Source organism: Peromyscus eremicus, chromosome 2 (assembly GCF_949786415.1).
Source record: "Peromyscus eremicus chromosome 2, PerEre_H2_v1, whole genome shotgun sequence".
Taxonomy (NCBI): domain Eukaryota; kingdom Metazoa; phylum Chordata; class Mammalia; order Rodentia; family Cricetidae; genus Peromyscus; species Peromyscus eremicus.
Genome location: NC_081417.1, coordinates 154,945,249 through 155,089,427, shown reverse-complemented (window position 1 = coordinate 155,089,427; position 144,179 = coordinate 154,945,249). Strand labels below are relative to the sequence as shown.

At 43.0% G+C, this 144,179-nt stretch overlaps 5 protein-coding genes and 6 pseudogenes across 5 annotated transcripts; 3 read left to right on the top strand and 8 right to left on the bottom strand.

Annotated features, from left to right (window-relative positions):
* Positions 1 to 6,090: 6,090 nt before the first annotated feature.
* LOC131905293 (crooked neck-like protein 1) lies at positions 6,091 to 8,163 on the bottom strand. Its single transcript, XM_059256263.1, is given in 1 exon segment — positions 6,091 to 8,163. A coding segment is annotated over 1 exon segment (2,073 nt).
* Positions 8,164 to 9,117: 954 nt separating this feature from the next.
* On the bottom strand, positions 9,118 to 10,350 carry LOC131904927 (preferentially expressed antigen in melanoma-like protein 1; annotated as a pseudogene).
* Positions 10,351 to 22,311: 11,961 nt separating this feature from the next.
* LOC131905292 (transcription initiation factor TFIID subunit 10-like) lies at positions 22,312 to 22,693 on the top strand (annotated as a pseudogene).
* A 2,113-nt stretch (positions 22,694 to 24,806) lies between these two features.
* Positions 24,807 to 26,652, bottom strand: LOC131905291 (probable ATP-dependent RNA helicase DDX41; annotated as a pseudogene).
* Positions 26,653 to 29,837: 3,185 nt separating this feature from the next.
* On the bottom strand, positions 29,838 to 30,337 carry LOC131905290 (vacuolar protein sorting-associated protein 29-like; annotated as a pseudogene).
* A 2,057-nt stretch (positions 30,338 to 32,394) lies between these two features.
* On the bottom strand, positions 32,395 to 42,965 carry LOC131904926 (oogenesin-3-like). The gene is made up of 3 exons (XM_059255918.1): positions 42,679 to 42,965; positions 41,659 to 42,237; positions 32,395 to 32,959 (listed from the first exon to the last, which is right to left on the bottom strand). The coding sequence occupies exons 1-3, from the start codon at positions 42,963 to 42,965 to the stop codon at positions 32,395 to 32,397; spliced, it is 1,431 nt and encodes a 476-aa protein (XP_059111901.1).
* A 16,598-nt stretch (positions 42,966 to 59,563) lies between these two features.
* On the bottom strand, positions 59,564 to 115,998 carry LOC131904925 (oogenesin-1-like). Its single transcript, XM_059255917.1, is given in 8 exon segments — positions 59,564 to 59,897; positions 64,593 to 64,598; positions 113,868 to 114,095; positions 114,691 to 114,880; positions 115,019 to 115,181; positions 115,221 to 115,275; positions 115,729 to 115,805; positions 115,807 to 115,998. Coding segments are annotated over 8 exon segments (1,176 nt in total). The 5' UTR covers positions 115,930 to 115,998.
* On the top strand, positions 62,009 to 64,084 carry LOC131905288 (crooked neck-like protein 1). Its single transcript, XM_059256261.1, is given in 1 exon segment — positions 62,009 to 64,084. A coding segment is annotated over 1 exon segment (2,073 nt). The 5' UTR covers positions 62,009 to 62,011.
* Positions 68,475 to 68,859, bottom strand: LOC131905289 (transcription initiation factor TFIID subunit 10-like; annotated as a pseudogene).
* Positions 74,942 to 92,891, bottom strand: LOC131904434 (U4/U6.U5 tri-snRNP-associated protein 1-like; annotated as a pseudogene).
* Positions 115,999 to 126,706: 10,708 nt separating the features above from the next.
* On the top strand, positions 126,707 to 140,854 carry LOC131904924 (PRAME family member 20-like). Its single transcript, XM_059255916.1, is given in 8 exon segments — positions 126,707 to 127,170; positions 127,476 to 127,885; positions 127,888 to 128,059; positions 128,789 to 128,916; positions 128,919 to 129,277; positions 137,602 to 137,915; positions 138,403 to 138,987; positions 140,845 to 140,854. Coding segments are annotated over 8 exon segments (2,442 nt in total).
* The last annotated feature ends 3,325 nt before the right edge of the window (positions 140,855 to 144,179 follow it).

The following is a 144,179-nucleotide window of genomic DNA, read 5'->3' as shown; positions in this document are numbered from 1 at the left end:
CTAGCTGTCCTGGAACATCCTTTGTAGACCAGGTTGGCTTTGAATTCAGAGGGATCCACCTGCCTCTAACTCCTGAGTGCTGGGATTAAAGGTGTGCACCAATACTCCCGGCTAAAAGATTTTTTTTTTCTTCTAAATGTGTAGCTGGGGATGTAAATACACAAACTAATTACTGAATAAATATTCAATTTAATATTGTGCAAAGCATTTATTTATTTATTAAGTTTATGTGGAGAAAACTTATTTTCCCCACTTTTTAAATATTTGTTTTTATTACTTTTAATGATATACATGCATGTGTCTGTGTTGAAAAATGTATACAGGATTAAATTACCCACAGAGGCCAGAGGCGTTGCATCCATTTGGATTCACAGTTTCAGGTGGTTTTGAGCTACATGATATGGGTGCTCACAATTTTAGTTGAGTATTCAAAAGAGCACTCTCTACTCTAAACACCTGAGCCACCATCCAGCTCATAAATGTTGATGAAGACATGGTCTCATTGTGCAGACACAAATGGCCAGGAAGTCACGGTGTAGACCTGGTTGGTCCCACACACAGAGATCAACCCCCTTCTTTCTTGGATCGCTGAAGTTAAAGGGGTTGAAAGTTATTGACGAATTATTTGTTTCTTTGCCTAGAAGAAGTGATGATCCCATTTTTGTCTCCTGTTGTGAAAAGTGTGAGGAAGCATCTTATCCAAACCCCACTCTGTTTTTGAAACAGGGTGTTATAATGTACTTCTGGCTTTCTGAAACTCTTTTTTAAGACTTATTTATTAGTTATGTATAGACTGTTCCACCTGTATGTATGCTTGGGCACCAGAAAAGGGTACCAGATCTCATTATAGATGGTTGTGAGCCACCATGTGTTTGCTGGGAATTGAACTCAGGACCTCTGGAAAAGCAGCTAGTGCTCTTAGCCTCTGAGCCATCTCTCCAGCCCTTTTCTGAAACTTTTTATGTAGATCAGCTTGCTTCTGCATCCAAGATGCTGCCATTAAAGGTGTGTTCTCCCATGCCTGGTTCAGCTCCCATTATTGGTGAATTTTTTTTTCTGTTCACTGTACTGAACTGGTCTTTACAGAAACAACCTCTTCTGTCTGAAAGCCAAGGGCACCATCTCCTTCCATGACACAGATTTAAAACTGTTCTGAGAAATAGTTTTTTTTTTTTTTTGGTAGCTTTGCGCCTTTCCTGGAACTCACTTTGTAGACCAGGCTGGCCTCGAACTTACAGAGATCCACCTGGCTCTGCCTCCCGAGTGCTGGGATTAAAGGTGTGCGCCACCACCGCCCGGTGAGAAATTGTTTTTATAGCCATGCTGGCTTCTATCTTGTTAGATAGCCAGAGATGACCTTAGTTCTGGATGACAGGCTTTTTCCAGCTTGTCTAGTCCACGCAACGCTGTAGAGAGAGCCTAGGGTTTGTGATGCTAGGCAAACACATTTCCAATTGTCTATATCTTCAGAACCAGTGCCTAACAGGAGCAGATGCAAGCCATGTTTCTGCCTCAGCCTTCTGAGTAGCTAACACAGCTGAAGAATGAGAGAACATGCAACTCAGTTATATATTCTAGAAAGGATCGCACAATTGTGACAATGTTTGCCACAAAGTTCTCGGAGGATATGTTTAGGAGATTTTGTGTGCATGTCTCTTGTTAGGAAGGTAGTACTGCCAATCTGACAAACATTCAGAACCATGTGGGTCACATGTGAATAAAACTCAGCCAGGTGTGTTGGCTCACAGGAGTCCAACTACTAGGTGGAATGCTGAAGTAGGAGGATTGTCGGAAACTGGAGTATCAGATCTCCAAAGCTACAGAGCAAGACTCTTCTTCAGAAAAACCAATAAAAATGGAGTACATAAACAACTACTAAATTAATGAACAAATAAAATTCAGTATAATGGGCTCTTGTCTTTCAGGCAAATCTCAACTTTTTGTCTCCCCCAAACGGAACTCTTTTCATCTAGATACTGAAAAATATCTTGTACAGGCAGCCTCAAACACATTAAGATCTTCCTGCTTCTTTCTTCCTCTAGACTGATGGGAATAAAGTATGTGACCTGAAAACACAGGGATTATTTTTGTCGTGTGTATTTGTTTGTTTTGAGACAGGGCCTCTCTTTTGGTAGCCCTGGATGTCCTGGAGCTCTCCATGTAGACCCAGCTAGGTTTAAACTCACAGAGTTTGGCCTGAGTCAAACTGCACAATGGTTGGGGTTAAAGGCATGCCCCACCACGAACTGCAAAACATAAACTGCTTTTATTCCCCTATTATTATCTTTTTTTATTACGAAATTTTTGCATTCATTTTGCATACCAATCAAAGTTCCCCATCTTACCTTTTCCTACCCACTCCCAGGCTCCCCTCCCAACCCACTTCCTACTCCCTCCCACAAGAAGGCAAGGCCTCTCATGTGGAGGCACATTCAGTAGAGGCAAGTCCAAGCTTTTTCCCTGCCTCAAGGCTTCATGAGGTGTCCCATCATAGGTAGTGGGCTCCACAATGCCCTCTCCTGCACCAGCGATGGATTCTGATCCTACAGCCAAGGGGCCTTCCAAACAGATCGAGCTACACAACTGTCTCACCACGCAAAGGGCCTAGTCCAGTCCCATGTAGGCTCCACAGCCATTGATTCAGCTTTCATGAATTCCCTCTGTTTTGATTTGAGCTATTGAAGGTGCTATCTAAGCCAATATAGTTCCCACTATTACTTGTGTGTGTAGTATCCTTGGATATTCCTTCACAATTCGTCATGGTTTAGGGCAAAATACACATAACAACCATGACACATCAAGTGTAGGACTTCCTGTCTCTATTTCTGAGAACAAGAAATGTGATGAAGAAAAAAAAATAGTGTGATACCAAGTTCTTATATTGCCACCTGATTCGATCTCACTTCATACCATTTGCTTTCTAAATAATTAAGCACTTTGTGAAGTCATATGCTCTGAATCCCATTCCTGAGACCTTTCCCTAGGATTTCATGTCCTGCACAATTTTGAGAGTGACTAGCTTAGTGTGATGGGGAAAGAAAAGCCACAGACACAAGTAGAGAAATGCTGGGGATGAGTGGTCAGTGTGCTGTGAAGGAGCCGCACCAGGAACTCCAAAACACAGAACATTTATTATATGCAATGGGCAGAAGGGTACAGCTACTCATGCTATGGGATCTCTGTGAGGAATAGTCTCAAGCTGTAATAATCTCAGAGAGGATTTCATCCATCCCCTCCTCCTACCCCCAGTAGGCTTCCATAGCTCAGAACTTATCAATAAAACCCAGGGGTCAAGTATGGGGTAATAATGTGAAAGATCAGAGAAGCAAAGGAACAACTACCAGTGACTTCTTACCTCTCCAGTTACTCTGACCTAATGAGGAGCCAAGATCCTGTCTCCACCTCCCAAGCATTGGAATTAAAGGCGTGAGCCTCCCAAGTGCTGAGATTAAGGGTGTGTGCCACCACTGACTGGCCTCTATGGTTAAGTAGTGGCTAGCTCTGCCCCCTGGTCGCAGGGCAAGCTTGATTTGTCAGAACACTAACAAACAATATGACAGTACCAAGCAGTAACCTTTCCCAATTTATTGCCGGCAAAGGTAATGCCTGCTCTCCAGCTCATAGATAGAACAATTTAAACATTTATAGCATTGTCTTGTAGCAAAAGTCACTTTGTGGGACCTTCTTTTTGTCCTTATTATACTTAAGAGTTCGGGACAAAGTTGGTCAAACTGATCTAAAAGTACCAGGCCCCTATGATCGTAGCATTCTAGAGGTGCAGGGTATAGCTCCTGGGTCAGCTTGCTCAGTTTGGCTGTGTTGTGAAGCAGTTGCATCAGGAGAGGCAGAGACAGATTATTATCAATGAAATTGACCTAGTTTTTCTTATATTAGTTTTACCTTTTTTTTAAAATTATTTTTTTATTTCATTAGACAAAAAAGGGGAAATGTGGTGATACTTTGTTTGTGCTGAAATGTGGTGATATTTTATTTGTACGTTAATAAATAAGGCATGCCTGGAGATCAAGGGAAAAAAGGACAGCCATTTTTAAGTAAACACAGAAGTCAAGCAGTGGTAGCACACGCCCTTAATCTGATCACATGTCAGGCAGAGTCTCTGTGTGTTCAAGGACACACTAGGGAACGGCCTAGTGTAGTGAGACACGCCTTTAATCCCAGTACCAACCCTAGAGCCCTGGAGGTCTGTGCAGACAGGTGGTGACAAGGAAGTGAGGTAGCTGGGCTAAGAGCCAATGAGAGGGCAGAACAGCAAGGCAATCAAAACCTAGGCAATCAAAACCTAGGTAGACAGGAAGTCAGGGCATTTTGGAAGGTGCAGAGCTGGTGAGGTAAGGTAGCTGGTGGCTCCCCGTATTTCCCTGATCTCTAAGGCTGTCAACCCTATATTTAGCTCTGTGTTTCTTAATTATTAAGATCATTTAGAAAATCGTTCACAGGGCCAGGTGTGACACTAAGCTCCAGGACAGCGTATTCTCTGGTTCCTCTGAAGCTTTTATAACCCATTACTACTTAACAGGCTGGTCTCAAACTCAGAGATCCTCCTGCCTCTGCCTCCCGAGTGCCGGGATTAAAGGCGTGTGCCTCTGTTGGGGGATCTAGTTTGTCCTGGGCCGGCTCTCTGGTGTGGGCTGGTTTTTGAAGCCCACTTCTGAGGTCCAGGTGTGTGTGTGTGTGTGTGTGTGTGTGTGTGTGTGTGTTTGTCCGGGTTACTCCGGTTCAGCGTCCGCAGACATGGCGTCCTCTACAGCGGCCGGGAAACAGAGGATTCCCAAAGTGGCCAAGGTGAAAAACAAAGCGCCAGCTGAGGTACAGCTAACTGCAGAGCAGCTCTTAAGAGAGGCTAAAGAGAGAGAACTCGAGCTCCTTCCACCCCCGCCTCAGCAGAGGATCACAGATGAAGAGTTCAATGATTACAAACTTGGGAAGAGGAAGACTTTTGAAGATAACATAAGAGAAAATAGGACTGTGATTAGTAACTGAATCAAGTACCCTCAGTGGGAAGAGAGTGTGTGGCTGTCTCTGAGGAAGTAGAAGTTCTCATGTTTTGTGTGTTTTTTGGAAGCCCTTGATGCTGTCCTTAGCACCATGGAATGGTATCCAAAGAAAGGATGGAAAGAAAGATCCCATGCCGGAAGCCAAGCTGGGGTCTGAAGTACTGAATAAGAATCGTCTGAATGCTGGGAGCTCCTCTCTAATCTCAGACAGTGTGGGAACTACAGGAGCTGACTGGGGGAACATGCATCAGAATGTCTGGGTGGAGCTAGACTTAGGAGAGCACCACCAACACTCCTTAGCTAGGAGGATCTAGAATTCCACCTTAGCCAGGGCTCCATGGTCAAACCTAAAATCAAAAGTCAAAAAAGAAGGAAACAAACCCAGTGTCTGGAAAATCCACAGAAGCCAAAGGAGTGAGCATAGACTACACAGGCCATTGTACTAATATGATAAAATTTATTTTTTAAATACAAAATAACCACATAGCATTTTAAACGTAAACAGTCAGTAACATTTTGTACATTCACGATAGTTGTAGAATATTGTCATCTTCCCGAAAAGGGGTCTTCCTAGAAGCAAAGGGATCTTCCTAGAAGCACTCATTCCCTCTCCCCTCTCCCCCCAGGCCTGACAAGCATAATCCACTCTCTTGGGATCTGCCTGTTCTGGACAGTTACTGTACATGGAATCACAATGCACTACTTGGTCAATCTGTTTCTCTCGCTTTCTATAATGTTATCAGAGTTTATCCATGTACCAGTGTGTATCATCACTTCACTTTTATGTCTAAACATTGTCTCATTGTAGGGGAATGTCATGGCTTATAAATTATCTGTCATACACTGATGGGCATGTGAGTACACAGGCCATATAAAACTCATTTTCATATAGGGTAGGAGCAGGAGGGGTGAACACAAGAATCTATGGTGTTCTATCCACATTGAACCCAAGAGTGTTTTAAAAAATAATTAGAAAGGTAGCTATCAAAGATCACTCCTTACTATGTAAATATATAAAAAAGTTCAGAAATCAAAGTTCTAAACTATTAATTTCTATTAAAAAAAATTCCAACACTTAAAAAGATGAGGATTCACTCTCACCAATGTCCTTATGTGGATCCTATTGGGCAGCTTCTTTTTCTTGTTGCCGTTTCTTCCAAAGCTTGGCCATTGCCAGAAACTTGAGGTTAAGCTGGTTGGCAGCCTCCTCTGGAAAGATGTAATCGTGGTATTCTTCCCAGCCGGCATCAGACCCATCTTCAGCCTGGACCTTCCTCCTCTTCTTGGCCCTTTCTGGCATGAGTTTGTCTACTCCTTGCTTGTCTGATACTGTTCCAAATTCATCTTCAAAACTTCGCCAGGATTCCAGCAACCTAAGTCTCTCTTCTTTCTCTTCACGTTTTCTCATGGTTTTGTTGGCCTCTTGGTAAATCTGTCTGCATTTAGTCACACTTGCCTCTTCCCCTGAGGATAACTCAAACTGAGCCAAACTGATCCATACCTTGACATGCTGTGTTCGCTGAAGCAATTGTCGGTAAAGGTTTCGTGCTCTTTCAGTTTCTTCCTGCTCCATCTCAAAATCGATGTATGATTTCCAAAGTACCTCTGGCATGTCTAAGCTTGACTGGCTGACGGCTAATTCGTAGATGGCCCGGGCTCTATCGATGTCACCGAGGATGGTCTCTAATTCTGCAAACTTAATCCATGAGGTACAATTTTCAGGTCCAAATTCCAAGAACTTCTCATAAAGCTTGCAGCATCTGTGAAATTCTCGAAGCTGTAGTTCCAGTTCTATATACCCTTTGAATAACTTGTTCTTTGGACATTTGCCTATGGAAGTCCCCAAAGCTCTTCTGGCCAGCGTCAGATTTTTGTGTCGTATTTCAAACTGGGCATAATATAACCACATTTTGGCAAATGTGAACTTTTTGTGAGGAATTAGTGCCAAAGACGCTTGATAGACCTGCCTTGTCCTCTCAGGATCCTTGGCTTCCAGCTCTTCGTAGAACGCATAGTTGATCCAGAGATAGATGTAGCGCTTCCAATGCCTCTTCTCCTGGATGGGCGGCACGTTGGCAATGGCCCTCTCATAGACTTCCCGCACTGTGTCGGCCTCCGCCTCGCTTTCCTCCAGGCGCAAGTAATCAAACCAGGCATCGTAATTGTACGGATTAGCCTTCACTTCTTCTTCATATTGGCATCTCCGTTTGCTCACGATGATATCTTCCACAGCCCTCCGGTCACCAAACTTCTTCTCAAAGATGGTATAGTTTTTCAAGAGTTCTTGCGCCCCTTGTTTTGAAATTCTATGCAGGGCATATTTGTAGATAACTCGTACCCTTTCCAATTCTTTCTGATTTTCCTCAAATTTAGCAAAGACCGCATACAGGTGTGCGTCCATACGCTCCTCTCCAAAGAACTCCACTGCTCTCTTGTAGACTTTCCGCGCATGGGCAAAATGAGCATGCTTCTCTTCGAATCGGGCATACTTGACCCAGTTCTTCACAGCAGGGTGCACGAGCACAAAGCGTTCGTAAAGGGTTCGGGCCTGCTACACCTCTTTGTGTCTCAGCTCGAAGTTGATGTAGGCATGCCAGGCCTGGTCCTCAGGCCGCCATTCCATCCAGCGCTCAAACACTTGACGGGCACCGGCAACATTGCCCAACATCTCCTCCATGTACGCGGACTTGTACCAGAACTGACTGACTCGGGGCAGAGCTGTCAGGGCTCGGTCCCAGATATTTCGGGCGTGGTTGACCTGGCGGTTCTTCATTTCCATCTCGGCATATTTCAGCCAGAGTGTAACATTCCGATAGTCTACATCCAAGGCACGCTCGTATATGGACCGAGCCCTTTGGATTTCCTTTACACTTTCTTCCCACTGAGCGTATTTGATCCAATTACTGATCACAGTCCTATTTTTTCTTATCTTATCTTCAAAAGTCTTCCTCTTCCCAAGTTTGTAATCATTGAGCTCCTCTTCATCTGTGATCCTCTGCTGAGGCGGGGGTGGAAGGAGCTCGAGTTCTCTCTCTTTAGCCTCTCTAGAGAGCTGCTCTGCAGTTAGCTGTACCTCAGCTGGCGCTTTGGTTTTCACCTTGGCCACTTTGGGAATCCTCTGTTTCCCGGCCACTGTAGAGGACGCCATGTCTGCACCTGCTGAACTGGTGTAAGGATGTGGATTCAATTCCCAACATGATGGCCCAATATCCCCTGAAACAGTACCCAGGGAGCAAACTGATGCCCTCTTCTGATCTCCACAGGCACCTAGCACACGGTATGCAAACATTGGCTCAGGCCCACAAACATATACATATGAAACTTCAGGAGATCTGTAGGGCAAATTTTCCTTATTTCTTCAAAGGCGGTGGCAAACTGCTAATTTCTGCTCAAAAACTTCAGATATTACCATCAATTCTAAATCTGTAGTTTTCAGTTGCACAAGTTACTTGACTGTCATTACTTCACTATTTGACTTAATTGTATAATTATATGAATCTACTTATTAAGAAAAGGAAAATATGTAGGCCAGCTAACTTGGCAAGAATCAAGTCAGGCAATATGATCATACTTCAGCTTGGCTCCAAGGGAAATGTCTGGTAAGCACTGTTTTAAGTTTTCATCCATTTCTATAGTTTAACTTAAAGTAAAAAGCATCTTTTCAGTTAAGAAAAAGAAAAACCCCAGCCTTTCCTTAATGGGACATAGTAGGCAGCCTGCTGTGTCCATACACATGGCTGCTGAATAGAGCACAGATTGGGAACTAATGCAGGTGTGACATCCTTTCATCAAATGTCCTCATGTGTCTTCAGCTTTCATGAACACACTAGCTAAGGAAGAAACTAGAATCTACTCACTAGATCTCGTTGCTTCATAACTGGCTAAACAACATGGGTGTCTTTCCAGACCATCAACCCCACCTTAACCTTGATCCTTTGCACCACTGGTTATGTAAGACCTCTCTCTAGGTCAGAGCAGACAGGAAACAATACCTTGACATTGCTAATGCCTCAGCACTGTCAATGCACTAGTGGGTACAGGGAGCAGGTGCCCACTTATATAAAGGTACAGGGCTTTGTTCTGCTCTGCAGAGCATCTGTCTTTACCCAAGCAGCTAGTGCAGGTGGCCCTCAAGGAAGGGAACCGTTTCCAGATGCAGCTTCTGGAGACATTCCAGGTTGAGGAACTGCGAGGTGAACTGGATGATGATATAGCTCTTCTCCTCTGTGGAAATCAAGTTATCTTCTTGGATGTTGGTGAGAGAGAGCTTACGCAGGTTCCTCATGCAGCCCAGGTAAGAAGCCAAGTTAAGCAAGAAAACTGGATTGCAGAAAGCATCATGCAGGCCCAGTGTTTCTACATACTCCAGGTTTACCTTTTCTGAGAGCTTCCTGTGTTTAAAACGGAATGCTGACCAAATGTGAAGCTCATTACAGTACAGCTGTAATAACCCTTTCCTCTTATCACTCCATTCCAGGAGGTACCCTAAGAACTGAGTAAGGGGGGCTTCCATGAAAAACAAGTCCACTACCACCTTCAAGGGCTTCTTCACTCCTGCCTTCAATTTGCCTGCCACTGCTTGAGTCTCACTTGAGGTCTGTGGTAACCAGTTATTCATGGACCCAGGCCGCATATCCAAATAGTTCTGACCCACAGACCGTAGATCCAGTTTGTACTGCCTGTGGGTAAAACAGAAAAGAGCCTCAGCAGCTAGGCCAGGACACAATATCTTGCCTGTGTTTTATTCCAGCCCTGAAGTTGGCCTTCTGTTCAGTCTTACTTTCTGCCATGTTCTTCAGTGTCTCCCTGTCCCACTTCTAGTACCCATGGGAAGCAGGGGCAGTCCTTCAGGCACAGCTGTATCCACCATGAGTCCTGCACCCTGCACAGCCCTTTCCCAGATGGCTCAGCAGTGGCCAAAGTGTGTAGTCTGAAAGCTGCTGCCATCAGAAACCTCTGCTCCATCCGTGGCCCCTCTTCCCCATTTTGAATCCTATCATCTCTGCTCTGGGCTTCCCTCCCAGGGTACCCAAGTCTTCCTCACCTGGGGCAAACCTCCTGGATAAGCAGTTTATCAATCTCCTCTAGGACAACTTGTGCTTGGGTCTCTAAGTAGCTTGTTCTCTTCAGAACTCCCAGAGGGAGTCGAGGGAAGGGCCAGGAAGACACTATTGTCCTCAGGACATTAACATGATTACCAGCATAGGCTTGCTTCAACAGTTGTGGTTAACCATACTATGGGTAAGTTCTTCAAAGCAATGTTGGCCAAGGCCTCCTCTTTCAACAGTCTCTGGACAGCCAGTTCCTGGAGTGTGAGCAAGGTCTTGCTGCTCATTTTGGTGGATCTTCAGGGAGAAAGATCCCAGAGAAGCATTTAGAAAAAGACATCTATATTTTCATGATAATGATTAGAGGGCCTTTCTCACTCACAGAAACCAAGGGCCACAGTCACTGCTCATTCCGCTCTATGTTCCATTGATCCACAAATCCATATCATCCCCCCACCCCACCTCTTACTCCCCCCTTCCCACCCCCACCCCCGTTTACAATATCATCTCCCAAGTATCAGTGGTCACAGCCCACTTCACTCTCACCCATTTCCAACCAGTTTGGCACTGGATTCCATTCCCAGTGGGAAGTGATTCCTGAGGATTCTGAAAGCTAACTCAACTTCCTGGGGTAGTTTTTCTCATCACTCAGACATTATATTGCTGGGAGTAGTGACAGAGGCCTATAATCCTGACACCCTAACATAGGAGGTCTGGGACTGGAGAGATGGCTCAGTATTTAGGAGCACTTGCTCCTGTAGAGGACCTGGAATTCATTTTCAGCCCTCACATGTCACCTCAAAACTGCCTGGTAATTCCAGTTCTAGGGAATTTAGCACTCTCTTCTAACATCCCTGGCATTAGGCACATGGATGATACAAATTTATACAAGGAGGTGAGCACACATATAAAATAAATCAAAGTCAGGCATGGTGGTGCCCATCTTTAATCCCTGGAGGCAGAAACACTGGGATCTGAGTTTGATGCCAGATTGGGCTCCATGGTGAGTTCCAGGACAGCCAGAGATACACCGATAAAGCCTGTCTCAAAAGATAGGAGATTCCAGAGATCAAGGCCAACCGCAACTATTTAGCAAGTTGGAGATCAGCCTAGGCTACATCAAACTTAAACAAGTTATACTAACCTTATCCTAACTTGCTATCTCTCCAACCAGAGTCATTTAAAATATAAGGTAAGGGCATGCAAATTAAATACTTTAATAATTAAAAAATAAGTTTGGTAAGAAAGTTTTATTTATTTATTTTTTTTGTGTGTGCAAAACCAAAAAGCTCCCTCATTTGAGCTAACCAATGGCAAATATTTTTAGTCTACACCTAGTGTCAGGCACTAGTGAGGATGCAAGCTCAGCCTCTTTTGGTTTCTTACTCAGGCATCCTGTGGTCAGCTGGCAGTGATGCAGACTGAGGAACCAGAAAACAGTATTCCCAAACCAGAACCCAGAATCTACTTTACACTAATATCAAGAGTTATTTTCTTAATGAACGTTTTGTTTTGTTTGGTTTTGGTTTTTCAAGACAGGGTTTCTCTGTATAGCCCTGGCTGTCCTGGAACTCACTCTGTAGACCAGGATGACCACAACTCACAGGTGCCTTCAATCCCTGCCTCTGTTCCCCCAGTGTTGAGATTGAAGGCCTGTCTAAATTAAGACATTTGAAATATTTGTTTTTATTATGTGTATGGGTGTTTTGACTGAGTGTGTGTCTGTGCATGATGTTCATACACTGCCCAAAGATGGCAGAAGAGGGTTTTACATCCATTGGAACTGGAGTTACAGATAGCTGAGCTATGTAAGTATTGGAAATTGAACACAGATCCTCTATGAACAAGTCTTCTTCCAAGTCCTAGGAACATTTTGGTAAATCGGGGTAGCATTCTGTTGATCTTCCTAGATTTCTGATGACAACATTACATCACTTGATAACACTTATTTTCAAGAATGAGAAACTAGACATAAAGAGGGATAATGACTTTGAAAGTGTGGGAGAAGGAGGCTGTTGAAGTGCTATGTCCAGTGTGGGGGTGGCGTAGGGTGGAGCTATGGTCTTGAAAGTTAAACATGAACAGAAACCAGGTCAATGGGAGGCATACAACTTGGAACTCTGAACTTTGTTTCCTTAGAAGAGGTTTCACTCTAGCCCACATGAAACTACTATGCAGTTCAGGCTAGTCTCAAACTCAGGGAAATCCTTCTGCCGCAGCCTCATGAAAAGTATTACAGGCCAGCACCACCAGCTAAGGTGCAAACTTTTCATTAAAATTTACAAAAACTAGCCGGGGTGGTGGTGGTCCAGGCCTTTAATCCCAGCACTTGGGAGGCAAAGGCAGGCAGATCTCTGAGTTCGAGGCCAGCCTGGTCTAGAAATCAAGTTCCAGGACAGGCTCCAAAGCAACACAGAGATATCCGGTCTCAAAAAACAAAAAAACAAAGAAACAACGAAAAACAACACCAAAAAAAAATAAATAAATAAAACAAAACAAAACAAAAAACCAAAAAACCCTGTCTCAAAAAACCAACCAACCAACCAACAACAACAAAAATAAAATTTACAGTAAACTAGCCTTTCGGTGGTGGTGCATGCCTGTAATCCAGCAATGGGGAGGCTGAGGCAGGCAGATCTCTGGGAATTCCAGGCCAGCCTACTCTACAGAGCTAGTTCCAGAACAGGCTCCAAAGCTACAGAGAAGCCCTGTCTCAAAGAAAAAAAATTATAGAAAACTGGCAAGTGTAATGATGGCCTTTAATGTCAGCCCTTGGGAGGCAGAGGCAGAAGATCTGAGTTTGAGGCCAGGCCAGGGCTGCCAAGGAGAGTCCCTTTCTAAAATATAAAATAAAAATTTACAGAAAACCTGAGGCAGACATTTTCAGTGTTTTCTTTTTTGGTGCTGAGAATGCAATACTGCACTAGCAAGCTTCACACCACCACTTATTTTATTAATTTTTAAAGATTCATTTATTTATTTATTTATTTATTTATTTATTTATTTATTTATTAAGTATGCAGTGTTCTGCCTGCAAGTATGCCTGCAGGACAGAAGAGGGCACCAGATCCCATTATAGATGGTTGTGAGCCACCATGTGGTTACTAGGAATTGAACTCAGGACCTCTGGAAGAGCAGCCAGTGCTCTTAACTGCTGAGCCATCTCTCCATTTTCCTCCCACCCCACCCCCACACACTTTAAGCTAAAGGTTTTACTTATTGACTTATTATTATTATTATTATTATTATTATTATTATCATTACTATTACTAATAAGACAGGTTCTCACTGTTGAGTTCAAGGCTAGCCTGAACTACATAAGAGTAAGTTCTAGGACAACCAGGGCTACTGAGAAAAACTCTTGTCTTGAAAACCAAAAAATAAAAATATTACTTAAAAAACAAAACAAAAAATCAATCCTGGCAGGTGGTGGTGGTTCACACCGTTAGTCCCAGCACTTGGGAGCAGAGGCAGGTGAATCTCTGAGCCTGGTCTATAAAGTGAGTTCCAGGACAGCCAGGGGTACACAGAGAAACCCTGTCTGAGTGGTGGGGGGTGTATTTCTGGCTGGAAGCCAGGCATCATGTTGATGCATACCTTTAATCCTCGCACTGGGGAGGCATTCAGATCTTTGAGTTCAAGGCTAGCCTGGTGTATCTACACATCTACAGAGTGAATTCCCATCCTAGCTACATAGTAAGACTCAGCTTAAAACAGACTAGCAAAAAAACAAATGAGGCTGGGAATATGGCTCAGTAGTGGAGCAATTGCCTAGTACACGCAAGCTTAGGTTCAACCCTGTTGTATGAACTTTGCTCCGGGGAGATGGGAACAAGTCATCACCCCAGGTAAAACACTAGTACTAACTAAAGTAAGCTTCCCGCCCATGTTCAGCTTGATCAACCAATGAACTTACTGGATTTTTATACGGGATCATGGGTGAGGGGTTACTTACAGAGCCTAAATGACCCTGAACAGTAATCACTCAGTCTTACCCAACATGACATCCTCATACCTCTTAGATGGAGTCTTTCCTTCCACTAACCTCCAATATACTCAAGTCTCCCCAGACCAGCAGCAGTAAGGGCAGAATTATATACAGCTGGGATGGGGACATAGGAAGTGGCTGGCACCTCAGGTGAGGATCTAATGTCCCTCCCACTCTCTCCTATGATGGAAGGTCAATAGGAATGATCAAGTAACCACAGCTGCTCTGATGAAGATGTTCATGGCTCTTGGGGACCAGGAGAACATTCCACAACCTAGCCTCGCTTTTTTTTTTTTTAATTTTCAAGAGAGAGTCCCTCTATGTAGCTTGGACTCCCCTCTAAATCATATCATTCTTCCTGACTCAGTTCTCAAGTTTACAGGCCTGTGTCAAAAATTTTAGTTAAAACGTTTTAATGTAAATAGCCAGGAGTGGTAGTGACCACTGTTAATCCCAGCCTGTGGAGGCAAAAACAGGAGGACCTCGTTGAGGCCAGCCTGGTGCACATATTGTTCCAGGACAACAAGAGCTATGTAGAGAGAGTCTCAAAAAAAAAAAAAAAAAAACTACTTTAATCCCAGCACTCAGGAGGCAGAAGCAAACCGATCTGAGTTGGAGGGCAGCCTGGTCTACAAAGTGAATTCCAGGACAGGCTCCAAAGCTACACAGAGAAACCCTGTCTGGAGGTCAGGGGCACTAATAAAATTTAATGTGAAATAAATGAAAAGCAACAATTATTTAAAATGATTAGGCAAGGCTGAGCATGTTCATAAGCACCATTAGCCGAGAAGCAGTGCTTGGGAAGCAGAGGCAGTCTGATAGCTGTGAATGAGTCCAGCCAGGGCCACACAGTTCAGACCTTGTCTCAAAAAAGGGGGGTGGTGGTGAACGGATTGCTCAGTGACAAAGTGAGCTGGATGTTCTTCACAAGGACCGGGGTTGAATTCTCAGCGCCTGCATGATGCCTCACAGCTCCAGTTCTACAGGATGCTCTCCTCTAGGCTTCACAGTCACCAGGCATTTATGTGATACAGACATAGTGCAGGCAACACCCCCATTGTGAAATTCAGGACAAGCCTGGGATATAGAACAAGATTTTGTCTCAAACCAAGGAAAACACTCTGTTCCTCTAAGAGCCCAAATCAGAGACTGTAACAATCAAGGTGCACATACTCACAGCTACTAGAAACTGGCTGTTGAGAATCTCCACTGCTCAAGCTGGCCCAGAACTCCTGGGCTCAAGAAGTGATCCTCCAAGCTCAACAGAAGACAATAGGTGGGATTTTAGACTAGTACCGCCAAGGCCCTAAGCTGGGGGAAAGGGAGCAGAGGTTTGTCGATAGAAACCATTGACTTACCAGATGTGACAGGGAGCTTTCTCTCCTAGTCGGGCTCGTGTGACTCTAAGCTCCTGTTCAGTGTCTTCTCTGGCTCCTCTGAAGCTTTTATATCCCGTTACTACTCACCAGGCTGGCCTCAAACTCAGAGATCCTCCTGCCTCTGCCTCCTGAGTGCTGAGATTAAAGGTCTAGGCCACCTTGTGCTACTCAGTAACAGTTTTTTTTTAATTACCATGTAGTCCTTCTAACGTTAATTTATGCCATTTGCTTTGGCCTATCAGAAGATGGTGTTCAAACGGCATACCTTGTCAATTTTTCTCAAACTCACTGAAGAAAGAGCTGTTCTGCTTTTGGGGTGAGGAGTGATTTAAGGGAGGCCACATGTCAAAGCCCAGTTCCGTTCTGTTCTCATGTCCCTGCCTTCCTTTTGTTTCTCAGAAACAGAGTAAACTGAAGCATGGAGAAGGGATAAAGGAAGAAAGAGATGTATTTCTTGAGCTTTCAGTGTACACAAGTCCTAAACATGCATCAGTACATTGGCTCCTAGAAGGGCCCCATCATCTAGGTGTGGCTCAATATCCTCATCTGATGTTGAGTTACTAAGGCTCTTACTTCAGGTCCCCTGCCCATCACCATCAGGCGTCAGCTGGGAACTCAGCAGGAATCCTTTATTTAGAACCATAATTGACCACAGGCACCTTGTTATTAGTCATCCTTGGATCCTGTGTCATCTCAAAACTAGCTCCAGGGGGCTGCAGAGATGGATAGGAGCACTAAAGGCTCTTGCTGGGGACCAAGGTTCAGTTCCCAGAATCCACATGGCAGCTCATAACTGTTTATAACTTTAGTTCCAGGGGATCTGATGCCCTCTTCTGTCCACTGTGGGCACTGCATAAACATGGTGCACATGCAGGCAAACCATTTATACAAGTAAAATGAAATAAATAAATCTTTAAAAAAAAAAACCCAACTTGCTCTGGGGCTGGAGATGCAGCTCATTTGATGCATGAATGCCTAGGTTCAGTCCTCTGCACCGCATAATCTCGCTGTGGTGGCACATGCCAGTAATCTCAGCACTTGGGAGGTAGAGGTCAAAGGATGTCAGAAGTTCAAGGTCATCTTTGGATACATGATTCCTACTTGATATCTTGTCAGTAGTAATAAAGCATTGGCTTGTTTTTTTTGATAGGAAGTAGAAAAACACATTATGTAGAAAGATTTTTTCATTGATATGACAGAGTCCCAAAAGGATACAATATTTTAATAAGATAGATTGATAGATCTCTTAATAAAGTGTCCATGCTTGTGTGATCTTAGTATTTGATTCAAAAGGAATCTAGTTAATTTTACCAGCAATAACTAGTGTAGGCCAAGAAAGGTTGCAACCTGGTAGGACCAGAGGCATGGTTTGCAGAGGTCTAGAGGCTCTTTCTAGCTGGGAGTCTACTCCACGTGTGGGAAGGATTTGTGTGTGCCCTAGTGTAAATTACCTGTATTCACATGGATTAATTTACATCAAGTCCTACCAGCATGGATCCAGGATATAAAGATAGAGCCCTGTGCCTGTGAGAATTCCTCATAGCCACCCTGTCCCAAATAAGCCCCCTTCGGTGGGGTTGCATGCCTGACAACAGACACCATCACCAAAGAATTAGCACCAACACTGCCACAAGTCCATGGAACCAGTGAGCTGTCCCCCACAGTGGGTAACTTGCATTTCTCTTCCCTTTCAAAACACCCCTTTACCTCCTTAGATACACCCATGTTAGCCAAGTATGCACATCTCAGGCTGCGATCCTCTGTTTTTCCCAAACAAACTACTCTGGAGAGTAGATCTTCACTTGTACATGTGTGTATGAACTCAAAGGACGGCCATGGATAGCCAAGAGAGAAGTTGACAATGGGAGAGAATTACTAAAACCACAACGTTCCAAGTCAGGTGTGGTGGGTCACTTTCATAACCCAAACACTGTGGTGATCATGGTGGGGGCTAAGACAGGAGTAGTACCATGAGTTCAAGTCCAGTATGGACTACACATACCAAGACTTCTTGCTGGTGATGGTGCAGCTTTTAATCCTAGTTGTTGGGAGACTGAGGCAAGCAGATCTCTGGGATTCTGATGCCAGCCTGGTCTACATACTGAGTTCCAGGACAGCCTGGGCTGTGTAGAGAGACTCTGTCTCAAAACAAACAAACAAACAAATAAACAAAACACAAATACTTCTTTGTCACACATTTATTTAAACAATGAAAATTCCCCTAAATTCAAAATATACACAGAGCAGTGTAATGCTTTAAGGGTTCATAATGGTAGAGCATTTGCCTAGCATGCACAAAGTCCAACGTTTAACCCCCCAGTAGTATTACTGATAGCCACCCACCCCCAGTACAATAGGACCTGTCACTTGAATCAAGAGTCCTGTAACCTCTGTAGACCTGACAGAGGTCAGATGACCATTACAGTCTGTTTGCAGTGGTCAGCTTAGACATGGGCACCTTAAGACTAACAAAGAAGTTTCTTCTGCTGTGTGTCTGCTTCACTGATTTTTTTGTTTGTTTGGTTTTTCAAGACAGGGTTTCTCTTTGTAGCCCTGGCTGTCCTGGAACTCACGCTGTAGACCAGGCTGACCACAACTCACAGGTGCCTTTAATCCCTGCCTCTGCTCCCCCAGTGTTGAGATTGAAGACCTGTCTAAATTAAAGCATTTTATATACTTGTTTTTATTATGTGTTTGGGTGTTTTGACTGAGTGTGTGTCTGTGCATGATGCTCACGCACTGCCCAAAGATGCCAGTAGAGGGTTTTGCATCCATTGGAACTGGAATTACAGATAACAGAGCTATGTAGGTTTTGGGAATCAAGCCTACATCCTCTACGAACAATGTTCTTCAAAGGCTTGGAACATTTTGGTGAATCGGAGTAGCATTCTGTTGATCTTTGGAAGATTTCTGATGACATTACATCACTTGATAACACTTATTTTCAAGAATGAGAAACTAGACATGAAGGGGGATAATGACTTTGAAAGTGTGGAGAAGGAGGCTGTTTAAGTGCTATGTCCAGTTTGAGGGTGGGGTGGGGTGGGGTGGAGCCTTGGTCTTGAAAGTTCAGCATGGACAGAAACCAGTTCACTGGGAAACTTACAACTTGGAACTCTGAACTTTGTTTTTATAGATAGAAGAGGTTTCACTTTATAGCCCACATGAAACTCACTATGTAGTTCAGGCTAGTCTCAAACTCAGGGAAATCCTCCTGCCTCAGCCTCATGAACTGGTATTACAGACAAGCAGCACCAGCTAAGGTGTAAACTTTTAAATTTATAGAAAACTAGTTGGGAGATGGTGGCACAGGCCTTTAATCCCAGCACTGGGGAGGCTGAGACAGGCAGATCTCTGTGAGTTCGAGGACAGCCTAGTCTACAGAGTGAGTTCCAGAACAGTCTCCAAAGCTACAGAGAAACCCTGTCTCTAAGAAAAAATTTACAGAAAACTGCCAAGGTGTGATGATGGTCTTTAATCTTAGCCCTTGAGAGGCAGAAGCAGAAGGATCTCTGAGTTGGAGGCCAGGCCAGGCTGCCAAGGAGAGTCCCTTTCTAAAAAATAAAATAAAAATTTACAGCAGACCTGAACCAGACATTTCCAATGTTTTCTTTTTTGTGCTGAGAATGCAATACTGCACTAGCAAGCTTCACACCACCACTTTTATTAAAATTAAAAAAAAATTGTTTTGGCATGTGAGGTGGCTCAGCAGGTAAAGGCACTTGCCATCAAGCCTGAGGACCTGGGTTCAATCACCAAGACCCACGTGGTGTAGAGAATTCTCATAGTTCTCTGACATCCAGACCTGTGCCCCAGCATGCACATGCGCACACACACACACACACACACACACACACACACACACACACACACACTAAATAAATGTCATAATTAAGAAAAATTTTAAGATTTATTTATTTATTGTGTATAGTGTTCTGCGTGCATGTATGCCTGCAGGCCAGAAGAGGGCACCAGATCTCCAGCTCCCAACCATAAACACACACACTTTAATGTACATGTTTTACTTATTGATTTATTATTATTATTATTATTGTTAATACTACTACTACTGCTATTAAGACTACTGTTGAGTTCAAGGCCACCCTGGACTACACTATAGTAAGTTCCAGGACAGCTAGGGCTATGAAGAAAAACTGTCTTGAAAACCAAAAATGGAAAAATTACTTAAAAAAACAAAACAAAACAACCAATCATGCCAGGTGGTGGAGGTTCACACCTTTAGTCCCAGCACTTGGGAGCAGAGGCAGGCGAATCTCTGAGCCTGGACAATAAAGTGAGTTCCAGGACAGCCAGGGGTACACATCCCATTGTTCTTCATGTCAACCTGAGTCCCTGTGATCTGAACCCTTTGCACTCCATTTTCTTTCCAATATATTAAGCACTGTGAAGCCATATGCTCTAGAACCCCTTGATGAGAGACATGTCTGTCAGATGCCATGACTTGATTAGGGCGATGGGGAAAGAAAGGTATTAAAATTCTGGGAACAAGTGGGCTGTACACTCGAATGAAGATACACAAACAACCCAAAATACTCAGCACATTTTATTATATGCAATTGAGGATGTCCATAGTATACATACACTCCCAACACTAGGCTTCCATTTTTAGTACCAGAAGAAACCTTATCCTACTTATTGAAAAAGTAAGGCAAAAAAAAAAAAAAAATTCTGCCCTCCAGGGTATAGAATCGTAAGTGAAAGCATTCCAAAACAGGAGAAATAGAGACTTTCTTGGCCTCCTTTTCTGCCCTGAGTATATCCAGCACCTCAGCACAAAGTAGGTTAAATTCCTCATAGCATAACAGAGGGGTAGGGTACATCTCATGGGTCAGCTTTATCAGCTTGGCTGTGTGATGTAGAAGGTTCTTTAGGACAAGCAGAGAGATATTATTATTACAAAAACTGACCACAGTAAGCTGGGAACATTGGCTCAGGGAAGGCAAGATAGCATTGAAATGACAGTCCCTCATCTCACAGTCCTCCAATTCCAGGGTTTGCAGGGTACTTGAGATTCTCTCAAGGAGAACCCCAAGAAGCTTAGGGCATGAATCAGATAGCTCTACACCACTCAGGTTCAGATGTTTGAGTTCACGGACGTTCAGGCACTGGCTCAGGTAATCCAAGTCTGAATGGCAGAGCTGGCAGTCAGTGACTGACAGGGTCTTCAAGGGGGTCTTCAGGCACCTAGGGAGAGATCGAGATTAGTTATGCCAAATAGTATTGAAGAGGATTGGTGGGAATGAAAGCTAGGCAGATGATGCTTTCCCCAAATTTAGTCTGTCTATATGATGGATTCATTCAGCTTCATCCTAGCAGTGTCTTTAAGAGTCCCCTGCAGCCGGGCAGTGGTGATGCATGCCTTTAATCCCAGCACTCAGGAGGCAGAGCCAGGTGGATCTCTGTGAGTTCCAGGCCAGCCTGGGCTAGCAAGTGAGTTCCAGGAAGGCGCAAAGCTACACAGAGAAACCCTGTCTGGAAAACCAACCCCCCTCCCCCCCAAAAAAAACCACAACAACAGGTCCTGGGGATTTAGCTCAGAGATAGAGTGCTTGCCTAGCAAGCACAAGGCCCTGGGTATGGTCCTCAGCTCCAGAAAAAAAAAATATTATGGGGCTGGAGAGATGGCTCAGAGGTTAAGAGCACTGCTTGTTCTTCCGAAGGTCCTGAGTTCAATTCCCAGCAACCACATGGTGGCTCACAACCATCTGTAAAGAGATCTGGTTCCCTCTTCTGGCCTGCAGGGATATGTGCAGACAAAACACTGTATACATAATAAATAAATAAATCTTTAAGAGTCCCTTGCTATGGGCCCTGGGACACAGCCAGTCCCCAGGAACCCCCACCCAACTCTGCCCCACTTGCTGAACAGCAAGGAAAATTCCTGTGGCCAGGCTCCTCCTACAAAACCCCCATCAGACCCTGCAATCTACAAGACCCACACCCTATACCAATACCCATCTACCTTCCTGAGACAAGGAATCCAATCTGCCAGCTCTCCCTGGATCAAGAGGTGAGTGACTCTTCTCCCACCAAGAGAGTCCTGCCTCTAGGACCCAGGTCTTGGGACACAACCAGTCTCCAGAAACCCCCATCCATCTCTGCCCCAGTTGCTGGCCAGCAGGGAAAACTCCTGGAGCCAGGCTCTCCCCACCAAAAACTCCCATCAGACCCGGCAATCTACAAGACCCACACCCTACCCCAATACCCAACTGCCTGAGATGCATAACTTCCTGAGACAAGGAATCCACCAGCTCTCATAGACATAGGCAAGACCCTGTGAGCATTGGAACCTGGAGTGACTGACTTATCCTGCTGGGATTGGAAGACCTGTAAGCAGCATCCAGATCAGACAAGTCATTCACCCTATCAAGAAGCCCCATTTCACCCAGGCTAGCCTGTCTCTCATTTCATCTTAATTTTTTTCTTGTTTGGTGTGGCTACTGTAAAGGAGAAAATTTCATTAAGCCCAGACTTAGTTTACACCTCTATATGTAAGCTTTTAAACCCTGTTACTACTCACCAGGCTGGCCTCGAACTCAGAGATCCTCCTGCCTCTGCCTCCCACTGCTGAGATTAAAGGCGTGTGGCCCCACCGACCTGCCTCAAAGGGATTTTAGACAGAGGATCTGATCTTGGGAAGGTTTGTCAAAAATGTCAAAGGTTTAAATCCCTTAATAAAATTCGATCTAGATCATGATGGAGAAAAGCCGGGTTCGTCGCCCCTCCCACCAGCACCATGAGCTGCAGCGGCTCAGACAAGGACCCTGAGGCAGCAGCAGGCAGGGGAACCTGCCCCATCGTGGGCTCCAGTGCAGGCCGGCCTAGGTGGCAGCAGCCGGCTTGGCTCCCCGTGAAGGGCAATGTCTAAGGGTGTGTATGCCCTGCCGAGCAAGGCCAACAGAGAAGGGAAGCCCTTAGTGTCCAGCACGTCTCTTGTAAACTTCTTGATGCAGCTGGAGGATTACACTCCTACGATCCCAGATGCAGTGACTGCTTATTACCTGAATCCTGCTGGCTTTGAAGATTCAGACCCATTCATAATTCGGCTCATCTCACTAGCTGCCCAGAAGTTCATCTCAGATATTGCCAACGATGCCCTACAGCACTGCAAAATGAAGGGCACAGCCTCTGGCAGCTCCCTGACCAAGAGCAAGGACCGCAAACACCCTTACCATGGAGGACTTGACCCCTTCCCTCAGCGAATATGGTATCCATGAGAAGAAGCCCCACTACTTCACCTGAGTCACCTAACCCAGACCTATTTGTCTTTTCCTCTGTCCCCACACCAGCCTGTTTCCATAATAAACTTTATTGTGAAAAATAGAAAGAAAAAAACAAAGAAAGAAAAGCGTTTTCATTTACCAGAAGGATAATTAAAAGAATTTAAAAGTTAAGACAGAAAGTCACAAACGTAATAAAGGAATTAAAAGGCTGTCTTGGCTTGTGCCTATACCTAGCACTAGGGAGGCTGAGGCTGGAGGATTGCTTAAAGTTCAAGACAAGCTTGGACCGCAGACACTGTTGTATTTTAAAAATGGTGAGGCAGCAGGAAGGAGTCACACCATACAACAGGCCCACATAGGAGGTTTATTGAGGGGAAGAGAAGGGGCAGAGATAGGTCTCTGGGGATGAGAGTGAAGCAAGAGAAAGAGACAGGAGGTGTACAAGTCCCGCATTTTATAAGGAAACATAGCGAATGCACACAGGGGATGCTCATAGAGGTTGCAGCTGAGATATAACCTGTCAGGACCCTGAGGGCAGGCCAGGTGTCCTAAATGCTAACAGACAACACTCATCCTTTCAGAAGCTTTCAGGATCTGGTCACAGCATTTATAATAATTTATTTTGGTTTTTCTATGTACATGTGTGTACGCACATATGGTTCCCACAGAGGTCTGAAGAGGACATTGGGTCCTCTGGAATTGCAGTTATAAGAGCCACCACCTACTGTGAGTGCTGAAACCCAAACTCAGGTCCTCCAGAGAGCAGCAAGCTCTCTTTATCACTGAGCCTTCCTTCCTTCTAAGTCTGGTCCCTTCCTATCTTAATCATACTCCTTTTTTAATTTTTTAAAATGTATTATTTTAATTACACTCATGGTATTCATTAATTTACACTCATGATATTAACTACATTTGTGGTATTTGATTACATTTGCACTATTCATTCAATAACTTTCTTTATGATATTCATTAATTACATTAATTGTACTGATTTTTTACGTTCATGATATTACGTTCCAATACTACTGTCCATTTGTGAGGCTTTTTTCACCAAAAAGAGATTCTGTACCTAAGAAATCATTGCTCTATATTCCTTTCTTCCCAATCTGGAGATAACAGCTAATCTTTCTGTCTCTATGAATTTTTATATTTTATATATTTCATGTAATACAATTCTATAGTATTTGTCCTTTTTTTAAATGTAAAAACATTTTATGTACAACTGCAGGAGAAATAATGCACAGATAGCTTGAACATAAAAACAGGTTATAATTCAAAAGACCAGAGTCATTTGAAACAAGAAAATATTTTCTCTGTAGAAAATAGTAAAAATGATAACATTTCCCAATAAGCCCCTTTAAGCCAAATAATAGCTAAATTATACATACACATTTTGACTAGGTTGTGGAATACATAAGAAACCTATATTCATCTGCTCAGAGAGCTATGTTTTACTTAAGTTGTGTAAGTGAGATTCCTGTTCATCTTCCCCTTCATTGTTTGATTTACAGCAGACATTTTTCTATAGGCTAATCTATAATCTAAAAAGATTTTAGCCTCCCCTCCTGAAATTACAGCCACCATATTCTCTCATTAGCTTGATACAGTACAAATTCTTATCCTAATAGTGAAATGATTCACTCAAACTTGCCCACTGGTTGGGCAAAACCAAAACTTACAAGCCAAAGTCATCCTTGGGTCCCCACTGCTAGGTACTCTCCCTGGATCAGTGGGTTGCAGTCTGATTGTCCTTTGCTTTATATCTAGGGTCCACTTATGAGTGAGTACATACCATGTTTGTCCTTCTGAGTCTGGGTTACCTCACTCAGGATGATATTTTCTAGTTCCATCCATTTGCCTGCCAATTTCATGATGTCATGTTTTTCTCTGCTGAGTAGTATTCCATTGTGTATATGTACCAATTTCTTAACCTTCAGTTGACAGGCATCTAGGTTGTTTCCAGGTTCTGGCTATTATGAATAATGCTGCTACGGACATAGTTGAGCATGTATCTTTGTGGTATGATTGAACATTCCTTGGGGGCTGGATTATTGTCTTAAGGGCTGGGGTATGCATGGCCGGAGCCTTGTGACTGATGCTGCCTTTTAGGGAGAAGAGGGAAGACAGATGGCTCAGAAGTCCATGGAGCTGTGGCCAGGTAGTCCTTTTGGTCAATATTGATGACCTGCTTTGTCTGCACAGCTTTGAGTTTGGGGCAGTCAGTAATCCAATGGCCAAGTCCTCCACAGAAGGCACAGCCACGTTCTCCTCCGATGTCCAGCATGGACTCATCCTCACAGTGTAGCACTTATAGAAAAGGCGGTACCTCTGCTTGGCCTCCAGCAACAAGGCTTTGAGGTCCATGAGCACTGACTCATCACAGGCCTTGTTGATGAAGGTGGTAGCAATGCTGTGTTTTCTGAAAGCCCAGTGCGGCCAATTCGGTGCATATAGTTCTCGATTTCTTCAGGCATGTCATAATTGATGATATGCTGGATGGCAGAAAAGTCCAGGCCTTTGGAGGCCACATCTGTGGCCACTAAGACATCCTTCTTGCTATCCTGGAATGCCTCAATGGCCTTGGTCCGCTCTTCCTGGTCTTTGCCCCCATGAATGGCCACAGCCTCGAACCCCTTGAGCAGGAGGTATTCATGAATGGAGTCCACATCTGCTTTCTTCTTTGCAAAGATGAGCACAGGTGGGTGTGTCTTCTGCAAGCACTCAAGCAGGTACACCATCTTGGCTTCCTCCTTAACATATTCCACCTCCTGGATGACATTCAGGCTAGCTGCTCCAGCATGTCCCACATTGATGGTGATAGGCTTTACCAGGGCACTCTTAGCAAATCTGAATCTTCTTGGGAATGGTGGCACTGAAAAGCAGAGTCTTCTGCTGGCCCTTGAAGTAGAAGATGGTCCGGATTTTACCCTCAAAGCCCATGTCCATCATGCGGTCAGCCTCATCCAGGGCCAGGTAGCGACAGACGTCCAAACTGACCATTTTCTTCTGCAGCAAATCCATGAGGCATCCAGGTGTGGCTACCATCACGTGCACACCATGTCAGATGGTCTCCATCTGCTCTTTCACTGACATTCCCCCGATGCAGAGAGCACAGCGCAGTAGGGGTGAGCTGTCCTCCTGCAGCAGATGGCAGTAATACTCCAGGATGCCATAGGTCTGCTGGGCCAGCTCTCGAGAGGGGCAGATGATGAGTCCATAGGGCCCTTCATGCTTGGAGAAAGGCAACCACTTCTCTTGTTCCAGGCAGAACATAATGACGGGCAATGTGAACACCAGTGTCTTGCCTGACCCCATGAAGGCAATGCCAATCATGTCCCTACCGAACAGAATGGTAGGGATGCCCTGGATCTGAATGGGTGTTGGGTGGAGGATGCCCTTTTTTTTCAGGCCTCGAAGGATGGCAGCAGGAAACTTCGTTTCCTTGAAACTCTTGATGGGTGGTGGGATACCTTCTCCTTCTACCAGGATGTGTTGCTTTTTCCGAACTCGGTCATGACGCTCGTCAGACATGCTCAGGACATAATGTGGGGGTGTCCAACTGGTTTTGATGGGATCGTCATATGTGATGCCTTTGGCCATTTCCTTCACTGACATCAAGGCTTGGCCTTCAGCCACACTCTCCAGAATCTTTTCTTCTTCCTTCAGTTGCTTTTCCTTGGCTGACTCCTTGCACGACTCAGCCTTCTCTTTGAGGTGCTGGTGCTGATCCAGGAGGCTGACATTGGACTGAGGGCCCAGCGGGATGTTGTCCTCATCTTCTTCGGGCTCACTTTCACTGTCCTGCTGCTCTACCTCCTCAGCTCCCTTACGTCTTGGCTGCAGCAGCTTCTGGAGCAGTAGCTGCCGGCGCTGCCTCAAAGGGACATAGGGGACATAGTCCTCTTCCTCAGAGTGGCTGCTTCCCGGGGCTGCCTCCTCCAGGCGAGCCCGCTTTTGCTGGAGTTCAGACTCCTCCATTGTTGGTCGCGCACATGGGCAATGTCAGGGCAGAAAATCAGTGCCTCCACCTTTTGACCTTTTTGACAAACCTTCCCAAGATCAGATCCACCACCTAAAATCCTTTGAAGCACGGTGGTGAGGGCATACACCTTCAATCTCAGCACTCAGGAGGCAGAGGCAGGAGGATCTCCGAGTTTGAGGCCTGCCTGGTGAGTAGTAATGTGTTATAAAAGCTTCAGAGGAGCCAGAGAAGGCAATGTCCAAGAGTTTAGAGTCACACAAGGCTCTGTAAACAAATTTCTAAATGGTCTTATTAAATAAGAAACACAGAGCCAAATAAAGGAGTGAGAGCCTTAGATCAGTGAAATAGGGAAAGCCACCAGCTACCTTAACTCACCAGCTCCGCACCTTCCAAAATGCCCTAACTTCCTGTCTACCAAGGTTTTTCTTGCCTAGGTTTTGATTGCCTTGGGGTTCTGCCCTCTCATTGGCTCTTAGCCCAGCTACCCAACTTCCTTGTCACTTCCTGTCTGTACAGACCTCCAGATCTCTATGGTTGGTACTGGGATTAAAGGTGAGACTCACTACACTTGGCTATTCCCTAGTGTGTCCTGGAACACACAGACTCTGCTTGACATGTCATGGAATTAAGGGCGAGTGTTACCACTGCCTGACATCTATGTTTACTTAAAATTGGCTGGCCATTGGTGAGAGTGGGGTGTTGAAATCTCCCACTACTAGTGTGTGGGGTTTGATGTGTGATTTAAGCTTTAGTAATGTTTCTTTTATAAATGTTCAGAAGTGAGACTTCATCTTGGTGGATTTTCCCTGTGATAAATAGGTAATGTCCTTCCCAATCTCTTTTGATTGATTTTAGTTTGAAATCTATTTTATTGGATATTAGGATAGCTACACCAGCTTGTTTCTTAAGTCCATTTGATTAGAAAGCCTTTTCCCAGGCTTCTATTCTGAAGTAGTATCTTTCTTTGAAGTTTAGGTTTGTTTCTTGTATGCAGTAGAAGGATGGATCCTGTTTTTGTATCCATTCTGTTAGCCTGTGTCTTTTTGTAGGTGAGTTGAGACCATTGATATTGATGGATATTAATGACCAGTGATTGCTAGTTAATTCCTGTTATTTTTTTGGTGGTAGTGTTTTGTTTTCCTTCTTTGGTATTTTTTGATGTGGGGATTATCTATTGCCTGAGTTTTCATGGGTGTGTTTAATTTCCTTAGGTTGGATTTTTCCTTCTAGTGCTTTCTATAGGGTTGGATTTGTGGATAGATATTGTATAAATCTGGTTTTATCATGAAATATTTTGTTTACTCAGTCTATGGTGATTAAGAGTTTTGCTGGGTATAATAGTCTGCATAACATTTGTCCAGGACCTTCTAGCTTTCCTAGTCTCCACTGAGATGTCTGGTGTTATTCTAATGGGTCTGCCTTTATATGTTCCTTGGCCTTTTTTCTTTGAGGCTTTTAGTATTTTTTCTTTGTTCTGTATGTTTAGTGGTTTGATTATTATGTGGCAAGGAGACATTTTTGTTTTTTGGGTTTTTTTTGAGGGGGGGATCCCACTTATTTGGTGTTCAGTAAGCTTCTTTTTTTCTTCATAGTAATTATTTCTTTAGAGTGGGAAAATTTTTTTCTATGATTTTGTTGAATATATTTTCTGTGCCTTTGAGTTGGTATTCTCCTTCTATCCCTATTATTATTACATTTGGTCTTTTCATGGTGTTTCATATTTCCTGGACATTTTGTGTTAAGACTTTTTTGGCTTTAGTGTTTTCTTTGACTGACAAATCTATTTGGGTTAACTACACTCTTGTAGTCTCAATGCTCACGAGGTGGAGGCAGGGAAATCAGACATTCAAGGGTATTCTCTACAACACTGATAGTTTGAGACTAGACCAGAACTTTAAAAAATCAATAGCTGAGGGAAATGGGTAATCTCTTTTATCTCAGCACTGATAGGTAGATCTTTGTGAGTGCCAGAACAGCCAGGGCTACATAGTGAGATTATTAAACAAAACAAAAACAAATACACACATTGAACAAAGCATAGTGAGACTCTCAAAAACCAAACCAAAACAAAGGGGGCTTGGCAGCCCAGGCCTTTAATCCTGGCACTGCCAATCAGGCTTGGTGTCCTAAGGCCTCTGGAAGCAGAAGCAGGTGGATCTCTGTGAGTCCAGATAAGCCTGATGTACATAACCAGTTCCAGAACAACTGGTGCTATTTATAGAGACCTTATCGCAACCTCCCTCCATACCCCATAAAAAAGCTAAAAAATAAATACCTATGAACAAAAAAATACACACAGAGATAAACTGAAACAGTAAACTAGTTTCTAGCTTTTCAGACACCTACGCCCAGAGATTATTTAATGTCTGAAGTCTGTGGAACACCTGTTGGAACATGGATCCCATGAAGGTAAATCTCATTTAAAGCAATTAACTCAGTCAAAGTGCCAGGGATCCAATCTCTCAGGTGGTACCTTGCAGCTTCTTGAAATGACTTAGACTACCCTTTGTAGAAAGCCTTGTGCTACAATAGTAATAGAAACAATTTAAGGAACTGGTCAATGTTTAAGCAGGTAAAGGAAAGAGTGTCCCTCGGGGAGCCACTTGGTAGGAGGAAAAGAGAACAGAGATCTGCCTGCCTCTGTTCCCCTAGGGGCCATACCTGGAGCACACGCGTATCTGAAATGAGCTTTTGCAAAGCTCTAATACTAATTTTGCCCTTATCCCATTTAAGATTATCAGAAAAATTGAATGAACAAACAGTATCTTTTTTTAAATGGAAGGTAAACATATATTACCAGAGAAGAGAAAACATACACAGAAATTCTGGATTCTTTCTCTTCATGTACTAGTTTTGTGATGAAGTCCAAATACCAAGAAGGAAGATATTTACAAAGATACATTTTTCTAACATGGCCCTGTACTGTATGGTGGACTTCTTGTCATAAAAATCATATACTGCAAACTAAGTATATTCTTATAGTTTACAAGAAGCTTAGAGCAACTATGTATTAAACAGAGAAGACTTTTTAGTGCGAAATATTATAAAAGTGATATAACTGTGTGCCTTGTAAGTGTTTAATTAATTGATTTGAACAAGGAAATGAAAAAGCAAAACAGAAAATAATCAAGACAAGCCTAGCTTTAAGATTTTTTTGTATTCAATTTGTTCTACTTTCAAGTCATCTCCAATGAGCTGATAGATGTAAGTGACCACCGTGGAAGCCTGGATGTCCATCAGCACAAACAACCGAATAACAGTTGTTTCCAAGGCATTATACGCTCCAGTGGCAAAACCTGGGTTAATGTAGAACTTATTTTCATGTTCAAATGCTTCAAATTTGTCTGTGTGTCCTGAGATAAGAATGTCCACATCAAACTGCCTCTGCAGCAGGGCCAAGCTAGCCATGGAATAACGGTGTCCATGGATCAGACCGACCTTGAACTGCCCCACAGGCACAACCTTCTGTTCTGGATAATTGAGATTCTCATCGAAGTCTCCTCTTACGATTCAGAGGTCACCATCCAGAGTCTTGAGATAGTCATAACTCTCCTTGGTGCAAAGGTTTCCAGTGAAAAGAATGTGCTGGATTTTCCCTGGCACCAGGAGCTTTTTCAATTTAGCCGGCAGGCTCTTGCAGTGGTGTGGGATGTGCAGATCTCCTAAGACCAACACCAACATCCTGTCACGGGGCTTCATTCAGTTACCCCGAATGCTGCCACCCTCTTCCTCCGGCTCCTCCGACAAACAGTAGTCTGAAACTTAATTTACTTAAACTAAATCACCTCAGCCAGCATGGATGCCTCCTAATAAAGGTGCCTGCTGCCCTGCAGAAGGAACTGAGTTAAACTTTTAGGACCAATACAGTTGGTGGAAGGAGAGAGTCAGCTCACACAAGTTGTCTCCTTGCCTACACATACAAATTAAATATGTAGTAAACCAAGTTGACTGTCTTATGTTGGGCAACAGTCTTCCACTAGTCTTAATGACCTCTAGAGCCATTAGACCAACACCAAAACTGGTCAATTCTGGTAGCTCAAGCCTTTAATCCCATCACATGTGGGACAGAAACACCTGGGTCTAAGTGAGTTTGAGGCCATCCTGGTCTTTGCAGTTATTTCAGGCCAGCTGGGGGTGAAGTAAATATCTAAGTGGATTCCTCTTGAAGACCTGTGACTTTGATGATGGACTCAGTGTCTCCCTTGCCCTTGCTGGCTCTAATATGATCAGGTTCAAGGCTTTGGTACACTCATCAGGAACAGATTTCAACCAGCATAACGACCTACCAACAAATGTGAGACAATCTGTGATATAGAGCCTGAATCAAACATTTCTTTACTTCTTTGGGGCTGAGGAGCCAACCCAGGACTTTCAATATAATGAGTCTATTCATCAACACTCAGCTGTGTGCAAAGTCACTTTTCTCAAGCCACCTTGTACAGTACCATTCCAGCTGATATAAAATGGGCAATATATATCAGTAATCCTTTCCCTAGATTCAGGCCACATAATTCAGTAGACACTTCCCTAAGATGCTCAAACAAGACTCCATCTGAAAAATGGCAATGGACTCCCTAATACTGAAGTAGAGACAGTAGAGAGCTTGGAACTGAAACACTGTCCTCAGAAAGAACACGTGCTCTTAACCACAAGGCCATCTTTCCTCCTTGTAAATTCAGAGTGTTTTAATTAAACAAAATTAGGTTTTGTTTATTATTTTGGGATATGCATGTATGTGAACATGCCATAGGAAACAGAGGTCTGCAGACAACTTTAAAGAATTAGTCTTCTATCCTGGTAGTGGTGGCACATGCCTTTAATCCCAGAATTCAGGAAGCAGGGGCAGGATGATCTCTAAATTCAAGGCCAGCCTGGTCTACAGAGTGAGTTCCAGGACTGCCAGAGCTATACAAAGAAACCATTTCAGGAAAATCAAAAACAAATAAACAACAACAGCAAAAAAGAATCAGTCTTCTCATTCTTCACACGAAAGACAGGTCCTGGTCCTGATGCAGACAGCAAATTTATTTGCTGAGCCATCTCAAACATACTCCATGTCTTTTTTGTTTGAATTGCCATACCCATCTGTCAGATGCATGTTGGTCATTCCAGGAAACTCAGAGAAGGAGACCTTAAACTTTACTGCACATGAAGTTTGAGAGTCCCCTTTATGAACCTGACATGAGGAACCAGGTGACAGTGGCTCCTTTTCTCTATAGATGGATTGATGTAGGACTGACTGAATAGAATTAGGAAATATTTCAATACTGGGAGTTGAGCTATGGAAAGTTCTCTTCTTAACCTAAATAAGTTCTGGATGTGTGGAGAGATATATATTTGTCGTCCAGCCATGTCCTCAATGTGATATTCGATCCCTGAGTGTTGATATACTGTAAATAATTTCAAATGTGACTTCCAACAAGGGTTAAATATGGGAGCATTATGTGTGAAATATCCCTGTCTTGGTATTCACTTTTTACTTCTTGTTTAGTATACTTCCTGAAGATTCCTTTATGCTTCATGACAGTCAGCACACAACCACATGACTTGATTAGGGCGATGGGGAAAGAAACATATTGAAATGCTGGGAATAAGTGGGCTGTGTACTCCGATGAAGACACACTAGCAACCCATAAAACTCAGCACATTTTATTATAGGCAATCAAGGATGTACACAGTATACATACACTCCCAACACTAGGCTTCCATTTTTAGTACCAGAAGAAACCTTATCCTACTTATGGACAAAGGCAAAAAAGTCTGACCTCCAGGTTATAGAAACAGCAGTGAAAACAGTTCAAGCAGGTTCTTGTACAAAAGGAGACTTTCTTGGGTTGCCTTTCGGCCCTGATTATATCCAGCATCTCAGGACAAAGTAGCTCAAATTTGTCTTTAAGTATTCTCAATCCCTCATAGCATTCCAGAGGTGCGGGGTACTTCTCATAGATCAGCTTGCTCAGCTTGGCTGTGTGACGTAGAAGGTTCTTCAGGACAGACAGAGAGATATTATTATTACAAAAACTGACCACAGTAAGCTGGGAACATTGGCTCAGGGAAGGCAAGATAGCATTGAAATGACAGTCCCTCATCTCACACTCCTCCAATTCCAGGGTTTGCAGGGTACTTGAGATTCTCTCAAGGAGAACCCCAAGAAGCTTAGGGCATGAATCAGATAGCTCTACACCACTCAGGTTCAGATGATTGAGTTCACGGATGTTCAGGCACTGGCTCAGGTAATCCAAGTCTGACTGGGAGAGCCTACAGCCAGCGATTGACAGGGTCTTCAAGGGGGTCTTCAGGCACCTAGGGAGAGATCAAGGATTAGTTATGCCAAATAATATTGAAGAGGATTGGTGGGAATGAAAGCTAGGCAGATGATGCTTTCCCCAAATTTAGTCTGTCTATATGATGGATTAATTCAGCTTCATCCTAGCAGTGTCTTTAAGAGTCCTCTGATATGGGCCCTGGGACACAGCCAGTCCCCAGGATCCCCCACTCAACTCTGCCCCAGTTGCTGGCCAGCAGGGAAAACCCCTGAGGCCAGGCTCCCCCTACCAAACCCCCATCAGACCCTGCAATCCACAAGACCACACCCTACCCCAATACCCATCTGCCTGCGACCCCAATAACTTCCTGAGACAAGGAAACCAATCTGCCAGCTCTCACCGGATCAAGAGGTGAGTGACTCTTCTCCCACCCAGAGAGTACTGCCTCTAGGACCGAGGTCCTGGGATACAACCATTCCCCAGGAACCCCCATCCACCTCTGCCCCAGTTGCTGGCCAGCCGTGAAAACTCCTGTGGTCAGGCTCTCCCCACCAAAACCCCCCATCAAACCCTGCAATCTACAAGACCCACACCCTACTCCAATACCCATCTGCCTGAGACCCCAGTAACTTCCTGAGACAAGGAATCCACCAGCTCTCATTGGACCAAGAGTGGATTCCTGAGACACAGGATCTACTAGCTCTCATTGGACCAAGAGAGGCTTCATGAGAAAAAGAATCCACCAGCTCTGACTAGACCAAGAGCCCTGATAAGACCAAGAGGGACTCCCTGAGCCACAGAATCAGCTAGCTCAGACTGGAATAAGAGTAGCTCCCTGATATACAGAATCTGCCAGCTCCAATTAAATCAAGAGCTAAGATTGAGATCAGAAACAACAAGCACAGAGTGTACCAATAGCAGCTTATTCTAACACAGGCACCTCTTGCACTTAATAGAGAAAGAGATGAGTAGACATCAGGGCAAAAATACATACAACAACATAAAGAGCAATACAGCATCACCAGAACCTAGCCTCCTATAACAGCAAGACCTGAATGTAGCTAGAGTTTTCCTGCCTGGCCCATAGTCAGGACAAATCTCTCTCACCTGCCAGTCTCACAGCTGCTCAGAACTGACCAAGTAAACACAGAGACTTATATTGGTTACAAACTGTATGGCTGTGGCAGGCTTCTTGCTAGCTTTTCTTACAGCTTAAATTAATCTATTTCCACAAATCTATACCCTGCCACATGGCTCGTGGCTTACCGGCATCTTCACATGCTGTTTGTCATCCTGGCGGCTGGCAGTGTCTCTCTGACTCAGCCTTCCACTTCCCAGCTTTATTCTCCTCCTTGTCCCGCCTATACTTCCTGCCTGGCCACTGGCCAATCAGTGATTTATTTATTGACCAATCAGCAACACACTTGACATGCAGACCATCCCACAGCACCTGAACATCACAAGGTAGAAGAAGCAGAAGAAAGCAACCTTAAAAATAGTTTCATGAAGATATTAGAGGCCTTTAAAGAAAAAAATGCAAAATTCCCTTAAAGAAGTTGAGGAAAAGGCAAACAAAAAATTGGAAGAAATCAATAAATCTCTTAAAGAAGGCCAAAAAACCATGAAAAAGCAATTAAACATGTGAAGGAAACCGTCCAAGATCTGAAAATTGAAATAGAAACAATGAAGAAGACACAAACAGAGGAAATGATGGAAATAGAAAATCCCAGTAAACAAACAGGAAGCACAGATGCAAGCATAACCAACAGAATGCAAGAGATAGAAGACAGAATCTCTGGTGTAGAGGTACAATAGAGGAAGTAATTTGTCAATCAAAGAAAACACTAAAGCCAAAAAAGTTATAACACAAAATGTCCAGGAAATCTGGGACACCATGAAACGACGAAACCTAAGAATAATAGGGATAGAAGGAGAAGAATAGCAACTCAAAAGCACAGAAAATATATTCAACAAAATCATGGAAGAAAACATTCCCAACTTAAAGGAGGAAATATCTATGAAGATACAAAAAACTTATAGAACACCAAATAGACTAGACTGCCCCAAGAAGTTCCCTTCTCACATAATAATTAAACCACTAAAATACAGAATAAAAAAAGAATAGTAAGAACAGCAAAGGAAAAAGCTAAGTCACTTATAAAGGCAGACCTATCAAAAAACACCCAACTTCTCAATGGAGACTTTGAAAGCCTGAAGGTCCTGGACAGATGTAATGCAGACACTAAGAGACCATGGATGCCAGCCTAGACTAATATACCCAGCAAAACTTTCAACTACCATAGATAGAGTGAATAAGACATTCCAAGACAATACCAGATTTAAACAATACCTATCCCCAAATTCAGCCCTACAAAAAGCACTAGAAGGAAAATTCCAACATAAGGAAGCAGATACACCCATGAAAACACAGGCAATAGATAACCCCACAGTAGTAAATCCCAAAGAAGAGAAATGAACACAACACTATCACCAAAAAATAACAGGAATTAATCACTGGTCATTAATATCCCTTAATATCAATAGACTTAATTCACCTATAAAATGACACAGGCTAACAGAATGGATACAAAGTAGGACTCATCTTTCTGCTGCATACAAGAAACATGCCTTGCCCAGTGGTGGTGGTGGTGTACATCTTTAATCCCAAAACTCAGGAGGCAGAGGCAGGTGGATCTCTGTGAGTTCAAGGCCAGCCTGATCTACAGAGTGATTTCCAAGGCTCCAAAGCTACACAGAGAAACCGTCTCAAAAAACCAGAAAAAAAAAAGAAAAAAGAAAAAAGAAAAGGAAAAAGGAAAAAAGAAAAAGAAACACACTTCAAGTTAAAAGCCAGACACTACCTCAGTGTAAAAGCCTGAGAAAAGTCTTTGCAATCAAATGGACTTAAGAAACAAGCTGGTGTAGCTATCCTAGTATCCAACAAAATAGACTTCAAACTAAAATCAAAAGAGAACAAGAAGGACATTATATACTCACAGGAAAGATCCACCAAGATGAAGTTTCAATTCTGAACATTTATGCCCCAAATACAAGGGCACACACATATCTAAAAGAAACATTACTAAAGTTAAACCACACATCAAACCCCACACATTAATAGTGGGAAACTTCAACACCCTACTCTCATCACTGGACAGATCTGCCAGATGGAAACTTAAGAGAGAAATAAGGGACCTGACAGATGTTATGACTCAAATGGACTTAATAGATATCGACAGAACAATTTACCCTAACACAAAAGAATATACCTTCTTCTCAGCACCCCATGAAACCTTGTATAAAATCATCCACATATTCAGTCACAATACAAATCTCAACAGATACAAAAACAAAAATAAATTTCCTATATTCTATCAGACCATCATGGCTTACAGTTAGATTTCAACAACAACAAAATTACAGAAAGCCTACAATCTCATGGGAACTGAATAATGCTCAACTTAAGCACCAATGGGTCAAGGAAGAAATAAAGAAAGAAATTACAGACTTCCTAGAGTTCAACAAAAATGAATTTTCTACAAAGCCAAACTTATGGGACACTATGAAAGCAGTGCTAAGAGGAAAATACATAACACTAAATGCCCACATAAAGAAGTTGGAGAAAGGGCTGGAGAGATTGCTCAGTGGTTAAGAGCACTGACTGTTCTTCCAGAGGTCCTGAGTTCAATTCCAAGCAACTACATGGTGGCTCTCAACCATCTGTAATGAGAATATGTATATATAATAAATAGCTAAATCTTTAAAAAAAAAAGTTGGAGAAATCTCACACTAATGACTTAACAGCACAACTGAAAGCTCTAGAACAAAAAGAGACAAACACCCAGGAGGAATGGACACCAGGTAATAATCAAATTGAGAGCTGAAATCAATGAAATAGAAACAGAGAACAATATAAAGAATCAATGAAACAAAGAGTTGTTTCTTTGAAAAAAGTCAACAAGATAGACAAGGCCTTATCCATCCTAACCAAAGGCAGAGAGACAGCATCCAAATTAACAAAATCAGAAATGAAAAAGGAGATATAACAACTGACAATGAGGAAATCCAGAGAATCATCAGGTCATACTTCAAAAACCTGTACTCCACAAAATTGGAAAATCTGAAAGAAATGGACAATTTTCTGGATAGGTACCACATACCAAAGTTAAATAAAGATCAGATAAACTATTTAAATTGACCTATAACCCCTAAGGAAATAGATACAGTCACCTAAAAGTCCAACCAAGAAAAGTCCAGGACCACAAGATTTCAACAAATAATTCTACTAGATTTTCAAAGAAGAGTTAATTCCAATACTCTTCAAATTGTTCCACACAATAGAAGCAGAAGGAACATTACCAAATTCCTTTTATGAGGCTACAGTTACTGATTCCCAAGTCACACAAAGATGCAACAAAGAAAGAATTACAGACCAATCTACCTCATGAACATTAATGCAAAAATATTCAATAAAATACTGGCAAACATACTCCAAGGTCACATCAAAAAAATTATCCACAATGACTAAGTAGGTTTCATCCCAGGGATGCAAGCATGGTTCAACATACAAAAATCTGTCAATGTAATACACCATATAAACAAACTGAAAGAAAAAAAAACACATGATCATCTCATTAGATGGTGAAGAAGCCTTTGACAAAATTCAACACCCCTTCACGATAAAGGTCATGGAGAGATCAAGAGTAAGGGAAAATACCTAAATATAATAAAGGCAATTTACAGCAAGTCACCAGCCAACATCAAAATAAATGGAGAGAAACTCAAAGTGATTCCACTAAATTCAGAAACAATACAAGAGTGACCACTCTCCCCATATTTATTCAATATTGTACTTGAAGTTCTAGCTAGAGAAATAAGACAATAAAAGGAGATCAAGGGGATACAAATTGGAAAGGAAGAAGTCAAAATTTCACTATTTGCAGACAATATGATAGTATATATAACTGACCCCAAAAATTCTACCAGGGAACTCATACAGCTGATAAACTCCTTCAGTAAAGTGGCAGGATACAAGATCAACTCAAAAAAAAGTCAACTATATAAAAATGATAAAAGGGCTGAGAAAGAAAACAGAGAACCATCACCCTTTACAACAGCCACAAATAATATAACATACCTTGGTGTAACTCTAACTAAGCAAATGAAAGACCTGTATGACAAGAACTTTAAGTCTCTGAAGAAAGAAATCGAAGAAGATATCAGAAAATGGAAAGATCTCCCATGCTCATGGATAGGTAGGATTAACAAAGTAAAAATGGCAATCTTACCAAAAGCAATCTACAGATTCAATGCAATCCCCTTCAAAATTTCAACACAATTCTTCACAGTCCAGGAAAGGACAAATCTCAATTTCATTTGGAAAAAAGAAAACCCAGGATAGCTAAAAGAATCCTGTACAACCAAGCTACTTCTGGAGGCACCATCATCCCTGACATCAAGCTCTACTATAGACCTATAGTATAAAAACCAGCCTGGTATTAGCATAAAAACTGACATATGGACCAATGGAATCAAATTGAAGATCCGGACATTAATCCACATACATTTGATCACCTGATTTTTGTTTGACAAAGAAGCCAAAACTGTACAATGGAAAAAAGAAAGTATCTTCAACAAATGGTGCTGGCATATTGGTGAAATTATTAAGGCCACTCCACGTAGTTAAAAGGAGATTTATTTAATGGCGTAACTTACAAATTAAGGGATAGGTAGGTCGCGGGGTCTGGGGAAGGTGTATCACAGTTCTTTGGAGCTCTGCTTGGTCCACCTCCACCATCCAGGGTCCCGGAACGGAGAGAGTGCTTGCCGATTCAGATCTTGGGTCCCCAGGCCTCCTTTGGCCCCGCCTTGTAGGCGTGACAGTTGCCGAAGTCTCAATGGGGGTTGGAAGTTCCAGATCAAAGCTGGAATGGCTACCCACTACACTGGCATAACTGGATGTCAACATGGTAAAAGATGGCAAATAGATCCATATCTGTCACCATGCACAAAACTCAAGTCCAAGTGGATCAAAGACCTTAACATAAATCCAGTTACACTGAACTTGAGAGAGGAAAAAGTAGAAATACTCTTGAATGCATTGGCACAGGAGACCACTTCCTAAATATAACACCAGTAGCACAGACACTGAGAGCAACAATTAATAAAGGGGACCTTTTGAAACTGAGACTCTTTTGTAGGGCAAAAGACACAGTCAATAAGACAAAAAGAGCCTACAGAATGGGAAAAGATCTTCACTAACCCCACAGCTGACAGAGGACTGATCTTCAAAATATATAAAGAATTCAAACTAGACATCAAAGTAAGGAACAATTCAATTAAAAAATGGATATAGGGGTGGTGGTGGTGCACTAATTCCAGCACTTGGGAGGCAGAGCCAGGTGGATCTTTGTGAGTTCGAGGCCATCCTGGTCTACAGAGTGAGATCCAGGACAGGTACCAAAACTACACAGAGAAACCTGTCTTGACACAAAACAAAAAAACAAAAACAAAAACAAACAAACAAAAAAAAGGACTATAGAGCTAAACAGAGAATTCTAAAAAGAATAATTTCAAATGACCAAAAGACATTTAAGGAATTGCTCAGCATCCTTAATCATCAGATAGATGCAAATCAAAACAACTCTGGGATACCATCTTACACCTGTCAGAATGGCTAAGATCAAAAGCATTGCACACAGCTTATCTTGGAGAGCATGTGGAGCAAGGGGACACTCCTCCACTGTTTGTGGGAGTGCAAACTGTTACAGCCACTTTGGAAATCAGTATGGCAGTTTCTCAGAAAATTGGGAATCAATCCACCTGGAGACCCAGCTATACTACTCTTGGGCATATACCCTAGGAATGTTCAAACATACCACAAGGACACATGCTCACCTATGTTCATATCACCATTATTTGTGATAACCAGAACCTGTAAACAACCTAGATGCCCCTCAAGTGAAGAATGGATTAAGAAAATGTGGTATGTATACACAATGGAGTACTACTCAGCAGAGAGAAACAATGACATCTGTAGTGGGTAGCTGCTCCAACTTTGTCCAGGAATTACTACCCCAATTGATGCTTCTGGTAACTGTCATGCCTACAAGGTAGGGCCAAGACAGGAGCACTAAAGACCTGAGATCTGGAAGTGCAGGCTCTCTTGGTTTCTGGATCCTGGATGCTGGAGTTAGACCGAGCAGAGTTCTCCAGAGAACACCGCTGGACTGTGCTTCACCTTTCCCGGAACCTGTAACCTATCCCTTCACTTGTAAGTTATACCACAAAATAAACCTCCCTTTTAATTAGGTGGAGTTGCCTTAATATTTCAACCAATAGACATCATGAAATTTGCAGGCAAATGGATGGAACTAGAAAATATCATCCTGAGTGAGGTACCCCAAACTCGGAAGGACAAACATGGTACGTACTCACTTATAAGTGGATACTAGATGTAAAGCAAAGGATAATTAGACAACAATCCACAACTCCAGAGAAGCTAACTAACAAGGAAGACCCAAAGAGGGACGCATGGATCACCCTGAGAAGGGGAAATATATATTTCCATGAGTAAAATGAGGATGAGGGGTGGGCAATGGAGGGTAGGGGATAAGGGATGAGAACATAAAGGAATGAGATGGTTGAGCTGGAACAGGGATGGATGGGGAAAGCAATGAAGTAATACCATGATAGAGGGAGATATCATGGGGATATAGAGAAACCCAGTGCTGGGAAAGTTGCCTAGAATCCCCAAGAATGATGCCAGATTGGACTACCAGAAATAGTGGAGAGGGTGCCCGAACTAAACTGGCTTTCCCCAGTGATCACATGGGTGAATACCCTAACTGTCATCATAGAGCTTTTCTCCAATGACTGATGGAGGCAGATGCAGAGGTCCACTACCAAGCACCAGGCAGAGCTCCAGGAGTCCAGTCAAAGAGAGAGAAGAGGGATTCTATGAGCAAGTGCATCAGGACCATGATGGGGAAACATGCAGAGACAACCAAACCAAACCAGTGGGAAATCATGAAAGGTGGATCAACAGCTGTGGAGCCTGCATGGGACTGGACTAGGCCCTCTGTATGGTGAGACAGTTGCATATCTTGATCTGCTTGGGGGGCATCCTGGCGGTAGGATCAGAATCCATCTCTGGAACATGAGCGGGCTTTTTATAGCTCTCTACCTATGATGTACACCTTGTACAGCCTAGAGGCAGGGGAAGGGCTTAGAATTGCTTCTACTGGATGTGCCTCCCCATGGGAGGCCTTGCCTTCTTGTGGGTGGGAGTGGAGGGTGGGTTGGGAGGGGGGCTGATGTGGGGAGAGGAAGGAATAGGGGGATCTTTGATTCATGTGTAAAATGATTATAAAGCATCTGGAAAGAGGAGACTAGGAAATAAATAAATAAATATATAATATAAACAACCATCAAATCAGAATATAAACCAAATAGAAAGGAGAAGACTAGGAAGTGGAAATGATAATTCACATCTTGGAAGTAGGAACATCACTTGCTCAACCCCTTCTTGGACCCCAAACAACCTTTTACACATGAGAAATTACAGGTGTGCTAGTGCCTGTTCACAAATGTCTGAGCATAGAGCTCATCTGCCTGGTTAACCTATATCTCCACCACTGCTAGGTTCACAGTGGTCAGACCATCAAGGACCCACTAATCTGTAAAGAAAAGGATGTGGTTGCTATGTTCTGGAGGACACTCTCCATCCTTCCTTACCTGAGCCACTTTTCAAGGCAGCCTGTTAAAAAGTAGGTATGATGTACAGAGAGATTCTGGAGACAAGGGAATCTGGAGATCTGAGAAAGCAACATGCTTATCCATTCTTGCTCTGCAGAAGCAGTAGATCTTAAGGGCTCTCGAATTCCCACTAGCTCAAGGGTGTGAAGTTTTCTCATCTGCTCCAAGTAAGGAAAAAGCTGTACCATGAATTCAAGTGACCAGTGACTCAGAATCAGCTCCAGGATACAGTCTAGATTTATCATTTTGAAGATCTGTACAGCAGCAAAGACCGGTGAATCCCAAAGCTTCAGCGTTCTACAGCATACATGAATGGAATCGTTTCGCTGCTGGGCCCACTGTAACAAGTACCAGTCACATTGATTGAACCTGGTCTTTATGAGTCCAAGGTCAATTACTACCTTAAAACGTTTCTTCACCCCAGAGTTAGGACTGACTTCCACTGGTTGTTCCTGCCTCTCGGCTTGTGGTGAGCAGTCATCTTCATGGGTTTCTGCTTTAATTCTCCAGAAGTCATGGTCCACACCCGTCAAATCAAGCACTCTGAGTTTTGACCTCCTGTTGGTAAAACAGGTAGAATTCCCAGAAGATAAGACAAGATACATCTTACAGTCTACTTGTCCACATCTCATATCAGCTTCCCTTCTAAATCTTTGCTTTCTCAAGATCAAGCCTCAAGCTCAGTGAAAATGGTCTTTGCCAGTAAGGCATCTATCTCATTTCTCTCCATTCCATTCGCATTAACCCCAGCCTCATTCCACTTTTAACTGTGGAGCTGGCAGGGAGAGGCCTATTCCTCAGTGGCTATGTCTACTCTTGTGCCCTCCACATTTGCCATTAATTGCCCCGATGCCTGAGACCTGGCCCAAACCTCTGCAGTTCTCTATGCTGATGCTATAAGAAGCCTCTGATCTACCTTTGGCCAAGTTCTCCGTGTCCCCAGTTGTTCCTTCTCTGCACCCCCACAGCCTTCCTCCATCCTACCTGGGTCCTGATTACCTGGGATGAACCTTGTCTGTAATCAGCACATCTAGTCCATCAAGCAGAGCTTTCAAAGTCTCCAGGTCGGAGTCTTTTATCAGGGATCTTACAGAAAGGTCTGGGAATGGCCAGGCAGACACCATGGCCCTCAAGATGTTTGTACGTCTGTCGTTGAAGGCCTCCTGAAACATCTCCTGGAACAGCCCCACAGGCAGGCCCTCCAGAATAGAAATGGTCAAGTCCTCTTCCCTCAGCAGCCTCTGTCTTGCCAGCTGCTCGAGTGTGGGTGGGGCCTGGTCTCCCATCAAGACTGGTTTTCAGGGATAATAATGCTGAGGAAGCATGAAAGCAAAGACATCATTCAGAAAACTTAGGAATCTTTTCCTCTTCCCACACAAGAACCTCTCTGTGGTGATGGTGGACATCTCCATTCTCACATTTTGATCACCATGTGAGGGTTTTAAAGCCACACCTATCCTGTCTGCAGTGGGAAGCCTCTCAAAAGCATGCTCTTTCCCAAACACCCCATCCTATTCCAACCACAGTTCAGGTGAATCCATTTCCACTAAGGGCTCTCCAGGAAGCCTAAAGGCTCAGCCCATGTGGTCAGTTCTCCAGGACCTCAAAGAAAGCAAAGGAAACATCCCATTTCCAACCTTGCCAGTCTCCGTTCACCTGGCTGACCCAGCCTGGAACAATTGAGGGAATCTGTGAGATGGACATCATTAGTTATTGACTTCACTTGTTGATTATCACTGGTCCTGATGTTTCAGGGAAAGAGACAGGAGGGCTGTAAGCATGTATTCTCTGTGTTACGGAGCTGGACAGGGTAACAAAGAAACAGCTGGGCAGTCGTGGCCCAGGTCTTTAATCCCAGCATTCCGGAGGCAGAGCCAGGTTGATCTCTGTGAGATGGAGCCCAGCCTACTCTACAGTGCAAGTTCTAGGACAGGCTCCAGAGCTACAGAGAAACTCTGTCTTGAAAAACCAAAAAAAAAAAAAGAAAGAAAGAAAAAACACTAAAAAGTAAAAAGTCGGTCAATAAACTTTCAGTAGCTACTGCCTAGGTCTGTAATGTTTGTAAAGCATCTGGAAAGGACTCAGGGATGCAAATGAAAATTTACATGTCACAGTCAAACTCACTAGTCCAGTGTCATGGTTACTTACTCCTAGAGTTCTAGAACATCCTACTTGAGGTCTCCCAAAACTAATAGAACATTAAAAATAAAAAAAAGATATTTCCAATTAATTATAAAATTATGGTTCACATTTTTAATTTGAACACTGAGACCAGGGAAGCAGGCTGCTTCCTGAAAAGTTCAGAACATCCTAGTCTTCATGATGGGACCATGTATCAACCAGCAGAGAAAAAGGACTTCTTGCTATTGTGACTGTTGTTACAGGACCTCAGCCTGGGCAGTCCTAGAACACACTCTGTATCCCAGGCTGGCCTCAAACTCAGAGTTCTGCCTGTCTCTGCCTCCCAAGTGCTGGGATTAAAGGTATACGCAACCATTTCTGGTTTAAATTGACCTAAACATCAGCACAAGCTGGGCCTTAGCGGAACGTGCTTTTAATCTCATCACTTGGAGACAACTTCTATGAGTTCAAGTCAGCCTGTTCTACAGACAGATTCTGTGTCATGTCAAAACACCAAAAAAAAAAGAAAAAAAAAAGAAAAGAAAGAAAGAAAGAAAGACAAAGAAAAAGACCAGCACAGTCAAATCATTTGAATGATTCATATGTAACTACCCCCCAGAATTTCCTGGAGTTCAGGTTCACCCTGATATTCACAGTGGAACTGTCTCTAAACAGGGACACTACAAACAGACTCAAATAATGACTTTGACATAAACAAAACTTGCTGGCTCTGATGATTATCCAGCAGAATCTCCGAGAACTTGAGGCCAGGCAGAGTTATGTAGGAAGTTCTTGTCATAAAACAAAAAAAAATGAGCAACTAAAAGAGATAGAAATGATACATTGAGGTGAACCTAAGACTATACTCTGGGTGAGACGGGGTGACTTGATTGAGGTAAAGGACTTACTTACCTGGTCTGAACACTGGTAACCAACGTCCAGATCCCAGCCCCGGGAGACGGTGACTCCAAGAGGCTCCAGGCTCCAAGACTGAGTGTATCTGATGGTTCTGACCCTTATATACTTTGGACACACTTCCCAGATGAAATCTGAAGCCTGATTGAATAACTGAGGCTCCACCCACTTCTTTTGTAATTCTGACGTTATCTATGTGGAGTGGATCAGTTCTTTACCCATGAAAAGACTTAGACTAACTAAAGCAAAAGTTACTCACCAATTCATTGACCCAACTAAGGCACAGTGACTTGTTATGGATTGATGGACTTAGTTTCTGAATCTTTTGAAATGGGGTTTCACATTGTACTACCTAGGTTTAGCTGGAACTCAGTATGGTGCCTAGACTGGGCTCCAACACTCAGCAACCATTCTGTATCATACTGTCCTGTGATATGTGTGGGAGCCCATTTTCGGGTTCCTCGTGGCTTTACCCAGCAGGTCCTCATAGAGAGGATGATTAGGACCACGGACCTGAGTGCAGGTGTCTGAGATGGTCTGCACTTGGCTGTGCTGGGGGGAGGTTTTTTGCTTCACCCCTTGGCGTCTCTATAAATACCCTGGGGCAGAGCCAGTCGGGCTATTGGAAAAGGTTCCAGGCCCTCTCGAGGCTATCCTTTATTTTCTATCTGTTTATCTCCACAATCTAAATCTTTCTATGTAATATTTCCTGCTGCTCACATTCAAGAAAACACTGGGGAACTGTGGGATTGGTGGATAAACGCCCCACATAATGGCGCTATGAACAGGGACTAAAGAAAAAAGTAATAAAGGGGGACTAAAGACAAATGAACAGGACTAAAGACAAAGTAATAGGGACTAAAGAAAAAGGAAAATAATTTTATTACAGAGTCTTTGGCGAAAGTATATTATTGAGGGGCAGGGGTTTTATCCTCGAGAGAAAAGGAAAACGGACTGGAAGGATGTCCGATGCTGCAGCGCAAAATTCTTTTCTGTCAAAATTTTCTATCTTCTATTCCTTTCTCTATTTCTATCTGAAAAATAAGTTTAAGATATAGTGTAGTAATATAGTATAGAAAAAACTTAGACGTGTAAGATCGTGTAGAAAAAAATAAGTAAGGCAACTAGATAGAAAAACTCTTCAATTTTCTAACTTTGGGGGCTGTGAACGCAAACTGGGAAAAAAATCTTTTTTTTTTTTGAGCTTTACAGGTATTAAAAAAGCTCTTCTTTGAGCTTATGGGGAAGAAAAAGTTTCCTATGGAAGCTTTTGACATGGGGACAGCTGAAATGCTAAATCTAAGCAGTAGGAGAAATTTTTTGCCTCTCCTTGAGGCAAAAATGGGGGTGTAAAAAGCCAAAGTTTAAAGTTTTGGGGAAAGTTGGTCTTCTCTCTTGGGAAAAAAATCTTTCTCTTAAACTACAAAGCTTTCTAGCAAGTGCAAGGCCCTGGGTTAGGACCTCAGCTCTAAAAAACAGAAACAAAAACAAAAAAACTAAAGTTTTTCTTGGGAAATTTGGGAAAAAAAAATCTCTCTAAAAAGCCTTAATCTTTCTCAAACTAAAAGCTCTATTAAACTTAAAAAACTAAAGCCTTTCAGAACTCTCTCAGGAAGACAAAAATTAGAATCACCTGAAGATATTAGTATGGGAATCACCTGTGATTAGTTCAAAGGGACAACAACAAACCTCTTAAGAGGGCAAAACCTCTCTCAGTTCTGTTTCAAGCTTTAAAAATCCTCCCTGCAATGCAGGAGGCAGGGACAAGTTCCTAAAAACCTCTTCTAAGCTCTATTTCTTCAAGCTAGTAAAAGGCAGTGGGTCAAAGTCCCCTGAGGGAAAAGCTTGGGAGAGTGGGGGTAAAGAGCTACAGAGAGCCCAAAGGGGCAGGAAACTTTACTGGGAAAAGCAAAAAAAAGCCAAGCTTTTCAGTTACAGCTGAGCTGAGGCATCAAGGGTTTTGTTTCTGAGTGAGCCCTTTCAGAATGAAAAGGTGCTTAATCATCCTAAAGCAAAGGTCCCCTGAAGCAATGTAAACTCTGTTAGCACTGTATCCTCGCTTCTGACCAACAACCCAGAGGCGACTGGCCAGCCTCTGAGTTGGAGTGCATTTCAGGGATACTAGGGTTCCTGCAGTTGTAAACTTCCTGGAGCATAGAGCTGAGGCAGGAAGGTGCAGGACCCAGGGGAAGATTGCTAATGAACAAAGCAAGCTAAAGCCGGTGGGAACGGCACAGTTGTCTGCTTTCCTACAAGTCCCGGGTTGATAGGTCCACAGCTGCAAAAAAGAAATCTGAGAAAAGCTTTCCTGTCAGAGTAAGGACCTAACCTTTCTGGGAAAACAGTAAAGCTGAACTGTGTCTGAAGCAGTTGTGCTGCTGAGTCAGAACGCTGTCTGGGGAAAGAGCCCAGCCAGGGCAGAACAGAACTATCCAGGAGCAAAGCTTTGTTTTCTATCAGAGAAAGCATCTCTTTGAGAAAAGCTTTGTTTCAACTGACTCCTTGTGAGATGAGGGAGTGTAGCCCTGAGGGGTGATTGCCTCTGGCATAAGCTCTGTCCTTGAGCACCCAGACAAACACAACCCACTGGGGGACTGGGCCAGGTGAAGGCCTGATGAGACAAAACACCTGTCCTAATGGGAGTTTAGAGATGGCAAAAACCTCCCCTGTTAGAAAAGCAGAAGCTTGATTTTGAACACAGACTCCACAGACCCCGAAAACAGAAACGGACAAAAAGCCCCTACCTTCTGTAACAGGAAAAGCCGCCACTTTAGTGTCAAAAACTGTTTCTGGGGCACAGGGGATAAACTGAGACCAAACTGGGAACTGTCAGAAAAAGACTCTCTGAAGAAATGGAGAACGGACAGATTCCTCCCCAGAAAATGCATGACCTGACAGCTGCTAGAGTATGAGGCAGATTGGGGGGGGGGGGAGCCCCTACCTCCAAAGGCAGCTAGCAGAGGTACAGAGCTGCAGACAGATACCTGAAGCTCTGCATCTGGGGGGAAGGAACAAACAAAATGAGAATAAAATCAGTGGGAGAAAATCTCTCTGAAGGAGCTATGGAAAAGCGATTGTAAATGTCTTTGTTTTTCACTGACTGGCTGAGGCAAACACAAGCCCGGAGGAAAGTTGCTATGAGGAATGCCAGCCTCAATGCCAGCTAAGGAGGCAGGTTCGGTTCTGATCCGGGGCCAGTGTCTAATGAAGGAGAGACACCTGTTAAAGCCAGATGAGGAGAGAATAGAAATCTCTCAATGTCCCATAATTGAAAACTTAAAACTCATGGTTCAAATCTCTTGTTGCAAAAGGAAAAACTTCTAAAGCAAGTCCAGTAAAAGAGAACTGGAGGTTGACTCCCAGACCCAAAAATAACTATAGGTAATGGAGTCCATAAACTAGCTCCTTACAGTGAGCTGATGAAGAGAAATGGATTCTGGGAAATGTAGTATTTCAGCTAAAGATGGTGATATGTCCAAAAACTTTATAGCTCAGAATGAAGTTTCTTAAAGCAATGTTAGAAAGCTTAATCTTACCTCTTGAGAACTCAGATCAGACAAAAAGCTACCTATAAGAGCAAACAAGCCACTTTAAAATCCTTAAGAAAGCAAGAGAAAGCAGTTTATACACTGAATGTTGTCTTAGATATGAGGAAACTTAAAAATTCTTTACCTCTTAAACAAACAGCCTGCAATGAGTGATTCCTTTGCAAATCTAATTAAGGGGATAAGAAACAGGTGTTCAAAAAAAGAAATGCCTGCTTTATAGATGGGAAACAAACTTCAGAAAAGCTGTCTTAAAAAAAATAGTTGCTTCACCTGAAAGTTCCTTATAAGAAATCAATGCTAAAATATCACAGCTGCTAATATCAGGAGTTAAAGCTAATGAAGTAGAAATACTAAATCCTGAAAATTCTTTTTCTCAGAGTAAGCTAATGAAGGATATGTTTCATGAAAGAACATCTATGTTCTTGACTCTTTTGAATAGTAACAGTTTTGGTAGAAATATTGAAACTAACAACAATCAAGTCAAAATGTTTCAACAAATTCAAGATGCTATTCCACAAAAGAAAGCTGCTATGCTTTGTGGGCCACATTAGAGCTCACTCTAATCTTCCTGGTCCTTTAGCTGAGGGTAATGCAATGGCTGATAAGTTAACAAAGATAGTAGCATTATCCCAAGTGGAAATGGCTCAACAGTCACATGCTCTTCATCATCAAAACAGCAAAAGCTTAAGAAAGCAATTCAATCTTACCAAAGAAGCAGTTCGTCAAATAGTTAAACAATGAGGGGTATGTCCAAAATATTTTCCTGTCCCTCACTTAGGGGTAAACCCTCGAGGTCTTCTTCCCAATCACCTATGACAAATGGATGTTACTCATATTGCAGAATTTGGCAAATTAAGATGTACATGTGACCATTGACACTTGTTCAGGATTTTTAATGGCTAGTGCACAATCTGGGGAAGCTACAAAACATGTAATTATGCACTGCTTGAAGTGTTTTTCCTATATGGGTATACCAAAAATTATTAAAACTGATAATGGTTCTGGATATAGTAGTAAGGCATTTCAACAATTTTGTACCCAATGGGAAATTGTACATAAAACAAGTATTCCTTATAATCCTCGGGGACAAGGTATTGTAGAAAGGGTTCATAGCAGTCTTAAAATACAACTTCAAAAAATAAAAATAAGAAAGGAAGAAATTTACCCTCAATCACCACATAATGCATTAAATCATGCTCTTTTTGTTTTGAACTTTTTGAATATGGATGTCCGTGAGCAGTCTGCCACAGATAGATTTTGACACAGTGGCACCCAAGTGCCTTTTGCTCAAGTGAAATGGAAAGATCCCTGCTCGGGATTATGGAAGGGTCCCAATCCTAGGTTAATATGGGGTCAAGGACATGTTTGTGTTTTTTCACAAGAGGAAAATGAAACTCGGTGGTTACCGGAGTGTCTGGTAAGGAGCATGGAACTAAGGAAGGTGAGCTCCAATGAGATTCCTATAGAGGAACCAGAATGAAAGTGGCTCATTAGTGTTTCTGAAGTTTTGTCTCTGGTTAATGCAAACAGTGAGGAAAATAGAGTTCGGAGCTGTGCTGCTTTTGGCGTTACTAGCTCCTTTCAACTAATAGCTGTGCAGTATATTTGTGAAGAGCTTTACAGCAGCTAAATATGGTAATTTCACCCTCAGCGTGAAGTGAAGTTTTTTGGTAGAACAAACCAGAAGTACTGCTGTAATAGAAACGTTTGTCTGAATTGAAGCACTTAGGGGAGCTATTATGGATTTAGGTGAAGGGACAGCCTCTAGTTAAAAACTGTCTACCGCTGACAGTGCATCTCTGCCGGTTCCAGAACTGCTGAGAGAACTCGGCAACTTTGGGGTGTGGCTTCGTCCCAAGAATGTTACAGTCCCCTAGCAACAAGTATCACAACTCTATAATGACAACACTCACTAAATCCCAGTGTTGTATAGCAAAGCTGACTATAAACTCTAAACTTTAGAAATGATCTATGTACTTCCTGTCTAGTTAAGAGCATCTTTTTAATAGAGATAGTGATAATAATTAAGAGTAAGAATTAGAAAAAGATGAAAAGACATGTAGTAAAGATGCTACTTGTAAATCTAAGGTAGTCCTAAGAAGTTTAAATAAGAAGGTAGAATGAATATATTTGCTAAAGTAGTTCTATAGTTTCCTTAAGGAGTATAAATAAGTATAGGTTAATATGTTATATGTGAGTTTGTAAAAATATGTAAATCTTGAGTATGAGTTTATGCTTAAGCACATGTTATATGTGAGTTTGTGAAAATGTACATAAATGTTTGTGAAAAGTGTGAATGTTGATTGTGAATCTATGCTTAATGTATATGGTAAAAGAACCCAAGACACAGAAGGTAGTATCCTAGCAGACTGCAAAGTAGGCAGTCTGAATGGTTTCAAAAGCTCCAGAAGCCGCTAAGAAGCTAAGAATGGTGGACACCAGAACCAGCATAACAAGGCATCCGCAGCTGAGATCCGTGGAAAATCAACACAACACAGAAAAACCTGAGCTAACATCAAAAAATGGTGCAGTTTAGAATACTACTGTACCTAAAAAGGTCTCTGGCTTGAGAATAAAAGTTGCAGAGATGCTTGTTTGAACTAAAATTGTTAACTGCAAAAAGTTTTGGTTGTGAAACGTCTCTTCATATTTGGAAGTGAAAGCCTGATACCAGAATTTACTTTTTTGAACTTTTTAAACTTAAAATAATGAGATAAAACTACAAAAAGATTTTGGTTATGGATTTCTTCATATTTGGAAGGCTAGTACCAGAATTTATCATTTGAATTTTGGGACTTTATGAAATGAATAATAGATTTGATTGCAATGGGACAATTTTGAGTTTACTTATAATAATGATCTAGAAACTGTTTTCTGGAATTGGGTTAAAAATGGAACTGTTTAAATGAAGAAATTTATTGTTTCTACCTAGACTAAAGATGCAGTTTTGTGTATGCATATATGTTTTATTAACTTGTGATTCATGAATTGTTTTATGGAACTGTTTATGTAAAAACGGAATTATGGAACTAATTTTGTGTTACAAATGGAACTGTTTAAACAGAAAAGTTTGAGTTTTCTAACTAGGCTTGAGATTTTGCTTAAAAAATTATAAAGAAAAAGGAGAGTTAATAGTCCTTAGTCTTTTTATTTAAAAAATATTTTCTTGTTTGAGTGGATTAATGTCATGTTTTGTTAGTAAGAAATGTAAATGGGTATACTAAGATTACTTTAAAGTGTAAAGAGTTTTATTAAGAAACTGCTTTTGGATGTTTTGCTAAGTTTTCAAAGTGTTAATGGTTAGATTGAGAATATTGCTTTTAAATGTGGGCTTGTAGGAACTGTGAAAGTTTGGGTTTTCTAACTAGGTTTGAGATTGTTTAAAAAATTATAAAGAAAAGGAGGAGTTATGAGTGAATTAAGGTTGAATTATGTTTGCAGAAACTATGTTTAACCTATTGATATTAATGCATCCTGGTTTTGTGGAGTTAAGGAAATATTTAAGTTTGATGTGAATACATCGAAGTTTTTCCTACGTTCTGTTAGCAAGAAAATTCAAATGATTCTACTAAGAGTTAAAGTTGTAAGACTGAGAAAATTAACTATATATAGCACCGTATATGTTAATTCAAATGGTTCTTTTAAGAGTTTGCTTTGAGTTGTAAGATTGGGAGAATTGTGACTATGTATAGCAATATTTATGTTAACCTGTTAATGGTAATGATGAAGCTAAGGGATTCTTTAAGTTTGCAATTGCATTAAGTTTTTGGTTTAGAAAGGGCTTGATGCAGCTAAAGACTGCTGTAGTCACCTTGGACCTAATTCAAAAGAGAAATGCCATCTTTATCATCTTACACTCCCATACTCAGAGGAATAACAGCTATGGAGATTGCTGTAAGCCATTAATAGTTATTTTTTTATATATTAAGAAAGGGGGACCTGTGGGAGCCCGTTCTCGGGTTCCTCGTGTCTTTACCCAGCAGGTCCTCATAGAGAGGGTGATTAGGACCATGGGCCTGAGTACAGGTGTCTGAGATGGTCTGCACTTGGCTGTGCTGGGGGGAGGTCTTTTGCTCCACCCCTTGGCGTCTCTATAAATACCCTGGGGCAGAGCCAGTCAGGGCCCTATGGAAAAGGTTCCAAAAGCAGGCCCTCTCGAGGCTATCCTTTATTTTCTATCTGTTTATCTCCACAATCTAAATCCTTTTATCTAATATTTCCTGCTGCTTGCACTCAAGAAAACTCTGGGGAACTGTGGGGTTGGTGGGTAAACGCCCCACAAATATGGTGTGAGCTGCCATATCTGATTGAGTTTTATTCATATATCAACAAGAGTTCGGAAGTGATTCAGCTCAGAATTTACAGGACTGTTCCTCATGATAGACCTGAACTATAAAACTGAGCATGTCACTGTTAGGGACCTTTGGCCCGGTCTCCATCATGAATCTCTTCTGCAGTTTTAGAGCTATGCTAGGTGCTGTGGCATGCAAGAGAGGAGGACCATGGGATTGAATTCATCTTGTGATGTTGGTACTGAGGCTTGGCTGATAAAGTGTCTGTAGCATGCATACTCATTATTACAGGAAGCAAGACAAGAAGAGAGTCAAAAGTTTGAGTCTAGCCTTAGCTACATAATGAAACCCTGTCTGAACCAACAACACTGAGAGCTGTGGCCCACTGTCAGAGAACAGCTTGGCAGAAAGACCTGAAGAATCAAGAATTCTACACCGTGACTCCTCATCTTATGGTCTCAAAGCCTTCATCCACTATCTGAAGAAAGTGGAACCTTTTGCAAGAATCCACTTGGCTAGGATCACCATTTCCCACCCAGTATCTACTGCTGCCAGAAAACTAATGTTAAAACTTTTCTACAGAAACTGCTTTATCTGCAGAAACCCAAAAATTGAAGGACTGTGGTGGGGGGAGTGTTTTTCAATTTAAATATCAACAGGTAGGCCTGGCGATGTGTCCTATGCCTTTAATTCCACCACTCAGGAGGCAGAGACGGGTGGATCTCTGTGAGTTTGATGCCAGTCTGGTCTACAGAGCCAGTAGCAGGACAGGCTCCGAAGCTACACAAAGAAACCCTGTCTCAAAAAAACAAAACAAAACAAAAAATTAACTGATCGTTTAGACTAGGCTGGCTTCAAACTCACAGAGATCAGCTTGCCTCTGCCTCCCTCATTCCTAGATTAAAGGCATGCACAAGAATGCCTGGGTTCAATTGACATAAAGATCAGCCTAGTCATGGGGTTTAAGTGACTCAGATTTATGGTTCTGGCCTGCCTGAATAGCCTTGAGTTCAAGGTCACCCTGACATATTTTGGGGGGAGGGTGTTAGAGAAGCTTTGGATCCTGTTCTTGAACTTGCTATGTAGACCAGGCTGGCTTCGAACTCACAAAGATCAGCCTGCCTCTGCCCACTGAGTACTGGGATTAATACCCTCACATTCTTAGTGAGACGCTGAACAAATACACACAGAAACCATAAATGACCAAATTAATTATTGTATATAAACGAGAGCACACTGTCATATTTTGATTATCTTGCCCTTAAGGGGCTGAGGTAGATGAATCTGATTTATTTATCTTAAAAAACAAAACAAATTCAACAACAGCAAACAAACAAACAACCACTCCCCTCACCCCAGCACAATGAAATAATACATACACCATATTTGAAGTAAGGACAGGCCTAGACTAGGCTGCAGGATATGGGGTGTCCTGTGGAGCTGAAGGACTTACCTGATCTGGACACCAGTGAGAGGCCTCTAAACCCAGGCAAGGGCAGGATATGACTCTAGAATCCAAGACTGAGCATTTCTCTGGCTGCTCTAACTCTTTATATACCTTTCCACTGAACCTTCCCCTTTGTGGCCACACCCTCCCATCCTAAGTCTGCAGTCTGATTCAATAACTGAGTCTCCACCCACTTAATGCTTTTGGGATTTACATGGTATAGGATCAACTCTAAACCCAGGAAAAAAACTTAAGCAAGGATGATGGTCACTGAAGCCACGTTATGGTGGCCCATGCCTTTAATCTCAGCATTAGGAAAGAGAGACCGGCAGATATCAAGAGACACCCTGTGATGATATTTTATTTGTGCTGAAATGTGATTTTTTATTTGTATGTTAATAAATAAAGTTTGCCTGGATATTAGAGGTCATAGCGAGCCATAAACAGAAGTCAGGTGGTGGTAGCACATGCCCTTAATCCTATCACATGGCAGGGAGAGTCTCTGTGTGTTCAAGGACACAGCCAAGCTTTGTGACACATGCCTTTAATCCCAGTACCAACCATAGAGACCTGGAGGTCTGTATATACAGGCAGTGATAAGGAAGTGATGTAGCTGGGCTTACAGACAATGAGAAGGCAGAACAGGAAGGCAATAAAGGCTAAAGTTAGACAGGAAGAGGCTCCCTTGGGAAGCTATGGTGAAGTGATGAGCTAAGGTGAGTTGATGGCTATTGCTCTGGTCTCTATGGCTTGCACCCCTGTATTTGGCTCTGTGTTTCTTACTTAATAAGACTGTTCAGAAATTTGTCTTCAACACCCTGTCTAGAAAAAGGAAAACAAAAGCAGGAACATCATCAACAACAAAACTCATTCATTGATCCAACCACAAACACTGAGTCATTAATTGCCGATCTATGTATTTATGTTTTAAATGTTTTGATTGGAGGGGGGTTTTAAAGTGTAGCTAAGGTTAGTTGGAACTCCTGTGGCCTAGGATGAACTACAATGCTCAGCAATCCTCCTGTCTCCATTTGCCTTTTGTTATGGTGTGAGCTGCCACGCCTGAGTTTTATTCTTGTGTGAACAACACAGTTCTGAAGTGATTTGGCCCATCATTTACAGGACTGTGCCTCATGATTGACCTGAACCATAGAGCTGAGAATGTCATTCATTTTTAAAGGATCTTTGTCCAGGTCTTCATGAACCGGATTAGGGGTTGTGCTGGATGCTGTGGCAGTCCATTGCTAGGACAGCTGCACGGAAGACTGAGGCAGGAGGATGGTGTGAGTGCATTCCTCTTGTGACGAGAGTACTGGTGATTCAGCTCAGTTGATAGAGACTTTCTCTAGTGTGCTCAGTTATTATAGTAGCATGCAGGAGCAGGAGGATAGCTGCAAGGTTGAGTCTAGCCTGCTACATGATAAAACCCTGTCCCAACGAATGGACAACACTGAGAGCTGTTGCCCGGTGTCGGAGAACAGCTTGGCAGAGAGACCTGTGCAATCCTGCCTGCAGTCTGGACCATGACTCCTCGGTTGTTGTTCTCAAGGCCTCCATTCCACTCCCTTCAGCATGACAAGCCCCTTAGAGCATCTACCTGGCTAGGATTACCATCACCCCACTCAATTCTAACTGCTGCTAGAAATCAAAATTTAAAAAATTTAAACTAGAAATATAAAACACAATAAAAACTTTCTAGAGTGGATATACCTGCCAGAACATTTGGCTTCTAAGTCAACACAGATGCATTTGTACTTTCTTTCACACTTTCTGCAATTTTGGGGGCACGTTGTCAGGTAGCCCAGCTAGAAAGATAGAATGACCTTGAGTCTCTGCTCCTCTGTCATACTCTCAAGAGTCAGGGGATTGCAGATGTGCATCTTTGTGTCCTATTTGTGGATTTCTGAGATATTAGCCAGGCTTTGTGCATGGGAGACCATCATTCCAGCAGCTGAGGCGCATCCCAGAATTTTTGAAGGGGTTGGGGTACAAGGATGGCCATGTACGATCTCTGGAGTCATCCCACTCTTCAAAGAAAGGTGGCCACTCAGGTTTGTGTCCAGGTCATTTTAAGTTATGAATCAGCTACTTGGCTCATTTATTTATGTAATTTGCTTTTCTCAGGCTGGCCTGGAAGTCAATATTTAGCCCTACTTTGCCAAAGACTTTTTTTATCCACTTGCCTTCCACAATGGGATAGTGGGCTTACAAGCCTGTACCACACAAGGTTTTCTCATTCTTTTGTTTTTGTTTTTGTTTTTGTTTTTGAGGTGGTCTCTTGCTATGTAGCTCGGACTGGCCTTTCACTCATACTACAGACTATTTCTCTGTTTTTAACTTCCCAATGGCTGAAACTACTGGTGTGAATTACTGAGACATCTTGGACATCTTTTTGTTACTTCCATTTAACAGTCTCTGTTTTTCGGAGACCTGATCTGCAGTAGTGCAGGAGAGCCTGTGGAGCCCACCCTCTTTCCAGATGCTCTCAGGTAGTTTCATGGCTTTTCTGTTTGTTTTTGTTTGTTATTTGTTTCAAGGCAGTGATTCTCTGTGTAACTTTGGAGCCTGTCCTGGAATTCAGTCTCTAGACCAGGCTGGCCTTTAACTCACAGAGATCTACCTTTCTCTGCCCCTGAAATGCTGGGATTAAAGGCATGCACAACCACCACCCTGCCCAGTTTCATGGCTTTACAATTTTTATAACAATGATGGGCAATGGTGGCCCACGCCTTTAATCTGAGTACTCCCGAGGCCAAGACAGGTGGATATATGTGAGTTCAAGACCAGCCTGATCTACAGTGTGAGATCCAAGACAGGAAACCAAACTACACAGAGAAACTCTGTCTCAAAAAAACCAACCAAAGAACCAAAAAAAAAAAAACAAAAAAAACAAAATTGAAATCTTACATCCATCATGGTATTGCATGCAAACGGATGATAGGGGGCAGGAGGAGGAGAAATAGGTAAGGACATGAAGCCTTGGCTACCCCAGTAAGTGGAGGGTATTTCAGATGAGGTCAGTTTACAACACAGCCTGAGCCACCATCCAGCTCACAAATGTTGATGAAGACATGGTCTCATTGTGCAGACACAAAAGGCCTGGATCACCATGTAGACCTGGTAGGCCCTGCACACAAAGATCAGCCCCTTCTTTCTTGGAGCACTGAAGTTAATGGTCTTTACAGAAACACCCTCTTCTGTCAGAAAGCCATTGAGCACCATCTCCTTCCATGACACAGATTCAAAACTGTTCTGAGAAATGGTTTTTATAGCCATGCTGGCTTCTATCTTGTTAGATAGCCAGAGATGACCTTAGTTCTAGATGACAGGCTTATTCCAGCTTGTCTAGTCCACACAATGCTGTAGAGAGAGCCTCAGGTTTATGATCCTGGGCAAACACATTTCCAATTGTCTATACCTTCAGAACCATTGCCTAGCTGCCGCAGATGCAAGTCATGTTTCTGTCTCAGCCTTCTGAGTAGCTAACATAGCTGAAGAATGAGAGAACATGCAACTCAGTTATATATTCTAGAAAGATCGCACAATTGTGACAATGTTTGCCACAAAGTTCTCGGAGGATATGTTTTAGGAGATTTTGGGTGCATGTCTCTTGCCAGGCAGGTAGTAACGCCAGTCTAACCAACACTCAGAACCATGTGGGTCACATGTGAATAAAACTCAGCCAGGTGTGTTGGCTCACAGGAGTCCACCTACTAGATGGAATGCTGAAGGAGGAGGATTTTCAGGAACTGGAGTATCACATCTCCAAAGCTACAGAGCAAGACTCTTCTTCAGTAAAACAAATAAAAATGGAGTACATACACAGCTACTAAATTAATGAACAAATAAAATTCAGTGTAATGGGCTCCTGTCTTTCAGGCAAATCTCAGCTTTTTGTCTACCCCAAAAGGAACTCTTTTCATCTAGATACTGAAAAATATCTTATATAGGTAGCCTCAAACACATTAAGATCTCCCTGCTTCTTTCTTCCTCTAGACTGATGGGAATAAAGTATGTGACCTGAAAACACAGGGATTATTTTTGTCGTGTGTATTTGTTTGTTTTGAGACAGGGCCTCTCTTTTGGTAGCCTTGGATGTCCTGGAGCTCTCCATGTAGATCCAGCTAGGTGTAAACTCACAGAGTTTGGCCTGCCTCAAACTGCACAATGATTGGGGTAAAGGCATGCCCATCCACGAACTGCAAAACACAAACTGCTTTTTCCCCCTATTATTAACTTTTTATATTAAGAATTTTTTTTCATTCATTTTGCACACCAATCAAAGTTCCCCATTTTCCCTCTTCCTGTCCACTCCCAGCTTCCCCTCCCAACCCACTCCCTACTCCCTCCCACAAGAAGGCAAGGCCTCCCATGTGGAGGGGCATTCAGTAGAGGCAAGTCCAAGCTTCTCCCCCTGCCTCAAGGCTTCATGAGGTGTCCCATCATAGGTAGTGGGCTCCACAATGTCCACTCATGCTCCAGAGATGGATTCTGATCCTACCGCCAGGGGGCCTCCCAAGCAAATCAAGCTGCACAACTGTCTCATCATGCAAAGGGCCTAGTCCAGTCCCATGTAGGCTTCCCAGCCATTGATCCAGCTTTCATGAATTCCTTCTAGTTCGATTTTAGCTATGCAAAGTGCTGTCTATAGCCAATATAGTTCCCACTATTAGTTGTGTGTGTAGATACTTGATGGATATTCCTTCACAATTAGTCATGATTTAGGGCAACAAAGACTTAACAACCATGACACATCAAGTGTAGGACTTCCTGTCTCTATTTCTAAAAACAAGAAACGTGATGAAGAAAAAAATAATGTGATATTAAGTTCTTATATTGCCACCTGATTAGATCTCACTTCATACCAGTTGGTTTCGAAAGCATTGAGCACCGTGTGAAGTCATGTGCTCTAAATCCCAATGCTGAGACCTTTCCCTAGGATTTCATGTCCTGCACAATTTTGAGAGTGACTAGCTTAGTGTGATGGGGAAAGAAAAACCACAGACACAAGTAGAGAAATGCTGGGGATGAGTGGTCAGTGTGCTGTGAAGGAGCCGCACCAGGAACTCCAAAACACAGAACATTTATTATATGCAATGGGCAGAAGGGTACAGCTACTCATGCTATGGGATTTCTGTGAGGAACAGTCCCAAGCTGCAATAATCCCAGGGAGGATTTCATCCATCCCCACCCCTCACACTCAGTAGGCTTCCACAGCTCAGAACTGAAGCATGATCCTATCTAGTCTTATCAATAAAACCCAGGAGTCAAGTATGGGGTAATAATGTGGAAGATCAGAGAAGCAAAGGAACAACCACCAGTGACTTCTTATCTCTCCAGTTACTCTGACTGAATGAGGGGCCAAGATCCTGTCTCCACCTCCCAAGCACTGGAATTAAAGGTGTAAGCCTCCCAAGTGCTGAGATTAAAGGTGTGTGCCACCACCGACCAGCCTCTATGGATAACTAGTGGCTAGCTCTGCTCACTGGTCTCAGGGCAAGCTTGATTTGTCAGAACACCAACAAACAATACAACAGTACCAAGAAGTAATCTTTCCCAATTTATTGCCAACACAGGCAATGTCTGCTCTCCAGCTCATAGATAGAACGATTGAAACATTTATAGCATTTTCTTGTAGTGAAAGTCACTTTTTGGGGCTTTCTTTTTGTCCTTATTATACTTAAGAGTTCAGGACAAAGTTGGTCAAACTGATCTACAAGTACCAGGCCCCTATGATGGTAGCATTCCAGAGGTGCAGGGTATAGCTCCTGGGTCAGCTTGCTCAGTTTGGCTGTGTTGTGAAGCAGTTGCATCAGGAGAGGCAGAGACAGATTATTATCAATGAAATTGACCTTGGTGAGCTGGGAACATTGGCTCAGGGCAGGCAAGAGCACCCTGAATCCTGAATCCTCCACCTAACAGGCAAAACAGGTGTCTCTCTCAGTAAAGGGCTGTTGATTCATGAGGCCCTTACACTCATGGACAAGGGAGAGAACAAACACAGGCCTAGGTCAGCTTCATAATGTCTCAAGGACAAATCCTGCAGCTCCCCTTCAGAGTCACATGCCGACTTGCTCAACCTTGTGCAAGTGTGTCCAAAAAGGATAAGACTAAATCTCAGCCGATTAAAAATTACTAGTATAACTGCTGCTTGCTTAATCAATTATGTTTGAGATGACCTAACTGTCCCTGAAACTCCCCCTAGCTGTCTTTCAAAGGAGCCTGTACACTCTACCTAGGGTCGACCTCACGAGTCTGGGGTCCTAAAGACATTTTTTTTTTTTTTTTTGGTTTTTCGAGACAGGGTTTCTCTGTGTAGCTTTGCGCCTTTTTCTGGAACTCACTTGGTAGCCCAGGCTGGCCTCGAACTCACAGAGATCCGCCTGGCTCTGCCTCCCGAGTGCTGGGATTAAAGGCGTGTACCACCAACGCCCGGCCCTAAAGACCTTTTTGCCTTGCAAAGTTTAGCGGTCACCTTCCTATGGGTCCTGCATGGCCAGTTGACACAACATTTTGTTAAACAGTCCAGGCAAGAACAGTTTCTTGCCCAAATGGCTATTTTGGCCAAGAAGAAGATAAACTCCACATGGAGTGTCTTTGACGCCCATCCTCTCTTTGAAGTAAATTGGTGCTGACAGGAGCAGACATCTCACTGTCCAGAAGATCCAAGTTTTTAAAACATTTTAAATGCCATATTCTGTAGGTCTTTGAAATGTTTGAAGATTACCTACCTAATTGAATTCTGTCTATGTATACCCAGAAAACTTAACATGCCTATCAGTTTGACTATCATAGAAGACTAATTATTCATCTGTAGTTCTCAATTATCCATTACAATTTAAATGAGTTACATAAACTTAATACTTTAAAAGAGAGTAGAAATATACATACAGTATAACAAAATTAACTTTAAATTTATATCAATAAACTAAAATCTACAGCAATGTAAAATATTTTATACAAGTTGTTGCTCTTTAAAAGTAGATTCATTAATCTAACCTTTCATTCTATCATATCTATATCCTATATTTCCATATCAGATCCCCCTTTCTTTCTTTTTAAATTTTTTCCTTTCCTGTTTAATTAAAAAGGAATATTTTAACTTGTTTATTGCTTGTATGTATTGTATATAGTTATTGTATTATTGTATATAGTTTTTCTTATATTAGTTTTAACATTTTTTTAATTATTTTTATTTTCATTAGACAAAACAGGGGAAATGTGGTGATACTTTGTGCTGAAATGTGGTGATATTTTATTTGTACGTTAATAAATAAGGCATGCCTGGAGATCAAGGGAAAAAAGGACAGCCATTTTTAAGTAAACACAAAAGTCAAGCGGTGGTAGCACACGCCCTTATTCCGATCACATGTCAGGCAGAGTCTCTGTGTGTTCAAGGACACACTAGGGAATGGCCAAGTGTAGTGAGATATGCCTTTAATCCCAAACCAACCATAGATACCTGGAGGTCTGTGCAGACAGGCTGTGACAAGGAAGTGAGGTAGCTGGGCTAAGAGCCAATGAGAGGGCAGAACAGCAAGGCAATCAAAACCCAAGCAAAAAAAACCTAGGTAGACAGAAAGTCAGAGCATTTGGAAGGTGCAGAGCTGGTGAGGTAATGTGGCTCCCTGTATTTCCCTGATCTCTAAGGCTGTCAACCCTATATTTGGCTCTGTGTTTCTTAATTAATAAGACCATTTAGAAATTCGTTTACAGGGCCAGGTGTGACTCTAAGCTCCTGGACAGCGTCTTCTCTGGCTCCTCTGAAGCTTTTATAACCTGTTATCATCAGGCTGGTGTCAAACTCAGAGATCCTCCTGCCTCTGCCTCCAGAGTGCTGGGATTAAAGGCGTGTGCCTCTGTTGGGGGATCTAGTTTGTCCTGGGCCGGCTCTCGGGTGTGGGCTGGTTTTTGAAGCCCACTTCTGAGGTCCAGGGGTGTGTGTGTGTGTGTGTGTGTGTGTGTGTGTGTGTGTGTGTCCGGGTTACTCATGTTCAGCGGCTGCAGACATGGCGTCCTCTACAGCGGCCGGGAAACAGAGGATTCCCAAAGTGGCCAAGGTGAAAAACAAAGCGCCAGCTGAGGTACAGCTAACTGCAGAGCAGCTCTTAAGAGAGGCTAAAGAGAGAGAACTCGAGCTCCTTCCACCCCCGCCTCAGCAGAGGATCACAGATGAAGAGGAGCTCAATGATTACAAACTTGGGAAGAGGAAGACTTTTGAAGATAACATAAGAAAAAATAGGACTGTGATCAGTAATTGGATCAAATACGCTCAGTGGGAAGAAAGTGTAAAGGAAATCCAAAGGGCTCGGTCCATATACGAGCGTGCCTTGGATATAGACTGTCGGAATGTTACACTCTGGCTGAAATATGCCGAGATGGAAATGAAGAACCGCCAGGTCAACCACGCCCGAAATATCTGGGACCGAGCCCTGACAACTCTGCCCCGAGTCAGTCAGTTCTGGTACAAGTCCGCGTACATGGAGGAGATGTTGGGCAATGTTGCCGGTGCCCGTCAAGTGTTTGAGCGCTGGATGGAATGGCGGCCTGAGGAGCAGGCCTGGCACTCCTACATCAACTTCGAGCTGAGACACAAAGAGGTGGAGCGGGCCCGAACCCTTTACGAACGCTTTGTGCTCGCGCACCCCGCTGTGAAGAACTGGGTCAAGTATGCCCGATTCGAAGAGAAGCATGCTCATTTTGCCCATGCGCGGAAAGTCTACGAGAGAGCAGTGGAGTTCTTTGGAGAGGAGCATATGGACGCACACCTGTAAGTGGCCTTTGCTAAATTTGAGGAAAATCAGAAAGAATTGGAAAGGGTACGAGTTATCTACAAATATGCCCTGGATAGAATTTCAAAACAAGGGGCGCAAGAACTCTTGAAAAACTATACCATCTTTGAGAAGAAGTTTGGTGACCGTCGGGCTGTGGAAGATAGCATCGTGAGCAAACGGAGATGCCAATATGAAGAAGAAGTGAAGGCTATTCCGTACAATTACGATGCCTGGTTTGATTACTTGCGCCTGGAGGAAAGTGAGGCGGAGGCCGACACAGTGCGGGAAGTCTATGAGAGGGCCATTGCCAACGTGCCGCCCATCCAGGAGAAGAGGCATTGGAAGCGCTACATCTATCTCTGGATCAACTACGCGTTCTACGAAGAGCTGGAAGCCAAGGATCCTGAGAGGACAAGGCAGGTCTATCAAGGGTCTTTGGAACTAATTCCTCACAAAAAGTTCACATTTGCCAAAATGTGGTTATATTATGCACAGTTTGAAATACGACACAAAAATCTGACACTGGCCAGAAGAGCTTTGGGGACTTCCATAGGCAAATGTCCAAAGAACAAGTTATTCAAAGGGTATATAGAACTGGAACTATAGCTTCGAGAATTTCACAGATGCCGCAAGCTTTATGAGAAGTTCTTGGAATTTGGACCTGAAAATTGTACCTCATGGATTAAGTTTGCAGAATTAGAGACCATCCTCGGTGACATCGATAGAGCCCGGGCCATCTACGAATTAGCCGTCAGCCAGTCAAGCTTAGACATGCCAGAAGTACTTTGGAAATCATATATTGATTTTGAGATGGAGCAGGAAGAACCTAAAAGAGCACGAAACCTTTACCGACAATTGCTTCAGCGAACACAGCATGTCAAGGTATGGATCAGTTTGGCTCAGTTTGAGTTATCCTCAGGGAAAGAAGCAAGTGTGACTAAATGCAGACAGACTTATCAAGAGGGGAATAAAACAATGAGAAATCGTGAAGGTAAAGAAGAGAGACTTGTGTTGCTAGAATCCTGGCGAGGTTTTGAAGATGAATTTGGAACAGTATCAGACAAGGAAAGAGTAGACAAACTCATGCCAGAAAAGGTCAAGAAGAGGAGAAAGGTCCAGGCTGAAGAAGGGTCTGATGCCGGCTGGGAAGAATACCATGATTACATCTTTCCAGAGGAGGCTGCCAACCAGCCTAACCTCAAGTTTCTGGCAATGGTCAAGCTCTGGAAGAAACGGCAACAAGAAAAAGAAGCTGCCCAATAGGATCCACATAAGGACATTGGTGAGAGTGAATCCTCATCTTTTTAAGTGTTGGAAATTTTTTAATAGAAATTAATAGTTTAGAACTTTGATTTCTGAACATTTTAATATATTTACACAGTAAGGAGTGATCTTTCATAGCTACCTTTCTAATTATTTTTTAAAACACTCTTGGGTTCAATGTCGATAGAACACCATAGATTCTTGTGTTCACCCCTCCTGCTCCTACCCTATATGAAAATGAGTTTTATATGGCCTGTGTACTCAGATGACCATCAATGTATGACAGATAATTTATAAGCCATGCCATTTCCCTACAATGAGACAATGTTTAGACATAAAAGTTAAGTGATGATACACACTAGGACATGGATAAACTTTGATAACATTATAGAAAGTGAGAGAAACAGATGACCAAGTTGTGCATTGTGATTCCATGTACAGGAACTGTCCAGAACAGGCAGATCCCAAGAGAGTGGATTATGCTTGTCAGGCCTGGGGAGAGAGGGGAGAGGAAATGGGTGCTTATAGGAATATCCTTATTCGGGAAGATGACGATATTCTAGAACTAGAGAGTGGTGATTGTACACTATCATGAATGTACAAAATGTTACTGACTGTTTACGTTTAAAATGCTATGTGGTTATTTTGTATTTTAAAAATAAATTTTATCATATTAGTACAATGGCCTGTGTAGTCTATGTTCACTCCTTTGGCTTCTGTGGATTTTCCAGACATTGGGTTTGTTTCCTTCTTTTTTGATTTTTGATTTTAGGTTTGACAATGGAGCCCTGGCTAAGATTGAATTCTAGATCCTCCTAGCTGAGGAGTGTTGGTGGTGCTCTCCTAACTCTGGCTCCACCGAGACATTCTGATGCATATTCCCCCAGTCAGCTCCTGTAGTTCCCACACTGTCTGAGATTAGAGAGGAGCTCCCAGCATTTAGACGATTCTTATACAGTACTTCAGACCCCAGCTTGGCTTCCGTCTTGGGATCTTTCTTTCCATCCTTTCTTTGGGTACCCATGCCATGGTGCTAAGGACAGCATCAAGGGCTTCGGATGTGTTAGGCAGGAGCTCTTCTGCCATGTGTGGTAGTGCAAACCATTAATTCCAGCACCCAGGAGGCACAGTACCTAGAGGTCTTGTGGTCGAGGTCATTCTACTCTACATAAAGAGTATCACGTCAAACAAACAAACACACAAACAAACAAACAAACAAAACATGAAAACTTCCACTTCCTCAGAGAGACAGCCACATTGCTCACTTTTACTCCTTAGCATCCTTCACTCTGAGATACAGATTGGACTTTCTTCCCATGCCTGTGGGAAGAGGTAAAGGTTCCTTTAGCCATTGCTGCATGCCCCAGGAGCAGTCCCACACACCTGGAAGCCCTCTTCCAGAGAGGCTCAGCATTGATCCAAGATTCTCTAGCTGGAATTCTCCTATTCCAGAAGCTGCTGTCCTGCCCTTTGACACCATTCTCACTAAAGCCCAAACTTGCCTGGACCTCCCAATTTTGTCCCAGCTGGCCTGGAGTACCTGATCCCATTGGCTTTACCTTACAAGCCTACACAATCATACTCATCTCAAATCCAAATGTCAACATTGCTTCTATTTCCATTTTTCCATATCTCACCCAAATAGTTAATATTTTTAATCTAGAGAATATAAAGGAATGTTTATTGTGTCACCTGGCTGGTCTTAGCCCTGGATATTAGCAGAGGATGGACTAGATTTCTTAGGGGTCACTGAATCACCATCTATGGACCAGATGGCAGGACACTGAATCCAGCAAGTGAGTGCAGCCTCCATCACTGTAGAGGGCTTCAGTGATTCCTCTGAGACTCTCTGACTCTGAAGGACCATTTGAGTCACAGGTCCTCTAATCAACCACTGCCTTCCAGTCCCAGGGAGGAGGGATCAGTTTTCTCAATCCCCACCAATCTCATCCACATGGAGTTCAAGATGGTCCATGGAACGGATAGCATCAAATGTGCCATCATTAAGTGATGAATGTTAGGGATCTAGTAAATGCAGGAGTATGCTGATGACCCACTCCATGAGCTGAGACTGAGTATTACTGACATGTGGCCACAGCATGCAGAGTGTTGGCTGGGAAAGGCTTCATTTCCTCTTGGGCTTAGACAGACAGCCAGGTTGTGGAATATTGCGGTGGCTCAATGCATGTGAGTTTGCTACATCAACCAAAAGACCTTAGTGTGATGCCCAGAATCTCCTGTGGAAAAAGAAACTGACCATTGAAAGTCATCCTCTGAAGCCAGGCATGGTGGCAAGTGTCTTTAATCCCAGCACATGTGAGGCAGGGACATGTGGATTTCTGGGAGTTCGAAGCTAGCTGGCTGTACATAATGAGTTTCAGGATGGCCAGACCTATGTGGGAGATCATGTCTCAGAAAGAGAGAGGGTGGGAGAGACAGACAGAGAGAGAGAGAGAGAGAGAGAGAGAGAGAGAGAGAGAGAGAGAGAGAGAGAGAGAGAGAGAGATCTTCTGCCTTCCATGTTGTTACAATGGCACAGAGGGGCCTACATACAGACTCACATACACACTCAATGATAATAAATCAAAGGCATATCCTGAAAATGTGTGGTGTGTGTGTAGATGTAGAAGACAGCAAGTGCTCCCAGAGAACAGAAAAAGAAAGGGTGGTGTCAGATAATCTGGAACTGTTCCAAGAGTTTCAGGGTGCTGAAATCAAACGCTGGTCCCCAGAAAGAACAGCAAGCCCTGTTAACCTCTGAGCCATCTCTCCAAGAGAATCTGTCTCTAGCTTTTTGACTGGGGTTTCATGAAGCTGAAGTGTATGAAATGCTCAAGAAGAGGGAATTTTGGGTCATTGTTCCCTCTGAAAGTTCTAAGATGCAGAAGGTGTAGAGACAAGGGGGGCACGAGAATATGCAAACATGGTAAGCATAATGAACAATTATGAAATTGTCAAGGAAATCGACTCGGTAAATTAAAAGAATGCAATGCCCTCTCATGCAAAAGGGTTTTATTGAAACCTATGGGAAACTGTAATGCTAAGGGTGGTGGGGGAAATAATATCCAGGTCCTCAAGCCTTCCAAAGCAAGAAAAAGACAGATCACAGCTCAATAGTGAAAATGCTGTATGCCCAACATCAGTTCATAGTTCCAACAACTTACTGTTCAAGAAAGAAACATGTTGGAGACTGACCCAGGACTGTTTGACCCAGGACTGTTGTGTCTTGAGTTTTCTGCTTCGTGAAGTCTTGCAAAAACAGGGCGTCCTTGGCCTAACCACCAAATTTACGTTTAGATAAACTACTTGGCATAAACTGTAATCAGCCAGCTGCAGAAGCCTGGGACCAAAGAAACACCCTACCCTGACCAACCTGACTTCTTCTCAAGAAAATTTTTCCACTCTTTCTGCTCCCCCTCCCTGCCTGAAATCCTACTTATAAGCTGCAACATCCTACCAATAAACGAGACCTTGACGCGACTCAGACTGACTCTGTCTTTCTTTATGCGCCTGGTCTCCTTCTTCTCTCGCCCCCATTGGCTTTCAGGTGGTTCCCTCCTCGAGACCCTCGAATAACCTGACCTGCTGGATGGGTCAGAAACATATATCCATAAATTACAAATCTTCATGTAAGATGGACAACCAAAAGGCAGAGGCTAAACCAAGACAGAGGTGCTCTCTGGAGGACCCGAGTTTGGGTTTCAGCACTCAAGTTAGGTGGTAGGTCTTGTACCTACAGTCTCAGAGGACCCTTGGCCCTCTTCAGATGCTTTAAAGGAACCATATGTACGTACACACATGTACATATATAAAGCAAAATAAATTATTTTAAAAACTGGGACCAGATCCTTAAGGTCTCTGAAAAGGAGAGTGTTGCCTGTGGAGACAGGGTATTCATTAGCATTTAGGATACCTGACCTGCCCTCAGGGTCCTGACAGGATATATCTCAGCTGCAGCCACTAAGAGGATCCCCTATGGGCATTCGCTAAGTTTCCTTATAAAAGGCTGGCTTTGTACACCTCCTGTCTCTTTCTCTTTCTTCACTTTCATCCCCAGAGACCAGTCTCTGCTCTTCTCTCCCCTCCCCTCAATAATCCTGCAACCTAGGTCTGTTGTATGGTGTGACTCCTTCCAAATGACTCATCATTTTTAAAATACAACAGTGTCTGTGGTGCAAGATTGTCTTGAGCTTTAAGCAGTCCTCCAGCCTCAGCCTCCCTAGTGCTAGGTATAGGCACAAGCCAAGACAGCCTTTTAATTCCTTTATTATATGACTTCCTGTCTTAGCTTTTAAATTCTTTTAATTATCCCTCTGGTAAATGAAAAGGCTTTTCTTTCTTTGTTTTTTCTTTCTGTTTTTCACAATAAAGTTTATTATGGAAACAGGCTGGTGTGGGGACAGAGGAAAAGACAAATATGTCTGGGTTAGATGGCTCAGGTGAAGTAGTGGGGCTTCTTCTCATGGATACCATATTTCCTGAGGGCAGGGGTCAAGTCCTCCATGATAAGGGTGTACTTGCGATCCTTGCTCTCTTGGTCAGGGAGCTGCCAGAGGCTGTGCCCTTCATTTTACAGTGCTGTAGGGCATCGTTGGCAATATCTGAGATGAACCTTTGGTCAGCTAGTGACTGAGCTGAATTATGCGTGGGTCTGAATCTTCAAAGCCAGCAGGGTTCAGGTAATAAGCAGTCTCTGCATCTGGGATTGTAGGAGTGTAATCCTCCAGCTGCATCAAGAAGTTTACAGGAGACGTGCTGGACACTAAGGGCTTCCCTTCTCTGTTGGCCTTGCTCGGCAGGGCATACACACCCTTAGACATTGCCCTTCACGGGGAGCCAAGCCGGCTGCTGCCACCTAGGCCGGCCTGCACTGGAGCCCACGATGGGGCAGGTTCCCCTGCCTGCTGCTGCCTCAGGGTCCTTGTCTGAGCCGCTGCAGCTCATGGTGCTGGTGGGAGGGGTGACGAACCCGGCTTTTCTCCATCATGATCTAGATCGAATTTTATTAAGGGATTTAAACCTTTGACATTTTTGACAAACCTTCCCAAGATCAGATCCTCTGTCTAAAATCCCTTTGTGGCAGGGCGTTGGGGGCACTCGCTTTTTAATCCCACCAGTGGGGAGGCAGAGGCAGGAGGATCTCTGAGTTCGAGGCCAGCCTGGTGAGTAGTAACAGGGTTTAAAAGCTTACATATAGAGGTGTAAACTAAGTCTGGGCTTAATGAAATTTTCTCCTTTACAGTAGCCACACCAAACAAGAAAAAAATGAAGATGAAATGAGAGACAGGCTAGCCTGGGTGAGATGGGGCTTCTTGACTGTGTGAATGACTTGTCTGATCTGGACACTGGTCTTCCAATCCCAGCAGGGTAAGTCGGTCCATCCAGATTGTAAAGGTCACAGTGTCTTGCCTAGCCATCCTAACCCTTGTATCCACTTCCCCCTTGCTTTCCCTTTGGAGCCCCACCTCTTAGCCACAAGCTGCCACCTGATTGGTTGAGGAAGTTCTCACCCATTGAATCTTACTATTTGGGATTTTGCATCAGTAATTTGAGTGAATCAGACCTTACTTTGGTAAGGGATGAAATCTGAGATGATGGTCAAGGTCCCAGGTTCATCCATAGTACTCTTCCTCAAACTCTGAGCTCTGGGATTCATTGTCTAATTTACAGTATTACTTTGGTAAATTTTTTTCCAGTTGATGTCTCACACTATACCTTAGGCCTATCTGGAACTCTTACTGTACTCTGAGCCCACTTATATGTCTCAGTAATCCTCCTGTCTCAGTAGACCACATGTAATAAGGTGTGTCAGATTCATTAGATTTCCATGCAGAATAAAGAATGAATTGAGACCACTTTGAAGACAACGTCCCAAATGCAGAGTCACTGTACAAACACTAGGGCTTGCTTCTTCCTCCCTCCCTCCCCTCTCTTTCTCCAGCCCTCTCTTCCTTCCTCCCTGTCTTCCTTCCTTCCTTCCTACCTAGAGTAGGATACACCCAGGACCTGTCTAGACAACAGCATCAAAAAGCCCCAGAGAAGCAGCCAAGATGAGGTCTGTGGGGGGCCCAAAACAGCTTGATCACAGAGCTGCCATGACAGGTTAGAGGCCCAGACATAGCTTCTGGCAGGCAACAACTGGACCCAGGAAAAGCCATAAGCTGACTTCACCCAATGGTGCTCTTCCAAGGGGAAATACCTGAGGCCCAGACACAGCTTCTGGCAGGCAATCTCTGAACCCAGAGAAGCTATAAGCTGACCCCACACAGTGGGGCCTGAATCTAAGAGCAAATTCCTGATGTTTCAAACATTCCCTATACCCTAGACAAATGTCAGCCAATCAGGACCCTGAACCCTGGAAATCCCCTCACCCACACAGCCTTGGCTCTGGGCTCTCTGCTCTCCCTGCTGAACTGGAAAGAGACTCTAAGCTGTGAGCTTAAAATAATTAAGGCTCTTTGGTTTTACATACAGGATTTTCCATGGTGATTTTTGGGGGTCCCTGCAATCTGGGCATAACAAGGTCCAGTGTCCTGTAGCTGGGGTAGTGGGGAAGGGGAGCACTGCTTGACTTCCTATGGATTTCATAGCTCTATGAAACTGGTCTACATCTTCAGTCAGTGACCACAGGGAGATGCCACTCAATATGTCCTTAGGCAGTCAAGCAGCCCAAGGTGGCCCATAGACATTTCTTCTTGATTTCTCAGATGAACATAGTTAAGATCTGGTGCCGAGCCATCTTGAGTTGTACACCAGACAGGCCAAAGCAGGAGGATTGCTTGTGTTTTATGCCCAGATCTCTAGTACTAATTTTGCCCTAATCCCATTCAAGATTATCAGGAAAAAAAATACACAAACAGTATTCTGAATCTAAATTTACTTAAACTAAATCACCTCAACCAGCAAGATGGCTCCTGATAAAGATGCCTGCTGCCCTGCAGAAAGACCTGAGTTAAACTTTTAGAACCAATACAGTTGGTGGAAGGAGAGAGAGAGTCAGCTCACACAAGTTGTTTCCTTGCCTACACATACAAATTAAATATGTAGTAAACCAAGTTGACTGTCTTCTGTTGGGCAACAGTCTTCCACTAGTCTTAGTAGCCTCTAGGGCCACTCCTGTACCAACACTCAAAGTGGTCAATTCTAGTAGCTCAGGCCTTTAATCCCATCACATGTGGGACAGAAACAGCTGGATCTCAGTGAGTTTGAGGCCACCCTGGTCTTTGAAGTTATTTCAGGCCAGCTGGGGTGAAGCAAATATCTATGTGGATTCCTCTTGAAGATCTGTGACTTTGATGATGAACTCGGTGTCTCCCTTGCCCTTGCTGGCTCTAATATTATCAGCTTCAAGGCTTTGGTACACTCATTAGGAATAGATTTCAACCAGCATAACGACCTACAAACAAATGTGAGACAATCTCTGAGCTAGAGCGTGAGTCAAACATTTCTTACTTCTTTGGGGCTGAGGAGCCAACCCAGGGCTTTGAATATACTGAGTCTGTTCATCAACACTCAGCTGTATCCAAAGCCACTTTTCTGTAGCCACCTTGTACAGTACCATGCCAGCTGATATAAAATGGGCTATAGGGCTGGAGAGATGGCTCAGCCATTAAAGGCTAGGCTCACAACCAAAAATAAAATGAGCAATATACATCAGTAAGCTTTTCCCTAAATACAGGCCACATCATTCAGTAGACACTTCCCTAAGATGCTCAAACAAGACTACCTGACATAGGTTTTGTTTTTTTGTTTTTGTTTTTACACAGCCTCTCACTATATGGACCAAGCCGGTCTAGAAGTCACAGAGATCTACTTGGCCCTGCCTCCCAGGGATTAAAGGCCTACACCACCACCACACCAGGCCTAAGAATTGGTTTTGTTTTGCACTAAGGTATTCAAACTTATGCTTTTATTTCTGTTCAACTGAACATCCCACTATTAAGTTATAGTCACTCAGTAACCTGAGCAACACGAAGTATGGTCTCTATATGTCCTAAGATGAATGAGCTGGCTCTGGTAGCACAGGGTGGCAGGATGGGCTTGAAGATCTGGGGGCAGGAGTTGGGGTTGGTGAGAGACAGCTCAATGGGGAAGGTCTTGCCGTCAAGCCTCAGTTCAATCCCTAGGACCCACATGCTGAAAGGAGGAACCAGCCCCTGCCAGTTCCATGTGCACATTATGCAGACACAGAGTCCCCGCCTCACAAAAATAAATCCAATAATCTTTTTTTTAAAGATGAATGAGAAGAATGTAGAATCAGAAGCAGCTCTCACACACATTTGGAGAACAATTCAGTAAGCTGGGTTGAGAAAAGGCTTGGATCCTTGACAGGACACTTGGCACTGGGAGGGAGCTAGAGAAGCAGAGGTTGGCCTCTGATGAAGGTTGCTTTCATTTCAGGCCTTTACCTTTGTGCATGGAGGACCTTAAGACGGAAGTGGAATCTTGGGCAATGTTCAGGCTTCCTATGTCAGACTCTTTGTATTGTCGTTGGGAATAAGATAAAAACATATTCAGCATACCAGTGACTCTGTCTTCCACATATAGAAGCTGTGGCCCACACATGCCCACACTCATACAGATAGGCACGCAGAATAAACAAATATAACCAAAAATAGAGAGGTCAAGGCATGGTGATTCATATTGTTTTCTTTTTTTTTTCTTTCTTTTTTTTTTGTTTGTTTTTTGAGACAAGGTTTCTCTATGGATCCTGTCCTGGAACTCACTCTGTAGATAAGAATGGCCTGGAGTTCATAGAGATCCACCTGCCTCTGCCTCCCAAGTGGTAGGATTAAAGGTGTGTACCACCATCACTGGGCAGGAAGATCTCTGTAGGTTTGAGCCAGTTTGGTCTACAAAGTGAATTCCAGCATAATCAGTGCCATATAGAGAGATCCTGTCTCAAAAAACTAACTAATTAAATGAAAGACTTCAAAGCTGGCCTTTCTTAGGTAGTGAGTCTGTATTATATTCCATCTCCAAAAACAAATGAAAGGATCCTTAAACCAGACATAGTGGTAGAAACCTATGGTGAAGCAAGTTCCTGCCTGGCCTTGAACTCAAAGAGAGCCCCCTGCTTCTTCCTCCTGCAGGCTGGGATTAAAGGTGTGCACCACCATGCCTGCAGGAACATCTGTGTTTGTTTATTGTTTTATGAACATCTTCGGAGGCATAAGTATTTCAGTGGTGGCTGTGGGTTTACTAATTCAAAACTGCCAGCATCAGCAGGGCATAGTGGCACACACCTTTAATCCCAGCACTGTGCGGGTAGAAGCTGGCAGATCTCTGCGAGTTCTCGGCCAGCCTAACAATGTCACCAACATATACAAGGGACATGAGTCTCTGAATGTAAGGTTTCCTTCATGAGCATAAACTGGTCACAGACAGGGAAAATTAACACCATAACCTGCTGTGCTTAAGAGAATCCCAGGGGACAAAGAAGACTAGATGAAAGGTCACATGCCAAGTAAAGTAAATATGCCGCCCATTCAAGCCCCCTCTCAACTCTAGCAGTGGTCCCAAAATTATGGCATTCCCAAGACTCAAAGGATTTCATCTTTTGCTCTCAAGACATTAATAAAGCTGTACTCATATGGCATGCAGGACCCTCTTCCTAGCTGTATGATAGCCTATTATCATGTATATGTTGATATTTGGGGTTAATTATACCATAGGTCATTTCAAAATGCAATAGCCTTCTGGAAGTTCCAGCTCACCAGCTTCTAAGATCTATGGTTAAGAAGTATAATTAAGATGGGAAGGGATCAGACCTGCAGAGACAGAGACAGAGACAATGCTGCTCTCTGGAGGACCTGAGTTTAGGTTTCAGCACTCACATTAGGTGGTGGCTCTAGTATCTGCAGTCCCAGAGGAACTAATACCCTCTTTAGACCTCTATGGGACCATATGTACATACACACACACACACACACACACACACACACACATACATACATAAAGCAAAGTAAATTATTATTTTTTTAAAGATTTATTTGTTTATTATGTATACAGTGTCTGCATGTATGCAAGATCTCATTATGGATGGTTGTGAACCACTATATGGTTGCTGGGAATTGAACTCAAGACCTCTGGAAGAACAGCTAGTGCTCTTAACCTCTGAGCCATCTCTCCAGCCCCAAAGTAAATTATTTTAAAAAGTGGGACCAGATCCTGAAAGCCTCTGATATGACCAGTGCTACTTGTGGAGACAGGCTCTTTTTTTTTTTTTTTTTTTTTTTTTGGTTTTTCGAGACAGGGTTTCTCTGTGTAGCTTTGCGCCTTTTCCTGGAACTCACTCGGTAGCCCAGGCTGGCCTCGAACTCACAGAGATCCGCCTGGCTCTGCCTCCCGAGTGCTGGGATTAAAGGTGTGTGCCACCACCGCCCGGTGGAGACAGGCTCTTATTAGCATTTAGGACACTTGGCCTGTCCTCAGGGTCCTGACAGGATATATCTCAGCTACAGCCACTAAGAGCATCCCCTTGTGCGCATTGGTAAGTTTCTTTATAAAAGGCAGGCCTTGTACACCTCCGGTCTCTTTCTCTTCTTTCAGTCTCTTCCCCCAGAGACTGGTCTCTGCCCCTTCTCTCTCCTCCCCTCAATAACCCCCCCACACACACACACATGGGCCTCTTGTATAGTGTGACTCTTTCCCAATGCCTCACCATTTTAAAATACAATAGTGTCTGTGGTCAAAGCTTGTCTCGAGTTTTAAGCAATCCTCCAGCCTCAGCCTACCTAGTGCTAGGTATAGGCACAAACCATGACAGCATTTTATTTCCTTTATTATTTACGTGACCTCCTGTCCTAACTTTTAAATTCTTTTAATTATCCCTCTGGTAAATGAAAAATCCCTCTGGTATTTGAAAAAATAAGGAGAGGACCCTATTTAACATACGGGAGGGCAGGGAGGAAGGTGGCTTCACTTGGTGATGGTGTTCGCATTCATGCTCTTGCTGCTTCCACTGAGCACGATGTATGGTGTCTTTTGGGCCTTCTGCTTCTCCTGGAGCGATGCCACAGTGCCCAGGGATGTATCACTGGAGCTCATCTTCATGAGCGCATCTTCATCCAGCTTCTTCATCCGCCACTCAGTCTTCATCTTGCCTGAACCCTTCCTATGGAAGCGGTCGGGGAGCTGCCTGAAGGCCTCCTTAGGCCTCAGTTTCCAGCCAGTCTTGTCCACATACTCAATCTTAACATCAGGCTTGTGACCGTCCTTCTCCTTGAAGTCCTGGGTAAAGTTCCTGTGCTCCTCCTGCTGGCTGTACATATCATCGACGGCCATCTTATCCTCCATGCAATACACAGCTGAGGGCAGTGACTTCCTGGGAGCCTTCACCCTGGCCACCTTTTGTACTGTGGTCTCCAGCAGTCCTTTGTTCTGACACAGGAGCAGGGCAGCTGCCAGCCTTCTGTTCACCATGGGCTTCTCATCCGGATGGTGGTAGAGGAAGCAGAGAAATCCTGTTGCTGCTTCTCCTCATCCAGGTTGATGGTGCTCCCGCCAAGGTTCTCTTTCCCATCTGATTCCGAGCCACCATTGGCTGAGCGCTCTTCATCCCTTTCAAAGTCCATGAGCTCCTCCTGATCCTCCCGGTTGCCAGCCAACTCATAGGTGGGGACCTCCCCCAGTGTGCTGCAGAATTCGGAAGTGGCATCGAACACCAAGGCCCCCTTCCGCTCAGGTTCCTCTTCCTCCTCCCAGGCACGCAGGCAGACTCCAGCTTCTTTCCAATCTCCACCACCTTCTCACCGCTGCCTCGAAGCTGCTGGAGTTGCTGCAGCTGCCGCAGACGGCGCCCCCTTCTCCAGGTGCTTTTGCAGCTCCAGTTCTGCTTCATCTTCTTTCAGCACCTCTGGGGACCCTGATGGAAGGTCTCCCCCATCCTCTTCGTCACTGATATTCATGTTCTGTATTCGAGTATCATCTGATGGTGGGGGCTGAGCCATAGGGTCCTTCTCTTCATCCTCCAGGGCCTCCTCCTCCACCTCGGGAACTCAAAGCCCACCCAGGCCCCGAAGCCTGGATCCAAAGTCCCCATCCGGAGTCTGGTTCCCAAGAGGCAGCAAGTCATCTGCCTGCATTACCACCTCCTTCTCCTTCCTTCGGATTTTCTTCACCCTCTGCCTGGTCTTTTTGAAGGTCACCATCTCTTCAGGACTTAGGTATTCAGAGGCAAGCTGGGGCCCTACGGCGCTCAGAGACTGAGCCTGAAGCAGTAGCTTGGCCTGGATCTCTTCTAGCTCGTGCTCCCTCAGACCATCAGCCATGCCACCCTGGTCCAAAGGGAAAGAATGTGGTCACTCGCCCTCCAGCTCCTCATCATATTTGGTCAGGATAGAGCGGGGTTTTTGATGTGCCAAATCATCAACACTCTCATAGGGCAGGTAGTTGGGTTTCTTCTTCCGAAGCTCCGCATTCTTGTCTGCCCGCTCCTTGTCCACCAGGTTCACATTCACCAGCACATCCTCCCGCTCCTGTAGTGCTCCCTTGTCCTCGAGGGTGAGAACCAGAGTCTCCCCTTCTCGAAAGGAATCCATGGCATGTTCCACAGTGAGACCTTGCAAATCCCGGGCACTATATAAGTCCTGTCGCCTCTCCTCAAACTCCTCCTCCAGCAGAGTGCTGACGCCAAACTCTTGGCCATCTCCTCTAGTAGCTTGGCCTGCTTCTCTGCCAGGTCCTTCTCTTTCTGGACCTGCCGGCTCCTCTCAATCCAGGATGCGGTGTCATCCAGGCAGGGGTCATCCCCTCCCAAATTCTTTATTTTCCCCAATTTTTGCTTCAGCAAACGCTTTTTTGTTTGTTTGTTTTTGTTTTTCGAGACAGGGTTTCTCTGTGTAGCTTTGCGCCTTTCCTGGAACTCACTTGGTAGCCCAGGCTGGCCTTGAACTCACAGAGATCCACCTGGCTCTGCCTCCCGAGTGCTGGGATTAAAGGCGTGTGCCACCACCGCCCGGCCAGCAAACCTTTTTTGCAACTGAGATATATCCTCTTAGGACCCTAAGGGCAGGCCAGGTGTCCTAAATGCTGAGGCACATCCTGTCTCCACAAGGAACACTCATCCTTTCAGAGGCTTTCAGGATCTGGCTACAGCTTTTAAAATAATTTACTTTATTTATGTATGTACATATGTGTATGTACATATGGTTCCCATAGAGGGCTAAAGAGGGCATTGGGTCCTCTGGGACTGCAGTTAAAAGAGCCACCACCTAACCTGAGTGCTAACACCCAAACTCAGGACCTCCAGAGAACAACATGCTCTCTTAATCCCTGAGCCCTCTGTCTCTGGAGGTCTGGTCCCTTCCCATCTTAATTATATTTCTTAACCATAGATCTTAGAAGCTGGTGACCTGGAACTTCCAGAAGGCTATTGCATTTTGAAATGACCTATGGTATAATTTACCCCCAAATCTAGACATATGCATAATAGACTATTATATTGCTAGCAAGAGTGTCCTGCATGCCATATGAGTTCAGCTTTATTAGTGTCTTGAGAATGAGAGATAGAAATCCTTTGAGTCTTGGGAATGCCATGATTGGGGGACCACTACTAGAGTTGAGAGTGGGCCAGAATGGGCGGCATATTTACTTAACTTGGTGTGTGGCCTTTCATCTAGTCTTCTTTGTCCCCTGGGATTTTCTTAAGCCCAGCAGGTTTTGGTGTTAATTTGGCCTGTCTGTGACCAGTTTATGCTCACAAGGAAACCTTACATTCAGAGACTCATGTCCCTGTAAATGAGAAAGGAAATAAAATAAAGAAACAAAAACCACAAACAAGAGCCATGATTGCCTGAGAGCCTCTAGAAAGAAGGTAGGTCACTTAGTTAGTCCCAGGCCATCCTGCACGAGGGGAGACCATGCCCCAGATAAACAGACTGTTAAATGGAAATAAACAAAGTCAACAGGCTATCAAAGATGTCTCAGTAGCTCACACCAGTAGTTTCAGCCCTTGGGAATCTGAAGCAGGAAAAATGGTCTGCAGAATGAGGGAGAGGTTAGTCTGGACAACATAGCAAGACCCTGACTCAAAAAGAAATAAGAAAACTTTGTGTAGTGCAGACATCTAATCCCAATATAATAAAAAATTCTTCAGTAGCTGGGCAGTAGTGACACATACCTTTAATCCCAGCACTCGGGAGGCAGAGGCAGGGAGATCTCTATGAGTTTGTGGCCAGCCTGGGCTACAGAGTGAGTTCCAGGACAGCAGGAATGCTTCATAGAAAAACCCTGTCTGAATTTAGATGCAACATTGTAAAATATTGGTAGCAAACTTCTGCCCTCTAGGGTTCTCCCATTGTGTTGTAAGGCTGTATTTAAGACCTCCTCCCTCCTTCAATAAACGGCATTCAACAACAACAAAAAAAGAAAAAGAAAAAAAAAAAAGAAAAGAAAAACCCTGTCTGGACAAAACAAAACAAAAAAAATTTCTCCTGTCAGAAAGGGCTATACATTTGACTCTAGGCAAGCCTCGGAAAACCAAAATTACATAAATATTACATAAACAAACAATCCAAGTAGCTTGTTAATAACTTAAAATACCTGGATACAAAACTTAGTGGCTTCTGTTTTTAGAGAGTGGCATGATTACAGATATCTTACACAGCCATACCTGGGACTTCAACCCCTTCAACAAAAATGCTGGGATGTGCCTCAACTGGTGGTGTGCTTGACTATCATGTATGAAGCCTGGGTTCAATTTCAGAACTCCACTAATGAGGCTCAGAATTGTATAGCTGTAATGTCACTGTTCTGGTGGAAGTTCCACCTCAGCCCCTGGCACCCTGGCATCCACCCACCCAAAGAGTCTGGAATGTTCTAGTGGAAGCATCACCTCTCTGCCCAGACCCAGCCACTCCGAAAGTCCCTTTAAATCCGGCTCCTTCCCCAGAGAGTCTCAAGACCACTTATGGTGATATTTTATTTGTGCTGATGTGATTTTATTTGTATGTTAATAAATAAAGTTGCCTGGGGGTCAGAGCTAATAGCAAGCCATTTACCGTAAGTCTGGCAGTGGTAGCACACTCCCTTAATCCTATCACATGGCAGGCAGAGCCTGTGTGTTCAAGGACACACCTAGCTTGCTGACACACACCTTTAATCCAAGTATCAACCATCGAGACCTGGAGGTCTGTATAGACAGGCAGTGACGAAGAAGTCATGTGGTTGCATTTGGAACCAATGAGAAGGTAGAAGAGAAAGTCCATAAAAAGACAAACACACAGGAAGTAGCTCTCTCTTCTGAGCAGAAGGACGGCAGTGGCTGGTAAGTTAAGGCTATTCGCTAGTGCTCTGACCCCTTGGGCTTTTGACTCTTAATTTGGCTCTGTTTCTTATTTAATAAGACCGACACATCTACAACCACTCCCACAGGTTATTTAACTGCACCACAAGGATACAGTGTCTTCCCTGAATCTTCTCTGGGTGCCTGGAAAACCACCTGGGAGCACTTTACCCCTTAAACCGGGGATTTTTCTAGTTTGGCCTGATTTGAAGCTGCGTCTACAGAGAGCCTTGTCGGGTATAAAAACTTTCAGCCACCACTCCTAAGGGAAAGATGGAAGAACAGAGACTCAGGTTCAATCTGTGGAAAGCAGAGCCCGGGTAGATTGGAAACATAACATTGGCACTGTCTCTTTTGAGGGCCTTAAAAGGTGATCAGTGTCTTTGCCCTGACAAGAAGCTGGTCACATAGCATTTTCCTGAGTAACCTTTCCAAGGAGGAATGAGATTCAGAGGAGCGGGGATTGGTACCTGGTGGACAAAGGTTAATTATGTCTCTGTCGGTTCTTGTGAGAGACCCCACATGCTTAGTCTGATAACAGTCTGGCTTTGAGACTGCTAGTGAGTACAAAGGGCACACTGAGTTCTCTCTTTGGACTTGAGGGTGTTAACCAGAAACAACACTGCTCAGGCGTGAGTTTAAGCCAATAGAAAGACTTTATCTGCCAGGCGGTGGTTGTACATGCCTTTAATCCCAGCACTAGGATGCAGAGGCAGGCGGATCTCTGAGTTCGAGGCCAGCCTGGTCTACAGGGTAAGTTCCAGAAAAGGCACAAAACTACAAGGAGAAACCCTGTCTCGAAAAACCAAAAAAAAAAAAAAAAAAAAAAGTCTTTATCAATGGGCCAGTGACTACACTGGGTGTTCAGGTTCTCTGTGTAGCACTGAGCCTTTCCCAGGATGAGCTTTTAAGCATGAAAACCATGTTCTGGATTGACATAGTTTAGTTAAATAGCCAAAAATCAAATTACAGAAGCTAAAACAAAGCAAAGTTGGTACTTTTGAGACTTTCCTAGAACTATGAATTTTGAGGGACTAGGTTTTGTTTTTGTATTGGGTTGTGGTGCTTACTTTCTGCCTGCTGAGTTTTATAACCTGACCGGTACTTCCATCATGGAGTCACTTAAGCTAAGGTCTGGAGGCCTGCTAAGGTCTGTGGCCCTGTTAGATTAACCAATGTGCCATCCCCTTGGTGTCAGCCTTTCATTTTTTATTTAAAAGTTTTTTTGTTTTTTTGTTTTTGTTTTTTTTTTTTGGTTTTTCGAGACAGGGTTTCTCTGTGTAGCTTTGCGCCTTTTCCTGGAACTCATTTGGTAGCCCAGGCTGGCCTCGAACTCACAGAGATCCGCCTGGCTCTGCCTCCCGAGTGCTGGGATTAAAGGCGTGTGCCACCACCGCCCGGCTTAAAAGTTTTAACATTTGCTTTCTGGCAGCAGTAGATATTGGGTGGGACATGGTGATCCTAGCCAATGGATTCTTGCAAAAGGAAGCCTTGCTTCATTCACTGGATGAAGGCTTTACGAGCATAAGATGAGGAGTCACGGTGTAGAATTCTTGATTCTTCAGTTTTTCTTCTAAGCTGTTCTTGGAGACTGGGCCACAGCTCTCAGTGTTGCTGGTTCAGACAGGGTTTCATTATGTAGCTCAGGCTAGACTCAAACTTTTGACTCTCCTCTTGTCTTGTCTCCTGTAATATGTATGCATGCTACAGATACTTTATCAGCTAAGCTGCTGCATCCTCGGTACCAATGTCACGAAATGAATTCAATCCCATGGTCCTCCTCTCTTGCATGCCACAGCATCCAGCATAGCTCTAAAATTCCAGAAGTGATTCATGACCAGGCCAAAAGTCCTTTAAAAGTGACATGGTCAGCTTTATAGTTCAGGTCTGTCATGAGGAACAGTCCTGTAAATTCTGAGCTGACTCACTGTCAGAACTGTTGTTGGTATATGAATAAAACTCAGATATGGCAGCTCACACCATATCACAGGGCAGTATGATACAGGAGGGTTGCTGAGAGTTGGAGCCCAGTCTAGGCACCAATCAAGCTAACCTTAGGTAGTACAGTGTGAAACCTCATCTCAAAAGATTCAGAAACCAAGTCCATCAATCCATAACTAACAAGTGACTGTGCCTTAGTTGGGTCAATGAATTGGTTAGTGACTATTTCTTTAGTTTAAGTTCTTTTCATAGGTAAAGATCTGATCCACTCCACATAGACAACGTCAGAATTACAAAAGAAGTGGTTGGTTTTTTTAGACAGGGTTTCTCTGTGTTGCTTTGGAGCCTATCCTGGAACTTACTCTGTAGCCCAGGCTGGCCTCAACTCACAGAGAACCCCTGCCTCTGCCAACACTGCCCAGCTAATATTTTGGTTTTTGACAAGAACTTCCTACATAACTCTGCCTGGCCTGAAGTTCTCAGAGATTCTGCTGGATAATCATCAGAGCCAGCAAGTTTTGTTTATGTCAAAGTCATTATTTGAGTCTGTTTGTAGTGTCCCTGTTTAGAGACAGTTCCACTGTGAATATCAGGGTGAACCTGAACTCCAGGAAATTCTGGGGGATAGTTACACATGAATCATTCAGATGATTTGACTGTGCTGGTCTTTTTCTTTGTCTTTTTTTTTTTTGGTGTTTTGACATGACACAGAATCTGTCTGTAGAACAGGCTGACTTGAACTCATAGAAAATGTCTCCAAGTGATGAGATTAAAGGCATGTGCTGCTAATGCCCAGCTTGTGCTGATATTTAGGTCAATTTAAACCAGAAATGGTTGTGTATACCTTTAATCCCAGCATTTGGGAGGCAGAGGCAGGCAGATCTCTCTGAGTTGGAGGCCAGCCTGGGATACAGAGTGTGTTCCCGGACTGCCCTGGCTGAGATCCCATAACAACAACCACAATAGCAAGAAGTCCTTTTTCTTTGCTGGTTTATACATGGTTGCATCATGGAGACTAGAATGTTCTGAATCTTTCAGGAAGCAGCCTGCTTCCCTGGTCTCAGTGTTCAAATTGAAAATGTGAAACATCATTCTATACTTAATTGGAAATATCATACTTTTTTATTTTTAGTCTTCCATTAGTTTCGAGACCTCAAGTAGGATGTTGTAGAACTGTAGGAGTAACTAACCATGACACTGGACTAGTGAGTTTCTTGACTGTAATATGTAAATTATATCATTTCCATCCCAGAGTCCTTTCTTTCCAGATGCTCTACAAACATTACAGACCATGGCAGTACTGAAGGTTTACTGACTGAATTTTTAGTGTTTCTTTCTTTTTTTTTTTTTTTGGTTTTTCAAGACAAGGTTTCTCTGTGTAGCTTTGGAGCCTGTCCTGGAAGTCTCTCTGTAGACTAGGCTGGCCTCAGTCTCACAGAGATCAACCTGGCTCTGCCTCCGGAATGCTGGGATTAAAGACCTGGGTCAGGACCGCCCGGCTGTTTCTTTGTTACCCTGTCCAGCTCTGTAACACAGAGAATACATGCTTACAGCCCTCCTGCCTCTTTTCCTGAAACATCAGGACCAGTGATAACTAACAAGTGAAGTCAATAACTAATGATGTCCATCTCACAGATTCCCTCAATTGTTCCAGGCTGGGTCAGCCAGGTGAACGGAGACAGGCAAGGTTGGAAATGAGATGTTTCCTTTGCTTTCTTTGAGGTCCTGGAGAACTGACCACATGGGCTGAGCCTTCAGGCTTCCTGGAGAGCCCTTAGTGAAAATGGATTCACCTGAACTGTGGTTGGAATAGGATGGGGTGTTTGGGAAAGAGCATGCTTTTGAGAGGCTTCCCACTGCAGACAGGATAGGTGTGGCTTTAAAACCCTCACAAGGTGATCAAAATGTGAGAATTGAGATGTCCACCATCACCACAGAGAGGTCCTTGTGTGGGAAGAGGAAAAGATTCCTGTTTTCTGAATGATGTCTTTGCTTTCATGCTTCCTCAGCATTATTATCCCTGAAAACCAGTCTTGATGGGAGACCAGGCCCCACCCACACTCATGAAGCTGGCAAGACAGAGGCTGCTGAGGGAGGAGGATTTGATCATTTCTATTCTGGAGGACCTGCCTGTGGGGCTGCTCCGGGAGATGTTTCAGGAGGCCTTCAAAAACAGACGTACAAACATCCTGAGGGCCATGGTGTCTGCCTGGCCATTCCCAGACCTTTCTGTAAGATCCCTGAGAAAGGACTCTGACCTGGAGACTTTGAAAGCTCTGCTTGAAGGACTAGATGTGCTGATTACAGACAAGGTTCATCCCAGGTAACCAGGACCCAGGTAGGATGGAGGAAGGCTGTGGGGGCGCAGAGAGGGAACAACTGGGGACACGGAGAACTTGGCCAAAGGTGGATCAGAGGCTTCTTAGAGCATCAGCATAGAGAACTGCAGAGGTTTGGGCCAGGTCTCAGGTGTCTAGTCAATTGACATGTGGAGGGCACAAGAGTATACATAGTCACTGAGGAATTAGGCCTCTCCCTGCCAGCTCCACAGTTAAAAGTGGAATGAGGCTAGGGTTAATGGGAATGGAATGGAGGGAGGTGAGATGCCTTGCTGGCAAAGACCATTTTCACTGAGCATGAGGCTTGATCTTGAGAAAGCAAAGATTTGGAAGGGAAGCTGTTATGAGATGTGGACAAGAAGTAGAGTGTAAGATGTATCTTGTCTTATCTTCTGGGAATTCTACCTGTTTTACCAACAGGAGGTCAAAACTCAGAGTGCTTGATTTGACGGGTGTGGACCATGACTTCTGGAGCATTAGAGCAGGAACCCATGAAAGTGACTGCTCACCACAAGCCGAGAGGCAGGAGCAACCAGTGGAGATCTGTCCTAACTCTGGGGTGAAGAAACGTTTTAAGGTAGTAACTGATCTTGAACTCATGAAGGCCAGGTACAATCAATGTGACTGGCACTTGTTACAGTGGGCCCAGCAGCGAAAAGATTCCATTCATGTATGCTGTAGAAAGCTGAAGATTTGGTATTCACCTGTCTTCGCTGCTGTACAGATCTTCAAAATGATAACTCTAGACTGTATCCTGGAGCTGCAGCTGAGTGGATGGTCACTTGAATTCATCGTAGAGCTTTGTCCTTACCTGGAGCAGATGAGAAATCTTCACACCCTTGTGCTATTGGTAATTTGGAAGCCCTTAAGATCCGCTGCTTCTGAAGAGCAGGAATGGATAAGCATGTTGCTTTCTCAGATCTCCAGATTCCCTTGTCTCCAGAATCTCTCTGTATATAATATCTACTTTTTAACAGGCTGCCTTGAGGAGTGGCTCAGGTAAGGAAGGATGGAGAGTGTCCTCCAGAACATAGCAAACACATCCTTTTCTTTACAGATTAGTGGGTCCTTGATGGTCTGACCACTGTGAACCTAGCAGCGGTGGAGACATAGGTTAACCCGGCAGATGAGCTCTATGCTCAGACATTTGTGAACAGGCACCAGCACACCTGTAATTGCTCATGTGTAAAAGGTTGTTTGGGGTCCAAGAAGGGGTTGATTAGATGAGAAATAGGTGACATTGGGAAACAGGACACAGTTGTGGTGGGGAACATACATATCAAGGGACTCTTATTTTATATATATAAAAAGAAAACGTTTTCATTGATTTTACACACGAATCGAAGATAACTCTCTTCCGTCTTCTCCCCCCCTCCCCATCCCAACCCATACCCCTCTCCCACCCACAAGAAGGAAAGGCCTCCCATGAGGAGGCATATCCAGTAGAAGCAAGTCCAATTTCTTCCCCCTGCCTCTAGGCTGTACAAGGGGTTCCATCATAGGTAGAGGGCTATAAAAAGCCCGCTCATGCTCCAGAGATGGATTCTGATCCTACCGCCAGGGTGCCCCCCAAGCAGATCAAGCTATGCAACTGTCTCACCATGCAGAGCGCCTAGTCCAGTCCCGTGCATGCTCCACAGCTGTTGATCCACCTTTCATGATTTCCCACTAGTTAGGTTTGGTTGTCTCTGCATGTTTCCCCATCATGGTCCTGATGTACTTGCTCATAGAATCCCTCTTCTCTCTCTTGGACTGGACACCCGGATCTCTGCCTGGTACTTGGTAGTGGACCTCTGCATCTGCCTCCATCAGTCATTGGAGAAAAGCTCTGTGATGACACTTATGGTATTCACCCATCCGATTACAGGGGAAAGCCAGTTTAAGTTTAGTTCAGGCACCCTCTCTCCACAGGCTAGATTCATTCTTGGGGATTTCTGGCAATTTCCCTAGCCCTGGGTTTCTTCATATTCCCATGATATCTCCCTCTATCATGGTATTTCTTTCATTGCTTTCCCTCTTAATCCCTGTTCCAGCTCAACCATCCCATTCCTTTATGTTCTCATCCCATATTCCCTACCCTCCATTGCTCACCCCTCACCCAGATTTTACTCATGGAAATATTGTCTATTTCCCCTAACCAGAGTGATCCATGTGTCCTTTTTTGGGTCTTCCTTGTTAGTTAGCTTCTCTGGTGTTGTGGGTTGTTGTCTGATTATCCTTTGCTTTATGTCGAGTATCCACTTATGAGTGAGTACATACATACCATGTTTGTCCTTCTGAGTCTGGGTTACCTTACTCAGGATGGTATTTTCTAGTTCCATCCCTTTGCCTGCAAATTTCATGCTGTCATTGTTTTTCTCTGCTGAGTAGTACTCTATTGTGTATATGTTGCACATTTTCTTAATCCATTCTTCAGTTGACAGGCATCTAGGTTGTTTCCAGGTTCTGGCTATTATGAATAATGCTGCTATGAATGGAGTTGAGCATGTGTCATTGTGGTATGTTTGAGCACTCCTTGGGTATATGTCCAAGAGTGGTATGGCGGGGTCTTGAGGTAAATTGATTCTCAATTTTCTGAGAAACCACCATACTGATTTCCAAAGTGCCTGTACCAGTTTGCACTCCCACCAACAGTGGAGGAGTGTTCCCCTTGCTCAACATCCTCTCCAACATAAGCTGTCTGCAGTACTTTTTTATCTTAGCCATTCTGACAGGTGTAAGATGGTATCTCAGAGTCATTTTGATTTGCATCCCTGATGATTAAGGATGCTGAGCAATTCCTTAATCGTCTTTCGGCCATTTGAAATTATTCTTTTGAGAATTCTCTGTTTAGCTCTATAGCCCCCCCTTTTTGTTTATGGTTTTTTGGTTTGGTTTTGTTTTGTTTTTTGACACAGGAGACACAGGGTTTCTCTGTGTAGTTTTGTTGCCTGTCCTGGATCTCACTCTGTAGACCTGGCTAGCCTTGAACTCACAGAGATCCACCTGGCTCTCCCTCTTGGGTGCTGAAATTAAAGGTGTGTGCCACCACCACCCCTATACCCATTTTTTAATTGGATTGTTCCTTACTTTGATGTGTAGTTTCTTGAGTTCTTTATATATTTTGGAATCAGTCCTCTGTCAGATGTGGGGCTGGTGAAAAATCTTTTCTGATTCTGTAGGCTGTCATTTTGTCTTATTTACTGTGTCTTTTGCCTTACAGAAGCTTCTCAGTTTCAGCAGGTCCCCTTTATTTATTGTTGCACTCAGTGTCAGTGCTACTGGTGTTATAGTTAGGAAGTGGCCTCCTGTGCTATTCAAGAGTACTCCTACTTTCTCTTTTATCAAGCTCAGTGTAACTGCATTTATGTTGAGGTCTTCAATCCACTTGGACTTGAGTTTTGTGCATGGTGACAGATATGGATCTACTTGAAATCTTTTACCATGTTGACATGCAATTATGCCAGCACCATTTGTTAAAGATACTTTCTTTTTTTCATTGTTCGTTTTGGCTTCTTTCTTAAGAATCATGTGTTCATATGTGTCTGGATAAATGTCAGGGTCTTCAATTTGATTCCATTGGTCCATTTCTCCATTTTTATGTTAATACCAGGCTGTTTTATTTCTATAGGTCTATAATACAGCTGTCAAAAGAGGTCAAAGATGGTGATGCCTCCAGAGAGAGGTAGCTTGGTTGTAAGGATTCTTTCAGCTATCCTGGGTTTTCTGTTTTCTACATGAATTAGAGTATTGTTCTTTAGGGGTCGGTGAAGAATTGTGTTGGAATTTTTAACGGGGATTGCATTGAATCTGTAGATTGCTTTAGGTAAGATTGCCATTTTTACTATGTTAATCCTACCTATCCATGAGCATGGGACATCTTTCCATTTTCTGATACATTCTTCAATTTCTTTCTTCAGACACTTAAAGTTCTTGTCAAACAGGTTTTCCATTTGCTTAGAGTTACAACCAAGGTATTTTATATTATTTATGGCTATTGTAAAGTGTGATTCTCTGATTTCTTTCTCAGCCCTTTTATCATTTGTGTATAGGGGGGTACTGATTTTTTGAGTTGATCTTGTATCCTGCTACATTACTGAAGGAATTTATCAGCTGTAGGAGTTCCCTTCTAGAATTTTTGGGGTCACTTATGTATACTATTATATTGTCTTCAAAGAGTGAAATTTTGACTTTTTCCTTTCCAATTTGTATCCCATTGATCTCCTTTTATTGTCTTATTGTTCTAGCTAAAACTTCAAGTACTATATTGAATAAATATTGGGAGAGTGGACAGCCTTGTTTTGTTCCTGATTTTAGTGAAATCGCTTTGATTTTCTCTCCATTTAATTTGATGTTGGCTTGCTGTAAATTGCCTTTATTAAGTTTAGGTATGTTTCTTGTATTCCTGATCTCTAGGACCTTTATCATGAAGGTGTGTTGGATTTTGTCGTGCTTTTTCAGCATCCAGTTAAAAAAATCATTTTTTTAAGTTTGTTTATATGATGTATTACATTGACAGACTTTCTTATGTTCTTATGTTGAACCATCCTTGAATCTCTGGGATGAAGCCTACTTGATCACGGTGGATAATTTTTTAATGCATTCTTAGATTTGGTTTGCCAATATTTTGTTGAGTATTTTTGCATCAATGTTCATGAGGGAGATTGGACTGTAATTCTCTTTCTTTTTTGCATCTTTGTGTGGTTTGGGTATCAGGGTAACTGTAGCCTCATAAGAAGAGCTAGGTAATGTTCTTTCTGTTTCTATTGTATGGAACAATTTAAGAGCATTGGAATTAGCTCTTCTCTTTGAAAAACTGGTAGAATTCTGCGCTGAAACCATCTGGTCCTGGGCTTTCTGTGGTGGGGAGACTTTTGACTATTTCTATTTTCTTAGTGGTTATTGGTCTATTTACATAGTTTATCTAGTCTTATTTAACTTAGGTATGTGGTATCTATCCAGAAAATTGTCCATTTCCTTCAGATTTTCCAATTTGTGGAGTAGAGGTTTTTGAAGTATGACCTGATGATTCTCTGGATTTCCTCGTTGCTTTTTATGTCTCCCTTTTCATTTCTGATTTTGCTAATTTGGATGCTCTCTCTCTGCCTTTTGGTTAGTCTGGATAAGGGCTTGTCTATCTGTTGATTTTTTTTTCAAAGAAACAACTCTGTTTTATTGATTCTTTATATTGTTCTCTTTGTTTCTATTTCATTGATTTCAGCTCTCAATTTGATTATTTCCTGGCATCTGGTTTGTTTCTTTTTGTTCTAGAGTTTTCAGGTGTGCTATTAAGTCATTTGTGTGAGATTTCTCCAACTTCTTTATGTGTGTGCATTTAGTGCTATGTATTTTCCTCTGAGCACTGCTTTCAGAGTGTCCCATAGGTTTGGGTATGTAGTACATTCATTTTCATTGAACTCTAGGAAGTCTTTAGTTTCTTTCTTTATTTCTTCCTTGACCAATTGGTGCTTCAGTTGGGCATTATTCAGTTTCCATGAGATTGTAGGCTTTCTATAGTTTTTGTTGTTTGTTGAAATCTAACTTGTGTCTGTGTCTCAATCTTAGCTCTTGGTTTAATTGGAGCTGACAGATTCTGTACCTCATGGAGCTATTCTTTCCCCATCCAAGCTAGCTGATTCTGTGGCTCAGGGAGCCCCTCTTGGTCTTATCAGGGCTCTAGGTCTAGTCAGAGCTGGTGGATTCTTTTTCTCCGGAAGCCTCTCTTGGTCCAATGAGAGCTGGTGGATTCCTTGTCTCAGGAAGTTACTGGGGTCTCAGGCAGATGGGTATTAGAGTAGGGTGTGTAGCATGAATCTTAAAAGTTCTTATTAATAAAATCAAACCTGAGGCCAGTTATTGGGTGAACACTGGAAGATCAGAGAGCCAGAACAAGCCACAGCTACCTCACTTCCCCAGATCCTCAGCTGGTCTTGTTTCCTCAGACTGGAGGCTTCTGAGACCTCATCCAGAATGGGTCTCAGCTGAATTGCTGCTCAAAGGCCTGAATGTTTAACCAGCCTAATGCTTAACCAGCCAAATGATTCTACTTTCTGGTCCTCACACCTTCTATATCTTTCTGCCTTCTACCATCATTACCTGGGATTAAAGGCTTACTTTCTGGGATTAAAGTTGTGAGTCACCATGCTTGGCTGTATCCTTGAACACATGGATTTCTGCCTAGCTCTGCCTCCCAAGAGCTGGGATTAAAGGCGTGTGCTACCACTGCTTATCCTCTGTGTTTAATATTGTGGCTGTTCTATCTCTGACCAAAGATAAGTTTATTAGGGTGCACAATATTTCGGGGAACACAATACCACCACAGGTGTGGGTCTTGTAGATTGCAGGGTTTGATGGGAGTTTTTGGTGGGGAGAGCCTGGCTCCAGGAGTTTTCCCTGCTGGCCAGCAACTGAGCAGAGTTGGATAGGGGTTTCTAGGGACTGGTTGTATCCCAGGACCTGGGTCCTAGAGGCAGGACTCTCTGGCTGGGAGAACAGTCACTCATCTCTTGATCCAGGGAGGGCTGGCAGATTGGATTTCTTGTCTCAGGAAGTTACTGGGGTCTCAGGCAGATGGGTATTGGGATAGGGTGTGGGTCTTGTAGATTGCAGGGTCTGATGGGGGTTTTGTAGGAGGAGCCTGGCCACAGGAATTTTCCCTGCTGGCCAGAAACTGGGGCAGAGTTGGGAGGGGGTTCCTGAGGACTGGCTGTGTCCCAGGGCCCATAGCAAGGCACTCTTAAAGATTAATTAATTAATTAAATATACAGTGTTTTGTCTGCACATATCCCTGCAGGCCAGAAGAGGGAACCAGATCTCTTTACAGGTGGTTGTGAGCCACCATGACATTGCTGGGAATTGAACTCAGGACTTTTGGAAGAATAAGCAGTGCTCTTAACCTCTGAGTCATCTCTCTAGCCCCATAACATCTTTTTTTTTTTTTCTGGAGCTGAAGACCATACCCAGGACCTTGTGCTTGATAGGCAAGTGCTCTACCTCTGAGCTAAATCCCCAGCCCCTGTTTTTAGTTTTTCAAGACAGGTTTCTCTGTGTAGCTTTGCGCCTCCTGGAACTCACAGAGATCCACCTGGCTCTGCCTCCTGGGTGCTGGGATTAAAGGTGTGCACCACCACCACCAGGCTGCAGGGGACTCTTAAAAGACACTGCTAGGATGAAGCTGAATGAATCCATCATATAGACAGACTAAATTTGGGGAAAGCATCATCTGCCTTGCTTTCATTCCCACCAATCCTCTTCAATACTATTTGGCATAACTAATCTCGATCTCTCCCTAGGTGCCTGAAGACTCCCTTGAAGACACTGTCAATCACTGACTGCCAGCTCTGCCATTCAGACTTGGATTACCTGAGCCAGTGCCTGAACATCCGTGAGCTCAAACATCTGAACCTGAGTGGTGTAGAGTTATCTGATACATGCCCTAAGCTTCTTGGGGTTCTCCTTGAGAGAATCTCGAGTACCCTGCAAACCCTGGAATTGGAGGAGTGTGAGATGAGGGACTGTCATTTCAATGCTATCTTGCCTTCCCTGAGCCAATGTTCCCAGCTTACTAAGATTAATTTCAAAAATAATGATATCTCTCTGTCTGTCCTGAAGAACCTTCTACGTCACACAGCCAAGCTGAGAAAGCTGACCCATGAGATGTACCCTACCCCTCTGTTATGCTATGAGGAATTTAAGCTACTTTGTGCTGAGCTGCTGGATATACTCAGGGTAGAAAGGGAGCCCAAGAACGTCTCTTTTTCTCCTATTTGGAGTGCTTTCACTCACGATTCTATACCCTGGAGGGCAGAAATTTTTGCCTTACTTTTTCAATAAGTAGGATAAGGGTTCTTCTTGTTCTAAAAATGGAAGCCTAGTGTTAGGAATGTATGTATACTATGGACATCCTCACTTGCATATAATAAAATGTGCTGAGTATTTTGGGTTGTTTGTGTATCTTCATTCGAGTGCGCAGCCCACTTGTTCCCAGAATTTTAATACCTGTTTCTTTCCCCATCGCCCTAATCAAGTCATGGCATCTTACAGACATGTCTCTCATCAAGGGGTTCTAGAGCATATGGCTTCACAGTGCTTAATATATTGGAAAGAAAAGGGAGTGCAAATGGTTCAGATCACAGGGACTCAGGTTGACATGAAGAACAATGGGATGAAGGGACAGGAAACTGGTAGAGTCAGAGAGAGAATTATATGCATTTCTAAGTGATGATTTGGCATCAGAGAAGCAATTAATACATGTAAATGTTGTTCTGGTAGCTTTTAGAGGTACTGTGGGACCCTAGGAATCATGGAGGAGTATTGTCTAGTGTTCTTCACAGTTAGTGGTTGTTTGGAACAGAGTGCGGTAAGAATACTAGAAATTTTAATCATGCAGGGATGACTCCTCAAAGGAGATTAAAAAAAATCAATGCCTACATTCCATCTTGCAAACCCAGAGTGGATTTTGTTGAGGACCTGGAGAGCTTTTTGCTATAGAGGCAGACTTCACCCAAATTCCTCAGAATGATTATCCCAGACTAGAGGTCACATATACTTTTAGGCTTGCTGACCTCTATGCTTTGGTCCAAAATTATACCAGATATGTGCCTTTTAGCTATAGAACCCATGATCATGATCATGTGTACTTTGTAAAAAAGATTCTATGTAGTCACACCCTAAGCTTTAATTTGCATCTAGAATTGGACTGATTTGGACTGGTTGCTGCCTGGAACACTTGCCTAAATTGTATTATGTTTTCAATGTGCTGCCAGTGAACAGTCTGGCAATAGACTCCCCAAAGTCTGATCCAGGTTGACAAAGTCAAATATGCACTGGGTTTTCATTCTTTGCAGATTATGATATCCATTGAGACTTGAGTGGAACCCTTACAAGGGACCACCTTCAAATAAAACCCTCCAATAGTTGAACAAATATCACATTCTTGACCTCCTAACTCTCTCCAACCTTAGTGCTGGATCTTAAACCTGTAATTAATTTCTGCATGAATTTGGTGTGGCTGTCCCTGAAGCTGTGACATATGTTCTCTTTTGCCTGTACATTTAGATAACAATAAGAGAATTGGTATCCAACAATTTCTTCCTCAATTTGTTTATTCAAAATAGAGACAAGAGAGTTTCCATTGCACTAGGTTTCTAGCTCTTCCCAGAAATGTTTCTCCCATACTCTTTCCCTCCATTCCCCGCCCACATCCTCGTGACCCTCCTGTTCTCATCCCCACACCCCTATCCAGATGCCTCACCCTGTTTACTGGTGTTGTCTTTTCTATTTCTTCTTCACAGTGAGATCCATGCATCGCCCCTGATCCCTCCTTGTTATTTAGTTTCTCTGGGTCTATGTTGTAGCATGGTTACATACCATGTTTGTCTTTCTGGGTCTGAGTTACTTCACTCAGGATGATCTTATCTAGTTTCATCCATTTGTTTTTAACAGCTGAGTAATACTCTATTGTGTAAATGTACCACATTTTCTTTATTCATTCTTCAGTTGAGGCACATCTAGGTTGTTTTCAGTTTCTGGCTATTACAAATAAAAATGCTGTGAACATAGTTGAGCAAATGTCCTTATGGTAGGATGCAGCATTCTTTGGGTATATGCCCAGTAGTAGTATAACTGGGTCTTGAGATAGATCAATTTCCATTTTTCTGAGAAACCACCATATTTTATATACTTACCAGCATGAGCTTTTACTTGTGGGTTTTTTTTTATCTTGGCTGTTCCAACAGTTATAACATAGTTTGGACCCTTTCCCCCTGTGTTGTCTCACTCAGCCTTAATATGACAAGAGGTGCCTAGTCTCACTGCCACTTGATAAAGCATGGATGATTGATGTCCATGGGAGGCCTGTCCTTTTCTGAAGAGAAGTGGATATTGGGGTGCTAGGAAGACAGAAGGGAAAGGAAAATGCAGTTGGGTTAAAAAAAACAATAAATTAAAAAAAAAAAGAAGCAGAGATCAGAGTTCGTGTACTTGATCATCGTTGTGGTTGTGTGCAGACTGCCATGATTTCTAAGACAAGGACATTCCAGACACAATGCCCATGTAAGCAGCCCTTGATGGAAGTAGGACTTGACAGTTATATCAACACTCAAACCTAATATCACAGTGAGAAGGGCACAGTGGAACAGGAGCTGTCTTTTCCCAGTGTGTCGTCACTTATTACTCTCAAAATTTGCCTCTTAGTTTGGTGGTACTCACCCACTGCACCATTTAAAGCCTGAAGAAGCAAAACTGTCAGCTTAAGATAACAGGGCTGAAATCACTGTCTCAAAGCCAGTGTGCAAAGAACATGAACTTTCATACATGATAGAGCCACACTCAGATGCACTCACAGCATCTGGAAAGCTTGAACTCTGAGACAGAGGTATTCCTGTGACACTGGATTTCCTATGCTTCCTTTGAGACTAGGGGAAAAAAAGAAAGAATGGAAGAGAAATCTATCTTTTTTACGTATTTTGTTTTAAGAGCTTCTGGGTCTTCTTTGGCCAAATCAACAAAACACTTGAAGGAGCAATAATAGAATCCTCCTCATGAGTTTAATCTAAGCTCTAGGGATGCAGAGGCAGGCAGGTCTCTGTGAGCTCTTTTTTTTTTTTTTTTTTTTTTTTTTTTTTGGCTTTTTGAGACAGGGGTTCTCTGTGTAGTCCTGGCTGTACTGAAACTCACCACCAGGCTGGCCTTGAACTATGAGATCCACCTACCTCTGCCTCTCCAGCTGGGATTAAAGGAATGTGTCACCACAGCTTGGCTTAAGTTTTACATTTTTAAGGTATATGTGATTGTATGTTATATATCATTTCACGTGTGTGGGTGTTTTGCTTGCATGTGTGTAATAGTACGTACATCCTGTGTGCCTGGTGCCTGCGGGGGACAGAAGAGGACATTGGAACTTGAGTTGTGAGTTACCATGTGGGGTTTGGTCATGGAACCTAAGTTCCATGAAAGAGCAGCATGTACTCTTAATCACTGAATCATCTCTCCAGTCCACTACCATTTTTGACAAAATTTTCCAAAATTAAATTCTACTTTAAATCTCTTTTGACAGTGAACTAAATTTGACAGCCCTGGAAAGTCTCACTGGATTAATAAAAGGTCAGAATAAGACGCAGCCTAATGTTGCAGGATGGAAAACTGTCAGATAAGAAATGATTCTGTCAGTGTGTGGTGGTTCTTCATGCCTTTAATTCCAGCCCTAGGGAGGCAGAGGCAGGAGGATCTCTGAGTTACACAGTGAGACCCTGCTGAGAGGGTGGCAGTGGGGTGGAGGAGATTTTAAAATAAGCTGAGGACATAAAGCCTTTAGCATACTTCTAGTTTTAAATCCACTTCTCATGGGGAAACTCTTCAAATCTGTTTATGTATATTCCAGATAAAGGCCAACACTCTTAAATTATCCTGGGTGTATTTCTCCCAAACCAAAGATGTACGTGAGAGTGGTTCAATGTAAGCTGTTCAGTTGGATCATAAAGTTGGCTGAAGGAAAATTAAAACATAGAAAAAAGGCAATGGGGTCTATCCATACTCTATTCTTTTTTTCCTTGCATTTTTTTTTCTTAATAGCCTCAGAGCTCATACTTTCCCTTGAACTTCTGACCCTTAATTCTGGTCCTCCTGAACGCTAAGATCACTAACATTCAACATCAGGCTCATCTAACTGTGGGGTCTTGTTCTTTAAGCATTTCCCTTTAAGCTGGTATCTTTCAAGTAAAAACCTATAATAGTTGGACAAGTTTCATCTTCTTGGCCTCTAGAACCCAATCAACCTAAGGTCTCTGTCTTAACCATGGAATTGTGATTTCTGTCTGGATTTTCGCATTGCTATCCCTGAAGCTACTCCTTTGTGTTCCCTTTTCCCTGTATAATCACATGGCAATAAAAGACTTTGCTATCACACTATTTTACCTTCATCACTTTTTCAAACATATTTTTATTGATTAAATGGGAAATTCACATCATGTACTCCAATCACCCTTAATTCCTCGTCCTCCCAGGTCTACCCCACCTTGTGGCTTCCCACTGCCCCAAAAGATAGAAAATGAAAGAAAAAACAAGCTCTATTTGTGTTGTCCGTATAGTCACTGGAGGCTGGTCAAGCTGGGATTCACTTTTTTAAATTAAAAATAGAGATGAGAAATCATTGTGGTTGTGTGCTGACTGTCATGTAGCATAAAGGAATCTTCAGGAAGTATACTAAACAAGAAGTAAAAAGTGAATACCAAGACAGGGATATTTCACACACAATGCTCCCATATTTAACCCTTGTTGGAAGTCACATTTGAAATTATTTACAGTATATCAACACTCAGGGATTGAATATCCCATTGAGGACATGGCTGGACGACAAAATATATATCTCTCCACACATCCAGAACCCATTATAGGTTGTCTAAGAAGAGAATTTTCCATAGTTCAACACCCGGTATAGAAATATTTCCTAATCCTATTCAGTCAGTCCTACATCAATCCATCTATAGAGAAAAGGAGCCACTGTCACCTGGTTCCTCATGTCAGGTTCATAAAGGGGACTCTCAAACTTCATGTGCAGTAAAGTTTAAGGTCTCCTTCTCTGAGTTTCCTGGAATGACCAACATGCATCTGACATTTGGGTATGACAATTCAAACAAAAAAGACATGGAGTATGTTTGAGATGGCTCAGCAAATAAATTTGCTGTCTGCATCAGGACCAGGACCTGACTTTCGTGTGAGCAACAAGAAGACTAATTCTTTTTTTTGTTTGTTTATTTGTTTTTGATTTTGACAACATAGTTTCTTTGTATAGCTCTGGCAGTCCTGGAACTCACTCTGTGGACCAGGCTGGCCTTGAATTTAGAGATCGTCCTGCCCCCGCTTCCTGAGTTCTGGGATTAAAGACGTGTGCCACCACTACCAGGGTAGAAGACTAATTCTTTAAAGTTGTCTGCAGACCTCCATTTCCTATGGCATGTTCACATACATGCATACCCCAAAATAATAAACAAAACCTAATTTTGTTTAATTAAAACACTCTGAATTTACGAGGAGGAAAGATGGCCTTGTGGTTAAGAGCACATGTTTTTTCTGAGTACAGTGTTTCAGTTCCAAGCTCTCTGTCTCTACTTCAGTATTAGGGAGTCCATTGCCATTTTTCAGATGGAGTCTTGTTTGAGCATCTTAGGGAAGTGTCTACTGAATGATGTGGCCTGTATCTAGGGGAAGGATTACTGATATATATTGCCCATTGTATATCAGCTGGCATGGTAGTATACGAGGTGGCTTGTGAAAAGTAGCTTTGCACACAGCTGAGTGGTGATGAACAGACTCAGTATATTCAAAGCCCTGGGTTGGCTCCTAAGCCCCAAAGAAGTAAAGAAATGTTTGATTCAAGCTCTACATTTATTGGTAGGTCGTTATTCTGGTTGAAATCTGTTCCTGATGAGTGTACCAAAGCCTTGAACCTGATCATATTAGAGTCAGTAAGGGCAAGGGAGACACTGAGTCCATCATCAAAGTCACAGGTCTTCAAGAGGAATCCACTTAGATATTTGCTTCACCCCCAGCTGGCCTGAAATAACTGCAAACACCAGGATGGCCTCAAATTCACAGAGATCCAGCTGTTTCTGTCCCACATGTGATGGGATTAAAGGCCTAAGCTACTAGAATTGACCAGTTTTGGTGTTGGTACAGGAGTGGCCCTAGAGGTCATTAAGACTAGTGGAAGACTGTTGCCCAACAGAAGACAGTCAACTTGGTTTACTGCATATTTAATTTGTATGTGTAGGCAAGGAGACAACTTGTGTGAGCTGACTCTCTCCTTCCACCAACTGTATTGGTCCTAAGAGTTTAACTCAGTTCCTTCTGCATTGCAGCCGGCACCTTTATCAGGAGCCATCTTGCTGGCTGAGCTGATTTAGTTTAAGTAAATTAAGTTTCAGAATACTGTTTGTCTATTCAATTTTTCTGATAATCTTAAATGGGATAAGGGAAAAATTAGTATTAGAGCTTTGCAAAAGCTCATTTCAGATATATGTGTGCTCAGGGAATGCCTCCCTAGGGGAACAGAGGCAGGCAGATCTCTGTTCTCTTTTCCTCCTACCATGTGGTTCCCAGAGGGACACTCTTTCCTTTACCTGCTTAAACATTGACCAGTTCCTTAAATTGTTTCTATTACTATTGTAGCACAAGGCTTTCTACAAAGGGTAGTCTAAGTCATTCCAAGAAGCTGCAAGGTACCACCTGAGAGATCAGATCCCTGGCACTTTGACTGAGTTAATTGCTTTAAATGAGATTTACCTTCATGGGATCCATGTTCCAACAGGTGTTCCACAGATTTCAGACATTAAATAATCTCTGGGCGTAGGTGTCTGAAAAGTTAGAAACTAGTTTACTGTTTCAGTTTATCTCTGTGTGTATTCTTTTGTTGATAGTTATTTATTTTATTTAGCTTGTTTATGGGGTGGGGAGGGAGGTTGTTCTGGAACTGGTTATGTACACCTGGCTTATCTGGAACTCACAGAGATCCACCTTCCTCTGCTTTCAGAGGCCTTAGGACACCATGCTTGATTGTCAATGCCAGGATTAAAGGCTTGGGCTGCCAAGCCCCCTTTGTTTTGGTTTTGTTTCTGGAAGTCTCACTATGCTTTGTTTAATGTGTGTATTTGTTTTTGTTTTATTTGTTTAATAATCTTACTATGTAGCCCTGGCTGTCCTGGCATTCATAAAGATCTACCTCTCAGTGCTGAGATAAAAGAGATTACTCATCTCCTTTGGCTATTTTTACTCAATTGATTTTTTAAAGTTATGGTCTGGTCTCAAACTCTCAGTGTTGTAGAGAAAGTCCTTGAATTTCTGATTTACCTGCTTCCACCTCCTGAGCATTGAGACTACAGGAGTGCAGTCAACCCAAATAGATTTGTCAGTCAAAGAAAACACTAAAGGCAAAAAAGTCTACTGACTCTACCAGGCAGAGCTGAATCCCCAGGGGAGACCTTGCCTTGGAGGAGGTGGGAATAGGGGGAGGATTGGGGAGGAAGGCTCGGAGATGGGAGGAGGGAGGGCAGGGGGATCCGTGGCTGATATGTACAATTAAATTAATTATAAAATTTTAAAAAGTGGACCAAAAAAATGTCCAGGAAATTTGAAATACCATGAAAAGACCAAATACATGAATAATAGGGATAGAAGAAAGAGAAGAATACCAACTCAAAGGCACAGAAAATATATTCAACAAAATCATAGAAAACTTTCCCAATATAAAGGAAGAAATACCTATGAAGATAAAAGAAGCTTACCGAATAACAAATAGGTTGGATCCAAATAAAAAAAATGTCCCCTAACCGCATAATGATCAAACCACTAAACATACAGAACAAAGAAAAAAATATTCAGAGCCGCAAAGAAAAAAGGCCAAGGAACATATAAATCAGACCCATCAGAATAACACAAGACTCAGTGGAGACTAGGAAAGCTAGAAGGTCCTGGACAATTGTTATGCAGACACTATAGACCACGGTTGACAACCCAGACTATTATACCCAGCAAAACTCTGAATCACCATAGGCTGAGTAAACAAAATATTTCATGATAAAACCAGATTTAAAAATACCTATCCACAAATCCAACCCTACAGAAAGCACTAGAAGGAAAAATCCAACCTAAAGAAATTAAACACACCCATGAAAACTCAGGCAATAGATAATTCCCACACCAAAAAATACCAAAGAAGGGAAACACAACACTACTACCAAAAATTAACAGGAATTAACAATCACTGGTCATTAATATCCATCAATATCAATGGTCTCAACTCACCTACAAAAAGACACAGGCTAACAGAATGGATACAAAAACAGGATCCATCCTTCTACTGCATACAAGCAACACACCTAAACTTCAAAGACAGACACTACTTCAGAGTAAAAGGCTGGGAAAAGGCTTTCCAATGAAATGGACTCGAAAAACAAGCTGTTGTAGCTCTCCTAATATCTAGTAAAATAGATTTCAAACTAAAATCAATCGAAAGAGATCAGGAAGGACATCATCTATTTATCACAGGGAAAATCCACCAAGATGAAGTTTGAATTCTGAACATTTATGCCACAAATACAAGGGCACCCACATTTGTAAAAGAAACATTACTAAAGCTTAAATCACATATCAAACCCCACACACTAGTAGTGGGAGATTTCAACACCCCACTCTCACCAATGGACAGATCTACCAGACTGAAACTTGACAGAGAAATAAAGGACCTAGTAGATATTATTACTGAAATGGACTTAATAGTTATCTACAGAACATTCCACCCTAACACAAAAGATTATACCTTCTTCTCAGCACCCCATGGAACATTTCGACCACATGCTTGGTCACAAAGCAAATCTCAACAGATACAAAAACATTGGAATAACCTCCTGTATTTTATCGGACCACCATGGCTTAAAGTTAGATTTCAACAACAAAAACTACAGAAAGCCTACAATCTCCTGGAAACTGAATAATGCTCAACTGAAGAACCAATGGGTCAAGGAAGAAATAAAGAAATCAAACTTTTCCTAGAATTCAATGACAATGAAAGTACAACATACCCAAACTAATGGGACACTATGAAAGCAGTGCTCAGAGGAAAATACATAGCACTAAATGCACACATAAAGAAGTAGGAGAAATCTCACACTAATGACTTAACAGCACACCTGAAAGCTCTAGAACAAAAAGAAACAAAGTCACCCAGGAGGAAGAGATGCCAGAAAATAATCAAATTGAGAGCTGAAATCAATGAAATAGAAACAAAGAGAACAATATAAAGAATCAATGAAACAAAGAGTTGGTTCTTTGAAAAAAATCAAGAAGATAGACAAACCCCTAGCCAAGTTAACCAAAAGGCAGAGAGAGAACATCCAAATTAGCAAAGTCAGAAATGAAAAGGGAGACATAACAACAGGCAACAGGAGGAAATTCAGAGAATCATCAGGTCATATTTCAAAAAGCTAAACTCTACAAAATTGGAAAATCTGGAAGAAATGGACAATTTTTCTGGATAGTTACCACATACCAAAGCTAAATCAAGACCAGATAAACAATTTAAATAGACCAATAAACCCCTAAGGAAACAGAAACAGCCATTAAAAGTCTCCCAACCACAGAAAGCCCAGGACCAGATGGTTTCAGCGCAGAATTCTACCAGATTTTCAAAGAAGAGCTAATTTCAATACTCTTCAAATTGTTCTACAGAATAGAAACAGAAGGAACATTACCAAGCTCTTCTTATGAGGCTACAGTTACCCTGATACCCAAACCACACACAGAGCAAGCTCCCTCATGAACATTGATACAAAAATACTCAACAAAATATTGGCAAACTGAATCCAAGAACATATCCAAAAATTTTTTCAACATGATCAAGTAGGCTTCATCCCAGGGATGCAAGAATGGTTCAACATTTGAAAGTCTGTCAATGTAATACACCATATAAACAAACTGAAAAAAAAATATGATTTTTTTTTCACTGGATGCTGAAAAAGCCTTTGACAAAATCCAACAACCTTTCATGAAAAATGTCCTAGAGAGATCAGGAATACAAGGAACATACCTAAACATAATAAAGGCAATTTACAGCAAGCCAACAGCCAACATCAAATTAAATGGAGAGAATCTTAAAGCGATTCCACTAAAATCAGGAACAAGACAAGGCTGTCCACTAGTGGGTAGCCATTCCAGCTTTGATCTGGAAGTTCCAACCCCCATTGAGGCTTGGTAACAGTCAAGCCTATAAGGCAGAGCCAAGAGAGACCCTTGAAGACCCGGGATCCGGTTAGGCTGGCTCTCTTGGTTCCTGGACCCTGGACACCGGAGGTAGACTGAGCAGAGTTCTGCAGAGAACACTGCCGGACTGCGCTGCACCTTTCCCAGACCCTGTTACCTATCCCTTCAATTGTGAATTACCCCACAAAATAAACTTCCTTTCTAACTTCATGGACTTGCCTTAATAATTTCACCAATAGTCCACTCTCCCCATATTTATTCAATATAGTACTTGAAGTTCTACATAGAGCAATAAGACAACAACAGGAGATCAAAGGGATAGAAATTGGAAAGGAAGAAGTCAAACTTTCACTAAATTCTATCAGGGAACACCTACAGCTGATAAACTCCTTCAGGAAAGTGGCCGGATACAAGATCAACTCAAAAAAAATCAGTAGCCTTCCTATACACAAATTATAAAAGGGCTGAGAAAGAAATCATGATACATCACCCTTTACAATAGCCACAAATAGTATAAAATAACTTGGGGTAACACTAACTAAGCAAATGAAAGACCTGTATGACAAGAATTTTAAGTCTCTGAAGAAAGAAATTGAAGAAGATATCAGAAAATGGAAAGATCTCCCATGCTCATGGATAGGTAGAATTAACAAAGTAAAAAATGGCAATCTTACCAAAAGCAATCTACAGATACAATGCAATCTCCATCAAAATTCTCACAAAATTCTTCACAGACTTCAAAAGAACAATACTCTACTTTATATGGAAAACAGAAAACCGAGGATAGCAAAAAAAATTCTGTACAATAAAGTTACCTCTGGAATCATCACCATCCCTGACCTCAAGCTGTACTATATACCTATAGTAATAAAAACAGCTTCATACTGGCATAAAAACTGACATATGGACCAATGGAATCGAACTGAAGATCCTGACATTAATCCACACACATGTGAAAACCTGATTTTTGACAAAGAAGCTAAAACTATACAATGGAAAATAGTATCTTCAACAAATGGTGCTGGCATAACTGGACATCAACATGTAAAAGACTAAATAGATCCATATCTGTCACCATGCACAAAACTCAAGTCCAAGTGGATCAAAGACCTCAACATAAATCCAGTTACACTGAACCTGATAGAAGAGAAAGTAGGAAGTACTCTTGAATGCATTGGCACAGGAGACCACATCCTAAATATAACACCAGTAGCACAGACACTGAGAGCAACAATTAATAAATGGGACCTCTTGAAACTGAGACTCTTTTGTAGGACAAAAGACACAGTAAATAACATAAAAAAGACAGCCTACAGAATGGGAAAAGATCTTCACCAACCCCACATCTGACAGAGGACTGATCTCCAAAGTAAATAAAGAACTCAAGAAACTAGATATCAAAATAACAAACAACCCATTAAAAAATGGGCTACAGAGCTAAACAGAGAATTCTCAAAAGAAGAATTTCACATGGCTGAAAGACATTTAAAGTAATGCTCAACATCCTTATTCATCAGAGAAATGCAAATCAAGACGACTCTGGGATACCACCTTACACCTGTCAGAATGGCTATGATCAAAAACACTAATGACCGTCTTGGTTGGAGAGGATGAGGAGCAAAGGGAACACTCCTCCACAGTTGGTGGGAGTGCAAACTTGCACAACCACTGTGGAAATCAGTATGGCGGTTTCTCAGAAAACTCGGAATCAATCTACCTCAAGACCCAGCCATATCACGCTTAGGCATATACCCAAGAGCATCATTTGTATGTTGGGCATAGGGAAAACTGTAGCTAGAGTTTTCCTGCCTGGCCCACCTCAGGACAAATCTCTGTCACCTGCCAGTCCCACAGCCGCTCAGACCCAACCAAGTAAACACAGAGACTTTAATATTAGTTACAAACTGTATGGCCATGGCAGGCTTCTTGCTAACTGTTCTTATATCTTAAATTAATCCATTTCCATTAATCTATACCTTGCCACATGGCTCGTGGCTTACCGGGATCTTCCCATGCGGCTTGTCATGGTGGCGGCTGGTAGTGTCTCTCTCTCAGCCTTCCACTTCCCAGAATTCTTCTCCTTGTCCCGCCTATACTTACTGCCTAGCCAATGGCCAATCAGTGATTTATTTACTGACCAATCAGCAACACATTTGACATACAGACCATCCCACAGCAGAAAACTACCAAGGAGTTGTCAATTTTATCACACAAAATTTCATTATAATATGTGGTGGTAATGTGTTCCCCAAAATATTGCACACCCTAATAAACTTATCTGGGATCAGAGACAGAACAGCTACTAGATACAAAGGCTAGAAAATGGTGGCATTCACACATTTAATCCTAGCACTCCAGAGGTAGAAATCCCTCTGGATCTCTGTGAGTTCAAGGCCACATTGGAAACGGCCAGGCATGGTGACACATGCCTTTAATCCTAGAAAGCGAGCCTTTAATCCCAGGGAGTGGTGGTAGAAAGCAGAAAAGTACATAAGGCACGAGGACCAGAAACTAGAAGCATTTGGCTGGTTAAGCTTTCAGGCTTCTAGCAGCACAGTTCAGCTGAGAGCCATTTGCATATGAGGACACAGAGGCTTCCAGTTGAGGAAACAAGATCAGTTGATAAGTTGGCCAGGTGAGGTTAGCTGTGGCTTGTTCTGTCTCTCTGACCATCCAGCATTTTACCCAAATACCTGGCCCGGGTTTGATTTTATTAATAAGAACTTTTAAGATTCCTGCTACAATAATATGATTCATATGATGCTTTAAGAATGTGAGACATTATTTCTTTGTGCCTTTAAACCTGTTGAAATCATTGGCAGATTGTGCCAAACCACTTTTAGACTTAACACTGAAATTTCTGACTCTCCACTCTATCACAGATACTAATGAAACTCTACGGGCAACCTATTCTGGTGAAGATTGTCACACCACATCATTTCATTACTTGACTTAGTCTTAAAATAAGGAGTCATTGCATGCATTTACATTACGCATGTTCATCCCTTCTATTACCCTTTCATAGCCCTCTATTCTATTTCTGTTCTCTACTTCCAAATTTCTTTTTTTTAATTTTTTATTATTAAGAAATTTTCTGGGGCTGGAGGTATGGCTCAGAGGTTAAGAGCATTGGCTGTTCTTCCAGAGGTCCTGAGTTCAAATCCCAGCAACCACATGATGGTTTATAACCATCTGTAATGAAATCTGGTGCCCTCTTCTGGCCTGCAGGGATACAGGCAGAACACTGTATGCATAATAAATAAATAAATAAATATTTTAAAAAAGAAATTTTCTATTCATTTTACATACAAACCACAGATCCCTCTCCCCTTCCTCCTCCCACCCCCTAGCCCACCCTCCATTCCCACCGAGCCCCTCCCCCTGCACAAAGCTGTGAACGGTATCCCACCATTGGCAGTGGGCTCCAAAAAGCCAGCTCCTACACGAGGGATGGATCCTCATCCTACTGTCAGGGGGTCCTTAAGCAGATTAAACTACACAACTGTCTTGCTTATGCAGAGGGCCTAGTCCAGTCCCATGGAGGCTCCACAGCTATTGGTCCATAGTTCATGAGTTCCAACTAGTTTGCTTTGGTTGTCTATGTAGGTTTCCCCATCATGATCTTGATGCCCCTTGCTCATAGAATCCCTCTTCTCTCTCTTTGAATGGACTCCTGGAGTTTGGCCTGGTGCTTGGCTGTGGATCTCTGCATCTGCTTCCAGGAGAAAGGCTCTATGATGATAGGGCATTTACCAATCTGATTACCAGGGTAGGCTAGTTCAGGCACCCTCTCCACTATTGCTAGTAGCCTACGGTAGGGTCATCCTTGTGGATTCCTGGGAACTTTCCTAGCTCCCAGTTTCTCCCTATTCCCATGATGTCTCCCTCTCTCATGGTTTCTCTTTCATTGCTCTCCCACTTCATCCCTGTTCCAGCTCAACCATCCCATTCCCTTATGTTCTCATCTTCCAACCCCAACCCTCCTTTGCCTCCCTCGCCCACAGTTTACTCATGGAAATCTCATCTATTTCCCCTTCCCAGTGTGATCCGTGCATTCTTCTTAGGGTTCTCCTTGTTAGCTAGCTTCCCTGGATCTGTGGGATGTAGTCTGGTTATCCTTTGCTTTTCATCTAGTATCCACTTAAGAGTGAATACATACCATGTTTGTTCTTCTGAGTCTGGGCTACCTCACTCAGGATGATATTTTCTAGTCACTTTCATCTGCCTGCAAATTTTATGATGTCATTGTTTTTTACTGCGAAATAGTACTCCATTGTGTATACATGCAACATTTTCTTTATCCATTTTTCAGTTGAGGGGCATCTAGGTTGTTTCCAGGTTCTGGCTATTATGAATAATGCTGCTAGGAACAGAGTTGAGCATGTGTCCTTGTGGTATGATTGAGCATTCCTTGGGTATATGCCCAAGAGTGGTATGGCTGGGTCTTGAGGTAGATTGAATTTCAGTTTTCTGAGAAACCACCATACTGATTTCCAAAGTGGCTGTACAAGTTTGCACTCACACCAACAGTGTAGGGGTGTTTCCCTTGCTCCACATCCTCTCCAACAAAAGCTGTTAACAATATTTTTGATGATAGCCATTCTGACAGGTGTAAGATGGTATCTCGGAGCTTTTTTTTTTTTTTTTTTTAAAGATATAATTATTATGTGTAGGTGTTCTGCCTGCAGGGCAGAAGTGGGCAGCACATCTCTTTACAGATGGTTGTGAGCCACCATGTGGTTGCTGGGCATTGAACTCAGGACCTCTAGAAGAACAGCCAGGGCTCTTAACCACTGAGCCATCTCTCCAGCCCATCGGAGTTGTTTTGATTTGCATTTCCCTGATGACTAAGGATGTTGAGCAATTCCTTTTTTTTTTTTTTTCAGATCTTGGGACTGAACCCAGGGCCTTGTGCTTGCTAGGCAAGCACTCTACCACTGAGTTAAATCCCCAAAACCTTGAGCAATTCCTTAAATGTCTTTCAGCCATTTGAGATTCTTCTGTTGAGAATTCTCTGTTTAGCTTTGTAGCTAAGATATTTTGCATACTGTCACAATTGTGAGGTTACTGTTTTTATATCATACATCTGTTTCTATTTTTACATAAGGTATTACCTCAGCAGCTTCTTTATTTTTATAATGTGAAGCTTTATTCCTTAAGGAACATAAGTTAATAAGAATTACAGGTTAATAGTCACCATGTTGTCTGACTCACAGTCATGTTAGTTAAGTTTTCATGGTCATACCGAGACATATTTCAAATGGATAGGCCATCTTCAAACACTTCAAAGACCTACAAGTTATGGCATTTAAAATGTTTTTTTTTTTAAATTTAATTTAATTTTATTTTACAATACAATTCAGTTCTACATATCAGCCACTGATTCCTTTGTTCTCCCCCCTCCCGCTCCCCTCCCCTTCCCCCCAGCCTATCCCCTATTCCCACCTCATCCAGGGCAAAGCCTCCCCCGAGGACTGAGATCAACCTGGTAGACTCAGTCCAGGCAGGTGCAGTCCCCTTTCCACAGGCCGGGCCAAGCGACCCTGTATAAGCCCCAGGTTTCAAACAGACAAATAATGTAATGAGCACAGGACCCAGTCCCACTGTCTGGATGCCTCCCAAACAGATCAAGCCAATCGACTATCTCACCCATTCAGAGGGCTTGATCCAGTTGGGGGCCCCTCAGCCATTGGTTCATAGTTCATGTGTTTCCATTTGTTTGGCTATTTGTCCCTGTGCTTTATCCAACCTTGATCTCAATAATTCTTGCTCAAATGAACCCTCCTCTTTCTCGCTAATTGGACTCCCGGAGCTCCACCCGGGGCCTAGCTGTGGATCTCTGCATCCAGTTCCCTCAGTCATTGGATGGGGTTTCTAGCACGACAATTAGGGTGTTTGGCCATCCCATTACCAGAGTAGGTCAGTTCGGGCTGTCTCTTGACCATTGCCAGCAGTCTGTTGTGGGGGTATCTTTGTGGATTTCTGTGGGTCTCTCTAGCACTTTGCTTCTTCCTATTCTCATGTGGTCTTCATTTACCATGGTCTCCTATTCCTTGTTCTCCCTCTCTGTTCTTGATCCAGCTGGGATCTCCCGCTCCCCCTAAAAGAAATGGATAATTTTTTAGATAGGTACCACATACCTAGGTTAAATCAAGACTAGATAAACTATTTAAATAGTCCAATAACCCTTAAGGAAATAGAAACAGTCATTAAAAGTCTCCCAAGCAAAAAAAGCCCAGGACCAGATGGTTTCAGCGCAGATTTCTACCAGATCTTCAAAGAAGAGTTAATACCAATACTCTCTAAATTGTTCCACACAATAGAAACAGAAGGAACATTACCAAAGTCCTTCTATGAGTCTACAATTACCTTGATTCCTAAACCAAACAAGGATACAACAAAGAAAGAGAACTACAGACCGATCTCCCTTATGAACATTGATGCAAAAATACTCAATAAAATACTGGCAAACAGACTCCAAGAACACATCAAAACAATTATCCACCACGATCGAGTAGGATTCATCCCAGGGATGCAAGGGTGGTTCAACATACGAAAGTCCGTCAATGTAATACACCATATAAACAAACTCAAAGAAAAAAACCACATGATCATCTCACTAGATGCAGAAAAGGCATTTGACCAAATCCAACAGCCCTTCATGATAAAGGTCTTGGAACGATCAGGAATACAGGGAACATACCTAAACATAATAATACAAATTATAGCAAGCCAACAGCCAACATCAAATTGAATGGAGAGAAACTCAAAGCAATTCCACTAATATCAGGAACGAGGCAAGGCTGTCCGCTCTCCCCATACTTACTCAATATAGTACTTAGAATGTTTTAATAACCAAAATTCTTTTGATGTGAGACACGTCTGCTCCTGGTAGTACCTATCTACCCTTGAGAACAGGTTGGGCACTGAAGACACTCCATATGGAGTTTGTTTTCCTTTTGGCAAAACTGTCCTATTGGGCAAGAAACTGCCCTTGCCTTGACTGCTGACAGTAAGCATGCTGTCTAATCTGGACAAGCAGGACAAAAAGAAAAGTGACTGCCAAACTTTGCCAGGACAGGGTAGGATAGTCCTTGAAAATTTCTGCTTCTGAAAAGGGTCTGTCAGATATTCTAGACATGTAAGACAAAGTTGGTAGCCCAAAAGTTGCAGAGAAACCTTGGGTGACGGTCCAGGAAGCCAGCTGTTTCTCTCCTTCCTTTCATTTTTTGGAAGTTGCTTGCTTACACTTCCTGATTACTCAGGTAATATTAGTTTTCTCCTCAAGTCTTGATGAGGTTGAAGACTAGATACATATAGTTACAATCCTCTAGACTCTTAGCTGTGGACAGATTAGGTAGAAAACTTAGATTCCTCAAGAAAGGAAAACTATTGGAGTAGTCTCTTAAAAATTGTCTATTACCTGTGATCTGGATATTTAGGAAGTGTTTCTTACTTGAAAATTGTTCTTATTGTATGTTGTTTCAATGTATGTTAAGATTATTACCTCTCCATCCCTCTGGGCAACACATGTTAACACTTACTATTGTTATAGATTTTACTAGGTTAGGATTAGAACCTTCCTTTTTATTTTAGACAAAAGGGGAAATATTCTGAGAATTCCGTCCTTTGGCCCAATGATCAATTGGATGGAGCATCTCAGCCTTATGGGCATGGTCTGTCTAAGGACACTTGACACCTTAAGAACTGGGGAGAGCTTGTGCATGCTCTTGGTTGGAGCTGGCCGCAGATAGCAGAGAACCGTGGCTTCCAGTAGGCAGGCGTCTCAGATCTGTTCCATGTCATGAGTGCACTCACCTGTTAATAAACCTGATTTTAATCAAGAATTCTGTCCCACATTGCACTCATACACACACCACACACTCAATAATAATAAATAAAATAAAAGACATATCCTGAAAACGTGACTATGAAGCTTTAATCTCCTGAGGGTCTCAAGATGACAAAGACTGGAAAGAGCTTTCTGATGTAGGTGCTGCCATTTCTCAAGTGGATAACTGAATCCTGCACCCCAAAAGCATTTAACTTCTTCCTTCCTTGTGGGTGATAGGGCTGGACTCAATGTATTCCCTCATCCAGAGCAAGTATTTACCATTGTAATAGAACCGTAGCCATCAGCCACAAACACACATCCTTCTCCAACCCTATCCTTCGCTATGGAGATGTGTATCACCAGCCCATCCGCCTTTGTGTAAGTGAAACCATGAGAGCCTTTTAAAAGGGTATCAAGGATTTATTAAGATATAAAGTAGGGATAAAAGGCACTCAGGAATACAGAACAAAATAAACAGCCATCATTGTCCTCTGTTCTGCCTGGGAGTGAATGGAACCAACAGTTCAATCTCCAACCAGCACAAGAGAGAGTGAACATGTCTCTCTCCTCAGTTTTAAGCAGTCACATAACCTACCAAGAGGCCAGGCCCTAAGACTTGTACTCCAAAGCTATTGGCAGAACCAATACCCAGAGCACTTCCCCTTTTGGTCTAAATAAGAAGGTTCTAAACTTAATATAAAACTATATATAAGAATGATTATCAAGGGGCTGGAGAGATAGGTCAGAGGTTAAGAGCACTGGCTGCTCTTCCAGAGGTCCTGAGTTCAATTCCCAGGACAACATGGTGGTTCACATCCATCTATACTGAGATTGGTACCCTCTTCTGTCATGTATATGCCATAACATTATATACATAATAAATAAATAAATCCAAAACAAGAATGATTATCAAGTATTGTCCAGGAGAAAGAAAGGGTAATAACATAAACAAAAAAAGGAACTACAACCAATAAGAACAACAGCAAACAAGAAACACATACTAAATGTCCAGCCCATAGGTAAATGGAAAATTAGTACCTGATATGTTCTTAGTTAAGCTATGAGAGGAATGTAACTATAACCATCTAGTGTTCAACCCTATCAAAGACCCAAGAAGGTAAATAGTATTACCTGAGTGAACAGGAAGTGCAAGCAAGCAACCTCCAAAAAATGCAAGAAATGATAGAGACAGCTGTCTGCCTGGATAATCACCCAAAGTTTCTCTGCAGTGTTGGGGCATCCACTTTTGGCTACAGGCCTAGAATATCTGACAGACCATTTTCAAAAGCAGAAAATTTTGAGAGACTACCCTGTCTTGGTAAGGTTTAGCAGCTGTTTTTCCTTTGTGTCCTGCTTCTCCCAGAAAGGACAGTGTGCTTGCTCTCAGCAGTCGAGGCAAAGACAGTTCTTTGCTCAACAGGCCATTTATGCCAAGAAGACGATAAACTCCATATGGACTGTCTTCAATGCCCAACATCTTTCCAGGAGTGGATTGGTACTGCCAGGTGCAATTGTGTCTCATGTCAACAAAATTCTAAGTTATTAAACCATTTAAGTGCCATATTTTCTAGGTCTATGAAGTGTTTGAAGATTATCTATCCATCCAACATATGTTTCTGTATATCTAGAAAACCTAACTAACATGACTATAAGCATGAAAAGCATGGGTGACTGTTGACCTGTTGCTGTGGATATCGTTCTGTATAAATAAAACACTGATTGGCCAGTGGCCAGGCAGGAAGTATTGGCAGGACAAGGAGAGAGGTGAATTGGGGAAGGAGGAAGAAAAGAGAGACCGGCTGGAGCCACCGCCAAGACAAGGAAGATGTAAAGTACTGATAAGCCACGAGCCATGTGGCAAAGTGAAGATTAATAGAAATGGGCTGAATATAAGAGTGAGAGCTAGATAATGATAGGCCTGAGCTAATGGCCAAGCAGTTTAAATAATGTAAGAGTCTGTGTGTTTATTTTATAAGTGGGCTCTGGGACTGGCGGGACTTGGTGGTGGGAGCTGGAGAAAAATTCTCCAGCTACAAATGGCGCCCAACATGTTGGCAAGAGTTTCCACCTAAAACCTGAGTAAAAAGATTCTAAAACGGAGCTAAAAACAGCTCCTAGTTGTCTCTTTCAAGCTAGCCGCAGCCTGTGTGTTTGAGCTACTATGGCGGGTTCCTGGCGTGCATGCTCGACCTGCAGTATGGCAGGAATGAGGCCTCTGCAAGTGGCACATTAAGCTGTGTGGTGGATTTAGACTTTGCTAGTACAAAACAAAAAAAGAGGTTTCTGGGCTACATGATGCTTTCATAGATGCATAGACCTACAAAAGCTCCCAGAGCTGGTGGTAAACCTATCACCGCCATGTTGGGAAGCTGAGGTGGGCGGAGTCAGCAGCCACAGCGCCTTTTCAGTCTTAGAATGGTGCAGTTTAAAGCAAAAGGCTCAAGGTAATATAAAAAATAAGCCATGTAAAGATGGCTACCACACAGAGAATCTGGATTATATTCTCTTTGATATTCGTAACTGACAAAAAACATTTGATTGCAAAAACCGTTGAGTTATGCCAAAATGTATATTTTAAAGGTACCTTGACTTCAAAATTTGGATGTAAGATTATGTTGCTTTGGAAAGGAGGCTCTGCTTTTGTTTCCACAGAAAGCCAGAGGCTATGGATTTGTTCCAGATTAAAATATATCAGGTTTGACCAGCCAAGACCCCCTGAAAGGTCTCCGATGACACCAAGGCCCAGATGATCCAACATCCAGAACCATTTCAAGGCAACTGACTCAGACGATACACCCTCACGGACTACTCCATGATCCTAAAATTTTCTTTATGTCCCCATGAGATACAGCACCCCCTCCAGCAGGAAGTAGTAAGAGAAGCGACGCCCAAATTCCCAAGTTATATGTAATTTTACTATGTTAAGGTTAAAACCTTCCTTTTTAACAAAAAAAAAAAAAAGAAAGGGGAAGTGCTGTGGATATCGTTCTGTATAGATAAAACACTGATTGGCCAGTGGCCAGGCAGGAAGTATAGGCAGGACAAGGAGAGAGAATTCTGGGAAGCGGAAGGGTGAGGGAGACACTGCCAGCCACCGCCATGACTAGCAGCATGTGAAGATGCCGGTAAGCCATGAGCCACGTGGCAAAGTAAAGATTTATAGAAATGGATTAATTTAAGATATAAGAACAGTTAGCAAGAAGCCTGGTACGGCCATAGAGTTTGTAAGCAATATAAGTCTCTGTGTTTACTTGGTTGGGTGTGAGCGGCTGTGGGACTGGCGGGTGTCAGAGATTTGTCCTGACTGTGGGGCAGGCAGGAAAACTCTAGCTCCAACCTGTAATTCTTATCAACCTATATAGCTTAAAGACTAAAGCTTCACAAATAAAATAAACAATCTATAAACAGACACACAGCACAAGGACAATGATCTTGAGTTTGTGGCAATATACAAAAATATCCTATTCAGAGGTAGAAATGAATAGTACATTATGACAACAACATCCTTAATATGTATCAATATACAAATTATCCTAAACAGTAGAACAAATTTACAGTATGACAAATATAATTTCACATTTGTGTCAATATACAAAAATATTTTAAGCATATATACAATATGACAAGTATAGTTTTATATTTGTAGCAATATACAAATTATATTAAACAGAAGTAGAAAAATAATTTTATATTTTTGTATCAATATACAAGAATCCATACTAATGTAAATTATCTAAAGCTGATAATTACTAAATTAGTTTACAAATAGATATGATAGTTTACCTTATTGTTCTAGTCTATCTATGCCCTTTTATCCTTTTCAAAGGAAATTCCTGAGTCTAAACTTTATTGTTCCACCCACAACCCTATTACAACTTATAACCAACCCTAACAGATGACAACCATCCATAACCTTGAGAAAACAAAACCTGTCCGGAAAGGGGGCATCATTTTCTTAGAATTACTTCCTGCTGTTTAGGGGGCACCAGCTGCTCTGTAGGATCATGCAAAAATAAAAAAAAAATTAAAAAAATAAAACAATGATTAAGTCTCATAAGGAGTTTAAGCTCGCACAAGCGCCTGGACCTGGAGTGGAGCCTAGCTGGGTTCTGCTCAGGCAGGAGAGAGGGGCTGGTGGGTAGCAAATGTGGCAGGATCCTGGGAAGTGCCAGGAGTTGGGGACACTGAATGCAGATGGGCAGGAGGGGCTCCTGGGCTCAGCATGGCTGGCTTGCTTGGACTAGGGATCTGCTGGGAGCTCTAAGTGTGAGAAGCACCAGCAGCTGTGGAGGCTGGAGGCTGTTGCCATGAAGACTAGCCAAGGTCCATGGGGCTCAGATCATGTTGGGCACCAGATAAAGGGAGAAAACCATGGGTTTCTGGGAAGAACACTGATTTATTATGGGATCAAATAGAAATCACACACTCACTTATGCAAAGTGAAGTACTCTGGTTGCTTCTTTGTCTCCCAGGAAAAGATGGAAAGCTCCAGATCAGGTCGCTGATCCATGTGCCAGGAAGTCATAGCACTCCAGAGTGGCAGGATACGGCTCCTGAGTAAGCTGATTCAACATGGATATGTAGTGTAGGAGTTCCTTCAGAACAGGTAGAGAGAAACAATTTCAAAAAAAAAAACCCAAAAAACCTGACCCTCAGGAGCTGGAGCATAGGCTCAGGGCAGGCATGAAGGCATTGAACTCAGAATCCTCTAGCCCACATTTCTCCAGTTCCAGGGTTTGCAAGGTGGCTGTGACCCTCTCAAGGAGACTTCCTAGTGGCTTAAGCCAAATGTCACATACAAGTACAGAATTTGGAAACAGATGTTTAAGTTCAAAAGGGCTCAGGCACTGGGGCAGGTGATCCAAGTCTGACTGGGAGAGCTGGCAGCAAGTGATGGACATGGTCACCAAGGGCTTCTTCAGGCACCTAGGGAGAGAACAGAGACTGGTTTCTGTCACATGGTGTTGAAGAGGATGGTGGGATGGACGATGAAGCAGATGGCACTTCTCACAAATTCATTCTGCCCATAAGATGGAGGTCAACCCCCAGGACACATTGTTTCATGGTCTGCTCACCAGAATTACAGTATTCTAGTGTGACACCTATGGTTATCACCATGGGCCAGGCTCAGGGACCGGTAGAAAACCACAGTCATTGTCCTAACAGGAGTAGTAGGCATGTTGATTGTAGGAGGGACTACCTATCTCAAACAAGCTTCAGCAATGTCAGATGGTGACACTGTCGAGTCTACTGACCTTCATATCCTGTTCCCACAACTTCAATGCCAGGGTCACACATTTCCCATTCATTAATCCCTTTCTGGATGCCCAACAACCTTTCTCAAATGAGCAATTAGAGGCATCCTGGTGCCTGGTCACAAAATCTTAGCAAAGAGCTCATCTGCTTGGATATGCAAGGTTTATAGTGGCCAGACAATCAAGGGCTGGCCTACTAACCTATTAACCTACAAGAAAAAGGTGGGTGTTATATGGTCTGGTGGACTCTTTCTATCCTTCCTTACCTGAGCCACTCTGTCAGGCAGCCATCGAGAACAGAGATGTCATTTACATAGAGATGCTGTAGACAATGAAATTTGGGGAACTGCGAAAGCAATACATTTTAAAACTCCTCTTCCAGCTCTTCAGAATCAGTCATACTGATGGTATTTGTGATGCTCTCAAGCATGAGTGTGTGAAGGTTTCTCATCTGCCCTAGGTAAGGTCAAAGAGGAACCATGTACTCTAGCCACAAATATCTCAGCTGTAGCTCCCCTATACAGTGGAGAGCTACAGATTTGAAGACCTCTATGACAGTGAAGATGGGTGATTCTGAAATCTAAAGTTTCAAACAGATTAGGCGTTTCAAATCTTTTCTCAGCTGGGCCCACTGCAACAAGTACAAGGCACATTCATCGAGCTTGCCCCTCACAAGTTTGAGGTCAGTTACCACCTTCAAATATTTCCTCACCCCAGAGTAAGGGCATGACTCCACTGGCTGCTTCTGACTCATGACCTGATGCTAGTAATCACCTTCTTAGGTTCCAGCACATACACTCCAGAAGTCATGGTCCACAGATGTCAAATCCAACACTCTGAATTTCCCCCTCCTGTGGGAGAAACAAATAGAATCTTTTGCAAATAAGGGAAGACACTTCTTACAGTCTTCTTCTCATCCACACCTCACACTTCAGCTGTCTCTTCCAAATGCTTACTTTTTCCTATGCATAGAATCAAGTCCAGAGCCTTATGCTAAGTAAACAGGAAACTTTTCCATGGTGGTATCCTCATTCCTGTCTCACTTTCTCCCATTCCATTCCCCTTCATTCTAGCACAATTCCACCTGCACAAGCATTTCTTTGGTGTCTTCTTCAGTGGCTGTGTCCACCCTTTTGTGGCCTCATTTGCCATTATTTGCTGAGTCTGGACTGAAGCCTCTATAATCATCTAAGCTGATGCTTTAAGACGCCTCTCATCCACCTTTGACCAAATACTCCCTGTCCCCAGTTGTTCTTTCTCTGCGCCCACAGAGTCTTCCTCCACCATAGCTGGGTCCTGCTTACCTGGGGCAAGCCTTCTCTGTAATAAGCACATCTAGCCCATCAAGCAAAGCCTTCAAAGTCTCAAGGTGTGTGTGTGGTCTTTCTCAGGGATCCTACAGGAAGGCATGGGAACGGCCAGGTAGGCACCATGGCCTTCAGGATGTCTGTATGTCTGTTCAGGAAGGCCACCTTAAACATTGCTAGAAGCAGCATACTGGGCATATCCTCCAGAGCAAAAATGGCTAAGGCCTCCTCCCTCAGTAGCCTTCCTATTGCAAGCTCCTGGAATGTTGGTGGGGCTTGGTCTTCCATTGTGACTGGCTTTTAGGCATCAATGCCCTGGGGAAGCGTTGAAGCAAAGATAGCATTAATGACTCAAAACTCAGGAAGCCCTTCTGCACATACAGGGAGCTGTCAGGTCAAGATCACTACTGAAGTGATGTTGGAGAACTCAGTGTACCAATTCTGATCAACTTCAATTGGATTTAAAGCCACAATTCACCTCTCTGGTGTGTGAAGTCTCTCCAAAGCACCATAGTTCTCACAGACCCCATCTAATCCCAAACACAGCTCAGGTGGATACATCCCACTTGGAAGGAATCTCCAAGAAGCCTGAAAGCACAGCCCACGGTTTGATAATAAATAGACTGTGCTCAACATTCCAGGTCCTCAAAGAAAGGAAAGGAAACACCCAGTTCTCAACCTTTCCACAGCCTTCTTTCACCCAGCTGACCGTGGCAGGAACAACTGAGGGCCATCTGTGAAATGGGTATTGTTACTTACTGACTACAGTTGTTGGTTACCCACTGCACTTGGGTATGAGCAAAGGAGTCAATAGGGCTGTAAGCTCCAGCTCTCCAAGCTACAGAGCTGAACAGGGTGGGACACAAACACTAAATAGAATCAGCAAACCTGCAGTTGAAGAGTGAACCTAATTAGTCTTATCAACAAAAACCAGGAGTCAGATATCAGGGTAATAAACTGAAAGATCAGAGAAACAGAGGAGCAGCCACCAGTGACGTTTTACCTCTCTGGACCCTCGCACCTAAAGGGCTGACATCCTATCTCTGCCCTGCCTTATCACTTCCTCTCTCTGCCCTTAGAGTGCTGGGATTAAGGCATGAAACTCCCAAGTGCAGGGATTAAAGGTGTGAGCCTCCAAAGTGCTGGAATTAAAGGCATGAACCACCACTGCCTGGCCTCTAGGTCAAGCTTTACTTGTTAGAACACAAACAAAATTCACACAACTTTCCCCCATTTTGGTCTAAATAAAAAGTGAAGGTTTTAGTTAACTCTGCATCTCACACGATTGAGCCTGTATGATAATGAGTATTCAGAGATGGGTAATGCCTGGCGAGCACTCACCAACCTAAGACAGACTGCCTGTGTGGCCTGGGCAGGCATCTCCATGATGGGTAAGGTGACCTGCTGACGTCCCACGCAACCTAAGTCAGAAGCTCATTTTTTAGTAGAAGGGGGACCTGTAGGGCCCTAGCCCCCTAGCTGTTGCCTTGCTTGCTGACCTTGACCTTGATATCCTCCCTATGCTAATACCCTGCCAGGTTCCACCCCCTGAATGCTTAAGGGAAGATCCTTGTCTGTGTATCCTGCATAATGGGCGATAACAGCTTAGATGCAAGATTGTAAAACATCGGTAATGAACTTCTGCCCTCTGGGGTTCTCCCATTGTGCTGTAAGCCTGTATTTAAGACCTCCTCCCTCCTTCAATAAACTGCATTCGGCATTAAATAAATAAATAAATAAAATAAAAAATTAAAAACTTTTTTAAAAAGTGAAGGTTTTAACTAACATAGAAAAATTAGATACAATATATAGTAGCCATTGCCCTTTTTTTTGTAACTGTTTATAAAGCATCTGGAAATAGTAGACTAGAAAAAGAAAGAAAGAAAGAAAGGAAGGAAGGAAAGAAGGAAGGAAGGAAGGAAGGAAGGAAAGAAAGAAAGAAAGAAAGAAAGGAGGAAAAAACAAACAACCAGCAAAATAATGAAGAGTAGGAGATGGAGACAACTCACTTCTTGGACTCAGGAAACTCACTCACTCAATGCCATAATTGTTTACTTCTAGAGCACCAGAAGAGCCTACCTCAGGTCTGCAGGAACTAAGGAAGCCTGGGGGCGGGGTCCAAATTATGTATCAACTTATAGTTCAGCCTTTTCATTTGAACACTAAAGTGGAAGGAGGCTGCTTCCTGTACATCTGTAGGCTCCAGGAAGAGATGAGTTCATGCATCAATCAGCAGATATAAACAACTGTTTGTTTCATTTTGTATTTTGAGACATAGTATTAACCCAGGCTGTTCTGGAACTAGCTCTCAACCCTGACTGTCCTGGATCTCTCTCTCTCTGTCAGGCTGGCCTCAAACACAGAGATCCAATACACTCTATCTTCTATGTGCTGGGATTAAAGTGGTGTGCCACCACTACCTGGGTTGGAACTCACTGTGTAGACTAGGCTGGCCTCAAATTCAGAAATCAGCCTGCCCCTGCCTCACTAGTGCTGAGATTAAAGTCATGCACAACAATGCCTGGCTTAAATTGACATAAATATCAGCACAGTCAAGGCATTTGAGTAACTCACATTTGTCATTCTGGCCTGAATATCCTTGAGTCAAAGTCACCCTGACATTCATAATTTGGCTGTCTGAACCAATAAATACAGAAACCACAAATGACCCAATTAAGTATCATATATAAAGGAGAAAAAACTAGCATAGGCTGATTATCCAGCCCTTAGAAAGCTGAGGTAGGAGAATCTCTGGATTTATTTAAAAGAAGAAGAAGAAGAAGAAGAAGAAGAAGAAGAAGAAGAAGAAGAAGAAGAAGAAGAAGAAGAAGAAGAAGAAGAAGAAGAAGAAGAAGAAAGAAGAGGAGGAGGAGGAGGAGGAGGGGGGGAGGAGGAGGAGGAGGAGGAGGAGGAGGAGAGGAAGAAGAAGAAGAAGAAGAAGAAGAAGAAGAAGAAGAAGAAGAAAAGAAAACTAAAAGAACACATAACATTAAAAGAATACATATGCTCTTTGAAGTACTAGACTACGCTGCATGAGAAAGAGTGTCCTGATGAAGCTGAGGGACTTACCTGAGCTGGACAAAGGTGAGAGGCCTCCAGATCCAGGCAGGGACAGGCTGTGACTCCATGCTCCACGACCCTGATGGTTTCTAAGACTGCTCTAACTTTATGTACCTTTTCACTGAACCCTCCCCTTTGTAGCCATGGTCTCCCAGCCAAAGTCTGCAGTCTGATTGAATAATTGAGTCTCCACTCGTTACTCCTTTTGGGATTTAGATGGTATAGGTTGATAGGATCAGATCTCAACCTAGGATAAAACTTAGACTATGACTATGATTAAGGGGACTGGAGAGATGGCTCAGAGGTTAAGAGCACTGCCTGCTCTTCCAGAGGTACTGAGTCCAATTCTGAGCAACTACATGGTGACTCACAATCATCTACAATGTGATCTGATGCTGTCTTGTGGCATACAGGCATACATGCAGGCAGAACACTAACACATACACAAGTAAAAATTTAAAAAAGAAAAGAAAAGAAGTATGATTAAGAACTAATTCATTGCTGGGCAGTGGTGGCGTAGGACACTAATCCCAGCACTCAGGAGGCAGAGCCAGGTAGATCTCTGTGAGTTCAAGGCCAGCCTGGTCTACAGAGAGAGATCCAGGACAGGCACCAAAACTACACAGAGAAACTCTGTCTTGAAAAACCAAAAAGAAAAACAAAAACAAGTAAAAAACAAAAACAAAAAGCAAAAACAAAAACCATAATTCTGAGACAAAGTGGCATTGAACTCAGATATCCACCTGCTTCTGCCTCGCTAGTGCTGGGATTAAAGGCTTGTGCCACCTTGCCTGACTGCAGATCTTTTTTCTTTTTTTTTTTTTAAATTAAGAAAATTTTATTTGTTTTACATACCAATCACAGATTCCCCTCTTCTTTCCTCCCTGACCTCCAGCCTTCCTCCCCTCTCAAACCCATCCCCCATTCCCTCCTACAAGAAGGTTAATCCTCCCATGGGGAGTCAGGAGAGCCTGGTACATTCACTAGAGGGAGGTCCAAGCTGCCCCCCCCCCCTTACCAAGGCTGTGGGAGTTTTCCCACCATAGGTAGTGAGCTCCAAAAAGCCAGCTCATGCACCAGGGATGTATCCTGATACTACTGTCAGGGGCCCCTTAAGCAGAGCAAGTTACACAACTGTCTTGATATGCATTTTACTTGGGGCAAAACTTCTGTCTCCACAGCACTTCTACACCATCCATCAGAACCTGCATTGTCCCCAAGTAGGGAGTTTGATCAGCACCCCTACAGGGAGGCAGGGGAAAGGACAGACTTCCACCATTGCCTTCAGTATATTTTTGTGTCTGCCAGTGAAGTCTTCCTTGAACAGCGGTAGGGAGAGCATCATGGGCAGATCCTGAAAAGCAGAGATGCCCAAGTCCTTTCCACTAGGCAGACTTTATACTGGAAGCTTCAGGAATGTGGGTGTGGCCTGGAAGCCTGTCCTGAAGTTTCTACCCCAGAAAGGATGTGGTAAAGGATTCAGGAGATGTATTTTCAAGCTATCGCTAAGGAATCTATAAGTCTTACCCATCACATGGACCATCTGAGGACCAGAACTTCTGCTCTGTCATAGTGGAGAACTCAGTGCATCCTGTTGTAGTATCTGGTGATCTCAAACCCTCATCAATCACTCAGTATACAGAGTCTCTCCTAAGGACCCACATAGGCACAAATTAACCATTGTCCCATGGATACTAAACCCTGCCCTTCTGAACCTCATTTCTCTTTGGAAAAAGCAGGATGACTAACCTCTTATTAGGCAAATAGATACCGATCACCTTACAAGTACACCAAGAAAATAGAGTCCCGATGTCACAATTCCAACATACTCGTGATCGACTTTCCACAGATTGAGCATGCCAGGGAAGGAGTGAGGAGATCTGTGAAATGCCGGACAGTACTATTTCCTTTTAAAGGCTTTAGAGGCTTGTTTGTGGGCACTGTGCTTTATTACACTAATTTGGGTATTGAGGTAGACATTCTATTTAAACTAGTAGCCATCTATAGCCAGACTTCATCTGAGTCATGAAACCAAACAAAGAGAAATAAGTTTCTCCAAAGTGGCTCTAAGACCATTTGAATGAGAGTACCCAAAAGACTCTGAGTCTGAGATGGAGATACCAGTGAATGGAGACTACAGGGAAGAGGACTTCCCATGTTTTATTCAGGTCTAGGGCAAGAAACACATCATCAAAAACACCTAGTTTTATTTGCTTTTTAAAATATAGTTTTTCAATAACAGCATGAAATTTGCAGGCAAATGGATGGAACTAGAAAATATCATCCTGAGTGAGGTAACCCAAACCCAGAAAGACAAATATGGTATGTTCTCACTCATAAGTGGATACTAGATATAAAGCAAAACACAATCAGACTGGAACCCACAGAACCAGGGAGGCTACATAGCAGGGGGGACCCTAGGATGACTGTGGCTTATAACAAGTTTTGGGTTACTCAAGCACAAGGCAAGCTCCAGTGAAACATTTCACTATTAGGATAAGAACTTGTACTGTATCAAGCTGATAATAGAAAATAAATAAACAAACAAACAAACAAACAAATAAATAAATAAAGCATTGACCCTGTCATATAAATTACTCAGACTGGCCTTGATCTCACACTGAATTGCAGACAGGTATTGACATTGTCCCTTCTTTCTCATGCTCCTGAGTACTGGTCACTTAATGGACCACCAGGATTGGTAGGCTCACAGACCTTAGCACAGTTGACTACATGACTAGTCAGGTCATCAAATCAGCCTGTACATAGCACAGCATCCAAGCATATAAGGAATCCTAATTTTCACCAGGATCTCAGTTCATTCTCTTTCCTGACAGGAGATCTTTTCCTCAGTTTCCTTAAGGGAATTTTTCATTCCCTCTTTAAAGATCTCTATCATCTTCATAAAGTTATTTTTTTTAAGATTTATTAATTTTTATGTGTAGTGTTCTGTCTGCATGTATCCCTGCACACCAGAAGAGGGAACCAGATCTCATTACAGATGGTTGTAAGCCTCTATGTGGTTGCTGGGAATTGAACTCAGGACCTTTGGAAGAGCAAGCAGTGTTCTTAACCTCTGAGCTATCTCTCCAGCCCATAAAATTATTTTTAAGGTCACTTTCTTCTGCTTCTTCTATGTTGTGATGTTCAGGTCTTTCTGTTGTATAACTGCTAGGTTCTTGTGTTGCCATATTGCTCTTTTTTTAAAGATTTATTTATGTATGTATGAATACTCTATCTGCATGTACACCTTTACTTCAGAAGAGGGCACCAGATCCCACTCTAGATGGTTGTGAGCCTCCATGTAGTTGCTGGGAGTTGAACTCAGGACCTCTGAAAGAGCCGCCAATGTTCTGAAACTCTGAGCCATCTCTCCAGTCCACTATACTGCTCTTTATGCTGTTGTATGTATTTTTGCACTGGCATCTACCCATCTCTTCCTCCAATAGGTGCAAGAAGTGCCTGTGTCTGAGCGAGCTGCTCTTGGTCCAATCTGTGCTTGATGTGTCTGTGCCTCAGGTGTCCACGCTGGGTTCAATCTTAGCTCTTGGTCTAATTGGAGCTGACTGATTCTGTGTCTCTTGGTCTTATCAGGGTTCTTGGTCCAGTCAGAGCTGGTGCATTCCATGTCTCAGGAAGCCACTCTTGGTCCAATGAGAGGTGGCAGATTCTGTGTCTCAGGAAGCCACTGGGGTTGAAGGGGTTGGGCATGTTTGGGGTAGGGCATGGGTCTTGTAGATTGTAGGGTCTGACGGGGGTTTTGGTGAAGGAGTCTGCTAGCATGAGTCTTCCCTGCTGGCCCGCAAGTTGGGCAGCCCTGACAGGAGGTCTAGTCAACCTGAACATGCTGTATTTAGATACTCCTCCACAAAAGCATGAGGGTTACTGAAATCCAGCTGTACTGGATTAACACCCATCATGGCAATGATTCCATGAAAAAAAAAACAAGCAGGTACAAACATGAAAATAAAAAAGTAAATTAATTAATTAATAGTCAAAATCTTAGTGTTTGAGGTGACTTGGAGAAGGAGTTTTTACCTTCACCACAGTCTCAGATCATTCTCTTCCCTGAAAGGAGATCTAATCAAACTGGACACACCCTATTTCATACCACTACACTCAGGCAGCAGGATACTAAGACTTACAGGTCAGCTCAGGCTACATATGAGTTCCAGATAGGCCTGAGACAGACATATATATATATATATAGAGAGAGAGAGAGAGAGAGAGAGAATTTATGTGGAAAATTATAAAAATAATAGTGTAAGCAAGACAATGAATCCCAGAGCTCAGAGTTTGTGAAGAAGTATCATGGTGGACCTGGGATCTTGACCATACTCTCAGATTTTATGGATTTCCACATGGAGATCTGATTCACTCAAACTACAGATGTAAAATACCAAATAGGATGAAATGGGTGGATGTTCCATTATCCAACCAGATGGCAGCTTGTGGCTGAGAGGTGGGGCTACAAAGGGTAGGTGTGAGGGGAAAGGAGATATAAGGGTCAGAAAGGCTAGACAGGACATTCTGAGCCTTGTAGCCTGGAGTGACTGACTGTCTCTGCTGGGATTGGAACACCTGATACCAGTGTCCAGATCAGGTAAGTCACTCAACACCATCAGGACACCCCATCTCACCTAGCCTATTGAGTTTCTACTAGGGATATTAGACCTCAGATATCATAGGGAGTTCTAATTTCTGTCTCTTCTTGTGATTTTGATAAAGAATACAGCATTGCCTCAATCCTAAAAACAATTTTCTTGTTTCATAATTGTTCAATTATGCTTTCTGGTTTTGGAGACTCATTTTTGTGTCTTGGCTCGATTGGCCTGGAAATAGCCGAGTAGGTCAGGCTGGAAGGAACTGGCCACCCCCCTACCCCAGTGTCTTCAGTGGCGGTTGATAACCAGATGCCATCAAACCCTGTATTAGACCCTCATTTTCTGGGATCACAGACTCAGCTTCTCAGACATTTTCTGATGTGTGTTTGCTTGGTTTTTAATTCATTTCGTTTCTATTTTTGGTGGATTTGTTTCTTTGTTTGGAGTGGCTATCACAGGCTATAAACACAGCATCTTTCTCTTCACTCAATTCAGTCTCTGAGAACCCACAGCCCCAACCTTGTCCACAAGACCAAAAGTCAAGCACAGGTGGAATCATCTAGGGACACAGTGTGCTACTGTCTCCACTGTAACTCATCGTATGTGTTAGGGCAAGGAGAGGTTAAAGTTGGCCCTTTAAACTACTGCCAATCAAGAGAGAATGCAGGAGGAGAGCAGAGACAACCTTCCTCTCTAGGTCTTCAGACCTTTCCTTCCCTACATCTGAGGGTCACTTCTTGGCTTTTCAGCATCAACATGATTCTTAGGGGGAGGAACCAGGAACAAACATAACATACCCACTGGATTTCAGGTCACTGATTGTGGTGATGTTTTGTTTTACTTGTTTTTTGTTTTTTGTTTTTTTTTTTTTGAGACAGGGTTTCTCTGTGTAGCTTTGTGCCTCTCCTGGAACTCACTTGGTAGCCCAGGCTGGCCTCGAACTCACAGAGATCCGCCTGGCTCTGCCTCCCAAGTGCTGTGATTAAAGGCGTGCGCCACCACCGCCCGGCTTGTTTTACTTGTTAACAAATATAATTTGCCTGAAGATCAGAGGACAGAGACAGCCACTAGATTAAACAGAGAGGCCAGAGAATGGTGGCACGCACCTTTAATCCTAGCACTCAGGAGGCAGAGATCCATCTGAATCTCTGTGAGTTCAAAGCCACCTTGGACTACATGAGATTAATCCATTCTAAAAGAGAACTAAAGCCAGGCAGTGGTGGTACACACCTTTAATCCCAGTACTTGGGAGTCACATGTCTTTAATCCCAGCACTAGGAAGGTTGAGATAGGAAATGATATATCTGGGTAGGGAAAGGTGGGAGGAGGTAGGAACGGAGGCTCTTTCAGCTGAGGACCCAGAGGCATTCAGTCTGAGCATTCATGGAGAGAGGATCTTCCCCTTTCGGCTGAGGATTTAGTGAGGTGAGAAGTAGCTGTGGCCTATTTCCTCTATCTTTCAGCATCTACCCCAATATCTGGCTCTGTGTTTTTATTATAAGACCATTAGGGTTCGTGCAACAAGTGACTCCATACCACTTAGCAACACAGCTGTTTTCTGGTCTCATCACGGTAATGATTGCATCTAAATCAGAACTGGTCCAGCTTTGGAAAGAAAGAACAAAGACAGGAAAGAAAGGACACGTAAATCCGGAAAGACACACACACACACACACACACACACACACACACACACACGAGAGAGAGAGAGAGACAGAGAGAGAGAGAGAGAGAGAGAGAGAGAGAGAGAGAGAGAGAGAGAGAGAGAGAGAGAGATTGAATTTTAGTGGTTATGCAATGACTCTGGAAATGGTCCTTACCTTCACCAGTGTTTTAGTTCATTCTCTTTCCTGCATGAAGATCTAATCAATCTGAAAACCCTCTGTTACTTAACTTCTATTGAGGCAGGAGAATCATTGAGATATACAGGTCAACTCAGGCACCTAATGAGTTCCAAATGTTTTTTTTTTGTTTGTTTGTTTGTTTGTTTTTTGTTTGTTTGTTTTTCGAGACAGCGTTTCTCTGTGTAGCTTTGTGCCTCTCCCGGAACTCACTTGGTAGCCCAGGCAGGCCTCGAACTCACAGAGATCCACCTGGCTCTGCCTCCCGAGTGCTGGGATTAAAGGCGTGTGCCACCACCGCCCGGCTCCAAATGGTTCTTAAATACAGTTTGAGACCTGATCTGGAAAAAATAATAAATTAATAACATACATAAGACAATGTATTCAATGTATTCAGAGTTTGGGGAGAAGTATTACAGAGGGGTTTAGGACTTGACTATAACCTCAGATTTCATACTTTCCCACATCAGATTCACTCAAGCTAAAGATGCAAAAGTACAAGAGGGATTGGATGGGGAGATGCTCAATCATCCAATCAGATTGCAGCTTTTGGCTGAGAGGTAGGGCTATGAAGGGAAAGCATGAGGGCAAAAGTGGATATAAGGATTAGAATTGCCAGGCAAGACACTGTGAGATTTGGACCTGGAGTGACTGCCTGGACCTGCTGGGACTGGAACAGCTGTTGTGCGTGTCCTGATCAAGTAAGCCATTCCCCCCATCAGGACACACAACCTTACCTAGGATCACCAGTCTCTCATTTCATCTTAGTATTTCTGGGTTGTTTTTTGTTTGTTTGTTTGTTTGGTTTTTGTTTTGTTTTGTTTGGTGTGACTATTTTGTACCTGAAAATCTCATTTAGTCCAGGCTAGCCTAGAATTCCATATGTAGATGAGTGTTATGAGTACTGAGACCTGGAGCTAAGCACCCATCCCCTTTAATAGAGTGGTGAGGATACAATATTCAAAGACTAAGACACACTGAACAAGCACTGACCAAAAACTCCAGTCTGCCTTAAAAATATTTAATTCAAAGTGATTATAGATTTATTAAATGAAGATGAAGAAAATTCTAGAGAAGTAGACATTTGACCATGAATCTCAAGAAAGCATCAAGTTGATAATTCTCAGTATTCAAACTCCTAAAGAGCAGGCTACTGCTCAGCATGGCTCCAGGTTCTAAAGCTTTTAGAAATAATAGTAACTACATCCATTTCACAGTCTCCAAACAAGTTCCATTGATTGAATTGAAAGCACACATAGTTTGGGCATGGGATCTTTAACTTTGCTTTTGGGGGTCATGGAAGACATTTGAAGATGGTTGCCAACAAAAATGTACGGTTCAGGTTTGATTTTCCTCTTTCTCATTGCCCAGTATAGAAGGATCCAGGGGAACAGTAGTTGTGCTTAGGTAGAATAACGGGAAATATTATCTCAAATGGATGCTCATCTCCATGATGTCTTATATGGAACTATGGTTATGAGAAAGACCAAGAATTATAATCAGAAATACAAGGTTTCCCACATTTCTAGAGCAGTGACGGGGCCCTGCATGGTTTATGCAGTGAAGGGGCAAAGAGGCTTGCTAAAAGTGGTTTGCCTGAAAGGGTTTATTCCTCTGGATATTTCTATAGCATCTGTCTACCTGAAGGCCAAGATGAGCACGCCACCAACGCTCCTACAGCTGGCAAGAAGAAGTCTGCTAAAAGATGAAGCCTTGGCCATCTCTGCTCTGAAAGACCTGCCCATGGAACTCTTCCCACCACTATTCAAAGATGCCTTCAGTGGAAAACAAACAAACATCTTGAGGGCGATGGTGGCAGCCTGGCCCTTCCCATGCCTTCCTGTGGGAGCCCTGATGAAGAGTCCCCACCTGGAGACATGGAAGGCTGTGCTGGGTGGCCTGGATTTGCTGATTAACCAGAAGGATCAGCCTAGGTAAGTGAGAACATGGAGGGGAAGTGTATGGATGAAGTGACTACAGAGATTAGAATGTGGTCCAAGTTGAATCAGATGTCTTAGAGAAGTGAATAAAAGAAAAAGGACAGTGGTGTGTGGAGCAGACTAAGAATAGATGTAGTCAATATCAATGACTCTGCCCTTGCCTCTTCCCCCATCCACTAGAAATGGAAACAGTCTGGGTTCAAGAAATAGATTTAAGGGAATTTGATGTGTGGGGTCAAAGCAGATTACAAACTGGTACTCCCGTCATTTGAATCTCCTTCTTGTTTGACCAACAGGAGTCGGAAACTAAAAGTGCTTGATTTGCGGGATGCCCAACATAACTTCTGGAATGTGTGGGCTGGAATAGAGGATGGTGTCTGCTCTCCAGATGTCATTACTGAGACCCAACCGGTAGTGCATCCTCCCATACGACAGGGGAAACAAGTCGTGACTGTGTTGATGAACCTTTCTCTCAAATCCAGCCGTCTTTGTAAATACCTAAGGTATTTCTATTGGTGGGCCAAGCAGAGAAAAGATGTGGTTCAGGTGATCTGTCAAAAGCTGGAGTTTTGGGCCCTGCCTGTCTATAACCCCCTAGAGCTGCTGGAGGTATTTGAGCCAAGCTCTATACAGGAATTGGAAGTGAATGAATGCTGGGACCTGGGAACCCTTGCAATGATAGCCCCTGGCCTGGGCCAGATGACAGACCTTCAAAACTCGTTATCAATGAAATATACACACCTTTGGAGTGGCTTGGGAACCAAGAGATGAAAGAATGGTGTTTTACAGAGATCATTTCCCAGTTCTCCCAACTCAACATGCTCCAGCATCTCTATTTGAATGATGTCTTCTTCCTGAATGAACGACTTGACCAAGTGCTCAGGTGAGGAGGATAGAGAGTATGCTCCACAGGTCAGAGAAAAATCTTTTCACCGAAACTTCAGTGTACACCTGTGGCTTCCCAGCCACTCCTGAGGACACATTGATATGACCTTAAGATAATTGATCTAGTAGTCTTTCTGCTACTCTAGCATCCATGATCGAGAAAAGGTCTTTGCTAGGGTCCCAGATGAAGTGAAAACAGATCTACAGAGGGTATGAGGTCTTTAACCACATGTTGCCCCCATGTCAGCCCTCTCCTTAGAACTGTATGAACAGTTTACATCTCTCTCTCTGATTCCCCAAGGGGCAAGGGCTATTTGAGCACAAGTAGGGCCTGAATAAATGGGAAAAGAGAGAAAGAGTGTGTGATTAGGAGCACAGGGAAGCCCTGGAAGCAGGACAGAGGCTGTGCTAGGAAGGTAGGGCTCATTGAGGCCAATGTTGGCACACCCAGGGATGGTTCTAAAAACCATTCCATAGTTGGTCCTTCTTGGTTTCCTGCTAATATCATCTGTCAGCTGATGTGCTTTTGTGCTTGACAGTGCAGAGGGAACAGATCTGGGGACAAATAGTGACAGTGATAGTGCATAAGTGTTAACTCTCCATCAGGGAGCATCATGATGCTCTCAGAATGACCTTAGGACTACCTAGCCTCTGCTACCTTAAAGGCATCACCTTTCCTCTACTACCATTAGACTTTACTGAGATAAACTCCTTTGTCTCCCTGTAGGTGCTTGAAGAATCCCTTAGAGACCCTTGCAATCACTAGCTGCATGCTATCAGAATCAGACATGAGTTATCTGTCCCAGTGTCCAAGCATCCGTCAGCTCAAACATCTGGACCTGAGTGGTGTCACCTTTTTAATTTAAGTCATTCACTTCTACGAAGACTGCTGGAAAGACTGACAGCTCCACTGCAGACTTTAGAACTGAAGGGCTGTATGTTGATGGACTTCCAAATCAGTGTCCTCCTGCCTGCCCTGAGCCAGTGCTCCCAGCTCACTGAAGTCAATTTGATGAAGAACTTCCTGTCTGTGTGCAGCCGTAAGAAGCTGCTGCAGCACACTGCCAACCTGACACATCTGACCCGGGAGATGTACCCTGCCCCCAGTGAGGTCTATGATGACAATGGTGATGTCATGCCGGACAGATTTGCCCAACATTGTTCTGAGCTTATGGAAACACTCTGTGCTATAAGACAGCCGAAAGAGATCTACTTTGTGAGTAAGAGATGTCTAGATTGTCGGGGATTCTGTGTTTATAACCTGGAGGCCACACTATGTTCATGTTGGCAATAAATAAGGAGAGATCACTGCCGGGCTCTGAGAAATCAAAGCCAGGACTCAAATGACTCATTAGAGACACAACGTATGCATTCAAGCATTTTTGGATGTACTTGGGAAAGAAGATTGCTTCACTGGTGGTTCATATTTGAAGGAGAATCATTGACATGGAGGACTGGGGGTTCATTTTCTGTCAACAATACAGACCTAACCTTGGACAACAAAGGAGATTTGAAAATTGTTGGGATTCCATCCCAGCATTTCATGGTATGAGATACTATAGACACAGGGGAAGGGGACAAAATGAAAGGAAAATACAAAGAGCAAAAGGGACTGGATAAGGAGGGTACCATGTTGTTCTGTTGCTGGATAGCATCCATCTACTGGTTATGTACCTCACATAAAGGCCCTCAAGGGGAACATTACTTCCCCCACTACAATTTTCAAACTTTTCAATAAAGCAGTTTTGACTGAGAGCACCATAATATCCTTTTAATTTACCGAGTGAGTTCTTTAGCAATCCCATATTTGGATACCATACATTCTGCCTACACTGTCCCCATACTCTTCTGTCCCTTTGTCTCTAACCCTTTCTTTTAGATTTTTCAGAGTAACCTAACATGCCCTGCTCTTGGAGATTTTATACGCTTTACCTCCACGAGACCATTCCAAAACACTACTGCCAGAGGCCATAAGAATATATAGCAGATGACAACTGATATTCATAAGGTCAACCCACCAGATAAATAATTCTCTGATGGAGGAACCTTATCAAGCAAGGCTTATGAGACCACAGGCTACTATGGATTCTGGTTGCTTCTGTCTGTAATTTTCCCATGAGCCACTACATTTCTCCCCTAAAAACAGTCATGGGTATTTCCCCCACTGCCTGTATGTTTATCTTGTGAATCTATTCCATTTACTGGGCAAACATGTATCTATGATGGTCTGGAAGATGATTTCTTCTTAAGCCGTATAATGTTAATGGATAAAAATAATGCTAGCTTTTTTCATAGCCCAGTTTATCCAGGAGATCTTAACTATTTCCCCTTCCCAGTTTATCCAGGAGGTCTTCACTATTTCCCCTTCCTGGGGCTCTCCAGGCGTGTCCCTCTTAGGGTCCTCCTTTTTACCTAGCTTCTCTGGGTTGTGGATTGTATCCTGGTTATGCTTTGCTTTGCATCTAATATCTAAATATGAATGAATATATACTATGTTTGTCTTTCTGGGTCTGGGTTACCTCACTCTGGATGATTTTTCTTGTTTTTTTAATGTTTTAATTTTATTTTTTGGTTTTTCGGGACAGGGTTTCTCTGTGTAGTTTTGATGCCTGTCCTAGATCTCACTCTGTAGACCAGACTGATCTCGAACTCACAAATATCTGCCTGGCTCTGCCTTCCCAGTGCTGGGATTAAATGTGTGTGCCACCACCGCCACACTGGATAATTTTTTGTCTTTTCATCCATTTGCCTACAAATTTCCTGAGGTCATTGTTTTTTTATGATGTAAATGAGTAATGCTCCATTGTGTAAATGTACCACATTTTCTTTGTCCATTCTTTAGTTGTGAGGCTTGATTTGTTTGTGGGGGCCCTGGCAGTGGGACCAGGACTTATATCATGTGCATGAACTGGCTTTTGGAGCCCATCCCCTAAGGTGGGATACCTTATTCAGCCTTGACGCAGGGGGGAAGGGCTAGGTTTTGCCTCAGCTTGGCATGCCAGACTAAATTGACTACCCAAGGGAGGCTCTATCCCCTCTGAGGAGTGGATAGAGGATGGGATTGCTGGGAGGTGGGATGTGGGAGAAGAGGAGGGAGGGGGAACTCTGGGTGGTATGAAAAAATTTAAAAAAAATTCAAACGTTTAAATGTTACTCCATACAAAAGAAAGAAAGAAAGAAAGAAAGAAAGAAAGAAAGAAAGAAAGAAAGAAAGAAAGAAAGAAAGAAAGAAAGAAAATAAAGAAGGAAGGAAGAAAGAAAGGAAGCCCAAGATGCTTTTCTCAGCATTGTAAAAGAGGGACCAAAGGAAGAGAAGGCAAGAAAGATCCCAAAGGAGGAAGCCAGGATGGTGCCTAGGGTGTTGAGTAAGAACAGACTGCATTCTCAGGTAGTTCTCTGTATTCTTAGACAACATTGGGTGTAGAAATACAGGATCTGGGCCTGGAGAGATGGCTCAGGTTAAGAGTACCAAATGCTCTTCCAGAGGTTCTGAGTTCAATTCCCAAGACCCACATGGTGGCCAACAACCACTTGTAATGAGATCTGGCACCCTCTTCTGTGTACATAATAAATAAATAAATAAATAAATAAATAAATAAATAAATAAATAAATAAATTTTTAAAAAAAGGAAAATGCAGGAGCTGATTGGTGGAATGCCCATTAGAATGTCCAGGTATAATTGGGGTTAGGAGAGAACCAGAATTCTGGAGGCTGAAGCTGGAGGATCTAGACTTCAACACCGGACTGAGATACATGATCAAACCAAGTATCAAAAATCAAAGAAATGAAAAAGTAAACAAATCCCAGTTTCTAGAAAATCCTAAAAAGACAAAGGGGGGGGGGTCATTTCAAATTCAATTGAGCACCCTTTGAAGTCATGTAAGGACAGTGTGCTTGCTCTCAGCAGTCGAGGCAAAGGCAGTTCTTTGCTCAACAGGCCATTTATGCCAAGAAGACGATAAACTCCATATGGACTGTCTTCAATGCCCAACATCTTTCCAGGAGTGGATTGGTACAGCCAGGTGCAATTGTGTCTCATGTCAACAGAATTCTAGGTTATTAAACCATTTAAGTGCCATATTCTCTAGGTCTATGAAGTGTTTGAAGATTATCTATCCATCCAATATATGTTTCTGTATATCTAGAAAACCTAACTAACACGACTATAAACATGAAAAGCATGGGTGACTGTTGACCTGTAATTCTTATCAACCTATATAGCTTAAAGACTAAGCCGGGCGGTGGTGGCGCACGCCTTTAATCCCAGCACTCGGGAGGCAGAGCCAGGCGGATCTCTGTGAGTTCGAGGCCAGCCTGGGCTACCAAGTGAGTTCCAGGAAAAAGGCGCAAAGCTACACAGAGAAACCCTGCCCTGTCTCGAAAAACCAAAAAAAAAAAAAAAAAAAAAAAAAAAAAAAAAAAAAATTAAAAAAAAAAAAGACTAAAGCTTCACAAATAAAATAAACAATCTATAAACAGATACACAGTACAAGGACAATGATCTTGAGTTTGTGGCAATATACAAAAATATCCTATTCAGAGGTAGAAATGAATAGTACAATATGACAACAACATCCTTAATATGTATCAATATACAAATTATCCTAAACAGTAGAACAAATTTACAGTATGACAAATATAATTTCACATTTGTGTCAATATACAAAAATATTTTAAGCATATATACAATATGACAAGTATAGTTTTATATTTGTAACAATATACAAATTATATTAAACAGAAGGAGAAAAATAATTTTACATTTGTATCAATATACAAGAATCCATACTAATGTGAATTATCTAAAGCTGATAATTACTAAATTAGTTTACAAATAGACATGATAGTTTACCTTATTGTTCTAGTCCATCTATCCCCTTTTATCCTTTCCAAAGGAAATTCCTGAGTCTAAACTTTATTGTTCCACACACAACCCTATTAAAATTTATAACCAACCCCTAACAGATGACAACCATCCATAACCTTGAGAAAACAAAACCTGTCCGGAAAGGGGGCATCATTTTCTTAGAATTACTTCCTGTTGTTTAGGGGGCAACAGTTGCTCTGTGGGATCCTGCAAAAATAAAAAAATAAAAAATAAATAAATAAAACTAAAACAATGATTAAGTCTCATAAGCCAATGCTGGCTTCTATCTTGTTAGATAGCCAGAGATGACCATAGTTCTAGATGACAGACTCTAAAACTACACAGAGAATCACTGCCTTGAAACAAATAACAAACAAAAACAAACAAACAAAAAAGCCACGAAACTACCTGAGAGCATCTGGAAAGAGGGTGGGCTCCACAGGCTGTCCTGCACTACTGCAGATCAGGTCTCTGAAAAACAGAGACTGTTAAATGGAAGTAACAAAAAGATGTCCAAGATGTCTCAGTAATTCACACCAGTAGTTTTCAGCCATTGGGAAGCTAAAAAAGGAGAAATAGTCTGTAGTGTGAGTGAGAGGCCAGTCTGAGCTACATAGCAAGAGACCACCTCAAAAACAAAAACAAAAACAAAAACAAAAGAATGAGAAAACCTTGTGTGGTACAGGCTTGTAAGCCCACTATCCCATTGTGGAAGGCAAGTGGATAAAAAAAAGTCTTTGGCCAAGTAGGGCTAAATATTGACATCCAGGCCAGCCTGAGAAAAGCAAATTACATAAATAAATGAGCCAAGTAGCTGATTCATAACTTAAAATGACCTGGACACAAACCTGAGTGGCCACCTTTCTTTGAGGAGTGGGATGACTACAGACATCAAACATGGCCATCCTTGTACCCCAGCCCCTTCAAAAATTCTGGGATGCGCCTCAGCTGCTGGAATGATGGTCTCCCATGCACAAAGCCTGGCTAATATCTCAGAAATCCACAAATAGGACACAAAGATGCACATCTGCAATCCCCCGACTCTTGAGAGTATGACAGAGGAGCAGAGACTCAAGGTCATTCTAGCTTCCTAGCTGGGCTACCTGACAACGTGCCCCCAAAATTGCAGAAAGTGTAAAAGAAAGTACAAATGCATCTGTGTTGACTTAGAGGCCAAATGTTCTGGCAGGTATATCCACTCTAGAAAGTTTTTATTGTGTTTTATATTTCTAGTTTACATTTTTTAAATTTTGATTCCTAGTAGCAGTTAGAATTGAGTGGGGTGATGGTAATCCTAGCCAGGTAGATGCTCTAAGGGGCTTGTCATGCTGAAGGGAGTGGAATGGAGGCCTTGAGAACAACAGACGAGGAGTCATGGTCCAGACTGCAGGCAAGATTGCACAGGTCTCTCTGCCAAGCTGTTCTCTGACACCGGGCAACAGCTCTCAGTGTTGTCCATTCGTTGGGACAGGGTTTTACCTGTAACAGGCTAGACTCAACCTTGCAGCTATCCTCCTGCTCCTGCATGCTGCTATAATAACTGAGCACACTAGAGAAAGTCTCTATCAACTGAGCTGAATCACCAGTACTCTCGTCACAAGAGGAATGCACTCACACCATCCTCCTGCCTCAGTCTTCCGTGCAGCTGTCCTAGCAATGGACTGCCATAGCATCCAGCACAACCCCCGATCCGGTTCATGAAGACCTGGACAAAGATCCTTTAACAATGAATGACATTCTCAGCTCTATGGTTCAAGCTGATCATGAGACACAGTCCTGTAAATGATGGGCCAAATCACTTCAGAACTGTGTTGTTCACACAAGAATAAAACTCAGGTGTGGCAGCTCACACCATAACAAAAGGCAGATGGAGACAGGAGGATTGCTGAGCATTGTAGCTCAGCCTAGGCCACAGGAGTTCCAACCAACCTTAGCTACACTTTAAAAACCCCGATCAAAACATTTAAAACATAAATACATAGATCAGCAATTAATGACTCAGGGTTTGTGTTTGGATCAATGAATGAGTTTTGTTGTTGATGATGTTCCTGCTTTTGTTTTCCTTTTCCTAGACAGGGTGTTGAAGACAAATTTCTGAACAGTCTTATTAAATAAGAAACACAGAGCCAAATACAGGGGTGCAAGCCATAGAGATCAGAGCAATAGCCGCCAACTCACCTTAGCTCACCACTTCACCATAGCTTCCCAAGAGAGCCTCTTCCTGTCTAACCTGCGCCTTTATTGCCTTCCTGTTCTGCCTTCTCATTGTCTCTAAGGCCAGCCACATCACTTCCTCATCACTGCCTGTCTGTACAGACCTCCAGGTCTCTATGATTGGTACTGGGATTAAAGGCATGTGTCACAAAGCTTGGCTGTGTCCTTGAACACACAGAGACTCTCCCTGCCTTGTGATTGGATTAAGGGCATGTGCTACCACCACCTGACTTGTGTTTATGGCTCGCTATGACCTCAAGGCAAACTTTATTTATTACAAATAAAAAATCACATTTCGCCAGGTGGTGGTGGCCCACGCCTTTAATCCCAGCACTCGGGAGGCAGAGCCAGGCCAAACTCTGTGAGTTTGAGGCCAGCCTGGGCTACTAAGTCAGTTCCAGGAAAGGCGCAAAGCTACACAGAGAAAAACCCTGTCTCAAAAAAACAAAACAAAACAAAACAAAATCACATTTCAGCACAAATAAAATATCACCACAGGGTGTCTCTTGATATCTGCCTGTCTCTCTTTCCTAATGCCGGGATTAAAGGCATGGGCCACCATAACACGGCTTCAGTGACCATCAGCCTTGCTTAAGATTTTTTCCTGGATTTAGAGTTGGTCCTACACCATGTAAATCCCAAAAGCATTAAGTGGGTGGAGACTCAGTTGTTGATTCAGACTGCAGACTTAGGATGGGAGGGTGTGGCCACAAAGGGGAGGGTTCAGTGGAAAGGTATATAAAGAGTTAGAGCAGCCAGAGAAATGCTCAGTCTTGGATCCTGGAGTCACATCCTGCCCTTGCCTGGGTTTAGAGGCCTCTCACCAGTGTCCAGATCAGGTAAGTCCTTCAGCTCCACAGGACACCCCACCTCCTGCAGCCAAGTCTAGGCCTGTCCTTGCTTCAGATATGGTCTATGTATTATTTCATCATGCTGGGGTTGTGTGGGAGTTAGTGGTTGTTTGTTTATCTGTTTGTTTGTTTGCTGTTGTTGATATTGTTTTGTTGTTTTTTTAAGATAAATTCAAACAGATTCATCCACCTCAGCCCCCTAAGGGCAGGATAATCAGAATATGACAACGTGCTCTCGTTTATACACAATAATTAATTTGGTCATGTATGGTTTCTGTGTTTATTGGTTCAGAGTCTCACTAAGAATGTGAGGGTATTAATCCCAGTACTCAGAGGGAAGAGGCAGGCTGATCTTTGTGAGTTCGAGGCCAGCCTGCTCTACACAGCAAATTCAAGAACAGGATCCAAAGCTACTCAAAACCCCCGCTCCCCAAAATATGTCAGGGTGACCTTGAACTCAAGGCTATTCAGGCAGACCAGAACCACAAATGTGAGTCACTTAAATCCCATGACTAGGCTGATCTTTATGTCAATTGAACCCAGGCATTCTTGTGCATGCCTTTTATCTAGGACTGAGGAAGGCAGAGGCAAGCTGATCTCTGTGAGTTTGACGCCAGCCTAGTCTAAACCATCAGGGTTTTTTTTGTTTTGTTTGTTTTTGAGACAGGTTTTCTTTGTGTAGCTTGGGAGCCTGTCCTGCAACTCGCTCTGTAGACCAGGCTGGCATCACACTCACAGAGATCCACCTGTCTCTGCCTCCCGAGTAGTGGGATTAAAGGCATAGACCCCATCGCCGGGCCTATCAGTTGATGTTTAAGTTGAAATACACTCCCCCCACCAATGTCCTTCATTTTTTGGGTTTCTGCAGACCTCAGGTAGGCTGCCCTTGTGCTCTAGAAGTAAACAACTATGGCATTGAGCAAGTGATGTTCCTACCTGCAAGATGTGAATCGTCATTTCCACTTCTTAGTCTTCTCCTTTATACTTGGTTTATATTCTTATTTTGCTGGTTGTTTGTATTTTTCCTTCCTTCCTTCTTTCCTTCCTTCCTTCTTTCCTTCCTTCTTTCCTTCCTTCCTTCCTTCCTTGCTTCCTTCCTTCCTTCCTTCCTTCTTCCCTCCCTCTTTCCCTTCCTCAGTCCCTCTCTCTCTCTCTCTCTCTCTCTCTCTCTCTCTCTCTCTCTCTCTCTCTCTCTCTTTCTTGTCTCCTCTTTCCAGATGCTTTATAATGATTACGGACAAGGGCAATGGCTACTGAGGTTGGCTGATTCTGTTTAGTGTTTGTGTCCCACCCAGTTCAGCCTTGGAGTTTGGAGAGCTGGAGCTTGCAGCCCTATTGACTCCTTTGCTCATACCCAAATCAGTGGGTAACCAACCACTGTAGTCAGTAAGTAATTATACCCATTTCACAGATGGCCCTCAGTTGTTCCACCCATTGTCAGCTGTATGAAAGGAGGCAGTGAAAAAGTTGGGAACTGGGTGATCCTTTGCTTACTTTAAGGACCTGGAGAGTTGACCAAAGTCTATTCATTATAAAACCTTAGGCTGAGCCTTGGTTTTCCCAAGTTGCCAGACATTAATACTGTATTTGTTTCCATGCTTCCCCAGGATATTGACTCCAAAAAGCCAGTCACAATGGGAGACCGAGCCCCACCAACACTCCAGCAGCTTGCAATAGAAGGGCTACTGAGGGAGGAGGCCTTGACCATTTCTGCTCTGGAAGTGATGCCCTGGATGCTGTTCCCAGCAATGTTTGAGGTGGCCTTCAAGAAGAGACAGACAAACGTGCTGAGAGCCATGGTCCCTATATGGCCATTCCTATACCTTCCTGTAGGAGCCCTGATAAAGACCCCCCACCTGGAAACTTTGCAGGCTCTGCTTGGTGGACTAGATGCCTTTATAACACAGATGGCTTGCCCCAGGTAAACACCATCATCTGGGGTGGAGGGAGGCTCTGTGTGTACAGAGAGAGAACAAGCAGAGAACAGGAGTATTTGACCAAAGGGAAATTAGAGGATTCTGCTAGCATCAGCTTAGAAGATTCTAGATGCTAGGGCCCACCCAGTCTCAACCATCTCGGGAAATAACGGCAAATGTGGAGGATAGAAAAGATTAGATTAGACACAGCCATCTAGTAATAGCCCAAAGGAATACTTATACTGCAAAAATATAGGTGGAGTGAGTGAGGCTGAGATTAAGGGGAATGAAATGGAAGAAAGTGAGACAGGGCTCTGGATACCAGCATGGGAACGTTCCCTTTTGACAGAGCAGGAGGCTCTGGGCTTGATTTTACACATAGGGAGAAAGAACTTTTTGGAAGGGATAGCTGAAGTGTGAGATGTGGTTTGAAGAAGCCTGTAAGATGAGTCTTGTCTGATTTGCTGAGGATTCTAGCCATTTCTCCCACAGAAAGGGGAAAGTCAGAGTGCTGGATTTGACAACTACAGACACTCACTTCTGGAGCATATGGGCTGGAACCTATGAAGGAGACTGCTCTCAACAGGTCGTGAGACTTGAGCAGCCCATGGAGACATGCCATGACTCGGGGATGAAGAACAATTTGAAGGTGGTAACTGACCTCCAACTTGTGGACAATGACACCAAAGAATATGCCACTCATATGGTGCAGTGGTCCCAGCAGAGAAAAGGTTCCATTCATCTATGCTGTCTGAAGCTTCAGATTTGGGAATCATGCATCTCCAACGTCATAGAGATCTTAAAATCTGTAGATCTCCACTGTATGCGGGAGCTGCACCTGCGTGATTTGTGGATAGACGACATGGCTGCTTTTGGACCTTACCTGGGGCAAATGAGAAACCTTCACACTCTAGTCATAGAGGGCATCACCAATACCTTCAGGATGGATGAATCCCAAGGGCTGGAAGAGGAGTGGATAAGCACATTGCTCTCTCAGTTCCCCAAATTCCATGGCCTTCAGCATCTCTATATAAATGATATCTACCTTCTAGTTGGCTGCATGAGAGAGTGGCTCAGGTAAGGAAGGATAGAGAGGGTCCACCAGACCGGATAGAACCCACCTCTGTTTCTTGTAGGTGAGTAGGTTAGTAGGCCAGTCCTTGATGGTCTGGCCACTGTAAACCTTGCATATCCAAGCAGATGAGTTCTGTGCTAAGATGATCCAGGCAGCAGGATGCCTCTAATTGCTCATTTGAGAAAGGTTGTTGGGCATCCAGAAAGAGACTGATGAATGGGAAGTGTGTGACACTGGCATTGAAGTTGTGAGAACAGGATATGGCAGTGTTGAGGAAAGGACTCTACAGGGAAACTCCTATGATGCTGCTGAAGCTTGTTTGGAAGAGGGAGTTCTTCCTACAATCACCAGGCTTGCTCCCTTCCTTGTTAGGAAGATGACTGGTTTTCTACTGTGCCCTGAGCCTGGCCCATGCTGATACCCACAGGTCTCACACTAGAATGCTGTGATGACTGAGCATAAAAGGGGGTTGACCTCCATGGGCAGAATGAATTTGGGAGAAGTGCCACCTGCTTCATTATCAATTCTATCATCCTCTTCAACACCATGTGACAGAAACCCATCTCTGTTCTCTCACCAGGTCCCTGAAGAAGCCCTTGGAGACCCTATCCATTACTTACTGTCACCTCTCCCAGGCAGACTTGGATTACCTGCCCCAGTGCCTGAACCTTTCTGAGCTCCGGCATCTGCACCTGAGCTCTGTACTTTTAGTTGAGCGGCTTGGACCACTTGGACTTCTCCTGGAAAGAGTCAAAGCCACTTTACAAAGCCTAGAACTGGAGAAATGCTGGCTGGAGGATTCAGGATTCAGGGTGCTCTTGCCTGCCCTGAGCCAATGCTCCCAGCTCACCAAGGTCAATTTCATTGATAATAATCTGTCTCTGCCTCTCCTGATGCAACTGCTTCACCACACAGCCAAACTGAGCAAGCTGACCCAGGAGCTATACCCTGCACCTCTGGAATGCTACGATCATAGGGGCCTGGTACTTGTAGATCAGTTTGACCAACTTTGTCCCGAACTCTTAAGTATAATAAGGACAAAAAGAAAGCCCCCAAAAGTGACTTTTGCTACAAGACAATGCTATAAATGTTTTAATCGTTCTATCTATGAGCTGGAGAGTAGGCATTGCCTGTGCTGGCAATAAATTGGAAAAGGTTACTGCTTGGTACTGTTGTATTGTTTGTTGGTGTTCTGACAAATCAAGCTTGCCCTGAGACCAGGGGGCAGAGCTAGGCCACTAGTTAACCATAGAGGCCAGTCAGTGGTGGCACACACCTCCTTTAATCTCAGCACTTCGAGGCTCATTCCTTTAATTCCTGTACTTGGGAGGTGCAGACGGGATCTTGGTCTCTCATTAGGTCAGAGTAACTGGAGAGGTAAGAAGTCACTGGTGGTTGTTCCTTTGCTTCTCTGATCTTCCACATTATTATCCCATACTTGACTCCTGGGTTTCATTGATAAGACTAAATAGGATCATGCTTGAGTTCTGAGCTATGGAAGCCTACTGGGTGTGAGGGGTGGGGATGGATGAAATCCTCCCTGGGATTATTGCAGCTTGGGATTGTTCCTCACAGAAATCCCATATCATGAGTAGCTGTACCCTTCTGCCCATTGCATATAATAAATGTTCTGTGTTTTGGAGTTCCTGGTGCGGCTCCTTCACAGCACACTGATCACTCATCCCCAGCATTTCTCTACCTGTGTCTGTGGCTTTTCTTTCCCCATCACACTAAGCTAGTTATTCTCAAAGCTGTGCAGGACATGAAATCCTTGGGAAAGGTCTCAGCATTGGGATTCAGAGCACATGACTTCAAAGGTGCTCAATTGAATTTGTAATGACCCCCCTTTGTCTTTTTAGTATTTTCTAGAAACTGGGATTTGTTTACTTTTTTCATTTCTTTGATTTTTTGATACTTGGTTTGATCATGTATCTCAGTCCGGTGTTGAAGTCTAGATCCTCCAGCTTCAGCCTCCAGAATTCTGATTCTCTCCTAACCCCAATTATACCTGGACATTCTAATGGGCATTCCACCAATCAGCTTTTGCATTTTCCTTTTTTAAAAAATTTATTTATGTATTTATTTTTTTATGCTGTGGGATGTTCTGTATGGCAAATGTGTTGCTCTGATTGGTCAATAAATAAATCACTGATTGGCCATTGGCCAGGTAGGAAGTAAAGGCGGGGACAAGGAGGAAAATAAAGCTGGGAAGTGGAAGGCTGAGTCGGAGAGATGCAGAGCCAGCCACCACGATGAGAAACAGCATGTGAAGATGCCGGTAAGCCACGAGCCATGTGGCAAGGTATAGATTTATGGAAATGGATTAGTTTAAGCTGTAAGAACAGTTAGAAAGAAGCCTGCCATGGCCATACAATTTGTAAGCAATATAAGTCTCTGTGTTTACTTGGTCAGGTCTGAGTGGCTGTGGGACTGGCAGGTGAGAGAGATTTGTCCTGACTGTGGGCACAGAAGGAAAACTCTAGCTACATATTTATTTATTTATTCATTTATTTATTTATTTATTTATTTATTTATTTCTTATGTACATAGAAGAGGGTGCCAGATTTCATTACAAGTGGTTGTGGGCCACAATGTGGGTCCTGGGAATTGAACTCAGGACCTCTGGAAGAGCAGTCGGAGCTCTTAACCTGAGCCATCTCTCCAGGCCCAGATCCTGTATTTCTACACCCAATGTTGTCTAAGAATACAGAGAACTACCTGAGAATGCAGTCTGTTCTTATTCAACACCCTAGGCACCATCCTGGCTTCCTCCTTTGGGACCTTTCTTGCCTTCTCTTCCTTTGGTCCCTCTTTTACAATGCTGAGAAAAGCATCTTGGGCTTCCTTTCTTCCTTCCTTCCTTCCTTCCTTCCTTCCTTCTTTCTTTCTTTCTTTCTTTCTTTCTTTCTTTCTTTCTTTCTTTCTTTCTTTCTTTCTTTCTTTTGTATGGAGTAACATTTAAACGTTTGAATTTTTTTAAATTTTTTCATACCACCCAGAGTTCCCCCTCCCTCCTCTTCTCCCACATCCCACCTCCCTGCAATCCCATTCTCTATCCACTCCTCAGAGGGGATAGAGCCTCCCTTGGGTAGTCAATGAAGTCTGGCATGCCAAGTTGAGGCAGAACCTCGCCCTTCCCCCCTGCGTCAAGGCTGAATAAGGTATCCCACCTTAGGGGATGGGCTCCAAAAGCCAGTTCATGCACATGATATAAGTCCTGGTCCCACTGCCAGGGCCCCCACAAACAAATCAAGCCTCACAACTGAAGAATGGATAAAGAAAATGTGGTATATTTACACAATGGAGCATTACTCATTTACATCATAAAAAAAAAATGACCTCAGGAAATTTGTAGGCAAATGGATGAAAAGACAAAAAATTATCCAGTGTGGCAGTGGTGGCACACACATTTAATCCCAGCACTTGGGAGGCAGAGCCAGGCAGATATTTGTGAGTTCGAGATCAGTCTGGTCTACAGAGTGAGATCTAAGGCAGGCATCAAAACTGCACAGAGAAACCCTGTCTCGAAAAACCAAAAAATAAAATTAAAAAAAGAAGAAAAATCATCCAGAGTGAGGTATCCCAGACCCAGGAAGACAAACATAGTATATACTCTTTCATATTTAGATATTAGATGAGAAGCAAAGCATAACCAGGATACAATCCACAACCCAGAGAAGCTAGGTAAAAAGGAGGACCCTAAGAGGGACACTCATGGAGAGCCCCAGAAAGGGGAAATAGTTAAGATCTCCTGGATAAACTGGGAAGGGGAAATAGTTAAGATCTCCTGGATAAACTGGGAAGGGAAAATAGTTAAGATCTCCTGGATAAACTGGGAAGGGGAAATAGTTAAGATCTCCTGGATAAACTGGGAAGGGGATATAGTTAAGATCTTCTGGATAAATTGGGAAGTCGGGGGATAGAAGTGAGGGGATGGTGTGTGGAACATGAGGGATCAAGAGGGCTGAGTTGGGGGAGGGACAGAGAGGGAGAGCACCTTGGGCTTTCATTGTGCTAAGCAAGAGCTATTCTGACAGGTTTGGTAGTGCACACCTTTATTCCCAGCGTGTGGATCCTGTGAGTTGGCAGCTATTCTTTCTATATAGTGAGTTACAGGACAGCCAAAGTAACAAAGGAAGACTGCATTTCAAAAATAATAAGTAATAATAATAATAACAAAGAAGAAAAAAAAGAAAATCATCCTCTGACCTCCATAGTATTACCATGGCATACTAGGGCCTACACATATGCATACACATACACACCACATAAATAAAAATACTCACATACACATTTACCAGCACTCATACACACACTCATATCCTCACACACACACATACACACACACACACACACACACACACAAACATACTCAAGGATAATAAATAAAAGGAATGTCCTCAAAACATGGATGTGAATCGTTAGTCTTCTGAGAGTCAAGAGGGCAAAGACTGGGAAGAATTTTCTAAAGTAGGTGCTTCCATTTCTCAAGAACAGAGAATTGAGTGCTGCATCCTCAAAGCACTTAATGTTTCCCCCCTCATGGAGGACAGGGCTGGGATCAATATATTCCCTAAATCCAGAGCAAGATTTTAACATTGAGATGGAGCCATAGCCCTCAAACCACAGTCACAGCTATTTCTCCAGCCTTGTCCCCTGCTATGGAGATCACACATCTGCATCACTAGCCCAACTGCCTTTGACTCTTTTCTTCTTTGGACAGGTAAGCCAGATGAGTATATCAATTTTGGAAGTTCTTCAATTTTGTTTCTATGAGTTTATTTTTTATTTTTAAAATATTTTATTTTTATTTATTATTAATTATGTTTATGAAATGGTGCGTGTGTGTGTGTGTGTGTATGTGTGTGCTGATGACTCAAGTGTTCTCAGACTAGAGAAAATATGAAATCACCTGTTGCTGAGGTCACAGATGTTTGTGGGTGCTAAGAATGAAATGTTGGCCTAGTGGTGGTGGTGCATACCTTTAATCCCAGCACTCGGGAGGCAGAGGCAGGTGGATCTCTGTGAGATCGAGGCCAGCCTGATCTACAGAGCGAGATCCAGGACAGGCACCAAAACTACACAGAGAAACCCTGTCTCGAAAAAACAAAAACAAAAACAAAAGAAAAAGGATGACATGTTGGTCCCCAGGAAGAGCAGGAAGCACTCCTAACCTCTGAGCTATGTCTCCAAA

Bases quoted from the DNA above. Each gene is read 5' to 3' on its own strand.
- LOC131904926 (XM_059255918.1), bottom strand. From the start codon at position 42,965: ATGGGAGACCAGGCCCCACCCACACTCGAGCAGCTGGCAAGACAGAGG. The intron at 42,238-42,678 runs GTAATCAGGACC...TTTTACCAACAG, and splicing joins ACAGACAAGGTTCATCCCAG to GAGGTCAAAACTCAGAGTGC. The intron at 32,960-41,658 runs GTAAGGAAGGAT...ATCTCTCCCTAG, and splicing joins TGCCTTGAAAAGTGGCTCAG to GTGCCTGAAGACCCCCTTGA.